The sequence below is a fragment of the Loxodonta africana genome, chromosome 10 (assembly GCF_030014295.1).
Source record: "Loxodonta africana isolate mLoxAfr1 chromosome 10, mLoxAfr1.hap2, whole genome shotgun sequence".
NCBI lineage: Eukaryota > Metazoa > Chordata > Mammalia > Proboscidea > Elephantidae > Loxodonta > Loxodonta africana.
Window position 1 is genome coordinate 113199126 of NC_087351.1, and position 106682 is coordinate 113305807.

Genomic DNA, 106682 nt, shown 5'->3' on the forward strand with positions numbered 1-106682 from the left:
TGGCTTTGAACCAGCCACCAGGCGCAGCCTCTGTGGTCAGTGTTCCACCGCCAAACCCAGGCCCATTTCCAAAGAGGTGTTGGGAAACCAGGGAGCGATCACCAGCCCCTGCCTGGGTGCCAGTGCCCCTGTCGCCTGTACCAGCTGCCTGTCCCCAGGCGAGTCAGGGGTCAGGCCTCAGCAGTCACATCTGTGAAATGGGGACGGCGGTGTCCATCCTTCCAGTGGCCAATGGATGCCTGAGATGACCCACGCATGGTCCCAGGTCAGGTGTGCATCCCCACCCTACCCCTGCCTTCATGAGCTGGGCTTGGTCCCCCATGTCCCCCATCTCGGGACCTGAGAACCCTCTGGCAGGTGGGGAAGGCACAGCCCAAGCTGCAACGCGGGCGGATCCGGCGCTGCGCCGGGGCGCCACCGTGTGGTCATTCTCAGAACTGCACCGCCCCGCCTACCCGGCGGCCTTTCCTGCTCTGGGACGTCTTCATCTCGCAGGTAACAAACGATAAAGGCAATGGTGTCACTAGGGTTGGTGTCACCCAGTGCGGTAGCTCATCCCCCCGCATAGACCTCCTCCTATCCCAGACCGTATAGAATCCTCAGGAATGTTTTTTGTACTGATGTTACTCGTAAATCCTCATTCCTGCATATCCTTCCTTCTTTTTCTCTAATTGCTACTTCATTCTCAAAAAAGTTATTGATATAAGTTCATAAATACTAATTACCACAATATTGTAGCTAAAACTCCAGAAAATTTTACAAAATCAGCGACTGTAACACTAAAAAAAAAAAAACCGCAGCGCCTGCTTGTAGCACTTGCAGACAAACCCAGGTGACTGGAAGCACCGTTGTCATTGGGTTGTGACCACAGCTCTGACCGGAGAGCTTTAGAGGCTCAGAGAGTAAATCAGCACAGAGCTTCAGCTTTGTGGGCATATTGATACACGTAAGTAAGCTGGGCTGATGACAAATGTTTTTGTTGTTATAACTAACTACAAAAAAACTACAGGGATAGGTTTATAAACAGTCATTTTGGTAACACCCCCTCTGACAGTGTCACCTGGTGTGGTCCACACTCCCCACCCCCCCGGTGACACCGCTGAATACAGGTGCTGCCGTCAGTAATAATAACTGCTGACCGGTGGAACGGCGATGCTGACTGGCTCTGTGCAGAGCAGGATCCATGTACGAGCTCTATTCATTCCCCCACCAACATTAGGAAGTGGGTCCTATTATTGATTCTTCCTTACAGATGGGGAAACTGAGGCCCAAGCCCCATAGCCAGCAGGCAGTCTTGGGTTTAACCCTATCCATCTTCCTGGCTGCTTGGGGCCAGGCCCCAGGGACCTGCTTCCCCTGACTGGTGGCCCAGCCCTGTGCACATTGGTGCCTCCTGGGGGGTCTTAAAAAAGTCCCAGTTATAGTGTCCTACCCCTGATTCACCCGCCCAGGTGGCCCTCTGTGCAGCCAGGACCACCTTCACATGAACCCCATTTGGAGGAGAAGGAGGGAGCTCGGGAGAGCCAGGACAGGCACTGGGGCTCCAGAGGCAGCAGTGATGGAGTCAGGGAGGAGTCCAGGCCTTACTCTTACCCCTCACTTCACCAACCCAGCCCTCTAGTTTCCCACACTCAGAGGGTGAGACCCAGGCCTGCAGTGACAGGGCATGTGGAGCCGTGGAAGGCCACCAGAACGAAAGACCATGGGTTCAAGTTCTGACTCCTGTAGCCTGGCTGTGCTGGGACCTTGCCTTCCCCATCTGTGAAATAGGCACGCTCAGTGCCTATCTCCAGTGGGAATTTGAAGAAACAATGAGAGGGAGGTTCAGGCTCAGTGACTGGCTATTTGCCTAGCCACGGGGCAGAAAATGCAACTGAAGTTGCCGGGGATGGGGGGGCAGCCCCTGCAGACCGCTCCAGGTGCCAGGTGGTACCCCTGAGTGCTGAGGCATAGTGTCCTTCGGGCCTTTTAGATGGGCAGTGAAAGAAGTGGGAGGAGGCTCTGTACTGTGCGGGGCGTGGACTGTGTGGGGTGGGGGGCTTGTGTGTGGGGTGGAAGGGGCGAGAGGGCTTGGACTGTGCAGGGGGACTGTAACAGGCCAAGTCAGGGGATAGGGCAGGGCTGAGGGCCTAAGAACCAGATGGGAGGAGACAGCAGCATTTGGGAGGCTGCAGAAAGGGGCTGCTTGTGGGAGGGCACTGTCAAGTGAGGGGCAGCTTTCGATGTGCAGAGTAGGGAACTGGAAACAGACGGTTGCAAGGAGTATTACCTGCTAAGCGTCCAGCCAGATGCCCAGGTGATTTAGCAAAGGTCTGGGCAACCAGGAGGACCCCTTCCCCAAGGAATTCAAAGCTGCTTGAGTTGCTCTGGAAGCAGGACCCTCAGCTCACCCCCCCACCACCTGTCCTGAGCATGTCACTTTCTCCTGAGTCTCGATTTCCCCATCTGCTGAATGGGGTGGTCCCTCAGAGCTATCATTAGGACTGCGGCATTGATCAAATCAGATGATATGATCAAGGCCTCCCACTCGTGTCAGGGAGGGGCCCTTCCGGGGGCACAGATCCCAGGCGGGGCGTGGGGGTGGTTTTTCTCTGCAGGGACCTTGGATGGCCCGGGGGCACAGCCCAGTATTCACTGACCTGTGAGCACCTCTAGGTCCTGAGCAGGAAGGGAGGGCTTCTTCCACCCCCCCCCAACATCCCCACCCCCAGGAGGGTGACTGTCTCACTGCCTGGGCCCCAACCAGAGGAGGGGCAGCAATTCTGTGGAGTGCCGTGGGCAGAGGCCAGGTCTGCCTGCTCAGTTCCAAGCTGCCCCAAGAGGGCCTCATGCTCCAGCCCCCGTGTGACCACCTGGGGAGTCAGTACCCTCGTCCAGATCTCAGCGTTCCAAACCAGCCACCCTCCTGTCATCCTGACCCCGTACCCTGCCCATCAGCAACAGGATTCATAAGGCAGGTGCCTCCTGGGAACCGGAGCAGTCTGTCTTCTTCCAATGTGGCGCTGTCTGCTGGGCATTTCCTGGGCATTTGTGGGCTGCAGCTTCCAGAGCTGGGCCAGCCCTCAGACAGATCTGCCTCAACACCCCCTCACACCCATTTCACAGATGAGCAAACTGAGGCCAGAGTGCCATGACCCAGTCCACCATTCATTCATGCAGTCATCACACATTTATTGAGCACTGACTCTGTGCCAGGCCCTAGGTAGGCCTGGGGACTCAGAGACGAATCATGGGCAGCCCCCACCCTCGAGGCCCTCACAACCTGCCAAGGCGGTCGGCCATGTCCACGGACACTCACGATACAGTGTGGTCAGTGTGTGTTAGAGGTAGCACAGGTAACCAAGGGAGCACAGAAGAGGGGCCCCAGCCCGGCCGGGGTGGCAGCGAGGGCTTCCAGAAGGAGGTGACACCTGAAGAAAGCTTCAGGGAGTGAGCAAGAGTTAGGGTGCCTCAGCAGAGGGGAGGCCTGTGCAAAGGTTCAGAGCGGGGAGTTAGGAGGACAGTTCAGGAGGGCAGTGGTCAGCAGGCGGCAGGGAGCACTGAGGGGATGAAGCAGACGGTGGTTAGCAGAGGCCCCGCTCGGAGCCAGAGTGGAAGGGGCCCCAAAGGACAGGGGCAGGGTGGCGGGGTGGGCATGGTGGGGTGGCAGAGGAGGGCGGCAGCCCCCACCCAGGAGTCCGATCCTGCCGGAAGCCCCAGGGCAGGCGCCCTCAGCAAGGTGGTGGTGGGGGTGCAGGCTGCCAGCCGCGTGGCCGCAGGGTGCATAGCACGGGGTCCAGAGGCTTGAGTGTGGCCTGCTCCTGCAGCCCGAAGCGCTGGCCGGGCACCAGGTGGAACTCGAGCCTCTGCAGCAGCTTGGCCATGACCACCTTCACCTCCATCTGTGCACATGGGAGGGGGCACGGGGTCAGTAAGCGCCAGCCAGAGAAAGGGGGAAGGAAGGAAGGGGTGACTGCCACGCTCCACATCCACCCCCTCCACAGAGCTCCTCGGGCTCTCCTCCGTGGAAGCCTCTGCACAGAACATGGCCATTCCGGGGCTCAGCTGGGCCCCCAGCCTAGAGGGCCTCAGGACAAGCCACCCCGCTGCAGCCACTTTTGGGCAAATGGCCCTGAAGCCCAGAGGAAACCCCAGCCTGGCCCCTCTTACCTGACAGAAACCCCAGCCCCACCCCTCCCACCTGACATAGACCCCAGCCCCACCCCTCCTACCTGACAGAAACCCCACCTGCCCCTCCTACCTGACAGAGACCCCAGCCCCTCCCCTCCTACCTGAGCAAACTGCTGCCCGATGCAGGAGCGGGGGCCAAGGGAGAAGGGGAAGTAGGTGAACCGAGGCCTGCAGGGAAAGAGGGGTCAGGAGGCAGGCTGCCAGGGCACCCCAGCAGCGCACAGGCTGTGGGGTTGGTGGCAGTACTGACAAGCCCTTCCTTGCTGATGGCCAGCTTTTGTGCCAGGAGCTAGGGGCCTTGCACTAAAAACAACACAGGTCCCTGGGTGGTGCAAATAGTTTGTACTTGACTGCTAACCTAAGGTTGGCAGTTCAAACCCACCCAGCAGTACCTCAGAAGAAAAGGCCTGGTGATCTGCTTTCATTTAAGATTACAACCAAGAAAACCCTATGAAGCAGTTCTACTCTGCACACATGGGGTCGCCAGGAGTCAGAATGGACTGGACAACAACTATCAATAACATCGCCAGCTGACTCTGCTAAGCTCTGGCTCCGCACTTCTCACTGTAGCCTATTCTGGACCCTCCCAAAGGAGCTGTTGTTATCCCTGTGTCACTGATGATAAGGGAAACTGAGGCTCAGAGAGGCAGAGTGTCTCGGCCCTTACTCATTGGGTTGGTTGCATGTCCAGCTCTGAGGAGAGCCTGGGCATAGACTCAGGCAGCCAGCCCCCCAAGCCCCACTCTCCCCACTATGTGATCACACTAACTCCCACAACAATCTCAAGACAGAGCCATTAGTATTCCTATTTCTCAGATGGGAACATCAAAGCTGGGAGAGGGAAAGCTGCTTGCCCAAGTCACACAGTTCCCAGTATAAGGTGCTGGTTGTGAGTGTGGGCTTTAGAGCCAGATGGAGCTCAGTTCAATTCTACCTACTGGCTGGGGTCCTTGGGCAACTGACCTAGCCTCTCTGAGCTGTGAATCCCCCTGGTAAAGCAAAGTAAAATCACAGCCCCTTTACAGGGATCTGGGGGGCCACGTGTGGTCAGTGGGCATGGGCGGCTTAGACCAGAGGTGGGTGTGGCCATCCTTCTCCCAGGCCTCCTATCAGGGACAGCTCGAGGAGGGTCTTACTTGGGTGCTTCAGGGCTGAAACGATCAGGGTTGAAAGTCAATGGATCCTCAAAGTACGTGTCCATCCGCCCCATGACGTAGGTGCTGAACTATCAGACAAAGGGTTTGCTTGTCTCTGGTTCCAGCCCAGACTGGTCCCCTCACACCTCCCCCACCCACTGTGTCCACTGAGTCCCAATGGGGTGACTCAGAGCAAAGCGGCCACTCCCATTCCACCCACCATCTCTCCACCCACCCGCCCCTCCACCCACCAGCCTGTCACAGCAGGAGTGGGATTCCACTGGGCCCTAAAAAATCTGTAAGAGGAAGAAAGGGGTACCCAAAGTACAGAGGCACCCACTGATGGCCACCACACTACAATTATCCCTATTTTACAGATGAGGAAACTGAGGTCCAGAGAGAGGCTCAGTGATTGCCTGAAGTCACCAGCAAGTAAGATGCAAATTCAGGTCTGACTCCGTGAGACCACCTTTCTCTAGATCCCTGAAATCATGTTGTTATTCAAAGGTTTCACTTCAACTCCAGGCTTGCTTCAGCAGGGGTGGGGGAGTAGCAGACCCCCACCAGCCTTTCACCAGCGTGGCATGGTGGCTTCTGGCTGGGGTTGATGCTTTTTACCCCTGGCCTCCATGTATCTGGTGTTCGAGAAGCAGTAGCACCCACCCCCATCATTAGGACCCTGGGTGCTGCCCTCTGCCCCTTCCACCCTTGGACAAATCATCACCTGAGCCCACTCAGCCTCTGGTTCTCTGTGCTGAGAGTCCAGAGCAGCGAGGGACATGGAGAGAAAGGATGAAAGGGGCTGAGCTCTGAGAAATGAGTGGGCTTATAGGAGGGGTGTTGAGGTCAGCAAAGAGCACATGCTATATGACAGGGGTTTTTGCCAGACATACGTTATTGTATTCATTCTTCTCAATAAACTGCGACTTAAACCCATTGCAATCGAGTCAATTCCGACTCATAGCCACCGTATAGGCCAGAGTAGAACTGCCCCATAGAGTTTCCAAGGAGTGACTGGTGGATTCAAACTGCCGACCTCTTGGTCAACAGCTGTAGCACTTAATCACTGTACCACCAGGGTTTCCAAACTGCGGCTTAGGCACTATCATATCGCATCTTACAAGGATGAAACCGGATCCAGAGAGTCAAAGCCTTGCCTGAGATGACCCAGAGAGCTGGGAGAAAGGCTGGCATTGGAGCTTGGGTCTTCCTGCTCAAAGCCCACGTGGCTCTTCAATTCCAGGTTGAAAGTCGGCCACAGAGATTTGCCCTGCCCTAACAAAAAATTTCTGTTCATTAAAGCCAGCCATTTGTGGTGTTTTTGTTATAGTAGCACTAGGGAACTAAGACAAAGCGAATGAGGAACATGGCTAGCAGGTGTCGGAACTGACAAAGCCACTCTGGAAAATAATTTGGCATCAGTCTGTAAAGTTAAACATTCATATGTCTTGCAGTCCAGCCATCTACTCCTGGGCACATGTCTAAGAGACATCTCTAAAGAGATGCTTGATCATTAAGGCAGAGTGATACTGATACAGGGGTAGAAAAAAGAAAAAGACCATCAGAGCAGAAGAGTGAGCCACACAGATGAAATAGTGATAGATATAGAGAAGGCCTAGGGCTGACAACGTAGTTATCCATATGTAAAAATAAAAATGGATCCCTACCTCACACCATACCCAAAATCAATTCCAGACCAATTACAACAAGACAAAACTAAAGAATCAAGCATGAAAAAGTCAAGAATGTCTAATCATCAAAAACATCTTAAAGAAAATATGCCCCAGGTTTGGAGAAGACAGTTGGAACAGATACAACGGACAAATGACGAATAAATGAATTTTTTATAATGCACCTACACAGCAATAAGAAAAAACAAACTTGAGAGGGAGAAATAAATAACACCCCACAAAAGAGGAAAAGCCTGTGCGGAGATACTCAACTTCATTTGTAATCAAAAACCCACTGCTGTCAAGCCAATTCTGACTCATGGTGACCGTATTGGACAGAGCAGAACTGTCCCATAGAGTTTCCAAGGAGCGGCTGGTGGATTCAAACTGCTGGCCTTTTGGTTAGCAGCCAAACTTTTAACCACTGCACCACCAGGGCTCCATTTGCAATCAGCAGAGTGCAAATCAAGACCAGGGAGATGAAAATGTTCTAAAATTCACCGTGGGGAAGGTTGTACACATCTGTAAACATGCTAGGAAAAAAAAAAATTGGATTGTGATACTTCAACGGCACTAGGTTTTTATACTTTAAATGAGAGAATTGTTTGGTACATGAGTTATAGCTCAAAAAAGTTGTTAAAAAAAAAACAAACCACCACAGTGAGATACTTTTTTCTGCAGCTATTTGATTGGCAAAAGCTAAGAAATTGGACCATACTGAGCGTTGGAGAAGGTGCCCCGGTGGTAGAGTGGTTAAGCTCTTGGCTGCTAACCAAAAGGTCGGCAGTTCAAACCTACCAGTCGCTCTACGGGAGAAAGATGTGGCAGTCTGCTTCCGTAAAGATTACAGCCTTGGAAACCCTATGGGGCAGTTCTACTTTGTCTTACAGGGTCGCTATGAGTCAGAATCGACTTGACGGCAACAGGTTAAGTGTTGGAGAGTGTTATGGATTGAATTGTGTCCCCCCAAAATATGTGTTGTAGATCCTAATCTTGGTGCCTGTGGTTATAATTCCATTTGGGAATGGGGCCTCTTTGTTATGTTAATGAGACAGGATTAGTGTAGGGTGTCTCTTGAGTCAATCTCTTTTGAGATATAAAAAGAGATTAAACAGGCAAGCAAGAGAAACAGAGATGGGGGAAGACAGACACCAAGCCACATGAAGATCACCCAGGAGCAGAAGCTACAAAGAGACAAGGACCTTCACCTAGAGCCAACAGAGAGAGAAAGCCTTCCCCCAGAGCTGGCACACCAGTCTTCTAACTGTGAGAAAATAAATTTCTGTTTGTTAAAGTAGCCCACCTGTGGTATTTCTGTTATAGCAGCACTAGATACTAAGGCAGAGAGGATGACGGACATGGCTAGTGGATGTCTGAATCGACCGAGCCACCGTGGAAAACAATTTGGCATCAGTTGGTAAAGTCAAACATTCATATGTCCTATGGCCCAGCCATCCACTCCCAGGCTCGTGTCCCAGAGACACGCCTGTGCGTGGGCACCAGGACAAACAGACAGGAACACACAGCAGCAGCAGTGAATAGACTGGAAGTTTCTCAGATGCCACAGAATGGATAAGCAAAAGGTGGTCTACTCACGCACCGGAATATCACACAGCAGTGAAAATGGAAGGACTACAGTCGTACGTAGAAACCTACACAAATCTTAGAAGTCATTATCCAGAGAAAAAACAAGTTCTAGAACATATTATTGCATCAGTACTCATACCCACTAAAACTAAAAAGAAAAGGCGAGGGAATGGCCAACACAAAATTCAGGACAGCATTTAATTCTGGGGGAAGTAGGGAGTGGAAATATGTAATTCATTATATTCTAGCTTTAGAGGCGGGGTGGTGGGCCTGGGGGAGGTCGTTATGAATGAATGCATAAATGAGTGTGTAAGTAAGCAGAGAAAGAGACAGGCTCAGAGTGGGGGAGCAGGGAGTCGGCCACAGGGGACCAGAGGCTGTGGAAAGGGTAGAGGAGAAGAAACTAGGACACATTTAGGTCGGACGTGAATTGGGGCACATCCTGTATCTGCCCTTGCCTGCTGTGTGACCTCAGGGAAGTGACCTAACCTCTCTGAGCCTCAGCCTCAACTGTAAATGTAGCACCACCCGCCAGAATTACCCTCTGTACTCTTAAACGGGGCGGTATGGATTGCGGTAGGGATCGATTGGGAGGAAAAGAACTCCCAGGGTAATGCTGAGGCTCAAATGAGAAAGCACAGGGAGACCAGCAAGTCCTGTGAGGAGACCTGAGCCACACGCTCCCCTGACCTCAGGCAGGGGGACCCCAAGCAGCCACAAACCAGGAGCGGGGTGTTGCCGGGAACTCTGACCCCGTCAATCAAGGTCTCCTCCTCCAGCCGGCGGAAGGTGCCCCAGGCTGGTGGGTACAGCCGCAGAGACTCTTTGAGGACCTGCAGAAGCCACACAGAGAAATAATTGGAGAAGTCAGGGGATCCTTTTGCGGCAGTGGAGTGCCCAGACCCACCTCTGCTCCCACTCATAGTTGCAACTCCTCGAGTGACAGATGGGGAAACTGAGGCCCAGAAGAGAAGGGCATTGTGCAGAGCCACAGTGGCTGAGCTGGGGCAGGACCAAGGCCTCCCTCTGAACCAGGGTTCATCATCCCCCGGAACCGCTGAAGGTTAACCAGTGTTTCTAGCTGGATTGAGCAAGGCTCCCTGCTGGGCCTGGTCCCCTGGCGGAAGGTTTAAGGCTTGTGAAGCCCAGGCCCAGGTGGGAAATGCAAACACTAATGGGCTGGTCTCCAAACCTGGATACTCGAGTGGCCTTGAAACAAACAAAAAAACCCAAACTCGTTGCTGTCAAGTCAATGCTGACTCATGGCGACCCTGTAGGACAGAGTAGAACTGCCCCATAGGGTTTCCAAGGAGCACCTGGTGGATTTGAACTGCCTACCTTTTGGTTAGCAGCCATAGCTCTTAACCACTACACCACCTGGGGAGTCTCACAAATACTGCAGCCCAGGTCCCAACTCCAGCAACTCTGATGCCATGGGTCTGGGGTGCAGCCTGGGTGTTGGGAATTTTTAAATCTCCCAAGCAATTGTGCTGTGCAGCAGGGTTCGAGGGGCACATCCCTAAAGGATACAGGCAGACAGCGGGCCCAGAAGCTTCTCTCCCACATCCCATACCTGGGAGAGGTACTGCAGTCTCCCCAGGTCCTCACAGTCAAGGTGCCGCTTAGAACCCACGACCTCATCCACCTCAGCCTGCAGCCTGTGGGGGAAGACAGAGAAGAGTTAGGCTGTGACCAGACTTTTCCCACAGAGTTTTAAGAGTGGGGGATGGAGGAAGCAGGGAGAGTAGGCACGGGGTTCCCACTAACAGACACTGCCCCGCCCTATTGCTCAAGATGTCCATCTCCTGTCACTCTCAAAGCTAAGTGCTCAAGCCATGTGCAAATACGTTCCAGGGGCTTAAAGCATTCACCCTTCGTGTTTGCTACTTGGACTCTGCTGTAGGAAATAAATACCGCACACGACAGAAGAAGGCCTGATTGACAGTGGCCAGCAGCTGGAAAACAGCAGCACGGGCGCACGGGGACACAAGGTAAGGAAACTTGAGGACGTGCCCTGGTTAGAATGATACACAGCGTTAAAAGCGGATTTGGCGGATACTTGTTGAAGCTGAGTGACGGGTGTGTGGGATTTATCATACTATTCTTTCTACCCTGGTGTAGGTTTGAAATTTTCCGTAATAAAAAAAAAAAAAGTGGATTTGGTTCTCCAAAGATGATACACAGATGGCCAGTACGTGTCTGAAAAGACGTCTTGACATCACTGGTCGTTAGCAAATGGAAAGCACAATAAGCTACACTTCACACCCACTTTGGTGGCTATTGAAAAAACACAGAAAATAATAAGTGTTGGAGGGGAGATAGAGAAACGGCCAGTACAACCGTAAAATGGTGCAGCCGCTCTGGAGAACAGTTTGCTGGGTCCTCAGAAAGAAACAGAGTTGCCAGGTGACCCAGTAATTCCACTCCTGGTTGTACACCCAAAAGAACCGAATACAGGGGTTTAAACAAAAACTTGTCCGTGAATGTTCGTGACAGCATTATTCACAACACCAAAAGGTGGAAACAACCCACGTGGCGGTCAGATGAGTGGACAAACAGACGCAGTCTATACATATCAAGCAATATTATTCAGCCATAAAAGGAAGTGAAATTTTAACACATGCCATAACACGGATGAACCTTGAAAACATGCTAAATGAAATGCCAGATACAAAAGGACAAGTATTGTCTGATCCCACTTATTTGAAATGTCTAGAATAGGCAAATTAATGGAGACAGAAAATAGGCGAAATGTCACCCGGGCTGGGGCAGGGAGGGGAGTTATGGCTTATAGGTTTCTGTTTGGGGTGGTGATGGCCGCACATGACAACTGTGTTAATGCCACGGAATTATACACGTAAACATGGTTAAAGGGGCACATCTTATGTCACACGTGTTTAATCACAAACTTGAAAAGAGTGTATTTGGAATGTGGTAACTTGGGCGACATTGCCATAAAGCCATCATAAATAGAAGTGGCTGGGCAATCAAATGGTGAGAAACCCACCAAAGCCCTGTGTGCTGAGACAAAAGGGTGGAAGGGAAATTCAGCCGTCAATAGCGAATGACCACTGGTGGCCAGGGGCACCGTGGATGGTTTTTAAAAATTACTCTTATTTTAACTTTTCTGCCTTTTCCAAAATTTTTTTATAAAGAGCATATTAACTTTTGTATTAAAAAAAAAAAAAAAAAAAACCATGAACTATGTTGCATTCTCCAGCATGTTTCCATGGGTGCCCTTTTCGGCTCAGATGACTAACAGTTGCCATTAGGGACCTCCCCACCAAGTGCTGCTGCCCCCCAGTCTGGTCCATTTCAGAGTGCGGGGTGGATCTCTGCAGCAGCCCCTGAGAGAATGGCTCGCCACAGTGTGTTGGATTTAAGGAAACCAAGGGCCCCCTTCAATGCCATCTCCTCAATGTGCTCCTGTCTTTGCAGCTGAAGGCTCAAGCTCCCTCAGCTCTGTATGCGGAATTCTGCTCTCAGTTCTCAGGGCCCACTCCTGGCTGGAGCCACGGCTCTGCCCTCCTGGAGCTTCTGTTTTCAGAGCCGAAATGGACTTAAAGCAAACGGTCCCAGGAGAAAATACGAATGCACTGGGATGAGTTTAGGAGGGAAAACACAGCGAGATTACTTTAGGGGTCAGAGAAGGCTCCTGTGGAGGAAGAGGAAGATGAGGAGAGGGCGGTGTTCTCCAGGAGCAGAGCAGGAAGGAGAATATCTCAGAAGTGCCAATGGCATGTGCAAAGGCCCTGGGGTGAAGGGAAGCAGGAATATTTGAAGGGGCTTAGCCACAGAATAGAGGTAGGTGGCCCTCTGGGACCATGACATCAGACAAACCCCTCTGTCAACTTCAAGGTCACCCCGGGTAGGCTCTGTACCTTGCCACAATCTCTGGCTGGCGAGACAGCTCCATCACTGTGAATGCCAGGTGGTTGGCGGAAGTCTCGTGACCTGTGGGAGAGGAGGAGACAGACAGCTCCACACAGGGGACAGGTGCTGGCTCCTTCAGAGTCAGGGCCTAAAGTGACCAGAGCTCCCATCATCCATCATTTCTGCAAAGGTCCGAGCCCCTGCGCACCACCGAAGCTACCAACCAGCAATGAAGAAGGTGACGAAGTTGTCCAGCAGAATCTCGTCGTCTTGGGCATCCTCTTCAGCTGAAAGACAAAGGAGAGGCTCAGTCCCCCAGCAGCAGATGTCTGCGACACTCATATCCCTGGCTTCCTTTCCCCACAGCTTAAAAAAAGAACCAGTCTTTTCCCTTTTAAACCAGACAAGAGACAACCGGAGTCAGCTGTGGTCGGGACCCTGACAGGAAGCCTCTCATGCCCGCCTCAGAGGGAGCCAGCGCACCTTTGAGGATCTGTGTGAGAATGTCCGCGGGGACGTCCTCGCCCCTCTTCAGGGCCTCCCGGCGGCGCTGGACCCAGTCCTTGCCAACCTGGCGCAGAAAGCGGATGCTCTCCCGAATCTCGCGCAGCTGCTTCCGCCTCCCTGGTAAAAACTAAACAGTGGTTCCGGCACAGGTGGCTGACTGAACGCACATGTCTTCTCTCCCATCCCACCCCCCACCCCAAAATGACTTTAGAAAGCCACAGCAGTACTGGCAAGCTGGGAGGTTGGAAGCACGTGAGAAAGTTCTAGAAGAGATGAAGTAGCCAGGGAGACTAAATCAAGATGGTGGCCTGAGTCCAAGCATCGACTTCCCCTTCCTATACCAAATCCCTACATATGATGGGAAGATGCCTTAAACATCTCCATGCAGCAATGGAAAAGAAGGGATCAATGACGGGTGAGGGCAGTTAGAATTTCATTGAAGGAAGAAATCAAAGGCAGAATGAAATGGAATCAACTACCAATGTGAATGAGATGGCACAAGGGGACTGCAAAGCTCAGGGGCTGAAGTCCCAGGAAACAGGAGGGGGAACCTGGGCACCATCACCCGGGGTACCACCTTCCCCCTTTAGTCCTTCTTTATGCCTAGAACAGGGAGGTGGTAGCTGGAGCTACAGCAGCCGTTGTACAACAGGCAAGTGATACGCTAAGAACAATGGAACAGAAAGACAGAAAAATCCAGAAACACTGGACACTGTGGTGCCATCCCAGATTGCCTGCTTTGAGGCTCATTTTACAGGACAGAAAGTTTAGCTCCTAATTTACTTATTAAGCACTTTCATTTTGAGCCTCAGTTTTAGGAGATGAATGCAAATCCTAAGTGATTCAGAGGGTGAAGTAAGTCACTTCACATGCCAGAGCTCAAAACCCATTCTGAGGAAAATACTGAAGGATGTGCTCCAGAAAATGAAAGCACAGGCTGCAGTGGCTGGCCACTAGAGGCAGGGCTGAGGCAGTACCTTTGCCAGGGTGTTGCGTGATGCGGTGATGCCCTCCAACATCACTCTCACTGCCCGGGGCAGGGGCTTCTGGGCATCCAGCAGCATACTGGTCTCCATCCCGAAAGCTGCCTGGGGGAGAGAGATGAGCCAGCTCATACCTGGGGGATGCGAGGCCAGCAGGTCCAGAGCAGAGCCTGGCACAAGGCAGCTGGAGACCCAGGCCCTGGGCTAAGGATTTAGGAGCATCATCTTATCAACTACTATTACTACAATGATCCATGATGATTCCAACCCCGAGGGATAAAGTGAGAATTAAGAGCACATAGTGGCTACTCAGTAAACCTTGGTTTCCTTCCCCTGAGATGCAGCCTTCCTTGGGTGTCCATTCTACACCCAGCTGCACCATGAATTGTTTGAATAACAACAACAATAATAAGGGTGCTTCACTCACTGTTCTCATACTTCAGCTGCCTGACCTGCCTTTATGTGGGGTTAGGGAATATCTGGGTTACTCCTAAGTCGGCCAGGGTAGACAACCAAGCCATACCCAATGGAAGGGGTAGGCTTTGGGGTCACAATCAGGCCAACCTGAAATCGAGTCCTGCTTCTGCCACCAACTACCTACAGGCCAGCCCCTGCGTCTCTCAGTGTCCATATCCAGGATATGAGTTCATAGCCCTGATCTCAAGGAGATAAAGTATGTGAAACCCGGAGAAAGGCATGCTGGTATGTGGAGGAACAGGAGGAAGGGAGGACAGCCAGGAAGAGAAAGAGAAGACCCCTGGGTCCCATGGGGCGTCCCGCCCCTGCCCAGCCATCCACCGTCACCTTGGCCAGGATGTCCATGGCAGTGCAGGTCAGCATGTCCTGCATGGACACTGGGGTCTGCCCATCTGCCTTGGCTTCCAGAATCTCCACCAGCTGCTCAGCCTTCTCGTTGAATGTTTCCATCAAGCTAACCAAGGAGCTGGGGAACAGCAGAGGTGTCAGCAGGCACTGGGACTAGCCCTGTCCTGTGGGTTGCCTGCCACCCTCCTCCTCTGCAGAGACGATGTTGTACCCCTTGTACAGAATAAAGATGGGTGCCCAGCCCACCTGGCCTCCCCTCAAGGCCCAGCCCACAGGTTACGGTTGTGGGAACCCAGCTAAGCCCAGGTTTGCACATTTCTTCTCTACCCAGGACAGACAGACATCCCCTTTGCCCTTGTCTTCACGGTTCCACGGGGCCTCTATCTGCAACTACAGCCCCCAACCCCGACCTCCAGGGGACATGGCAGTGTAGACATTCCAGATGACAGTGGGAAGGAAGATAGGAAAGGCCTGTGGGGCCTCCTAGGACAGGGAGGGCACCCCAGTGCCCCTCTGACCTCTCTGCTTGTGCTACCCACTCTCCTTACCTGCCCTGCCCCAGGCCTCCATGTGTTTCTGCATTTCACTCCCTCTCCTTGAGCAACCATAGTGCCCAACCCTCCATGGGAATGAGGCTTCAGACGCCCTCTGCAGCCCAGAATTCCCAACCCACGGTGCCGCCTGCCTCCAGGCGGCGACCCCAGGATGTCTCCTAGGCATAGAGTTTATGTAGAAAGATGTATGGAAGAATCCACTCCAAACTTGTGAAAATGGTAGCCCCAGGACAGTAGGGATGGGGAGAGACTGTTACTCCATACCTGGCATATTTCTGGGTTGTCTGAGGTTTTACTGAGAGTATGCTGCCTTTGTAACTAAACGTAATTGTTAATGTTAATCATCTGGGTAAAGGGGACATGGAGTTCTTCGTCTTTTGTTATTCTTGCAACTCCTCTGTAAATTTAAAATTATTTCCAAAAAAAAAAAATTTTTTTTTTATTTAATTAAAAAGTAGGAGGGGAGGAGGGATAAAGGGTAATTCTTTTAATTAGGAAAGAAAGCCAGCCCTGTTCTGGCTCCCGGGCTCTGGCACAGGCCCAGCATCCTTGGCCGCTGCCCAGTCCGTGCCCAACCCTGCTGCACAGCTCATCCTGTGGCCCAGGGCTGTGCAGAAAGCACCTGTGATCTGGGGACCCCTCTCCACCCTAACATGCTCTGAAGCGACCTGCCACTCTTAGGACAGAGGTGAGACCCTCACCTTGGTGGCAGTGAGTTCGTCCCTTGCAGTCTTCTGTCTGCAACATTGTCTTCCTGTCACCACTGCCTTTTAGCTCCTCCAAAGCATCCTGCTCCTTCCCACTTCGGGGCCACTGCACACCTGCCCCGTCTGTAGGACCACCCTTCCCTCCCACCCTCCATCTTCCTGTGCCCCTGTTAACCATTGTGACTTCTGCCCACTCTGCAGATGGACACTCAAATACCACTTCCTTGGGGACATGTCCCCTGAACCCCAGGGAGGTCCAATTATATGCTCTCCATAGCACCCTTGACTTTTTTTCCTAACACTTACATGGTTTGCAGTTATATATTTACTTGCACCCCCATGCGTCTGTCAGTTTGTTGTACTGTGGGGGCTTGTGTGTTGCTGTGATGCTGGGAGTTATGCCACCAGTATTCAAATACCAGCAGGTATGGTAGACAAGTTTCAGCTAAGCTTCCAGACTAAGACAGACTAGGAAGAAGGACCCAGCAGTCCACCTCTGAAAAGCACTAGCCAGTGAAAACCTTATGAATAGCAGTGGAACACTGTCTGATACAGTGTCGTAAGACGAGCCCCCAGGTTGGAAGGCACTCAAAACACGACTGGGGAAGAGCTGCCTCCTCAGAGTAGAGCTGACCTTAATGACGTAGATGGAGTCAAGCTTTCGGGACCTTCATTTGCTGATGTGGCACGACTCAAAATGAGAAGAAACAGCTGCAAACATCCATTAATAATCAGAACCTGGAATGTATGAAGTATGAATCTAAGAAAATTTGAAATCGTCAAAAATGAAATGGAATGCATAAAGATCAATACCCTAGCCATTGGTGAGCTGAAATGGACTGGTATTGGTCATTTTGAATCAGACAATCATATGGTCTACTATGTTGGGAATTACAACTTGAAGAGCAATGGCATTGCAATCATCGTCAAAAAGAACATTTCAAGATCTATCTGAAGTACAACGCTGTCAGTGATGGGATAATATCCATATGCCTACAAGGAAAACCAGTCAACATGACTATTATTCAAATTGATGCATCAACCACTAAGGCCAAAGATGAAGAAACTGAAAATTTTTGTCAACTTCAGCAGTCTGAATTTGATCGAACATGCAATCAGGATGCATTGATAATTACTGGTGATTGGAATGTGAAAGCTGGAAACAAAGAAAGATCAGTATCTGCAAAATATGGCCTTGGTGACAGAAACGATGCCGGAGATTGCATGATTGAATTTTGCAAGACCAATGACTTCTTCATTGCAAATATCTTTTTTCACCAACATAAATGGTGACTTTTTTTTTTTATACATGTGGACCTCGCCACTCGGAACACACAGAAATCAAATCAACTCCATCTGTGGGAAGAGAAGACAGAGAAGCTCCATATCATCAGTCCAGGGGCCGACTGTGGAACAGGCCATCAACTGCTCATAGGCAAGTTCAAGGTGAAACTGAAGAAAATTCGAACAAGTCTACGAGAGTCAAAGTATGACCTTGAGTATATCCCACCTGAATCTAGAGACCGTCTCAAGAAAAGATTTGACGTGTTGAACACTAACGACCAAAGACCAGACAAGTTGTGGAATGACCTTAAGTACATTATATAGGAAGAAAGCAAGAGGTCATTAAAAAGACAGGAGAGAAAGAAAAGATCTAAATGAATGTCAGAAGAGACTCTGAAAGTTGCTCTTGAATGTTGAGTAGCTAAAGCAGAAGGAAAAAATGATGAAGTAAAAGAGCTGAACAGAAGATTTTAAAAGGTGGCTCAAGAAGACAAAGTAAAGTATTATGATGACATGTGCAAAGACCTGGAGATAGAAAACCAAAAGGGAAGAACATGTTCAGGATTTCTCAAGCTAAAAGAACTGAAGAAAAAATTCAAGTCTCAAGTTGCAATACTGAAAGATTCTACAGGGAAAATATTAAACAACACATCAAGCATCAAAAGAAGATGGAAGGAATACACAGAGTCATTATACCAAAAAGAATTGGTTGATGTTCAACCATTTCAGACAGTAACACATGATCTGAAACCAATGGTACTGAAGGAAGAATTCCAAGCTGCAGAGAAGGCATCGGTGAAAAACAAGGCTTCAGGAATTGACGGAACACCAATTGAGATGTTTCAACAAACAGATGTAGGCACTGGAAATGCTCACTCATCTATGCCAAGAAATTTGGAAGACAGCCACCTGGCCAAGCGACTGGAAAAGATCCATATTTATGCCTATTCCCAAGAAAGGTGATCCAACTGAATGTGGAAATTATGAAACAATGTCATTAATACCACACGTAAGCAAAATTTTGCTGAAGATCATTCAAAAGTGGCTTCAGCAGTATACCGACAGAGAACTGCCAGAAATTCAAGCCAGATTCAGAAGAGGCTATGGAACCAGGGATATCACTGATGATGTCAGACGGATCCTGGCTGAAAGCACAGAATACCAGAAGGATGTTTACCTGTGTTTTATTGACTATGCTAAGACATTTGACTGCGTGGATCATAACAAATTATGGATGACATTGTGGAGAATGGGAATTCCAGAACACTTAATTGTGCTCATGAGGAAACTTTACATGGATCAAGAGGCAGTCATTTGAACAGAACAAGGGGATACTGCACGGTTTAAAGTCAGGAAAGGTGTGCATCAGGTTTGTATCCTTTCACCATACCTATTCAATCTGTATGCTGAGCAAATAATCTGAGAAGTTAGATTATATGAAGAACAGGGCATCAGTATTAGAGGAAGACCCACTAACAACCTGCATTATACAGATCATACTACCTTGCTTGCTGAAAGTGAAGCACACTCGAAGCACTCACTGATGAAGATCAAAGACTATATAGCCTTTAGTATGGATTACACCTCAAAAAAAAAAAAATCCTCACAAATGGACCAATAAGCAACATCATGATGAACAAAGAAATGACTGAGGTTGTCGAGAATTTCATTTTACTTGGATCCACAATCAACACCCATGGAAGCAGCAGTCAAGAAATCAAAAGACACATTGCATTAGGCAAATTTGGCTGCAAAAGACCTCTTTAAAGTATTGAAAAGCAAAGATGTCACCTTGAGGACTAAGGTGCGCCTGACCCAAGCCATGGTGTTTTCAAATGCCTCATATGCAGCAAAAGCTGGACAATGAATGAGGAAGACTGAAGAAGAATTGGTGCCTTTGAATTGTGGTGTTGGCAAAGAATATTGAGTAAACCATGGACTGCCAAAAGAACAAACAATCTGTTGGAAGAAGTAGAACCAGAATGCTCCTTAGAAGAAAGGATGGTCTATGACTATGTCTCACATAGTTTGGACATGTTATCAAGAGGGATCAGTCCTTGGAGAAGGAAATCATGCTTGGTAAAGTGGAGAGTCAGTGAAAAAGAGGAAGACCCTCAACAAGATGGATTGACCCAGTGGCTGCAACAATGGGCTCAAGCACAGCAACAATTGTAAGGATGGCACAGGATCAGGTATTGTTTCGTTCTGTTGTGCACAGGGTCACTATGAGTCAGAATTGACTCGACGGCACCTAACAACAACATTTATTTCCAAGATTATGTGGAGCTCTTCTTTTTTTTAATAACATTCCAGTTGACTGTCTGGATTGCATGTAGCTAGCTATACAAAAAGGACACTGGGCGTGCAATGGCTCTACATGGTAACATTTGTTAACATCTAAGACTGAATCTCTTACAGTTTTGTTGAGCTAGAGTGTCAGCTGTATGGTAAAATCCTGACTCTCTTGCCTTTTATGGAAAGAAGCAGAACCACAGTCTTTAGGTATAAGTAATGTCTAGGAAAGTAAACCCAGTCCATTGTCCTCGAGTAGATTCCAACTCATAGCACCCCTATAGGACAGAGTATAACTGCTCCATAGGGTTTCCAAGGAGCAGCTAGTGGATTCGAACTGCCAACCTTTTGGTTAGCAGACGATCTCTTAACCACTATGCCACCAGGGCTCCATCTAGAAAAATAGAAACCGGCAATTTACTTTCACAATTTTATTACAAATATATAGTGATAATCTGTGTGGGTAATGGCAGAGCTGCAACATAGTGGTGGTCTCTACCTTTTCTTTGTTAGTGAATTAGGACCCACCCAGGTTCAATAACACTTTCATATATACTTACAAGCATCTTTCAAAGCTTCTTCTCTATCATTTCGTAAATTTTACTCTACAACAAAATAGCCATCTCTAAGATTAAGATGACTACTGGATCAAGAAGCAACAGTGCAATGAACAGAGAAAAGATCGCAGTTGTCAAGGATCTCATTTTACTCGGATTCACAGTCAACATCCATGGAAGCAGCAGCCAAGAAATCAAAGGACGCATTGCCCTGGGCAAATGTGCTGCAAAAGAGCTCTTTAAAGTATTAAAAAGCAAAAATGTCACTTTAATGTCTCAGGTCAGCCTGACCCAAGCCATGGTATTTTCAAATGCCTCATATGCATGTGAAAGCTGGACAATGAATAAGGAAGACTGAAGAAAAATTGATGCCTTTGAATTGTGGTAATGGTGAAGAATATTGAACATACCATGGACTGCCAAAAGAATGAACAAATCTGTCTTGGAAGAAGTACAACCAGAATGCTCCTTAGAGGCAATGATGGTGGGACTTCATCTTACATACTTTGGACATGTTGTCAGGAGGGACCAGCTCCTGGAGAAGAACATCATGCTTGGTAAGGTAGAGAGTCAGTGAAAAAGAGTAAGACCCTCAACAAGATGGACTGACACAGTGGCTGCAAGAATGTGCTCAAGCATAACAACGATCCTCAGGATGGCACAAGACCAGGCAGTGTTTTGTCCTATTGTATGAGTTGGAGCTGACTCGACGGCACCTAACAGCAACAACAAAGATGACTACCTTGTTGTGAGACTTGAAAAATAAAAAATGTATGTGAAGGACTTAACGAGCTCTGAAGTGTTGTGCAGACTTGAGGTCCTGTGTACGTGAGAGGGCTCACCAAGACGGTGCCCCTGGTGTTCATGTCACAACCACTGTGGGTACTTACCCAGTTATAATCTATGCCCTCTGGTAACCTCAAAACTTCCTGAGAGCAGGGACTACAGCAGCTTGGATGGCCTTCACACAAGAGCCCTGGCTCTTCGTACGATAAATATTAAATAAATGACTCTCTTTAGTCTATTCCTTTGCATTCTCACTTCTAGCAACTTTCCAGTAAAACAAGGGTTATTCCAATTCATTAACTCACTCATGCATTCATTGACTGTACAGGCAATCCTGGAGGGCATATGGTGTGCCCAGCACTGTGCTGGGTGCAGGGGTCCAAGGACAGGGCACGTCTTCTGCCTTTAGGGACCTGTGGCCTAATGGGGGAGGCTGATGTGAACGGCAATTACTGCGGTGGATATAAAAGGAGAGTGTTGGAGGCACAGGTTCAGCATCAGGGATCAGGGGACACTCCCGAAGCAGGGATATCTGCGCTGAGTATGAAAGGAGGGCCAGGAATTCCCCAGAGGGGGCACACTGAGGCAGAGGGAATGGTGTAAGCAAAGGTAGAGATTCCAGAAAGTGCGCGGTGGTTCAAGAAAGTTGGGAGACAGGAGGCAGAGGCTGGGTAGTTACGGGGCAGATTTGGGGTGGGTGGGGTCTGACCTTCATCTTCAGATAACAGAGAGCCATTGAAGGCTTCAGAGCAGAGAAGTGATGCGGTCAGATGTGCATTTTAGCAAGATTTCTCCAGGGCAGCGAGGAGGATGCACTGGAGGAGGAAGACAGGAGACAGGGGACCTGTGAGGAGGCAGCAGCGAAAGTTCAGTCTGCCCACAGGTGACGTATGAAACGGTAACTTCACAATGGAGAAACCTGGCAGGTAGCACCTCATTCAGGTGATCAAAGTGAGCGTCTCCAAAAAGAGAACAGATAAGCATCACGTGCCTCCTGATACGATGCACCGAGAAGAACGCAACTTCGCTTCTGTGACATTCCCACCAAAAACTCAAAGACAAGCTCAAATGGAAGGACTGTCTACAAAACTAGCCTGAAATCTTTGGAACGGTTGCACTCATGAACGTCAAGGAAAGACAGAACTGTTCTAGAATGGAGACAAGAGAGACATGGCAATTAAATGCCACACATGATCCTGGATTGAATCCTGGACAAGGAAAATAATAAACCTCATTGCCATCAAGTCAATTCCTACTCATCGTGATCCCATAGGACAGAGTAGGACGACCCCATAGAGTTTCCAAGGCTGTAATCTTCACGGAAGCAGACTGCCACATTTTCCCCTAGCAGAGAGACTGGTGGGTTCGGACCGTCAACCTTTTTGGTTAGCAGCTAAGTGCTTTAACCACTGTGCCACCAGAGCTCCAAGGAAAATAGTAGCCATAAAAAAAATAATAATAATAAATAACTTGACACAAATGTCAAGATCTGAATATGCACCGTGGATTAGGTAACAATATTGGATCACTGTTATATTTCCTGATTCTGATAACTGCACGGTGGCTATGTGAGAATGCCCTTGGCCTCAGGAAATGCCCACAGAAATATTTCAGGGTGAGAGAAAGCAGTGTCTTCAACTTACTCTCAAGTGATTAAAAAATATGCACTATATAAAAAAGTATAAATATATGTACAAACACATGCAGAGAGGTGAAATATATTCATACATACATGTAGAGAGAGAATAAACAACATGGTGGTGTGGGGCAAATGGGGAAAATGTAAAGCGTAGTCAAATCTGCTTAAAAGATGCAGGGAATCCCTTAATAGTATTAAGATTCTTTTCTAGAAATTTGAAATATATCAAAATAAAATATTACCCTCCTCAAAAGTTTAAACATAGAGTTATCATATGACCGGGCAATCCTACTCCTAAGTACATACCTAAGAAAAATGAAAACATACGTTCACACGAAAACTCACACGTGAATGTTCACAGCAGCGTTATCCGTAACAGCTGATGAGCAGATAAACAAAATGTGGCCTATCCATAGGAGAGAATGTTATTCAGCCACAAAAGGGAACGAAGTGCTGACGCACGCTGCAACGTGGATAAACCTTGAAAAAACGATGCCAAGGAAAAGGATCTAGTAACAAAAGGCCACGTGTTGTATGATTCCATTTACATGAAATGTCCAGAATAGACAAATCCAGACAAAGCAAATCAGCCGCTGCCAAGGGACAAGGGTGGGGCTGGGGAGGGGGGTGGGGAGTGACCATTAGTAGGTATAGGGTTTCTTTCTAGGGTGATGAAAATGTCCCAAATTGATTTTGGTGATGAATATACTACAAACTATTGAATCGTACAAATTGTAAGGTATGTGAATCGTATCTCAAGAGGGTTGTTAAAAATATGATAACCAAAAAATAAAATGTTATAAAAAACTAAATGAGAAGCCCAGAGGAGGAGAGAGGCCTGAGTGGGAGGAACCCTTGGAGGACAGGGATCCCTCGCCTCTGGGCTTCATGAACACTCAGCCCTGGATATTTGCAAGCCTCGTGGTGGTCTCTGTAAGCCTCACGGCCTATGGGACGACTGTCCACCCTCTCGTCCCTCTCTCCTTTTGGTCTGATGAAGCCCCCTCAGGCGAAGACTACACCCCAGCTTCCCCCCAGGCCCTCCTACAGAGCAGCCCAGCTCCGCCTCTGGCCAGCCCAGCTCCGCCTCTGGCCAGCCCAGCTCCGCCTCTACCCAGCCCAGCTCCGCCCCGGCCAGCCAAGCTCCGCCTCTCCCCAGCCCAGCTCCGCCTCTACCCAGCCCAGCTCCGCCTCTGGCCAGCCCAGCTCCGCCTCTACCCAGCCCAGCTCCGCCTCTGGCCAGCCCAGCTCCGCCCCTGGCCAGCCCAGCTCCTCCTCTCGCCAGCCCAGCTCCGCCTCTATCCAGCCCAGCTCCGCCTCTGGCCAGCCCAGCTCCGCCCCTGGCCAGCCCAGCTCCGCCTCTCACCAGCCCAGCTCCGCCTCTATCCAGCCCAGCTCCGCCTCTGGCCAGCCCAGCTCCGCCCCTGGCCAGCCCAGCTCCTCCTCTCGCCAGCCCAGCTCCGCCTCTATCCAGCCCAGCTCCACCCCGGCCAGCCCAGCTCCGCCCCGGCCAGCCCAGCTCCGCCTCTGGCCAGCCCAGCTCCGCCTCTCGCCAGCCCAGCTCCGCCTCTATCCAGCCCAGCTCCACCCCGGCCAGCCCAGCTCCGCCCCGGCCAGCCCAGCTCCGCCCCTGGCCAGCCCAGCTCCGCCTCTCGCCAGCCCAGCTCCGCCTCTATCCAGCCCAGCTCCACCCCGGCCAGCCCAGCTCCGCCCCGGCCAGCCCAGCTCCGCCCCTGGCCAGCCCAGCTCCGCCTCTCACCAGCCCAGCCGCCCTCACTCACCTCCGGCTGAAGGCCAGATCCATGACCCTGCGCTGCTTGTGCCAGCGCTCGTAGTCGCACTCTGACACCAGGCCCTGGCCGAAGAGTCTGCGGGAACAGGACACTTGATGCAGGAAACCGGGCGGGGGTGCGGGATAACTGCTGTAGGGCACGGGGTTCCCTTTTGGGGTGATGAAAACGTTCTGGAACTAGACAGTGGTAAAGGCTGTGTAACATTGTGAGTGTACTGAATGCCACAGAATCGTCCACTTGAAAATGGTTAGAACGGTGAATTTTATAGGATGTAAATTTTACCACAATTATGGGGAAAAAAAGACACAGGGTGACCACATGCCCTACCTCAGCATCCTCTCACCCCACCTCCATCTAGAGGGGGAGGTGGAGGAAGGTGACCATGAGAAGAAAGGTGACCATCATTTCTTAGGCACCTGCGATGGCCTCGGGCACCATGCCACACCCCACATTCATGGCCACATAAACCCTCTGCGCTCACCATCCACCCCCCCAGGTCCCCCCCAGCGCCTCACCTCTCACCAAACACAGTCTGGATTGCGCGGTACATCTTGAAGTCCTTGCTGTACTTGGTGGACATCAGGAATTTCTAAACACCCCCCACCCAAAGAAAACCAACATGAGCTGGTGCACTGGGGAGACTCAGCAGTTTCCATGCCCCAGATAATCACCATCTGCTATGGTGTGAACACTTCACACAGGATCCCACTTTGTCTTCAGCCACCAGCAAGGAAGTCCTGCCTTCCAGTAACACCACTGCAGGTTTCAGATGGGAAAGCAAGGCACAGAGGGCTGAAGGGGGTTTCCCATTCCAAAGCCCACGCCCTGGACCCCACACCACACTGCCTTACAGAGCAGTGAGAATGGGAAATCAGAGTAGGGGGTGGGAGAAGCCCAGAGGAAGGACTTCTGGAACATAGGAGAGACACTCAGCTCAGGTTCAGTGTCCCAAGTGCCAACCCAGCCTCAGAGATCAAGGAAATCTTCCTGGAGGAAGGGTCAATTTGCCATCCTGAGAGCTGAATGCTAGCAATACTACCAATGGCTAACAGCTTCTGAGGGAGGATAGACCAATGGCTAGCAGCTTGGGCTCTGCAGCCAGCTCAAATTGGAACCCAAGCTCAGAATCCTTGCTCGATCACTTGGCAAGTACACAGTCTTAGGTGAGTTATTCACCTCCTCTGCCCCTCAGTTTCTTCATCTTACAAGATGAGGATAGGAAGAATAAGTTAGTCCTCCCTGAAAGGTACTGAAGACAGTGCCGTGCACACAGCAGATACTCAATAACCAGCATTCTCATTGTATCTCACTTAATGCCCCGTCAACCCAAACATGTGGGTGCTATTTTAAAATGGCCCAAGATTACACACAGGCTAAACAGTGCATGTGGGAATTGAATCCAGGCAATCTGATGTGATGGAGTTGGGAGAGGAGGCTGTGATCCAGGCAGCGGGAGGCAGGGCAGAGGAGTGGACATAAGCAATCACATGGTACACTCAGGCAGAGGTGTGAGGAGTCAGGAGTCGACAGGGCGGGCAGGAGAGGCCATGAGCCCAGACCCCAGGGGCCTGTGCTGTGGAATGCCAAGCTTTATCCTGTGGGCACTGGGAAACTGTAAGGCGATGCCTCTGCTGTAAACTAACCCAGGGGCTGCTGACTTCTGCGAGTGTAGCTCCTGCGGGTCTAATATCAATTTTTCAGCTGAAAGGAAACCCTAGAAGTGGCTGACTTGGGTCAGGAGCCACATCCCAGGGACCCTCCCCAAACACTGTTATTTGTAAGCTAAGTTGTGTCACTACCCCACACCTTCATGTCTTTGTTTTCTCTTGTGCAAAAAAGAACAACGACAGTCAGTACCTGCCTCCCAGGCCCCTCTCATGAGTCCCCGAGCAGTGCTCTGCAGCAGCCCTCTGTACGCTGAATGGAAGAGCCTCACCACACTGCACAGCAGCCTCAGCAAGGCTCTACCAGGTGTCCCCATGGTCAGGGCCCCACGACTGGGTGTCCCCATGGTCAGGTGTCCCTCATGGTCAGGTGTCACCATGGTCAGGTGTTCCCATGGTCAGGTGTCCCCATGGTCAGGTGACCCACAGTTGGGTGGTGTCCCCCATGGTTGGGTGTCTCCCATGGTCAAGTGTCCCCCATAGTCAAGTGTCCCCACAGTTGGGTGTCCCTACAGCTGAGTGTCTCTATAGTCAAGTGTTCCCACAGAGGAGTGTGTTCACTATGGTCAGGTGCCCCCCATGGTCAGGTGTCCCCCATGGATGGGTGTCCCCATGGCCAGGTATCCCCATGGTTGGGTGTCCCCCACAGCTGGGTGTCCCCGGGTTGGGGGAGTGAAGGCTGCACAGAGAACACCCATCACCTTGCTGCTTTCTCTGACTTCCCACACTGACAGCACACTCTGCCCATGGCGGAATAACAGCTAGGGACTTGCCAACTTGCCATAAACAACCAGAAATCTGGACAGGATACACAGAATGTCTGTTTTTTTGACATTGGACAACAGGCAGTGCAGGACTGCCAATCCTGAGATTGGGGGAAAAACGTTAGCCTACAATTACCCCAGCTTTCTGCCTGAAGGTAATTTTAGGACCATGGCACTATAGGAGAACCCCAAGTACAGCTCAGTAGCCATGCTGAGCTGATGAGATACAGATCAGAGTCCGGGGAGGCCAAAGGAGCTAGAATACGTGCAGCAGAGCACCGGAGAGAAGGGAGCTATGCAGAGACAGAGCTCCAGAAGTCTGCATAGGGGTTCTCTTAAGTCTTTATATTAATACGGATCCATGTCCCTGTAGGGTGAAACTCCATAAGTCTGGGCAAAAACAACTTTCTGGAAAAGAAGAATTACTTGGTAACTACAGCTGAACAATTCTCAAAGCTTATACATGGCCAAGAATTGTTCAAGTTCCCAACAGCCAGAGTAGATAGACCTCATACACAGGGCTTTCAGTAGAGGCCCTAGAAAGGTGACTCCTTAGTACAAACAAAACAAACCAGTTGCCATCATGTCAATTCTGACTCACGGCAACCCCTTGTGTTACAGAGTAGAACCACTCTTCATAGTGTTTTCATGGCTGTGACCTTTTGGAAGCAGATTGCCAGGCCCTTCTTCTGAGGTGCCTCTGGGTATGTTCAAATCACCGTTTCGGTTAGTAGTTAGGTGCTTAACCATTTGCACCACCCAGAGACTTACTCCTTAGTAAGCCAAAAAAAACCAAACAAATGAACCTGTTGCCACTGAGTCAATTCTGACTCATAGTGACCCTATTACCACTCCTTAGCAATGGGGCTAAATTAGCTCTAGAGTAAAGCCTACTCTAGATTTGCCCTGAAAAAGCCTTAAAACAAGACTTGAAAGTATCAGTCTGATATGCAAGTAATTTTACAGCCACCACAATAAAGTCCAATATTCCTTAAAGAAATAAAACAAAAATCATCTATCACTCAACAATGTAAAATTCACAATGTCCAGTATCCAATAAAAAAACCGCTAGATATGCCAAAAAGCAGGAAAATTTGAGCCATAACCAGACCGAGAAATAACAGAGATGATGGAATTAACAGACAAGAACTCTAAAATACCTATTATAAATATTATAAATATGCTCAAGAATTAAAGAAAAATATGAACATAAACCTGCATGTCCAATAAATTCAAAGAGTCCCAAACGGATTCAACATAAACAAAATAATGCTAAGGCAGATCTAAATCAAATGGCTGAAAAATAGTGATAGAGAAAATCTTAAAAGTAAATAGAGAGAAACAACTCAATGTATATAGAAGAGCAAAGATAACAATAAATGTAGACTTCTCACCAGAAGCATGCAAGGCAGAAGCTGAAGAAGTAGTATCTTTAAAGTGTTGAAAGAAAAATCTAAAAATTAACCTGAACTTATATACCAAATAAAAATACTTTTAAAAAAATCAATGTGCAGTAAAGACTTTTCCAGACAAACAAAAGCTGAGAGAATTCAGTGTCAGGGGACCTGCACTATAAGAAATATTAAAGGAAGTTCTTCACAGAGAATGAAAATGATACCAGATGGAATCTAAGAATCACACACACACATACAATGAAAAATGCCAGAAATGGCAAACATATGGGTAAATATAAAAGCCATTTTTAATCTATTTTAATTCATGTAAAAGGTAATTGACTATTTAAAGCAAAAATAATAACAATGTATTGTGGGAGTTGGTAGCAGAAGTAAAAGTAAGATGTATGGGAAAAATAGCACAAGGAACAGGAAGGCAGAAAGGGAAGTATAGTGTTGTAAAGATCTTACATTATACATAAAGTGAAATAATATTGCAGATAGACTGGTACAGTTGAGAGAGACCACTAATAAACCATTAAAGGAGATAAAATGGAAAACAACAAACAAAAAACACTCAATCCAAAGAAGGCAAGAAAGAAAGAAAAGGGAACAAGGAACAGGTGGAACAATAAGAAAACAAATAGCAGCATGATAAATTTAAACCAAACCATATCAATAATTACATTAAATGTAAATGATCTAAGCACTCAGTTAAAAGGCAGAGATTGTCAGACTGGGTAAAACAGCAATACCCAACCACACGCTATCTATAAGAAGCTCACTTTAAATATAAAAACACAGACAGGTTAAAAGTAAAAGGATATACCATCCTAAATACTGAGAATAAGAATGCTGGAGTGGCTATGTTAATACTAGGTAAAATATACTTCAGAGCAAGGAATATTACCAGGGATATAAAGGAGTATTTGATAAAGATAAAGACAACAATTCATTATGAAGACATAACAATCCTAAACGTGTATACACAGAGCTTCAAAACGCTGGAAGCAAAAATTGACAAAACTGAGAGGCCAAATAGACAAATTCACAATTACGGTTGGAGAGTTCAATATTCCTCTCTCAGCAGCTGACGGAACAAGTAGACAGGAAATCAGTAAGGATTTAGAAGGCTTGAATAACATTATCAACCAACTTGACCTAAGTTACGTTTCTAAGACACTCTATTCAGCAACTGCAGAACACATGTTCTTTTTTTAAGTCCTTATAAATATTCACCAAGATAGGCCACATGCTGGGCCATAAAACAAGTCTCTATTAATTTAAAATGTTTGAAATCACAAAGAATGTATTCTCTGACCTTAACAGAATTAAATTAGAAATCATTTACAGATAGATACATGGAAAATCCCACAATATTTAGAAACTGAAAAATATACCTTTTAAATAATTCATGATTCAAAGAGGAGATCACAAGAGAAATTGGAATATATTTTGAATTGAATGAAAATTAAAGCACAACATATCAAAATTTGTGTGGAACGCAGCTGAAAAAGTGACTGGAGGGAATCTATGTAGCTCTAAATGTTTATATCAGAAAATAAAAAAGGGTAAAATCAATACCCTAAATTCTCACCTTAGGAAATTAAAAGAAGAACAAACTAAGCCCAAAGTGAATAGAAGGAAAGAATTAATAAAGAATAGAAATCAATAAAATTTAAAACAATAGCAAAAATTGAAAAAAAAAGAAAACCTAGTCCTTTAAAATTATGAATAAAATCAATAAACTTGCCAGCCCGATCAAGAAAACTCAAATTACTATTCTCAGGAATGAAAGAGGGGATATCATTATAGATTCTACAGACATTAAAAAGATAATAAAGAAACATCATGAACAACTTTATGCTAATAATTTCAACAATTTAGATGAAATGGACAAATTCCCTGAAAGACACAAATTACCAAAACTAAAAAAAAAAAAATCTGATTGGCCTTCGATCAATCAAATAAATTGAATGCCTAATTAAAAAACAAAAAAATTCCTTCAGAGAAAACTGCTAGTCCAGATGGCTTCACTGGTGAATTTTATCAAACATTTAAGGAAGAAATAATACAGATCCCAAACAGACGCTTCCAGAAAATAGAGGAGGAGGGAGCACTTCCCAACGCATCTTATGAGGCCAGTATTAGCCTGATAACAAAACCAGACAAAGAAAAACAAAGACAAGAAAAGAATAAATATAGGAACAAAAAACCTTAACAAAATATTAGCAAAATGAATCCAGCAGCTCATAAAAAAGAGAATACATCATGATGAGAATGCAAGGTTGATGTAACCTTTGAATACCAGTCAGTGTAACTCACCATATTCACACGTATCTTTATGCTTCCTGTTTTCACTAAGCAGCATGGAAGTCCTTCTGCCCACCTTGGTGGCATGCTTTAAAAAATCTTTGTCTTTATGTGTAAAATTAGTCTTGGTTTCAAAACGATTTTTTTGCCCTCTGTTAGAGACACCACGGATGTTCAACTTCTCCCCTAATCTAGACTCTAAATTGTATTTTATCCCTCTTGGTGCCATCAAAACCACCCTCCGTGCAGAGAACGCTGAGTACCCCCAGGGAAATTAACAGCGCCATCATTTACTGGGCTATTGCTGTGTGCCCGCCACTGGGCTAGATGGCTCACATACCTTATTTTGATTTCATTCTTAGAACCGCCCGTAAAGAGAAGCATCACCCCTATTTTACAGATGAAGAAACTGAGGCTCAGAGTGGTGAAGTAAGGTATCCAAGTCCCACAGTCAGCTGGTGGCAAATTTCAGCCCCAAACCAGACAGTTCTGCCAATTCCAAATGATCTGACAGCCACGCTCAGTACCTGTGTGGTAGATGCCATCCTGCATACTTTATACCAATTAATGCCACCTAACTCCTGAGAGGCAGTGTAGTGTAGTGGGTAAGAGCATAGCCCCTGGAGACAAGCTGCCTGGGTTCAAATCCCATTTGCCTCTTTGTGCCTTAGCTTTCTCATCCTTAAAATGGGAACTAATAAGAGTCTCTACCCCTAGGAAAAGTCAATACGCTGATAACTGTAAAGTACAGAGAACAATGCATAGTCCATAGTAAGCACTATTTAAGTGTCTTTGGACACTTTGTTAAATAAGTCTACCAATTTTGAGTCTCATCATAGTCTTGGGAGGTAGGGATTGTAATTCCCATCTCACAGGGGAGGGAACTGAGGCTCAGAGAGGTAAACTAAATGTGAACACCATTAGTAGTGGGACAAGAATCCCCACCGGTGGGGTCTGACACCGAAGCCCCCACGCACCCCCCACATCACACAGCTCTACTTGCAGATGCCCCCAGTGGCAAGTGGCTGAAGACAAAGATCCCATTCCCTCTCGGATTCTTGGGAAGCTGGATGGAGAGCATTCCCCCAAAAGCCCCTGGAGCCGTCCCCTCACTCCCCTCACCCAGGGGAGGGGTGGGACCCCCCATAGAAACCACTGTGCTTCTTACCTTGACAGACTCGGGACTCGTGACGATGACTGAGGTTTTATGGAAGACGTTGACCCGCACGACAGGTCCATACTTCTTAGTCCTGGAAACCAAAGTAACCCATGGAGATTGTCAACACCCCATGATGTGAACATCACCAGCCCAGGCCCAGCCAGAGAACAGGCGGCATCCCATCTCAGGAGGGGGCTTAACTCGGGCCACCAAGAGCCTGTGCGGGGCTCAGAGGCACAAGGACCAGGCTCTACCCTGTTGCTGAATCACATCCCCCACTGGGCCTCAGTCTCCACATCTGCAAGATGGGGTGGCTACATCCCTCCTCTGGCTGCCCCAGGTCAAACAGCGTCGTATTTACCAAAGTGCCTTGAAAGGAGTGACACACTACCCTAACTAACAGTGATTGTTACCTCACCACACACACCCTGCCCAGTTTACAGATGAGGAAACTGAGGCCCCGAGAGCTTCTGATGACTGGCGTAAGCTCACTTGGCTGGTGAAAGGCAGAGCTTGCCTTCAGAACCAGCTCTCAGGGCAGGAACTGCTGGTGCTGGGAACCGCCTGGGTGGTCAGGGGTAGGGTACTGCATGAAGGGGACCTGGCATACCGGCAACAAACGACAAGTTAGAACCCACCAATCCAAAAACACATCTTGGAGCGTGCGGCCACAAACCTCGTCCTTTTTCCAAAAGTATGGGAGGTGTCCTAGAAGGAAACTAGAAAACATGGGAAACATTAGGACCACCAGAAGGCACTGTAACCGAATGTCTCCTTCCCCACAGCCCTGCGAGGTCGGCACTATTAGGTCCACTTCACAGGTGGGCAAGTTGAGGCATGGGGAGGAAGTGGCATTGGCTCCGGGTCACAAGCTGTAAGAAAAGGAGTCAGGGCTCAAACCCAAGTATGATGGGCTCCAAAGGCTTCCCTGGGGAGGAGACCCTTTTGTTCCTTTCATCTCCCCCGTGCAGATGCCAGGGGCTGGCTCAGGAAACCAAAAAAAAACAAGCGCATCAGTTCTGACTAATGGTGCCTCCATGCCCCATGTGTTTCAGAGTAGAACTGTGGTCCACAGGGTTTTCAATGGCTGTGAACCTCACAGAAGCAGATCACCAGGCCTTTCTCCCACAGCGCTGCTCAGTGAGTTCAAATCATCAACCTTTAGGTTAGTAGCTGAGCGCAAACCATCCGTACAACCCAGGGTCCTTTGGCAAGTGGAAAGGGCTCCATAAACATTGGGTGGTAATGACCTTGAAGAGTTCAGTGAATACCTACTATGTGACAGCCACCACGGTCAGCCTCCCCTCACCTAACCCTCCCCACATCACCTGGAGGTACATCTGTGATTAACCACCTGTTATAGGTAGGGCTGCCAAAGCTGAGCGGTGAAGTCACTTGCTCACAGGTACACAGGTGGCACCAGGTGGGCACCTAGTCCCTCTCACCAGGGCATGGTGTGGTGCTGTGAGGTCTGCAGTGTGAGTACTGGGTGGTTGTGAACAAGTGTCCGGGGCCACCTGAAGCATATTTCAGAGTGCACTGGCTTCCCGTCTCCTGCATGACTTCATTCCCGCCCAGCTCCCTGCTCACCAGAATGGACAACAACAAGACCACAATTCAAGCTGTCTGGGTCATGGAACACACATTCTCCTGTGGGGAGACGGAGAACTACAAACAAATAAGTAAGCAAATGCAGTGTCAGGTAGTGAGAGAGAAAAACAGAAGAGAGGACAGGGATAGAGAGGGGTGGGATGAGTGTGGGATGGCCATTCTACACAGGCAGGTCGGGGAATGCCCCTCTGAGAAAACAACATGAGAACTGACGCCCGCGAGGAGTGAGCGATTGGATCATGCAGGTATTTGGGGGAAGAGCTTTCTGGGCCCAGGGAACAGCAGGTGCCAAGGTCCTGAGGTAGGAGTGTGCTCAGTACATTCCAGGAACAGCAAGAGGGCCAGGGTGGCTGCAGGGTGCTTGAGGGGAAAGTGGCAACAGATGGGGTCATCAAAGGTGGGGCAGATCCCATAGTGCCTGTAGCTGCTGTAAAGACTTTGGCTTGGAGCTCGCTGAGGTGGGGACTGCTGAAGGGTTCTGAGCAGACCAGGGGTAGGATCCGACTTGGGTTTTAAATGGATAGTTCTGACTGAGAGTAAAGTGGGGGGCTGGGTAGATGCAGGGCCAACAGGACTTACTGATGGTTTGGATGGGGGCTGAGAGACGTCACAGCAACCCCGAGGCTTCTGGCCTGGGCAGCTGGAAAGATGAATGGAGCTGCCCTTCCTTAAGATGAGGAGAAGTGAGGAGGACCTAGCCAGGAGCAGCAGACACTGCTGGGCCCACCCCTTCACCTGGCCATGCAGGTGGGCCAGCACCTGCAACTCTGCCCCAGGTTCTCTCTGGCTCTGCCCATGGAGAGGCAGACCAAAAGTTCCAGGAGACATATACCTCCCAGAGCAGCCCTCAGTGACCTCATCTCCCTCGCCCTTGGTGGGGACAGCTCTGGGGTGCGTTCTACACTGTCTCTGGGAGTTGCCCAGGGCATTGCACTTCAGTTGCCAGAGATAACTTGCTTAACTGTCTTTCTTACCTTCCCTCTCTATCTCATCCCTCTGCACCTGGGATCACGCCCAATAAACAACTTCCACTTCCACTCTGGTCTCAGGTCAGCTTCTGGGGAACCCGCCTTAGACAGGGGATTAAATGAGGAGCTGCTAAATTTGCATGGCTTTTCAGCATCTGAGGGAACTGTCCAGCAGGCCTTAGATACTGAAGTCTTGAGTTCAGGGAAGGCTTCCAGGCTAAAGATGCAAATTTGAGGACCTGAGAACACAATGGGGTGACTGTAAACAGAGAAGAGGAGAAGCAGAGAAGCCTGGCGCCCCTGTATTCAGGGTCAGGCAGCCCAGGAGGCTGAGGAGAGGTAGCCAGGGGACGGTGCAGTCCAGGTAGCCAGTGAAGAAAGCAGGGCCAGGAGGAGGGGCTGGCTGTGTCAGGCTGTGGAGGGCCAGGAATAAGAGGTGGTCACAGGTGACCTTGACTAAAGTAGGTTCAGTAGGAAGTTCGGGGTCAAAGCCCCATGGTGGTAGGCTCAAGAAAATGGAAGGGGAGGAACTGGGCGCACAGATCCGGAAGTCTGTCAGGGCGCTGGGCCGTCAGAGGGTAGGAGACGTGGGGCGACAGCTGGAGAGAAGGGGGTGAAGAGAAGGGTTTTCTAAAGCTGTGAATCCTTACAGCATATTATATAAAATGGGAATGATCCAGAAGAGAAGCGAGGCTGCTGACGCAGGAGGGAGGAGGAATTGCCAGGCGTGTGGCTGAGCAGAGGGTGGAAGGCCTTGGGGCCTTCCTGCGTCCACAGGGCCGGCAGAAGTGTGCATGGGCCCGGGAGAGGGTAGGTGGGCAGTGCAGCAGCAGCCGAGCTAGTGGAGGGAGGCTCTGGCTGCTCCACGTGCTCGGGGAAGCAGGAGGAAGAATAAAAGCGGAGCCTGAGGATGGAGGGGGAGGGGTGGGATGGGAGCAAAGGGAAGAAAGATGCCACCCCGGAGCGTCAAAGCGCTCCCGGTGAATGACCTTGAATGCACACAGTGCCAACTGCAGCAAGCAGGCCATGGACATCACACACCACTGGCTGAGTTTCCAGAACATTCCTAGTGTCCTTACCATCATGCCCCCAAGCCACACATTTTGGGGGCAGGTTCTCAGTGTTGAGTCACCCGAGTGGGGGCAGAGTCTGGACACCACCATCCCCCCCACCCCCGCACCTGTTGGACCCCAGAGCTTCCACCCTAACTGCTGGGGTCCACCGCCACATGGGAAGAGAAGTCCCGCTACCAGACAAGAAAGGAAACTAAACTTGGCTCCTTCTGGCCCCTGCAGGGGCGCTGGCGGGGGGGGGGGGGAGGGGAGCGGAGAAGACAGGTGATAGAAATAAGCAGGTAAGGCCAGGGGGTAGTAGAGCACTGGGGCTTGGGTCTGGCATCCTGGGCAGGCAGAAGCCCACCTGGCATGCCCCATGGGAGACTGGATATGGCAGAGCAGCCCAGGGAGAGAGGGGAGGGCCAACATCCCACCTCCTCCAGAACCTTCAGTTTCTTGGGACACTGGATTTAGCACAGTGGGAATCCAGGGTCTCCTGTGGGCAGTAACGGGGGCAGAGGTCATCTGGAGAGCCCACCATGAGGCTACCCGGAAGGATGGAGGGAGCCTAGGCTGAGGGGTGGGCTGCCCACTAGGGGTGAGGATGAGGGGCCCTGCTTGTGCCTTATGCTGGGGTGTGGTGAGTGCTCACCTGGGCACCTAAACCCCAATGAATGCTCCACTGGACAGAGCCAGCAGTGGGGCTGCCCCATGGCCAGGACCCCCAGGCTCCTGTTGAGCAGCCCTAACCTCTGGGCATCGTCAAGCTGGAGTGGGAGGAGAGAACCAGCACCACACAGGAGCCAAACCTGAGCAGTTTTTTCCCAAATAAGTAAAAACTCGGAGAGAGATACCTTTCATGGTCAAGTTTACATGCACCCCAGGCCACCAGGAGTGCAGGGGCTGATGAGGATGTTCAGAGCAGTCTTAGAGATGTCAAGAAGCTAGCAGTGTTTGTGTGGGGCCTGAGTGCGGGGGTCTTGGTTTTCAGCTGTTACACAGATCAGTGCAGTAGTATGTCATACTGGACATACTGGACTGCTGCCCAGGTTCTGTGGAAGCATAGAGGAGGGGAACTCAGGGAGGGCTTCCTGGAGGACAGGGCCTCCTAAGGACTCCTGTAGACTAAGGAGAATGAAGAGTGGGGGGCAGGGAACAGCAGCTGCATCAGAGGGAGCCAAACACTGACAAAGCCCCTGAAGAACCAAGGGACAAAATGCCACTACAGGAGACTCGACACACTGATCTCTTGTTAACCGTGGTGTTGCCAATCACGGTTTGGGGATTCAGGCTTTTAATGCCAAAGCATTTTGTGCTGGAAATGGTTCCAGAACTTCCATTTAGTGCAACTGGATATTTGACCACAAGCCGATTGTTCAATCCAAAATCTGTTTACATTTAGATGGTTCAGTTCACCTCCTTAAAGAATCCAGGCGATTATATTTGGCCATCTCTCCCCCCACCCCCACCACCACACCTGTAGGTCACATGTTGACTCCGTGGTGTAAGATTCGGGAAGAATTCAGCCATAACAGGGAAGGACTGACACATGCTACAACATGGATGGACCTTGAAAACAGTACGTTAAATGAAAGAAACCAGACACGAACAACCACATATTATACAAGCCCATTTATATGAAATGTCCAGAACGGGCAGGCTCACGGAGGCAGAAAGCAGGTTAGTGGTTGCCAGGGGCTGGGGGTAGGGGCAATGGGAGTGACTGCTAACGGGCACAGGGCTTCTTTCTGGGGTGAGGAAAATTTTCTGGCATTAGATAGGGGTGATGTGAATACACTAAAAACCACACGATGATTCACTTTTTTAAAAGGGTGAATTTTATGGTTTGTGAGTTATACCTCGGTTAAAAAAAAAGATGTGAGGGAGGGATTTGATTTAAGCTCTGACCCTCAAGACACAGACTCGAGCGGGTCTAGAGTGCTTGGAGCACCTGGGTTTTCTGAGGAGCCCAAGAAACGACGAGCCTTATTAGAACAACGGCAAAACTCATTCAATTCCAAGTTGTTGAGGGCTGTTTTGAAAAGTTGAAGCGGCACCATGTACCTAACAGAATTTGGAGACGAATTCCACCATTCAACTTTGAATCCGGATTCACGGAATATTGAGTCGGAACCAACTGCTGTCAACTGGTGCTGGTGATACGTGTGTGCTAGCCACTGGGCCAGATGCCGGGACATAGCCGTGAATGAGACAGACAGGGGCCCGGTGGGAGAGGCAGACACTTAACAAGAGGTTGCAAGAATAATTACCCAAGCGCCACTAAGCTGTGAAGCAGACTTACATTGTGTCTCAACCCCTCGCTGTGGAGCCGATTCCAACTCACGGCGACCCTATAGGACAGAGTAGAGCCGCCCCACAGGGCTTCCAAGGCTGTAAATCTTTACGGAAGCAGGCTGCCACATCTTTCTCCAGTGGAGCGGTCAGTGGGTTTGAACCACTGACCATTCAGTTAGCAGCTGAGTGCTTAACCATTGCACTACCAGGGCTCCTTCCCAGTAACTTAAGGGCTTATAAAACGAGCATAGTATACTTAGGGGTGGGCACAGAAAGGGCCTCCCTGAAAGTTAACTAGCATTACCTAGGCTGGGGGAAGAATATCTAGGCAGATGGGAAGGCAGAGCTGTTAGGCAAGGAGAAAGAGCCCAGAAGACCCCTAGGGGGAGAGGCAGCAGGAGGCCAGGAAGCAGTGGGGAGAACAGCTGGCTCCCCTGTCACCAGCCACAAAGCTCTTTCCTGAATTCACCAAAAGGAGATTCAGGCTTCTGAGGTCAGTGCATCTGGCTTGTACTGGAGGTGGGAGCCTTCCAGAACTTTCATGTCCTGAAGTCTTAAAAAGTGTATCTAATGCCATCGTTTATTTATCCATTCAGCAAATATTTATTGAACATCTACAATGTGCCACGCACCAGGGAATACACAGGAGAACATGCAGCGTCCCTGCCCTCCCGGGGCTCACATTCTAAGGGGGAGACAGACAGTCAACAGGTGAACAGTCAACAGGTGACCAACAGCATGGTGCCACAAGGGGTTTGGGGCTGGGTGGGTTTTGCACAGTGGACAGGGGAAGGCCTGCTTCAGATGGGCAGAAGAACAAGCCCTTCATGCCCAGGCTTGAGACCGGGGGGTTCCCGGCAGAGGCAAAGGCAAGGCCCTGGGGAGGAGATCAGTGGGGGGCTGGGGTGGGACAGGAAGACTGGGGGTAGCAGTGGGTAAGTGAGAGGGAAGAGACGGCGCAGAGGGGGGTCCCAAGGCTTGGCAGGAGCCTTGCTGGCCATGGAGTGGATTCAGTTTAGAAGTGGATTTAGTTCTAAAGTGATGGAGGGGGGATTAGCTTCAGAAAGGTAATCCTGGCTGGGGCAGGTAGGTCGTGGGGAGGGGCAAGAATGGGATGTAAGTGCCAAAGAGAAGACAAATTGGATATGCAAGGACAGAGACGCATTCAACTCAGAATGTGGCCAACGCACAGCGTGCCCCAGTCCTGGCTGAGGGACTCTGGGCAAATCCAAGGTCCAGAACGCCCGCTCCGGAGCCAGGCCGACCTGGATTTAAATCGAGGCTTACCAACTGTATGACCCTGGGCAGCTACTTCGCCTCTGCGCGCCTCAGTCTCCTCGTCTGCGCAATGGGGTAACAATAGCGCCTACCTGAAGGGCTGTCGCTGCCATCTCGCCCGTCGGGCCCTGCCGAGCGCCCTGGCTCCGAGCAGCTGCCGCTGTAATGTGTTACTAAGAATAGTGGGCGCCCCTCTCCCGGCGCCGTCTCCAGCCAGCGGCCCCGCGCACGCGAGGGGGTCCCGACCCCGCCGGCTGGCACCGTCCTCGGCCGATTCCAGGTCCCTCCGCGCCCCGCCCCGCCCCCGCTCACCTGGGCCGCGGCGGCCCGGGGATGTGCTCGTAGCGGCTGCGAGCGCGGTGCACGAAGGTGCAGCAGAGGCCGAAGGCGAGCAGGACGGCGCTGGCGAGCAGCAGCAGCCCGGGGCTCATGGCTGCGGGCCGGGCCGGGCCGGGTCGAGGCCGGGCACCGGGGGCGCGGGAGGCCGCGAGCCGCCTCAGCTGTCAGCGCCGCCTCGGCCCCGGGCCCCGCGCGACCCAGCACCGCCCCCGCCGCTCGCTCCGCCCCCGCCGGCCCGGCCCCGCCCAGGAGCGCCGGCCCCGCCAACCACGTCTCCGCCTCCGGCTCCGGCGCGGAGGTCCCGCCCACTCCCCGCCTCATCCCTCACAACTCCGCCCCCTCAACACAGCCTGGCCCCGCCCAGGACTTGTGAGCCCGCCCAGAACTGTGGTCTCCGCCAATCACAACTCCCAGTCTGGCTCAGGCCCCAGGCTCTGCCCCGCCCCCTCCCTTAGGCCCCGCCCCGTCCTGAGGCTCCGCCCCTATAGCGGCTCCGCCCAGAACACGTTGCCCCGGCAACCCGGCCTCAGCCCGGATTCCGCGGCGCTCGCTGCCCCGTCGGCTGCGCAAAGTCCAACTGGCTGGCTCCGCCCCCGCTGGAGCCTCGGAATAAAGGCGCTGCTCCGCGCGGGGTCCTAGGCCCCTTCCTCTCTCCCTGTGGTCTCCTGGGGAACCCCATCCCAGGCCCCAAATTCCCGCACCACGCCGACTGTTCCCCGACCTTTCCACGGAACCCCGGGTCCCTAATGCCAGCCTCCCCAGATGTCGCACCTCTGGCGCCTCCCTGGCCTGGCCTGTCCCTACTGACAGCCCAGGGCCCACGGTACCCGGCGGGGCCCCGGGGTGGGTGACGAGGCCCCGTGCTGGGTCTGTGTCAGCGACGAAGAGCGCACGGCCGGACCCGAGGCGGTGACCCCCATCCTAAGGAGCTGGAGGTGCAGTGGGTGAAAGGCCGGTAAGGAGGGCTGCCCTCAAGGGAAAGCCAGAGAGATGCCTGGGGCGGCCCAAGGGTATTTTTGAAATAAAAACCAGAACTTCGCTCTGTGTTATAACCTTCTACTACCCACCCAGTGATGGCTAATAAAAGACCACTTCTGGGCTTTTTATTTCCCAAATCCTAGCCCCAGGGGCCACCCAGGTGAAAGCGGTGGAGTGGGAGGGGCAGGTCAGACTCCAGGTGTGCCCACACCCAGTCCAGGTAAAGAGCCTCGGGGCGGGGCGTCCAGAGTTTCCATGTTGCTGAGTTTCTGAGACCCTGGTGCATAGTGGTTAAGTGCTACAGCTGCTAACCAAAAGGTTGGCAGTTCGAATCCACCAGGCACTCCTTAGAAACTCCATGGGGCAGTTCTACTCTGTCCTATAGGGTCGCTATGAGTCGGAATTTACTCGACGGCAATGGGTTTGGTTTGGTTTTGGGTTTCTGAGAAGGGGCCAAGCTTCTAACCCACGCTTGGGTCAATCTGCGATAAGTTTGGGGTTCGGAAACCTGTGTATCCCCCCCTCCCCTCCAAGTACAACCAGGAAAAATAGCCCAGTTCCTACCAGGGAAATGGCTGTTAGGGGTGGGTGTGTGGGCTGTGGGATGCTGGAGAAGGCCAAACTTTAAGAGCTGGGCCCAGCACAAAGCGGGTAGTTCCTGCCCTCGGGGACCAACGCAGCCAGGGCAGGTGGGACCCGGCACGGGGACCTAGACCAACCTCTACATCATCAGGCTGGCAGGTGACAGATGGCCACAGCGCCCCCGTGTGGTGGTAAGAAGGAGACGCCGGCGCCCACAGAGGACCTTGGGTGGGCCCGGTTGGGGGCGAGGTCAAACGGCTTCCCCCCGTGGGCTGTGAAAACTCCGGAGTTGGGGGTAATTTGTACGGAGGATGGGCCCTAATGGGGAGAGTGTGGACTTCCTGCATGCTGGCAGGTGAGCTGCTGTGGTTATCTGGAAAAATTAAGTGACGTGACACCACCAAGCATCTGCAGTTTATGGAAGGGCTCCCTGGTTTACAGACTGTATCACACAGCGTACCAGGACTTCCTGTTGTCTTGTTTCTGAACAGTGGTTCCTCCAACAGCTCTGGGCCCAGTCTGGGGCCCTTGTGTGCCTGAGCCCATCCAATTAGAGCTCAGGCGAGGAGCAGGTTCTTGTCCTCTGGTCTACGGGTCAACCGAGTAACCTCCAGCTCAGTAGGACCAGGCCTCACCCTAGTATTCCTGTCCCTTGAGCAGCTCCTGTTCCCCACTTGGGTGAGTCGACGACACCTCACAACCACTTCTCGTCATCCCCTCCTCTGAGCCTCCCAGCTCCCCTGGGATCAGCCTGAGAGGTGATGGGGGTGGGAGTGAGGTGGGCGACACACTGCCCAGAGGAGTGAGGGCCTGGGTCCTAATCCAGAGCCCTCTCTGTCCACCTGACCCCTGCCCCTTGAAGGCTCCTCACTGTGGCTGCCCACCAGCTGTCCCCTAACACAGTCACACCTAGGGCCCAGCTGCGGGTTGTCTACTCCTTCACTTGGGGGTGGGTGTACCGAGGTGCAGTGCGAGGTGTCCCCACCTACTTCTGCCCCCCAGCCCCTCCCCTCATGGATCATGGTCTCCAGTCCCTGAAATGGGGAGATCATGGAGGAGCCCCTGGAAGAGGAGGCAGAGGCTATTGCAGCCCATCTTCCCGACTTTGGGCCCAAAGGGACTGAGCCACACCTCTGGTCATGCAGGTGGACAACACAGCTGCTGAGGGTGGGGCAGGCAGGGCCATGGGGCTGCCGGGGCTTGAGGGCATCTGGGCCACCCGCACCTTCCTTGGGTTCCAATCTCAGCTCAGCCCTGTCTGGGACAGGCCCAGATACTCAGCTGCCCTGGGCTGGTTTCCTCATCTGCACAGCTAGGAGCTTGAGAGATGATCACCAAGGGCCTTCCCAGCTGCCGACACTGCCCAGAATTTCCTTGTGTCCTGGGAAGCTGGTGGGCAGGACCTCCAGATTCCACCTCAACCACCCCTGTGCAGCAGAGGGCCAGAGAGGAGCAGGTGGTGGGCAGTGCAGCCGCCCGCAGGTCAGGAGAGGCCTACAGGGGTCTCCATCAGCTGCACCCCAGCCAGAAGGGTAGCCCACACCAGACAGGGCCCTGGCGCCCCCCCCGGGCCAAGGTGCATCCTTCTGCCAGCCCCGTAGTACTTAAGCTGGGGAGGGCAGTAGTTAGCACACAGGCTGCTTGCTTATGTTCAAATTTGGCTTCTCCCCTCCTTGGCTGGGTGCCCCCTACTAAGACATTTAACCTCAGTGCACATCATTTTCACCCCCTGTAAAAGGGGAGGATTCCTCTAGGTGACACATGCTGTGAAGTGCTTACAGCAGTGCCCGGCAGACAGGCCTCCATCAGCCAGACCATCAGCAGGGCTCAATAAGGCCAGACACGCTGAGGGCCCAGGCCCTCGCCTGCCCCACGAAGCACGGAGGTATGAGGAGCCCGAGAGGGTGACCAGGCCTAAAGCTCTCTTCTGCAGCCCTACACTCAGCTCCAATGGACAGCTGGGGGGCAGAGGCTTTTGCATGCACTGTTCCCTCTGCCTGCACACTGCCCCAGTGCCAGCTTCGCTCTCAGAACTTGGCACAAGCACCGCCTCCTCCAGGAAGCCCCTCAGGCTGGGTCAGGGCGCCTTTCCTGTCAGTCTCCTCCCACAACTCCCTGACACTGCCTGTCATATCTGTCCTCACTGTCCAGTGACTCATCTACCCCCACTCCCACCCCAGAGGCTGAACCCAGCTGGACTCGACTCCCCTGGATGGCCTGGCTCTGAGCCAGGGCTGGGGGTGCAGTGAGGGAGGGAACGAAGAGGCTCAGGTGGGGGGTACCTGGGGGGACTGCTGACACGCTAGGCCTTGGTCTCTGGGAAGCCTGAGGGAGGTGGCCGGCCCTGGATCATCCCCTGCCCTCACCCACCCCTGGCAGGCACAGCTCAGAGAAAAGAGGCAGGAAGGTGGTTTGTAAACAGCCATGTTATGGCGAAGCCCTGGGTGACAAAGCCTCAGTAGTTGTGTGGGCCCCCAGCCAGGATTCGGCCTTGGGTAGAGGTGGAGGAATCAGAGGATCCCCTGGGATTTCACGGAGCAGGTGGGATGGGACAGGTTGAATGGCCCGGTAGCCACAACACAGCCTTGAAAGCAGAGAACTCCCCAGGGGAAGCTCTGCCCACCTGGTGCCAATAGTTTCTAGGCCTCTGGGGTGGGAGGAGGCCAGCACCCACCCTAGAGCACCCGCATGGGCCCAGCACGATGCTGAGCTCCAAGATGAGCAGGAGCCTTCTCCAGCAGTCTCAGCTCACCCAGTGCCCCCAGACCTTTAGGAATGCTGCCGGCCCCTCCCAGGCAGCTGGACCCTTGCTTGGTGGCCATGGCCTGCATGTCACCTGCACCGCTGGCCCGATGGCCTGACCACTGGGTGCCTTCCTGTCATACCCCGAGTCTCTATGCCCCTGGCCTCCCAGCCCACAGGTCCACACTCTTCAGGCCATGTTCCTTGGGCCACATTCAGCTGGTCTGGTGCCTTCTGTGCCAGCCGTGGGCAGGGCAGACCTGGTCCCCTCCCTCAGGCTTCTAGATATGCCTTTATTGACACAATCAGAAACCCCGTTTGCCTTTGAAGGGTGGATACCCTCAGTCCACTGAGTCTGACAGCCAGATGGAGTTCCTGCTGCTGCTTGGAGGACCTGGAGGTAAGAAAAAAATGCCTCTCCACACCTACCCAGAGACCAGGCTGGCCCAGCACACACTCACACTTTAGGTCTGCAGAAGACACCTGGGCAGAGACTCAAGCACAGAGCACAGGCCATTACAGGCCCCTCAAATATGCGTAGGGACTCGGGGCCACAGGACAACCACACCGATGGGCCCACACCCGTGGGCACACGCCAAGCGCACAGAGCAGGCGGGGCCCTGGCCCGCTCTGGCTGGCCGACGATGCCCCAGCTGCCGGTCGCTCAGCCTAGATGTTTGGATCCTGGTGACTGCATTCGACACCTGCGTCCTCCTGGTGCTCGCAGTTGTGCATGCCCACGCCGGCGTGGGCGCACTCCAGCAGGCTGTGCTCGCCTCCCGAGCAGCGCACGTCATCCAGCAGGATGGGCAGCGAGCGGCCCTCGCCAAACTCCGCGCGCTTAGCAGCGCGCACGACGTGCGCAAAGCCCAGCTGGCGGCACACGATGGCGGCGGCCGTGGTGTCCCAGCCGTCGTCGCACACTGTGCCCCAGCGCCCGCCAGCAAACACCTCCACACGCCCGCGGCCCCGGCCTGGGCCCAGGCTCACGGGCCGCACCAGGCGCACGGCGCCGTTTGTGGGTGTGGAACCGGATGTGCTCTGCTGCCCCCGCCGCCGCCCGCCCCTCCGGCCCCCCGGCCGCCGCGTGGGCCGGGCCGGCCGTGGGGTGGGCGCGGGCGCAATGGTCGTGGGGCGACTCTGACGAGGCGCCTTGGTGGGCCTGCGCACTGTGGGTCGCGGGGTGCTCTCGGTCGTCCGGATGAACTCTGCGTAGAGGAAGAGCACAGGATCAGCGGGGCCCGGACCTCCCCAGCATCCCTGTCCCGCTAAGCGCAGCCCTCCAGCCTGTGCTGACCCAAGGGAAAGATGTACTTGTCCTGCCCTTGGGGCCCCACAGGACGTGGCCTGGAGCTGGATGTGGGGTGCTTCTTCAGAGAACACTTGATGACAGCTGTCTGTGCCAGTCTGTTGCTGGGGTGGGAGACCCAGTGCTGCCTCCAGAGGAGTCCCCAGACTGGTGGGGGAGTCAGACTTAAGAGCATATGGAATGGAAGGAGGGCGCTGGGGGACTTCTAAGAGAAAGCCCTTTCTGGCTCTGACCCATGGTTAAGGGTGAGGAAACTTAGGCCCCAGATGGGGAAAACTTGCTGAGGCTCTAGGGCTACAGGGTGGGAACCAGGCCCACTCAGGCCCCCTTTGCTCAGGGTGAAGCTCTTCCCTCCAGACCCCCAAAGCCACTGGGCCCGTGTCCCTCATAGCAACTCATGGAAGCTGTTGGGGTGATTGGTTGTAGTCTATGTTGCCTGGTGCCCCATGAGGATGGGGCTGGGCAGGGCTGAGATGGGCATTTCCCCTATGTCCCTGCAGGACGTGGCCCTCAAGCTTGGCCAGGTCAGCCACCAGGACAAACCTCACTGCACCTTAGATACTCAGTTCTGCCCAGCCCCACCCCAAGCAGGCACTGGGCACTACCCTACAGGACACTGGGCACTGCCCTACAGGACAGCCCTCGGGAGGGCTGAGGGGTGCCTGAATGCCCAGAGGTGCTTGGTAACTATGGGTAAGGGTCCCGGGGCCCACCAGCTCAAACCCCCTTAGTGCCCCCCACCTCAGCCAGCCTTTGAAAGCCACAGAGATGGCAGCTGTAAACAGGCCTAGATACCAGGCAGAGTGCAGGCTGGGGGCAGGAGCACCATGACATGGGCAGGGGGTGCCCCTCCCCAGGCTCCCACTCCCACTCCACTATCAGGGAAGGACTTCCAGCACCCAGGCGGCTCCCTCCCTCCTGCTTTAGCTCTTGCTGTTCCCACTGCCCTGACTGTCCTTCCTGCCTCTGTGCTTGCCCCCACCCCACAGTGAATCCTTCCTCTTCTAAGGCTCGGCATTCTGCTGCTGGCTCCAGGGAGCCACCATCCCGTCCTGCCAGGGGTCCTGCACTGCTCTGGGTGCCTGCAGCACCAGCATACACTTCTGTTATGGAGCTTGGCACACTAAATGGCTTCTGTCTGTGCCAGCCAGGACAGGGCCTGGTACGACTTCTCCCATGGCCCGAGCATCAGCACAGAGCTAGTAACTAAAAACAGTGCCAGAAACTGCTGAATGAGTGAATGGAAAACTCGCCAAGCCCCAAAGCTGACTGAAGCCAGAATTCACTTCCAGAAACACTGAGCTCATTCCTATGCCTGCCTTCCTTTCCCAGGGTGCCCCTTCCTCAGGGCCATGCAGCCCCACCTGCCCAAGTACCCAGCCTCTCATGTGGTCCCGCCCTCATTCGAAGTCTGCCAACTGCAAACGTGCCAGGCACACCTGGCCTGCTAAGAGATTTCCTTTGGCCCGCAGGGTGGTTTTTGAAATGTTGAACTAGTTGACAGCATTTTCAAATTTGGAGATTGTACATAACAGCCAGAGACAGCAGGACCCATCTGCCTGGCTCAGTGTCATGCCCCCGGTATGCAGCACATATTTAGGTGGTGGGTGGATGGACAGATGGAAGGATGGATGAATGGAAAATTCCTGCTTAACAACTGGGAGATCTGGCATACTGGGGTTTGTTCCCACTTAGTGACAACCAGCTTGGGTCCAGTGGAGTGGCCCCTCTCCTTGGGCACACTCTTTCTGGTCACCCCAGGCCCGCTGGGCAGGCATCTGCAGCCTACCATGAGGTTTGCACCCCTCCTCAAGCTTGTCAAAAGAGAAACATCTCATGGAAGGCCCAGCTCCAACACCCCTTCTTCTAGAGGCCCTCATACCTAGGACTCTTTCCAGTCTCCCTTGCTCCCCTGCCACACACAGATATATACCTACTCCTCTGTCCCTCCCAAGGCCTCTGACCATACCTGCCTGGTACCAGCTCTTTTCCCCCCTTGTGACCCGTCTGAGCCTCCCACCTTGCTGAGACCTGCATACACCACAGGAGTGGACAGGGGCGGAAGGAGTGGCTAGTTGCTGTTCCTCTCACTCTGAGTGTATAATGTGTATCAGGCACAGGGCCAGGCATCAGGAAAAAAGGCCAGCTAGGAGGGCCCCACTGGGCTGGAGGAGCTGGGCATGGTGGCAGGAACTTCCCTCCCTCACAGCATCCCAGGCAGTGGGTACTTACTTTCTTTGGGCACAAACCGGATGAGGCGGCTCCTCACTTTGACCTGAGCAGGCTGGATCTGACACTTTCCCGGTGGTGCCCGTCTGCAGACACACAGAAGCTGTGAATCCCCACCCTGGGCGCCCACCCTGAGCATGTCCCCAGACATATGCCCGCTCCCTGCAGCCAGGCAGGGAGGGGAAGAAGAGTCCAGTGTGTGGTCGGGCAACACAGTGACAAGGGTGGATGTTTATGGAGCACCTGCCAACGCACTTGCAGGGCCCCTGCCAGCTCCATGACCCCAGGGTTCTAAGATGGCAACCCCAGGACAGGAACCCCCTAGAATACTCTGCTGAGTGCCTGCTCAGCTTCAGGCTGAATGCCCCTACAGTCAGTGGCTCACACCTTCCTGAGCCAGTCTTTCAGAGGGGGAACACTGTTCTCTGGATATGATGAAATGTTGGTCTCCCCACTCCCCCCGCCCCACCCCAGCGTGCCACACAGAATCCTTTAACTACTCAGATTTCTCCCCCGACCCGGTCCCCAACCCCCATGGCCTTGGGGAGGGGTATTTCTCTACCCCTCTGGTTCCTGGATTTCTTTCCTGTGATGCAATCTGAGCAGCTGCCTGCCTGGAGGAACCAGGAAGATTTAAGTCAAGCTAAAGAATAAAGCTGGGTTGGGGGTGGGAGGTGGGAGGTGGAGGGGAGCCCACAGGGCTGGAGTGGAAGGAGGGACTGGAAAGTGGGGTTTGAGAGAGCTGGAGAGAAAAGAGTGTGAGAAGGTTGCCAGGGCTACGGACTGAGCCTGCGTTGGCATCTTGGAGCGGCATAAGTAATGAATGGAATTCCATTTTAATTAGTTTTTGCCTGTTAATCTGCGATTCTTTGAATGTGACCCTATTGTAGGCCTGATTCCACGTGGGCTGAGGGTTCAACAGGGTTCCTTCACCACCAAGCAAACCAAAAAACCAAACCCACTTCTGTCAAGTCGATTCCAACTCATGGCGACCCCATGTGTGCAGTTTTCAAGGTTGGGACCTTTGGGAGACAGATTGCCAGGTCTTTCTTCCAAGGTGCTTCTGGGGCATTCAAACTGCCAGCCTTTTGGGACTCCTCTTCAGCACCATGAGCGGGAAAGCTCGGGGGTAAAGCAGCCATGTGGCAAGGAGTGGACTCCAGAGAGGAGGTTTGCAAAAGAGGGAAACCAATGAGGGCCACAGGCCTTCTCCTCCAGAGGCTAAAGGAGTACAACCAGGTGCAGGCTTCTCAAACACTGAGAAAGACAGGGCTTTCTGATTGCTTGTTGTTGTTGTTGTTAGGTGCCGTCCAGTTGGTTCCAACTTATAGCAACCCTGTGTACAACAGAACGAAACACTGCCCGATCCTGTGCCATCCTCACATTCATTGCTATGCTTGAGCCCATTATTGTTGCCACTATTTCAATCCATCTCATTGAGGGTCGGCCTCTTTTTTGCTGACCTTCTACTTTACCAAGCATGATGTCCTTCTCCAGGGACTGATCCCTCCTGATAACATGTCCAAAGTACGTGAGACGTAGTCTCGCCATCCTCCCTTCCAAGGAGCAGTCTGGCTGTACTTCTTCCAAGACAGACTTGTTCGTTTTTTCTGGCAGAAGGCTGAAAGAGTACAACCAGGCACACGTTTCTCAAACACTGAGAAAGAGAGGGCTTTCTGATTGCGTGGCACTCCGGATAATGGTTCCATCCTTCAGATAGACCCCACAGAGGTGTTGTTCCTTAAGAAAATGATGCAAAATATCCTTGCTGTGCATAAGGATAGGAGATACAGCAAAAAATGCCCAGTGGTCATGTTTGGGCAGTCTTGGCCGTCCCTTCTACCCCACTGCCCCCCACTCCCGCTTCCCTTGTTTTCCAAATGGTTATGATTGAATAGTGTGTCCCCTAAATATGTGCTGAAATCCTAACCCCAGACCTGTAAATGGAGCCCTGATGGCACAGTAATTATGTGCTATGGCTGCTAACCAAAAGGTCTGCAGTTCAAATGCACCCGCTGCGCCTTGGAAACCCTATACGGGGCAGTTCTACTCTGTCTTATAGGGTCTATAGGGTCACTATGGTTTGGAATCGACTCAAAGGCAATGGGTTTGGTACCTGTAAATATGACTCTGTTTGGAAATGGGGTTTTCTTTTATTATGGTAATGAGGCCATACCCAAGGCCATCAGGTGGATCACTTCTGAGTTGTAAAACAGCAGAATAGACACGGAGACAGACATAGGGGAAGGCAGACACCAAGGAACACTAAGGATCATGGGAAGACACCAGAAATGAGGAGAGAGGAATGGATAAGGCTGATACCCTAATTCAGACTTCTAGCCTCCAGACCTGGGAGGAAATAAATTTCTGCTCTTTAAAGTGACCTACTTGTGGTATTTCTGTTAAGGCAGCATGAGGTAACTAAGACCGGACCTCTATGCAATATGTGCAAAGAAACACATTTATTCCAAAAGGGAAGAATGAAAAGGGGTAAGAAGAGTCCAGGGAGGGGGGACAGGAAGTTTAGTCTGTTTCTGGCTACTCCTAGCTACAAGAGCTTAATCAGAACTCTCTGTCTCGGGTCCTTTATAACCGGGGAGAAGAAGCCCACGGGGAAAGGGGCTGGACCAATGACACGAGGTGAGGGCCGGAAGGCAGGGTCTGGAATGAATCCGGGGCTCAGTCTCCATGTTATTTCCTTAGAGAAGGATGCTTTTTAAAAAACTGAGAATAACCTAAATGTCCAAGGAACGGGTAAGGCAGTTATGGTACAGTGACTCAGCGGAAAATTATGCAGCTATTAAAAATGATCCTTTTGAGGCTGATGTTGCAGTGTGGAAAGGTTTATACAAAATCGGGAGGGATGAATGAGGGCAAACACTATAATTACAGCCCACAGAAGTCCTGGTACTATGCAGGCCGAGAGGGGCGGGCCTCCAGGAAACGCGCACTGCGGGGTGAAAGGGGGAAGTGCTGGTGTTTTTCTTGGAAAAATTACGTCAATAATTAATATATTTGTGCTTTTAAAAAAAAAGTGTGGTAAGCAAGAAAAGTCTGAGGAACTGTCAGACCAGAGGAGGCTAAGGAGACATGATGACTAAATGTAATATGGTGTTCTAGATGGGATCCTGAAGCAGAAAAGGGACACTGGGGAAAAAGTAATGAAATCAGTAAAAAAACAAGTGTGGGGTTTAATTAAAAGAAGAAAAAAAAGGAAGAAGAAAAAGTTGCTGTCAAGTCAATGCCGACTCATGGTGACCCCGTGTGTGTCAGAGAACTGTACTCCATAGGGTTTTCAACAGTTGATTCTTTGTAAGTGAATTGCCAGGCCTTTCTTCTGAGGTGCCTCTGGGTGGACCCAAACCACCAACCTTTGGTTAGTAGTTGGCTGCTCAAGTGTTTGTGCCATCCATAATGTACCAAAATCGGCCCATTCATTGTGACAAATGGACTGTTATCAGGAAAGACCAATCAATAGAAAAAGGAAACCATGTTTGGTAGAGGGTCAGTGAAAATGGGGGAAACCTTGAATGAATGGATTGACACAATCACCGCCACAGTGGGCTCAAACATACCAGCGACCATGAACACGGCGCAGGGCCGGGGACGCGTCACTCTGTCAAGCTGGAGTAGACACGAGCCGGAGCCGGCTGACAGCAGCCACCAACGATAAAACGTCAGACAGTGACATCAGGGGAGACTGCGTGAGGTCTATACAGGCGCTCTGTGTCCTGTCTCTGCAACTTGTACGTAAATTAAAAACGATTCTAAAATTAAAAAATTATTTTTTAAAAAAGGGGCTGATAGGTGTTTCAGGATTTTTTTCAAATGTACCGTATCTCAGTGTTTAGGTCTGCTTACGTCAGGGGTTCTCCAGGAGTCTGCCAAATAGGAAGAGTCTTTGAGTGCAACCTCAGCCTTTGAGCTGTGAGTGCGAGTGAGCGCAGTCGGGCAACCAGCCTGTGGTGTTGGTGGAGATACAGGGGAGCTGGGAAGCCAGCTGAGAAGCAAAAATCTAAAGGTTTACAAAAAAAAACAAGCCAAACCCATCGCCGCCGAGTCTATTCCATCTCATAGCAACCCTATCAGACAGAGTAGAACTGCCACAGAGCTTTTCCAAGGAACTGCTGGTGGATTAGAACTGCTGACCTTTTGGTTAGTAGCCGAGCTCTTAACCACTGTGCCACCAGGGCTCCAAGGGCTTGTTGTTAGATGCCATCAAGTCGGTTCTGACTCATAGCAACCCTATGTAGAAACAGAACAAAACACTGCCAGTCGTGCGCGATCTTCATAATCGTTGTTACGCTCGAGCCCATTGTTGCAGCCACTGTATTGATTCATCTGGTTGAGGGTTTTCCTCCGCTTTGCTGACCCTCTACTTTACCAAGCATGATGTCCTTCTCCAGGGACTGATCCCTCCTGATAACATGTCCAAAGTATGTGAGACATAGTCTCACCGTCCTTGCTTCTAAGGAGCATTCTGGTTGTACTTCTTCCAAGACAGATGTATTTGTTCTTTTGGCAGTTCATGGTATATTCTTCGCCAACACCACAGTTTAAAGGAGTCAATTCTTCCTCTATCTTCCTTATTCATCATTCAGCTTTCGCATGCATATGAGACGATTGAAAACATCATGGCTTGGGTCTGGCACACCTTAGTGTTCAAAGTGATATTTTTGCTTTTTAACACTTTAAAGAGGTCTTTTGCAGCAGATTAGCCTCAGGCATTGGGGTTTTTTTTTTTTTTGGAAAATTATCTATATGCAACCAGCTCGAGAAGCAGGAACTCAGGGTCTGACTAGAGGCTGTGTTTTAGGATGTATGGCATGTCCTTGGTGGTTTTGTTTCTGTAACCAATGGACCCTGAAACCCTGCCCTGTGCTTTGTTATCTCCTGATAAATTAACATAACAATGACCTACATAACCCGCTTTCACTGTCCCCTCTTCCGAGAGCCTTCCAGATATGTTCGATAACACTGTCCGATTTGAATCCTATTTACTCACAATAAATATGGTATTTTCAATCGCCTCATATGTACGCGAAAGGTGGGCAATGAATAAAGAAGACTGAAGAGAGTTGATGCCTTTGAATTACAGTGTTGGCAAAGAATATTGAATATATCATGGACTTGCAGAAGAATGAACAAATCTGTCTTGGAAGTACAGCCAGAATGCTCATTAGAAGTGAGGGTACCAAGGCTTCATTTCACGTACTTCGGACATGTCATCAGGACTGACCAGTCCCTGGAGAAGGACATCATGCTTGGTAGAGTAGAGGGTCAGTGAAAAAGAGGAAGACCCTTGACTAGATGGACTGACACAGCGGTTGCAACAATGGGCTCAAACATAACAATGATTGTGAGGATGGTGCAGGACTGGACAGTATTTTGTTCTGCTGTACACAGGGTCGCTATGAACCAACTCTACAGCACCTAACAACAACAACAATAAACATGTTTTGGTGTCTCCCTAAGCATTTAGGTTTTTAACATTCCTAAGTCACTGCTCCGTGCTACTCCAGGCGCTGGTCTGGCTCTGCAGAAATGAACAGACACAGCCTGGGCCTGCCAGATTCACAGGCCAGCTGGGAGACAGTTGTGCAACTCCGAGGTTGCAAGTTTGCTGATGAGTGCTGTGGGACTGGAGGGCCTGGGGGCACTGACCCAGCTCTGGAGGAGAAGGGGAAAGGGAATCAGGGAAGGCTGCTCGGAGGCAGTGCAGCTACAGAGGAGGAGGGTGGAGGCGTAACAGCCAAGTGGCTTGGGGACAGCTCTGGAGCCAGCTGCCTAGGCCCAACTGACTCTGGACCTACTGGACCTGGGCAGGTGACTTCACCGCTGTGCGTTTCCACCCCTGCAAAATGGGCAGCTGAGAAGAGTCAATGAGTTCTACCTGTAAGGAGTCAGAACAGCACCTGTAGCCGAATTAGTGGTCTCACACCTGGAAGTGAGGCAGGTGGAGGTGGGAGTGGGGAGGGCCAGGTAGGGCTTGGGAGGACAGAGCACGTTGTAGCTGGGAGGGCAGGGCTGCAGAGAAAGCACAGCTCAGGGTTGGTAGGCATCTGGGAGACAGGTGGGGGCTGAGGAGGGATCAGGGAAGGGGTCTGCCCAGGAAACGAGGAGTGGGGCAGGACATGGGGGGGGCAGGTAAGACAGCTGAGTTAAGCCTGGACTTGGACCGTCACAGGGGTCAGCTAGCTCATCAATTGCCCCATCTTATCTGACTCAGAGGCAGACAGACCTGGTTTTAACCCTGGATCTGCCCCTGACCAGCCCAATGGGTTTGGTTAGTCACTTCCCTCTCTGGGCCTCGGTTTTCTCATCTGAAAAATGGGGACGTGAATAATACCAAGCTTAGGGATGGAAATGAGGCCGTGCAGGTGAGTGCTCCTGGCAGACAGCACGGGCCAACCGGTGAGGGTGGGGGCTCACCTGGAGGGGTCGATGACTTTATAGATGACCCCGCGTGCAGCCATGGCACTCGGCACCCCCGTCGACAAGAAGAATAGCTCTCCTTTGAACAAGAAACGAGGCACCACGTTGCAGTGAGAATGCTGCCCGAAACACCGCCCTACCCCAACCTCGATGAGCCTGAGGGAAGGCCTTCTGGGTCAGCACGGCCCTCCAGCCCCCAGCACTGAAAACAGGCTGAGGAATGTGTCCTGACATTCCTGTCCCGGGCTGCCCACCCTCCTGGGCTGCCCACCCCACGCTCCGACCTCACCTTTTGCCTCCTTCCTGGTAGCCTGGACCTACCCCCGCTGCCTGCCTTGGGGTCATGCCCCACCCTTCACACCTCTGAGCACAGGTGAGGGTCCTCAGCCCAGCTCCCTCACTGACTGCTGCTAAGTGTCCACAGCCAGAGTGCCTCTCTGAGCCCTGCTTCCTCATCTGTAAGACGGGGTGCCTCACGGGACTGCCATGGGGACTAAGAGAGCAAGGAGCAAGTGCACAGTCAGCGTCAGACACTGCTGGCAGCGGTGTCGTCATGGTCACCTGATAGAGCGCTTACAAGGGTATCCTACACATGTGTGGGGGCAGGGCAGTTGACTTCCCTGAGTTCCCGGCCTGGCTTAGCCATGCACCAGCTGTGTGATTTGGGGCAAGTCACCTGACCTCTCAGAGCCTCTCTTTTCTCATCTGTAAGATAGGCATGATGGAGCTGATTTCCCAGGCATAGATGCCTTTGGTGGCAGGGGCTGGGGATGGTGGAGGTAGGGGGAGAGCCAACATTTCCCAAGCGCCTCCTAGCACTAGGTGCTCACAGCTCAGCTCAGTGCATTGTCACCACAGCCTTGGGAGGTGGAGGAAACTGAGGCTGGAGTGGCACCACCACAGAGCTGCTGGAGCTCACCTGGGCTGTGGCAGGAGGGCGGGAGGCAGGATTCGGACTAGAGGTGTCTGCGTGTGTCCTTTTCTCCTCCGCCGCCCACCTGGCAGGTGCTGCTAGGGTCCGTGGAGAGATGTTCTGGACTCAGGGCTTGCTAAAACCTCTGACCTTGTAAGTGCTCTCTCAGGGCTGGGGCAGGGGGTGCTCCCCAAGGAGAGGCCGGGACAGGCAGCCAAGCAAGGTAGACACTTGGAAGAAGGCATGTCCCTGTGGACAGGTGCAATCCAGGAGGGCTGCGTTGGGGTGGAGTCTGAGAAGCAAAGCCCAAGAAAGCCTGGGGAACCCCACCCGTGATAGCTGACAATGTAACTGGGGCAGGAAGACGGGCCTTGGGGTGGGGGGAAGGGGGAGAAGTATAGGTCCACATGGTGACCATGCAGCCTTCGGGGGTGGGGGCTGCAGGGTACTCTAGGAAGACAGTCTCCTAGAACATTCAAAGGCAGGACCACACATTTGCTGTGTGGCCCTCCCCTCTCTGGGCCTCTTTCGGGAGTAGCCTCTGGCCCCTCTCTGGCTAGGCAGCTTTACCCTGAAGCTCCAGCACCTCAGAGGACCAGAACACCCGGCAAAGGCTGCTCCTCCTGTCCGGAGTGCCGTTCTCCACCCACTTCTGCCTGCCTGACCCACGCTCTTCCTGCTCTGCTCCAGAGGCCTCCAGGGGCTGCGTGGGGTACAGTGCTGCCTCCCAATAACTGGGAGTATTTGAATAGGGGAGGCTTGGGCCAGGCTGCCTCCCAGGCCCCTTCCAGACCTGCTGTACTGGAGCTGAGCCCCGCCCCTGCCCAGCAGGGGCCATGCTGCACTGCCCAGCCCCCAGGGCCACACTGCCCTCCTGGTCTTTGCGGTGAGGATTGTCCCTGGAGGATACTGGGCCCAGAGGTCCTTGTTTGCAATTTGCAAGTGTCAGAAGAACAGCTCAGAGAGGCAGACTCTGAGACAGGAGCTGGGAGCGGTCTGTGTGTGTTGGACTCCAGTGTTGGGCCCTCCAGGGGCCTATGTGCTGTCCTGGGCTCGTGGGCTGACAGGGCCTACACCTGGTGTTCCAGTATCACGCGGTATCCAGTATCTGGCTCTCAGTATCACTCAGAGGGCTGAAGAAGGGCCCTAGGGAATTGTACCTTTGGCCCTGACTGGGGTAGGGGGGTACCACCCTTTCCCAGACACATTAACCTCCTACTGACCAGAAGAAAGCTTTCAGGAGCCAGTGGCCTTGGGGGTGGCAGTGATGGGTTGGGGCTTCCCTTTGGAATTCAAATTCTGATGGGTGTCAGCTCCACAAAGCTTTCCCAGACTCAGGCTGGGGGCTCTGGCACTGGGCCCTGCAGGAGACACCCTCGAAAGACCCCCACGGGTGGCCGTTCCCTAGCAACCCTGCCAAGCACTCGCCAGAACCCACTGGGGGCCCCTCAGCTTTTGTCCAGGGACAATCCCCAGGCCAAGGACAAAGGCAGGAGGCTAGAGGGGGATCCAGCCGCCTGGCCCCTCTTCTTCTCCCCTCCCCCCTTCCTTGTATTGAAAATACAAGTAGCCTGAATGAAGAACTGACTAACAGGCGAGAAGACCTGTTTTTAAATGATAATGTGACTTCATTTTATGGGGCCCAATACATTTGCCATGAGGAACCTGGGGCAGTGGAGGTGTCCAGGGAGGAGCCCTGAGGCTTTCTTCACCCACCTGCTTGCCAGCCTGCCAGCATCCCCACCACTGCAGACCCTTGCCTGTTCTGGCTAACTGCCCTGAGCTCTTACCCATGTTAGCATTCCAATGCTCCCAGCAACCCTGCCCAAGACATGTGGGGTGGGGAAGAGGAAAGAAGGGGGATGTGGGGGACCACTAGTCCCATTTTCCAGATGAAGAAAGGGAAGCTCAGAGAGGTGAGGTCTTGCCCAAGGATGCATAGCAAGGAAGGTGAACAAGCAAGAATGTCTCACTCCCCAGAGAAAGGTCAGGCCTTAGACCCCATCCCTCAAGTTACAGGATGGAAGGACCCACGGCAGGGCGCCAGTCTCAGGCGTGGGGCAGCTCTGGCAGAGAGGGCGCCCTGGCTGAATCTCAGGAGCACTCACCAGCCTCGTCCTCTGCAAAGGAGATGATGTGTGGGTAGTAGTTGTTGATGAGGCCTGGGAAAGCACAGGTCTGGCCACGACCCATGCAGATCTCATTGTAATACCACTGGCCTGTGCCTGGCTTCTCCCGGAGGGACATGAGACGCCTGCAAAGGAGGATGAGCTGTGGGGTCATGACCGGCATGGTGTCCAGGGGAACCCCACCCATCCATCCACCCATTCATCCATCCATCCATCCACTCATTCACCCACCTGTACCCATCCATCCATCCTCCTACCTACTCATCCACCTATCCACCCTCCCTCCCATCCATCATCCATTCATCCATCTATCCATACAATCATGTATTTTCTAGTCAGCTATCTAGCTATCCATCATCCATACATACAACCACCATTTATTCACCTAAGCATCCATCCTTCCTTCTATCCATCCATTTACCTGCCCATCCCTCCATCATCTATCCACCTAAACATCCATCCTTCCATCCATCCATCCACCCATCCACCCACCCACCCACCCACCCACCCGTCCATCCATCCATCCATCCATCCACCCCTCCATCCACCCACCCATCCTCCCATCCCTCCATCCCTTCATCCCTCCACCCACCCATCCCTCCATCCACCCACCCACCCAGCCACCCACCCATCCACCATCTATTCCATCCATGCAATCAGGACCATATGTAATTTGCAGGATACAGTGCAAAATAAACATGCAGAGCCCCTCGTTCAAAACTGATTAAGAATTTCATGGCGGTGACAGTGGAGCATTAAACCAAATGCAGAGCCTTCTGAGCGAGGGGCCCTGTGTGACAGCACAGATTGCACGGCCATGAAACCGGCCCTGCATGCAATCTTTACTGAGCACCTACTATGTGCCAGAGAGACACAGGGGCAAACAAAACCAGCTTGGCTCCTGCCCCTTCAGCTTGGCCCCAGCCCACCGACCAGCTGGAAGTGCAGTGTTTCTGGTAGATTTGGAGGAGCCATGGCCCTGCTGATACCTTGATTTTTGGATGCTGGCCTCCACAACTGTGTGAGAATAAATATCTGCTGTTTTAAGCCACCAAGTTTGTGATAATTTGTTATGGCGGCTTCAGATAAATACGTGGGTAAAAATAGAGGTTTCATCTAGACCCATTTTATAGATGGGCAAGCTGAGTCTCCTTGGAAGAAGTGGAGCTGGAAGAAGGATCCAGCATACAGTGGCCTAGGTCAGGGTTCGCTCTCAGCTCCAGGCTGCAGATAGACTGGCTACAAACCAGCCCGGGGTCAGCAACCTGTAGAAGGTGAGTCTCCTCCCACCAGTCTCTGACTTCTTTATTTCCTTTCCTCAGGAATCCTACTAAGCAGCCCTCTTGGGGAAAGGTGATGGTGGGAATAAGAGCCACCGTATATTAAGCACACACTAGATTCTAAGTGCCATAAGTGTGCTAGCTAATTCAACCCCAAAACAACTCCGTAAGGCAGCTACTATTAGCATCTCCATTTTGCAGATGAGGAAAGTGAGGCACAGAGAGGTGAAGTAACTGGCCCACGGTCACCCAGCTAATAAATGTGCCAGGATTTGGACCCAAGCTATCAGAGCCTGCACTTATAAGCACTGTGCCAGGTTTATGTCCTCCCTGGCATCAAGCTGGTTCCACCCCTCTGTCCTCACTTTTCTCCTCTGCACAATGGGAGAATGGGGTGGTTCTCAGGCTCCAACAAACTGCCCATACTCTTCCTCACTGAACTCCTCTGGGGTCTCGGTGGGTGGCCAGTGTTGCCAGAGAGCATGGGAATCGGGCAGGAAGGCCCTGTGGGTCCCAAAGACCAGAGCTCACCGGAATCCCAGCTCGGCCAGCAGGGTGACCTCCCTGGCAGAGTGCCCTCGGGCAGCCTCTTCCCTCCTGGCCTCAGTTTCCTGGCCTGTGTGAGGGACACTTGGCCCAATGCTCATTGTGGTCCTGATGGCAATAGCTGGGGTGGGGCGGGCAAGGCTGTAGGCCTGATCAGCTGGCTCAGGGACAGGTCCTGGCTGCCCAAGAGCGAGGTGGCCCTGGGCCTGTTGAGGAAATTGCTCTTATTCCTCACGCCCTCCCTGCCCTCCCTTCCCCACCACCGCTCAGTCAGGCCCAAGCCCACTGCTCTCAGGAGGGAAGGGAGGACCTGTGGGGTCTGCTTTGAAACAAGCATCCAGTCTTTCAAGCAGCAAATTATGCCTTCCCGGTGTATCTGGGCAGCCAGCAAAGGCTTGAGAAGCTCAGGGGGGAGGGAGGGAGTTTCCTAATAGATTCCCGAGTCCTCCCTGAGGAAGACACCTGCAGGGCCCACATCTGGGGCACAACCATGCACACACATACATGTATTACAACACTCCCAGCGAGCCGGGGCACAGCCAGGCACCAAGAGGGTGGGACCAACATGGGAGCCCAAGCCTCACTCACCCACTCATGAAATCCCCAAAAATGTAGAGGCCGTTCAGGTTGGGGTACTCGCAGCCCCGGTACACATAGCCCCCTGTGACCGACTTGCCCAACTTGTGGGGGTAGGCAAAGATGGGCAGGACGTCGTCTGCAGGGGCAGAAGTTAGGGTGAGCCTGCGAGTAACCGGAAAGGAGCCCTGTCGGCACCTATGCAGTCCCACCGGCAAGGGCAGGGCCGAGGGTGTGAGGTGGTGGGGAAGGCAGGAGACTCGACCGACCGCAGGGCTTACAGCCTGGGGTAGTGGGAGCAGGGGGAGAAGTTAGGGTGAGCCTGTGAGCTACGAGAAAGGTGCCCTGCCCTGCCGCTGCAGTCACAAGGGCAAGGTCAGAGCAGGAGGGTGTGAGGTGGGGGGGGGGGAAGCCCAAGGCGAGGCCAGAGGGGCTTATAGCCCGGAAGGCGCGTGCCTGGGGTGGACAGCATGGGTTGGTGGGAGCAGGGGCGGACAGGGCCAAGAGGAGCCCAGGAGCATCCCTGGAGGATCCTGGGTCCAGGGAGGTCCCAGTGGGGGTGCGTGGTCACCGAGGGAGGAGGGGTGGGCCTACAGCTTGTGAAGCGGTGGCCCGGGCAGATCTCAGATTGGGGGTGCACGGGAAGGGACGTGGGGTGCTGCAATCACAGAGGGGAGGCGCTGGCCCACATCCCATGGCGTTGTGGGGAGCGGATTTCAGATTGAGGGTGCCCTGGGAGGGATGCAAAGTGCGGCGGTCACTGAGGGAGCCGTTTGCCCACAGCCCATGGGGAAGGGGGAGGATCTCAAATTGGGGGGTTCCTGGGGAGGGACGCGGAGCCCTAGTGGCTGCAGTGGTTTAAGCGTTTGGCTGCTAACCTAAAGGTTGGCAGTTCAAATCCACCAATTGTTCCTTGGAAACCCTATGGGGGCAGTTCTACTCTGTCCTACAGGGTTGCTATGAGTAGGAATCGGGTCACTGTGAGTCGGAATTGACTCCACGGCAACGGGTTTGGGGAGGGACTCAGGGTGCAGCGGTCACCAAGGGAGGGGCTGGCGCACAGCCCATGGGGTGGGGATAGAACCCGGGAAGGGGGTGTCCGGTGAGGGGCCCAGGGCGTGTGGTCACCGAGGGAGGCGTTGGCGCACAGCTTGTGGTCGTAGCACTCGAAGCCCTCGCGCGCGCGCCACCCGTAGTTGCGGCCGCGCTCCACCAGGTCCACCTCCTCGAACTTGTTCTGGCCCACGTCGCCGCAGAAGAGGCGCCCGCGGCCTGCGCCCGTCTCCAGGTCGCCGCGGTCAAAGGAGCAGCGCCACATATTGCGCACGCCTAGGGCGTAGACCTCTGGCCGCGCGGCTGGGTCGCTGAAGAACGGGTTGTCCCGCGGGATGCGGTAGGGCGGGCCATGCTCCGGGCGGTCCACGTCGATGCGCAGCACCTTGCCTAGCAGTGCCGACCTGCGGACGAGGGGCAACGTGCTGGCTCGGGTCGCCAGGGGCCAGGCCTGCCAGGCAGGGGTGGGGAGGAACACGGGGCGCAGGGGGAGCCTCGGATGCCAGGCCAGAGACACAGAGGGAGCGTCTCCCCAGATACTTACCAGCTAGATAACTCCATCAGTCTGTCCATCCACCCACCCACCCACCTATCCTTCCAGCATTTATCAGGCACCTTACCCGTCCCAAGCCCTGTCTGAAGCATTATACGTATGATCTATTGACTTATTTCAATCTCACAACAAACCTCTTAGACAGGTGTATACGGTCACTATAAGGTGGAATCCTTCCATGGCAGTGGGTTTGGTTTTGGATAGGTTCTATTAAGGAGCCCTGGTGGCACAATGATTAAGTGCAGGGCTGCTAACTCAAAGGTCCACAGTTCGAACCCACCAGCTGCTCCACGGGGGAAAGACACATGTGGGAGTCTGCCTTCTAAAAATTACAGCCTCAGAAACCCTATGCAGCAGTTCTACTGTGTCCTATAGGGTCATTATGAGTCAGAATTGACTCCACCGCACACAGCAACAACATAGGTTCTATTATAGTCCCATTTTACAGATGAGGCAACTGAGCTCAGGTCAAATAAACTGCCCAGTTGCCACACAGCTAGTAGATGGGACCCAGCCCAGACAGGCAGGCCTCAGAGTCCTGAGCTCTTCACCACTCTATCTGAACTCCCCCGCCTCGGTGTCCTAAATTGTATGATTAGGGTGGTCCCCCTCAGCCCCACCTGCTTACAGGGTCATGCTAGAGGGTGAAAATCCCACCAGAAAATGACTCCCATTTACAGTTTCCCCCCAGCAACCATCAGAGTGATTGGTACATAGTTGTTGTTGTGAGGGGCTGTCGAGTCAGTTCCGACTCAAAATGACCCCATGTACGACAGAACGAAACACTGCCCATTCCTGTGCCATTCTCATGACCGCTGTTATGCTTGAGCCCACTGTTGGAACCACTGTGTCAATCCATCTCATCGGTGCACAGTAAGCGTTTACCGAGTGAATGAATCAATGGCCGAAATCAAAGCGAAATGCACGGTACAGTGTGTACAGGCCGGGAGAGGGAGGGAGAGAACCGTGCAAATCTTAGCAGGAGGACGACTTGCCAGATCCCCTGGCAGGTTGGGGCAGCTCCGGAGTGGAATCCGGGCCACTCCCACTGCACAAGGCAACATCAGCTCCTGGAACCTCTGGAGTGTGAGGAGACCTGAGACAGGCCCTCCAGAGCCACAGGGAGCAGAGGAGCGGCCCTAACTTCCACTCAGCTGAGGGTTGACACATGACAGGAAAAATCTTCAATGCGCTTGGTTTTTGATGCACCTACCTAGGGCGCGATTTTTTTTCCCCTCGCTGTTAGCATTTTGGTATATACCCTCTCGGTTATTTTTCAAGGCAGGGCTGGTGTGTTTCGCCCATTTGGTGCAGCTGTACACCTCGTCGTTCTCACCTAGCACCAGCACGCCAGCATTCCCCATCGTTGGAGACACCTCACAGGTGTCCTTTTTCATGGTGACAAAGCGTCCCCCCCCCTCAAAAGATGCACGGTAGCTGATTCCCTATTGCTGGACAAGAAGCTTTTTCCCCCAGTATGTTACCCATACATTCCTGCCTGGTCAGCGCCAAGCTACGGCTCACACCCAGGCGCCCGCACCACGCACCCCGTGTGGGAGGGGATACAACTCCTAGCCGCAAAATGGTATTTTTAAGTTCTGGCTAATTATCCATAAATCCTTAATTTCTGTTTTCTCAACTTCATCTTTAAACACAACCCGAACATGAGAGAGCTGGGATGATTCTCACACTGCCACGTGTAGAAGCAAAAGTCACAATCGTGAGCCCTTTAATTACTGTGATCAACATCACATTTGCTATTTTTATTTTCTGGGCCGAGGAAGATTTTGTTGTTTCGGCTAAGGAAATGGAGGTGGCTGCCTTGAGACCCCTGCTGTCCCTGTCTATATCTAACTCACAAGAGTCTAAGTGTGCGTGTGTATGTGTGTGTGTGCATGTGTGCACATTGTGTGCAAAAGTGTGTGCGTGTGTGTGTGTCATGAGGCAGGCCATCTACTCAAGTCAGGAAGTGGGTCCCTGAAAGCAAGAATATTCTTCAGTACGCTTCAATAGTCCTCGTGGGTGACCCCTGCAGCAGAAAACACGGCTGCCCATACAAGCTTGCCCTAACTGACTCAAGTCCCCGTTTGGTCTTGGAGCACCACTTCTCCTCCCTCGGCTGTAGCAGGCTGGGCTGATTTCAGAGAAGAGCCCTTTCGAATGCTCCACATGGCTTTACTTGGCAAGTAACACTTCCCTCCAGAACAGTGTAAGAGGCTCAGGGGTGTATAAACCAACACATCAACCAACGAAAAGCAGAACATACTTGTTTTGGGCATTTCCAAACTTTCCAAAGGGGTCTCCAGCCATCCCGCCATCTCCGGTAAAGATGTAGAGGTACCCATCGTCCCCAAAGAGCAGCTGGCCCCCATTGTGGTTTGAGGCTGGTTCTTCGATCTCCAGGATTATCCTAAAGGAAGATGCTGTTGTTAGCTGCCATTGAGTTGGCCCTGATTCATGGGGACCTCATGCACAACGGAAAGAAACACTGCCCAGTGCCATCCCCATGATTGGCTGTGGACTGGACCGCTGTGATCCATAGGGTTTTAAGGGGCTGGTTGTCAGAAGTAGATTGCCAGGCCATTCTTCCTAGTCCCCATCTGAGTCTGGAAGCTCTGCTGAAACCTGTTCAGCATCCTAGCAACAGGCTGACAGGCAGGCGGTGCCTGTACATTAGGTACACTGGCCAGGAACTGAACCTGGGTCTCCCACATGAAGGTGAGAATTTTACCACTGCACCACCAAAATTCAGCCTTCCACACAGGAGCCAAAAACACAAAACAAGGTCACAGCACTCAAACGCCCTCTGTCTGGGAAGCCATCCGACAGCTGACAAGACCTCTCATGTCCTTTACAGCAGGGGATTTTCACAAGGACCTGGTAGTTAGGATAGGCCAGGGATAATTCACTCCCAATTGTACCAACAAGAACCTGGAGTCTCAGAGAAGTTGGGCAACTTGCCCAAAGTCACACAGCCCACAGGTAGCAGAGCTGGGACTAGAACTCAAGTCTTCAGCTTCTGGTCTTAAGCACCCTCCCCGTTATGATTGTGCAAAATCCTCACCTTGTCACTGGCACAATTGGTCTCTTCTCCGTCATTACACTCCCAACATTCCAAACATGAGAAAACTGGGATGATTTTTACACTGCTACTTTTTTTTTTTTTTTTTACACACCACGTGTGGAAGCTGCCTGCTAAGCACTCTTTATGCACCGTCTCATTTGCTATCTGCAGTAACGTCAAGGGACGGTGGTGGTTGGATGGTGTGGATTGTGCTCCACCCTCTTCCCTTGGGGCCCTCCTCTACTGCCAGGGCAGGACACCTCCAACTACACGTGCCGGCCCACTGGCTTCCTGTTAGGACCCTAGGTGAACCCCCACTCCGAAACATGCTCAGTCTGTCTGTTTCGTGTTCCACCTTGATCCCTTACATGAAGTCAGTTTTTAAAAGACACACCCATTCTGTCCCTCCATCACTGACCTTTTGATTCACAACTGAATGCTTAACCACTGCACCACTGGGCTCCTTGCAGCCTAAGGGCTGTTCTGCTCTGTTACAGGGACTTGCTATGAGTTAGAATCGACTCCTCAACACCCAACAACACTGAATTACCTGGTGCAGCCTTTATTTTCCTATTGGATCCAGATTTTTATGCCAGGCCAGGTCAACCTTTTCTTACAAAGACTTAGAGCATAAATAAGGCACAGGCAGCAGGCTGCATAGGTGTTGAGAGTTGCAAAGGCCTGGGGGCAGGCATGGCAAAGCCTGTTGGAGCCAGGAGGAGAGCAGTTTGTGTGGGGCAGGGGATTCAGGTGGGGGGAAGTGGAAGGCAGGGCCGAGAGTGGTGCCTTTTCGCCATAGTGGTGGGGGGGGCACATGGGACATGGGATGAACGTTGAAGACAGACAGACGTGGGTTCCAGCTCAGACTCCTCCCAGCGGTGTGACTTGGAGGTCTCTTCACCTCTCTAAACTTCCATCTGCAAAATGGGGAAAGCAATACCAACCTCACAGGGTGTTAGATAGATCAAAGACCACAGCCTTCAGTATGGATTACATCTCAACATAAAGAAAACAAAAATCCTCACAACTGGACCAATAAGCAACATCACGGTAAATGGAGAAAAGACTGAAGTCGTCAAGGATTTCATTTTACTTAGAATCACCATCAACACCTGTGGAAACATCAGTCAAGGAATCAAACAATGCATTGCATCGGGCGAATCTGCTGCAAAAGACCTCTTTAAAGTCTTGAAAAGCAAAGGTGTCACCTTGAAGACTAAGGTGTGCCTGACCCAAGCCATAATGTTTTCAATTGCCTCATATATGTGTGAAAGCTGGACAGTGGATAAGGAAGACCGAAGAATAATTGATGCCTTTGAATCGTGGTGTTGGCAAAGAATATTGAATATACATACAACGGACTGCCAGAAAAACTAACAAATCTGTCTTGGAAGAAGTACAACCAGAATGCTCCTTAGAAGCAAGGATGGTGAGACTATTTCTCACATACTTTGGACATGTTATCAGGAGGAATCAGTCCCTGGAGAAGGACATCATGATTGGCAAGGTAGAGGGTCAGTGAAAAAGAGGAAGACCCTCAACAAGATGGATCGACACAGTGGCTGCAACAATGGGCTTAAACATAGCAATGATTCTGAGAATGGCACAGGACCGGGCAGTGTTTCATTCTGTTGTACATAGGTTACTATGAGTTGGAACCAACTCAGCGGCACCTAACAACAGGGTTCTTCGAGAATGAAATGGAATGAGCCTGGAATAAAGCATAGTTAATTCTAGTTATATGCCGCAGTTATGTTCTATAGATCAAAGACCACAACCTTCAGTATTGATCACACCTCCACATAACCCAATACCCGCTGCTGTTGAGTCCATTCCAACTCATAGCGACCCTATAGGACAGAGTGGAAATGCCCCATAGGGTTTCCAAGGCTATAAATTTTATGCAAGCAAACCACCATATCTTTCTCCCACGGAACGGCTAGTGGGTTCAAACCATTGACCTTTTGGTTAGCAGCCGAGCACTTTAACCATTGTGCCACCAGGGCTTCTTTCCCCTCAACATAAAACAAAAATCCTCACAGCTGGACCGATAAGCAACATCATGATAAATGGAGAAAAGATTGAAGGTGTCAAGGATTTCATTTTACTTGGATCCATAATGCCCACGGAAGCAGCAGTCAAGAAATCAAATGACGTATTGCATTGGGCAAATCTGCTGCAAAAAGACCTCTTTAAAATGTTAAAAAGCAAAGATGTCACTTTGAGGACTAAAGCGCACCTGACCCAAGCCATGGTATTTTCAGTCACCTCATATGCATGTAAAAGCTGGACAATGAAAAGGAAGATTGAAGAAGAATTGATGGCATTTGAATTACGGCGTCAGGGAAGAATTCTGAATACACCACCGACTGCCAAAAGAATGAACGAGTCTGTCTTAGAAGAAGTACAGCCAGAAGGCTCCTTAGAAGCAAGGATGGCTAAGTTTTGTCTCACTTACTTTGGAAACGTTATCAAGAGGGACCAGTCCCTGAGAAGGGCATCATGCTTGGCAAAGTAGAGTTGGCGAAAAAGAAGAAGACCCTTGACAAGAGGAAGGGACACAACGGCTGTGACGATGGATTCAAACGTAGCAAGGATTGTGAGGATGGTACGGGACCGGGCGATGTTTCGTTCTGTTATACACGGAGTTGCTATGAGTCGGACCTGACGACAGTGCGTTCCCTAAAGTCACCACGGACACTGAGTGAGCGAATACTGACAGCGTCATTGCTGCGGGGGAAATACAGTTTCCTTCAAGTCTTTGGTCACAACACGTCTGTCAACTGATCAATAAATACACAGTGTGCTTGTTTTACGTGTGCTTCTGTTTAAAGACATGTTATTAATACACACTGCTGATTCATGAACACTGAACCCACGGTCAGCCCCCTATAACTGGTGCCTGAGCGAAGCTTATCGAACACACCTGTTTTCTCTGTAAGGCACATCACAGCCTTCTCACGCACAGGAAGGCTAGACAGCACTTCGGCACTACACTTGGGGACCATTTTAAACAACGAAATTACCAACAAAAAGCACAAAAATGGGGAAAAATAGACCACAACCAGGTCATTTGTTTACGAGAGCTGAAACAAGAAGGCCGAGCTGAGAATGTGCACACTGGGCAACTCAGGGTTTTCGCAGCTCCGTGCCTGGCTGCCAATGACTGTGGGAGTGCCGTAAGTATTGATTTTAATATAAATAACAAATTTTAGCGAGTAAGCGAATGCTCAGCCACAGAACTGGACTATAACTGGTGGAGAAACACTGGGCCTTGAAGGCCAGATCCAGGCATTGGGACCTGATCCTGTGGGTGACATCTGTTTTGCAACTGTCCTTCCTCGAACCCCAGAACCTGGGCTTCAGTCCCCCAATGGGGTGACAGCGTCACAACCTACGGGGCACCCAGCCCCTGTCTTGTACTGCCACACCAGTGCACGGTGCTCAATCTCAGCCCTGCCCCACACTGGCCGGGCTCCCAGGGCCACCACCTCTCGGAGCTGTGGTCCACGGTGTTCACGTCGTCCTCAGAGACCCTGAACTCGCTGATCCGGATCCACTCCTCGAAGCCGACCCCCACGGAGTAGTAGACGTAGAGCCTGCCGTTGTGCCGGAAGCGGGGGTGGAAGGCGAGGCACAGGAAGCCCCGCTCGTCGCCCTCCCAGGGCGAGGTGAGCACCGCCCGGCTGATGTTGAGGAAGGGCCTCTCCAGCCGTGAGCGGTCCGGCAGGTAGGTCCACACCAGCCCCACCTGCTCGGCCACGAAGAAGCGGTGGGTGCCGTCCCGCGCATGGACCATGGCCACGGGGTTGCGCAGCCCATTGGCCACCTCCTCCAGGCAGAGCTGCAGGCAGCCCTTGGCGTCGGCCACCACCCGGCCCAGGTTCGAGTTCAGGTTCTCGTTGACCAGCAGGCGCGGGAAGCAGTAGTCGGCGTCGTCCAGGGACAGGTAGCGGCAGAACTTGGCACGGTTGCCCTCCAGCGCCCAGAGCTCACGGTCAGGCGAGAGGTGGCGGATCAGGCCCCGGCACGTCTGCCACATGTCCAGACAGTAGTCCTCGCACAGTCCCGGCACCGTCCTCAGCGGTGTGGACGGGTCCTCGGCGTCGTAGAGGTGGGCCGCGTAGGGCGAGCATTCCTGTGGAGACAGGGGCGGCTCAGAGGTGCTTTGTGAGGGCCCTCGGCAGCCGTGTGACCTCCGGCGGGTCACCGCATCTCCCAGGGCCTCAGGCTGCTGATCTGTAAAATAGGGACAACATTTCATCTCTAGCCTGTCTATTACCCCAGTTAGTCTCAACTACGGCAGCAACACTGCCCATGAGTTTCTGATCCAAGTATCTCCTTGCCCTTCATTCTTTTTCATTTGCCTTGATGCTTCTGTTAGAACAAAAACACAACTACTATTACTACAGATTCCCTGGGTGGTGCAACCAAAGCGTTGGAGGTTCAAGTCCACCCAGAGGGGCCTTGGAAGAAAGGTCTGGAGATCAACTTCCCAAAATATCAGCCATTTAGAACCCTGTGGAGCACAGTTCTACTCTGACACACATGGGGTTGCCATGAGTTGCAGTCAGCTTGATGGCAGCTGGTTTGGTTTTCGTTTTACCACCAACCACCACCACCAACCACCACCACCAGCCACCACAACCACCACTCTGAAGCACCTACTGTGTGCCCAGAAGGGTGTGGGGCACTTTATATACATTTTCTTCTTTGACAGGATGCCCCACCCCCATCTCTGCAGGATTTGTTCCTTTACTTCATTTAGCTGTCAAGGATCACTTCCTCATCAGCTTAAAAAAAAAAAAAATACTATTACCTGACATTATCCAAACCAAAAAACCCGCTGCCGTTGAGTCAATTCTGACTCATAGCAACCCTGTAGGACAGAGTAGAACTGCCCCATAGGGTTTCCAAGGAGTGACTGGTGAACAGGAACTGCTGACCTTGTGGTTAGCAGCCTGAGCTCTTAACCCTTGCATTAACCTGACATTACAGTAAATATGAATTTGTTTATTTTCTATCTTCTCAGAGTATAAAGTCTAAAAAAAAAAAAAGTCTAAGAGGGCAGGAATTCTTCCCTGTCTTGTTCACTGCTGCTACCCCAGGGCCTAAGACATTTTCAGGAGCCCTGGTGGCACAGTGGTTAAGTGCTCGGCTGCTAACCTAAAGGTCAGCAGTTCAAGCCTACCAGCTGTTCCATGGGAGAAAGATGTGGCATTCTGCTTCCGTAAAGGTTACAGCCTTGGAAACCCTATGGGGCAGTTCTACTCTGCCCTATGGGGTCGCTAGGAGTTGAAACTGACTCAACAGCAGTGGGTTTGGTTTGGTTTATGACAATTTCCAGCATACAATAGGCCAAAAGCAGACATTTAAAGAGCCTTTACACGAACAGATATATGCACACCCATGTTTATTGCAGCACTGTTTACAATAGCAAAAAGCTGGAAGCAACCAAGGTGCCCAGCAACGGATGAATGGTTAAATAAATTATGGTATATTCACTCAAAATAAAAACCAAGAAAAACGTAACAACTCAGCAAACATAAAGTCAAATACTATGAAAATGAGGAACACACAAGTTACAAAGAAAAACGTCTCAGCACAAAAAAGTAAGTGGAAAAATGAAATTGTCAACAACACACATAAAAAGGCATCAAAATGACAGCACTGAACACATACTTATCTATAATTATGCTGAATGTAAATGGACTAAACGCACCAATAAAGAGACAGAGAGTCTCAGACTGGATAAAGAAACACGACCCGTCTATATGCTGCCTACAAGAGACACAGCTTAGACTTAGACACGAACAAACTAAAACTCAAAGGATGGAAAAAAATATATCGAGCAAACAATAAGCAAAAAAGAGCAGGAGTAGCAATACTAATTTCTGACAAAATAGACTTCAAAGTTAAATCCATCACAAAGGATAAAGAAGGACACTACATAATGATTAAAGGGACAATTGACCAGGAAGATATAACCATATTAAATATTTATGTACCCAATGACAGGGCTGCAAGATACATAAAACAAATTTTAACAGAACTGAAAAGTGAGATAGACACCTCCACAATTATAGTAGGAGACTTCAACACACCACTTTCGGAGAAGGACAGGACATCCAGTAAGAAGCTCAATAGAGACACGGAAGACCTAATTACTACAATCAACCAACTTGACCTCATTGACTTATACAGAACTCTCCCCCAACTGCTGCAAAGTATACTTTTTTTTCTAGCGCACATGGAACATTCTCTAGAATAGACCACATATTAGGTCATAAAACAAACCTTTGCAGAATCCAAAACATCGAAATATTACAAAGCATCTTCTCAGACCACAAGGACATAAAAGTGGAAAGCAATAACAGAAAAATTAAGGAAAAGAAATCAAACACTTGGAAACTGAACAATACCCTGCTGAAAAAAGACTGGGTTATAGAAGACATTAAGGAGGGAATAAAGAAATTCATAGAATGCAAGGACAATGAAAATACTTCCTATCAAAACCTCTGGGACACAGCAAAAGCAGTGCTCAGAGGTCAATTTATATCGATAAATGCACACATACAAAAAGAAGAAAGCCAGAATCAGAGAACTGTCCCTACAACTTGAACAAATAGAAAGTGAGCAACAAAAGAACCCATCAGGCACCAGAAGAAAACAAATAATAAAAATTAGAGCTGAACTAAATGAATTAGAGAACAGAAAAACAATTGAAAGAATTAACAAAGCCAAAAGCTGGTTCTTTGAAAAAATTAACAAAATTATAAACCATTGGCCAGACTGACTAAAGAAATACAGGAAAGGAAACAAATAACCCGAATAAGAAACGAGATGGGCCACATCACAACAGACCCAACTGAAATTAAAGGAATCGTATCAGATTATTACAAAAAATTGTACTCTAACAAATTTGCAAACCTAGAAGAAATGGATGAATTCCTGGAAAAACACTACCTACCTAAACTAACACAATCAGAAGTAGAACAACTAAATAGACCCATAACAAAAAAAAGAGATTGAAACGGTAATCAAAAAACTCCCAACAAAAAAAAGCCCTGGCCCGGATGGCTTTACTGCAGAGTTCTACCAAACTTTCAGAGAAGAGTTAACACCACTACTACTAAAGGTATTTCAAAGCATAGAAAATGACGAAATACTGCCTAACTCATTCTATGAAGCCACCATATCCCTGATACCAAAATCAGGTAAAGACATCACAAAAAAAGAAAATTACACACCTATATCCCTCATGAACATAGATGCAAAAATTCTAAACAAAATTCTAGCCAATAGAATTCAGCAACATATCAAAAAAATAATCCACCACGACCAAGAGGGATTTATACCAGGTATGCAAGGCTGGCTTAATATTAGAAAAACCATTAATGTAATCCACCATATAAATAAAACAAAAGACAAAAACCACATGATCTTATCAATTGATGCAGAAAAGGCATTTGACAAAGTCCAACACCCATTTATGATAAACTCTCAGCAAAATAGGAAGTGAAGGAAAATTCCTCAACACAATAAAGGGCTAATTAAAAAAAAATTTTTTTTTTTTATATAAAGCCAACAGCCAACATCACTCTAAATGGAGAGAGCCTGAAAGCATTTCCCTTGAGAACGGGAACCAGACAAGCATGCCCTTTATCACCACTCTTATTCAACATTATGCTAGAGGTCCTAGCCAGAGCAATTAGGCTAGATAAAGAAATAAAGGGCATCCAGATTGGCAAGGAGGTAGTAAAATTATCTCTATTTGCAGATAACATGATCTTATACACAGAAAACCCTAAGGAATCCTCCAGAAAACTACTGAAACTAATAGAAGAGTTTGGCAGAGTCTCAGGTTATAAGATAAACATACAAAAATCACTTGGATTCCTCTACCTCAACAAAAAGAACATCGAAGAGGAAATAACCAAATCAATACCATTCACAGTAGCCCCCAAGAAGATAAAATACTTAGGAATAAATCTTACCAAGGATGTAAAAGACCTATACAAAGAAAACTACAAAGTACTACTACAAGAAACTAAAAAGGACCTACTTAAGTGGAAAATCATACCTTGCTCATGGATAGGAAGACTTAACATAGTAAAAATGTCTATTCTACCAAAAGCCATCTACACATACAATGCACTTCCGATCCAAATTCCAATGACATTTTTTAATGTGATGGAGAAACAAATCACCAACTTCATATGGAAGGGAAAGAAGCCTCGGATAAATAAAGCATTACTGAAAAAGAAGAACAAAGTGGGAGGCCTCACTCTACCTGATTTTAGAACATATTATACAGCCACAGTAGTCAAAACAGCCTGGTACTGGTACAACAACAGGCACATAGACCAATGGAACAGAATTGAGAACCCAGATATAAATCCATCCATATATGAGCAGCTGATATTTAACAAAGGCCCAGTGTCAGTTAATTGGGGAAAAGATAGTCTTTTTAACAAATGGTGCTGGCATAACTGGATATCCATTTGCAAAAAAATGAAACATGACCCATACCTCACACCATGCACAAAAACTAACTCCAAGTGGATCAAAGACCTAAACATAAAGACTAAAACGATAAAGATCATGGAAGAAAAAATAGGGACAACGTTAGTAGCCCTAATACAAGGCATAAACAGAATACAAAACATTACCAGAAATGACGCAGAGAAACCAGATAACTGGGAGCTCCTAAAAATCAAACACCTATGCTCATCTAAACACTTCACCAAAAGAGTAAAAAGACCATCTACAGACTGGGAAAGATTGACATCTCCGACCAGTGCCTGATTTCTAAAATCTATATGATTCTGTTAAAACTCAACCACAAAAAGACAAACAACCCAATCAAGAAGTGGGCAAAGGATATGAACATACTCTTCACTAAAGAAGATATTCAGGCAGCTAACAGATACATGAGAAAATGCTCTCGATCATTATTCATTAGAGAAATGCAAATTAAAACTACGATGAGATTCCATCTCACTCCAACAAGGCTGGCATTAATCCAAAAAACACAAAATAATAAATGTTGGAGAGGCTGCGGAGAGATTGGAACTCTTATACACTGCTGGTGGGAATGTAAAATGGTACAACCACTTTGGAAATCTATCTGGCGTTTTCTTAAAAAGTTAGAAATAGAACTACCATACAACCCGGAAATCCCACTCCTAGGAATATACCCTAGAGAAATAAGAGCCTTTACATGAACAGATATATGCACACCTATGTTTACTGCAGCTCTGTTTACAATAGCAAAAAGCTGGAAGCAACCAAGGTGTCCATCAACAGATGAATGGTTAAATAAATTGTGGTATATTCACACAATGGAATACAACGCATCGATAAAGAACAGTGAGGAATCTGTGAAACATTTCATAACATGGAGGAACCTGGAAGGCATTATGCTGAGTGAAATTAGTCAGAGGCAAAAGGACAAATATTGTATAAGACCACTATTATAAGATCTTGAGAAATAGTATAAACTGAGAAGAGCACATCCTTTTGTGGTTACGAGAGAGGGGAGGGAGGGAAGGTGGGAGAGGGTTATTTACTGATTAGTTAGTAGATAAGAACTACTTTAGGTGAAGGGAAGGACAATACTCAATACACGGAAGGTCAGCTCAACTGGACTAGACCAAAAGCAAAGAAGTTTCCGGGATAAACTGAATGCTTCGAAGGTCAGCGGAGCAAGGGCGGGGCTTTGGGGACTATGGCTTAAGGGGACTTCTAAGTCAATTGGCAAAATAAATTCTATTATGAAAACATTCTGCATCCCACTTTGAAATGTGGCGTCTGGGGTCTTAAATGCAAACAAGCGGCCATCCAAGATGCATCAATTGGTCTCAACCCACCTGGATCAAAGGAGAATGAAGAACACCAAGGTCACACGATAACTATGAGCCCAAGAGACAGAAAGGGCCACAGGAACCAGAGACTTACATCATCCTGAGACCAGAAGAACTAGATGGTGCCTGGCCACAACCGATGACTGCCCTGACAGGGAGCACAACAGAGAACCCCTGAGGGAGCAGGAGAATAGTGGGAGGCAGACCCCAAATTCTCATAAAAAGACCAGACTTAATGGTCTGACTGAGACTAGAAGAATCCTGGCGGTCATGGCCTCCAAACCTTCTGTTGGCCCAGGACAGGAACCATTCCCGAAGACAACTCATCAGACATGGAAGTGACTGGACAATGGGTTGGAGAGAGATGGTGATGAAGAGTGAGCTACTTGTATCAGGTGGACACTTGAGACTGTGTTGGCATCTCCTGTCTGGAGGGGAGATGGGAGGGTAGAGAGGGTTAGAAACCGGCAAACCGGTCACGAAAGGAGAGACTGGAAGGAGGGAGTGGGCTGACTCATTAGGGGGAGAGTAAATGGGAGTATGTAGTAAGGTGTATATAAGCTTATATGTGACAGACTGACTTGTAAACTTTCACTTAAAGCACAATAAAACTTATTTTAAAAAAAATTACAGCCTGGAGGGGGGAATGTGTATCAACTTGGTTAAGCCATGATGCCCAGTATTGTGTGGTTGTCCTCCATTTTGTGACTGTAATTTTATGTTGAGAGGATTAGGGTGGGATTGTAATACCACCCTTACTCAGATCACCACCCTGATCCAAGGTAAAGGGGGTTTCCCTGGGGCGTGGCCTGTAAAACATTAAAGAAACACTTCCAGATACACTCAAACATCTTTAACACAATAATACAGTAATATAATGTTTTGATGCATGTTGCAAGGTAGCAGCCGTTTGTTACTACGAACCGTTGTTTTTAATATAGTAGGCTTTCCGGGGCTTGGTTCATAACTACGGGTTGTAAGTCAGACGTTCATAACCCAGGGACTGCCTGTAATATATAATGTTCTCCTGACTAGTCCTTAGTGGTGGACAGCCCAAGCAGGGGCACCCAGGCACGCCCCCACCTGGCTGTGGCCCCGCTGTACTGTCTGCTCCACCTCCTGCCCCACAGTTCATTTCCTGACACTCCACCCAGCTCATACCTCTGAGCCTTAGCACATGCTGTTCCCTTTGCGGGGCCGCCCTTCCCTCTTCTCTTCTCTGGCTGGCAGAATTCTGTCCAGGGCCATTGTTAGCAATAGTAATAACGATAACAACGGTTTCTGGGTATATGGGCAACCTGTGGGCCAGGCACACTGCTAGGTACTCCATGGGAATCCATGCTTCCTCCTCAAGGCAGCTGCACCAGGGAGGTATGCTATCATTCCCATTGTACAGATGAGGAAGCTGAGGCTCTGAAAAGGCAGCCATCCCAGCAAGCTCACACAGCCACAGAGTAGACAGGCTGCCTGACTCCAATGGCTGCCTCCTAACCACCTGCCCCCAAGGCCCAGCTAAGCCCCCTTGTGGAGGCACCTTCCCTGTACTCCAAGCCAAAAACAACCCAAACCAGTTTCCCTCCAGTCAGTTCTGACTCATGTCAGCCCCATGAGTACAGAGTAGAACTATTCTTCACAGGGTTTTCATGGCTGTGACCTTTCAAAAACAGATCTCCGAGACCGTCTTCTGAGGCGTCTCCAGCTGAGTTCCACACATTTAACAATTTATACCACCCGGGGACTCCTCCCTGCACCTGACCCCAGCACAGAGCTCCCCAGGCTCTGTAAGGACCTCCTCCCTTAGTAGCACTGTCGTTATTTCCGTCTGTGTCTGACGCCCCGCCTCCACCGCGAGCTCACCAGGGAAAGGCCAGGCTGATTCAACTCTAGGCCCCAGGAGGCCTGGGGGGACGCTCCTGCCGCAGTAGGGGGTGCTGATAGCTGACGCCCCCCTCACAGGCAGGCCAGGCCAGGCCAGCTCCCATGGGGGGCCCGTGGGCAGCAAGCCCTCCCAGTCTGTGTTTTCAGGTTCCGGGCCAGTGGCCGCTCGCTCCCATTACACAATGGCAGCTTCAGGTCACACCACGGCCTGGGTTCCTGGCCCCTCTGTTGTTGCTGTGGGACCAAGTCCCACGGGACCAGCCGAGGGCCACTACGTGTGTGTGGGTGCTGGAGGTCTCTGGCCAGTCACTGCCCTAGACCAAATGGGAAACCATGCTTCGCCTCCTCCACTCAGCTTGATGGGCCTGACAGCCAGGCCTGGGACCTCTGTGTGGAGCCTTCTGCTGCCACAGTCCCCAGAGCGGCCTGGGTGGCCCGGGGAGGAACTGAGTGCACACACGCCTCATCTGATCTTTGCAAGGTCGGGCCATTGCAAGCAAAGGCTTAAAGAAGGCATAATGCCAAAAACGGGGGGCTCAACCCCAGGCCTCCTGATGCCCAGGCCGGTGCTGTCCTGAGGAGTCGGTGACATTTCAGTCAACATGTGTCAACAGGTGCCAGACACCAACCTTGGTGCTGAGACATGGGAAGCAGAGCAGACGCCTGGAAGCCAATCCAGAGCCTCCACTTGCCAAAGCCCAGCCTGAAATGCAGAGGGAGCGAGGAGAGCCCCAGAGCCAGGCTGGAGGTCTCAGCGTCACGCACCATGCCCCAGTGTCCCTCGGTCCCTAACCCCTGGCCTGTGTACTCTCACACACAGTTTCAAACCTGGTGTCCAGCCAGGGCTGTCCAGAAGCAGGAAATGACCAGAGGGTGCATGACTGCTGTTGGCAGGAAGGACACTTAGCAACTGGGCCTCGCAGCGGTCAGAGAGGCAGTGGCCGAAAACCATGGGGACCCAGCATTGCACTGCCCAGCTTCAGGGCCAGTCAAGGCAGAGGCCAGAAGCCTTGCCCACCTGTCTGCCACAGGGTGCCCCTATGCAGTCACAGACACCCATGACTCATGGTCCCAAGTTCTGAAGGCTTCTGTCTCCACCACCCATTCTTCAGGAAGCCATGTCCTTCCAGCCAGATGCTCTACCACCTCACCCACTTCTGCATCTGCCAAACTCCTATTTATGACTCAAAGCCCAACTCAAAAGCCTACTCTTGCTTCTTCATCCTCCCGGGGTGCTGACTCCTCCCAGGGCCCTCGCAGGTGCTCCCACAGGCTCTGTCCGTGTATCGGATACAACATCCACCAAATCGTAGTGAATCGCATAGCTTTCGGGGTGAGCGATCTATTTCTGCTCACCTTACCCATTGCCAGAGGTGGCTGGGCTGGCCTGCTTGGCTAGGACTGAATTATAGGTTTGCTTGTCTGTCTACCCCACACTGTGAGACTCTCCAGGGCACACAGTGGGGCTTCAAGAAGGGAAACAGTATGGCAAACCGATTGAGGGAAGGGCTTTGGAATCAGAGAGTCCACCATTGCTCTGTGACCTGGGGCAAGTTTCTTAACCTGTCTGTGTCTGCGTCCCCATCTGTACACAGAAAAAAGAATTCCACCCTCATCGTGTGGTTGGGAGGAGTACATAGAGATCATACATGAGTTTGTGTGGTGAATGTTCAAATATGGCCCACCTCAATGTTCCCCTCCCCCAGGGATCCTCCCCTGACTTCTGCGATGTGACAGTGCCCACACAGTGGTCTGTGGCCCTCGGGCAGCTTTCGCACATCCCATGAGCATCTGCATGAGCCTGTCTCCTGAGCTAAACACCGGAACTTTTGAGGCTGGGCCAGCACCCAGCATGGGACAGCCCCCTAACAGGGTCCTAGGAAATGTCTGAGAATACTGGAAGCTGCAGAGTGCACGGGGCACAGGTTTCCATCTGAAATCACGTTTTGGTGACTTCAGGTACTTAGCCGGGAACCTCCGATACACGAGAATTAGTTATGTGGGATGGCTCTCACCCACCCCACTGCCGGCCTGGGCGCCCAGTGTCACCAGGCAGCACAGGCATCAGCCGGATGTGGGCAAAGGCCCAGGAAAGAATCTGAAGGGGCCAGGAGGGACAGCTGCCCTGTGGGCTAAGGAGCCAGCCTGGGCATCTGGAGGAGGGCTGTGGGTGTCAGATATGGGGGGGGAGGGGGAGTCCTAGAGGAAGGCTGTGGGTGTTAGATGTGTGGGGGGGGTGAACCCTAGGAGGGCTGTGGGTGTCAGATGTGGGGGCAGAGTGCTAGGAAGGCTGTGGGTGTCAGATGTGGGGGGGTCCCAGGAGGGCTGTGGGTGTGGACATCTGTTTATGTCTCTCCTGTCCCAAGGCAGATGTGAATGCCATCATTGACTGAAACCTGTAAATAAGACTACCAGCCACCACCCCAGTGGAAATAGGGGATGCTGGAACCAGACACAGCCTTGGCTCTGGCAGCAAGCAGAGTCCTCCTCCAGCCCTCTCCTGGCCCTCCCGCAAGGCCCCGCCAGGGACACCACGATCCAGCCTCTGCTGCCCTCCCCAAGCTCACTCCAGACATGAGGTCACCCCAAGTGCCTCTGCTGGTCACCTAAGCCAGGGGTCCTGGGAAGGTTCCCGAGAAAGGGGAGGAACCTCCACAAGGGGCCATCTCAGGACTGACCCTTCCCTCCCTCCTCTGACCTGTCCCCTTACAGGAGCTGGAGCTGCCGAGCCTGACACATAGGAAGCGTGAAATTAACAAATGGGGAGTGGATGCAGGATCCTGCCGTGTGACCGGGGAGGCCAGAGGACCTGGTCTCGGGAGCCCCCTGGACAGAGAGGGAGGTGGTTGCTGGGTCAGACTACTCTGGCCCCTCAGATGCACAGCACGGGGGCTCAGTACAGTCCACCAACCTCCTGTGCTGCCCTTTGCATTCTGGAGCTCTCCATGACCCCTGTCCTAGCCACCCCCAGGCCCCCTTTTAAAATTGTAGTAAAAATATATATAACGAAAACATTTGCCATTTCAACCTTTTTTATGTGTACAATTCAGTGGCGTTAACCACGTTCATCGTGTTGTGCAACCATGACCACTATCTGTTTCCAGAATTTTCTGTCACCCTTCACAGAGGCTTCAGGGACTCTGAAGCAATGACTCCCCCTTTCTCCCTCCCACCCACCCCCGGTGACCACTAATAAGCTTTGATCTCTTTACATTCACCTATTCTAGATATTTCAAGTTAGTGGGAGCATGGAATATTTGCCCTTCTGTGTCTGACTCCTTTCACTCAGGGCCTATCCACGTGGCATTCATGAGAACTTCATTTCTCTTTATGGCTGGACCACACTTTGTCACTCCCAGACCCTGTTATTTCCCACCCAGACACCCTGCTCCCACCAGTAATGAGTGTGGCCCAAGTCCTCACCTCGGCCACCCTTGGGCTGTGTGACCCTGGGCAAGTCCCTGGTTCTCTCTGGACCTTCTCTGGGGGAAGCGAGTGCAGCCAAGGAGGTGTTGGAGAAACTCAACCCAAACGCCACCTGAGCTGCTACTATGTGTCACTTAATATGCATAGCAGCCCTGGGGGGCGGTTAAGGTTGTCCCCATTTTATAGGTGATGTCACTGGCGTGCAGGGGAGCCAGGTGACATGTCCAGGATCATGCGGCCAGGAAGTGGCAAAGCCAGGATCAAACCCCAGTACAAGTGACTCCAAGTCAGCCCCTTGCCTCTCCCCCACACCCCCTTCCCTGGGCGATCGGAAGGCTGGGACCCTGTGCTGGCCCCTCAGGACACCTCTCACAGCCCAGATGCTGGGTGAAGGGCCAGTCTCAGGGGTTCCCCGCCTCTGAGGTCCCCATCTCTACATTCAGCCAAGCAGCATTAACCCACCCCAGGATCTAGTCATTTACTGGCAAATCAGACCACAAGTTGGCATGGGCAGAAGGGGACCCACCCTCAGCTGGAGATGAGGCCTGGAGGTTTCTCCAAAGAGGTGTCACTGGAGCTGGCCTTGAGGCGGGAGAGATCCTCTGCCAGGTGGGGGCACCATCCAGGACGCCGACACAGTATCAACAGAGGTGGCCACGAGCGCCAAGGCATGGGCTCACCCAGGGTCTGAGGAACTGCGTCAAGGTCTGGCTGGAGGATGGGACCCCCATGGGGCAGTGTTCCCCCGCCCTAGTCCCACGCCCGTCCCCCACTAACTCAAGTCCGGACCTCTGACCACGCCCTCGGCAGAGCCCACTGCTCATCTTGGTCCCCGCCCCGCGGGGCCCGACCGAGGCTGGAGTGCCAGCCGGGCGCCCGGCCACACCCGCACGCAGCGTCCCCGCGCGCCCTCTCACCTGGCACAGCAGGTCGAGTGCGTAGCCGGCGCACGCAGCCCACACGGCGGCATCCAAGCTGGCCGCGAGGGCCCCGAAGCGGCGGGCCAGCACTTCGTCGCGCTCCGCGGCGCAGCAGCCGAAGCCCGAATACTGAGTGCAGAAACGCAGCGGCTGCGGCGGCCGGAAGGGCGGCCTGAAGTCCAGGCACTGCGGGTGCGCGGCGGTCCGGAGCGCGCGCCAGGCCAGCAGCGCCCGCAAAGCCAGCAGCACTCCACCCCCGGCCCGCCGGCCCGCCATGCCGCTGCTCGGCCCGCCCGAGGAGGAGGCGAGGCCTTTGCGCCCGAGCGCCCGCCTCCGTGGAGCTGGAGAGTCCCCTGCTAGGAGGTCCCCTTTGGTCGGGGACACCGGCAGTAGTGAAAAGAGAGGAACGCGGCACCGCCTCTGTTCCAGTTGTTGGGACAGACCCTGCCTCCTGGCGAGGAGCTTTTCCAAAAAAAAAAAAAGCGGCGGTGGCCTATTCCCCAGGAGCCCCAGCTCGCGTAGGGTGTTTCCCGTTTTCTCCTGGGGCCCTGCCTCCTCCCCAGCGCTGTCTAGCCCGGGAGGCCACGAGCCCCAGGCCGAGGCTTGCACTGCAGGGTTCCAGTCCCATCTCCGACCGTGGGCCAGGCCAGGGAGAGGACCATGGAGCCAGGGACAGGGAATTCTCACAGGACCACTTAAAAAAGGGGGTGAGGGGAAAGGGCAGGCAGTGTGGCCCCAGGGCTCAAAAAGTGAAACCCAGGCCTGGGATGGGAAGAGAAGAGGAGGCACCTCCATAGCCCATCCCTGGCTCTCACCCAGGCACCTTCCCTTTCTCACTTCCTGGGCCAGCAGAGTTCCCTACAGCTGGGACCCACCTGGCCTCCTCTCTCCCACTCCAGAGTAGGGAGCCCTGGTGTGTCTACCTTCTGAGGGTGGGTGGGCATCAGGCTGTCCATGCTTGAGTCCTCACCCCAGCCCCCACCCTTTATCACCCACCAGAGGTATGGGACCATCTTCCACAGCAGCCCCAAACTTCCCCTGCCGCCCACAGGCCACTCTCAACATTGAGCCAGTGTGGTTTTCCTGAAAGGCAAATGCCATCAGGTCCTTTCCCTGCTGAACAGTCCTGGGGTCTCCCAGAGCCTAGAGCAGTGGTTTGCAAACTCTCCTGAGCAGACAACCCACTCTCCCCTCCCCCTCCCCGAAAAAAATCGTTGCCACCCAGTCAATTCCAACTCATAGAGTCCTTATAGGACAGAGCAGAACTGCCCTGTAGGGTTTCAAAGGAGCAGTTGGAGGGTATGAACAGCCATCCTTTTGGTTAGCAGCCAAATGCTTAACCACTGTACCACCTGGGCCCCACTGGTGAGCAGACAAGCCCCCTTGAAATGGGGATTTTGGGGCCCAGAGACTCTGATGGCCTCCCAGGAAAAGCTGATGCAAGAAATTCCAGGACTACTCTTAGAGTGCGCTGGCATGTAACATTCAGAGCAGGCTGGTGTTCAGCTCAGCTCCCACTGTACAATCCCCTCATGTATCCACACACACTGCCTCACCCTCCCTGGAATCTCACAGCACTGAAAACACGCAGGCACTTTCCCAGGTGGGCCTCAGTGCATGCTCCTCCCCAAAATACCCGTCCCCACCTTCTCTGTCTGGCAAACTCTTACTCAACCCTCATGGCCCCAACTCACTCACCCCTCCTCTGCAGGTCTCTTTGGGCTGCCCTGGGGAACCAGGTGTTTGTCTTTACACCCATTCTCATGGCAGGACAGGGGGTGGATTGAATTCTGCAGGGCCATGAGCTCCCAGAAGTGTGTGACCTGAGCAGGTGTGGTGTATCACTTAGGGTTGTATCGGTTAGGGTGTCCATCCAGGAAGACCAAAATGTGTTTGAAACACAAGGGATTTAATGCAGAGAATCAATGGCAAAAAGGCTGAGAAGCCAAACAAGGGCCAGTGAGGCAGCCTTGAGACCTGCAACAGCAGGGGGGTCTACTGCACATAGACCAGGACAAGGGCAGAGCCAGGATCTGAGGACTGCGGGCCCAGGAAGGGCATCTGCAATGGCCGTGTCTTCTCGGCCAGGAACTGGAACAGAGTGATAATAACACTTTAATGCAGGGCCCTGGATGGGTGTACAGGGAGTGACACAGAACCTGGGACACAGGCAGGAGGTTTGGGGACAGCCTTGTCAGTGCCCAGTGTCATTCTTAAAGGAGTTTCTGGAGGAGATAGGCAGGCAAACCTCTTACCCTTCCCCTCTACACCCACCATACCACCTCCCCCAGTCCAGCCAGGCACCCAGGCACAATCAGAGACCAGCTTCTTGATGTCATGCTGAACCCCCTCCCCCACCCCAGTAAAAAGCCTCCCAGAGCTTTGTGCATTTTTTCATTCAACAAATGTTTATTAAACAGCTACTGGGCAGTAGGCTCAATGCATATCATCTCCACCTGATGTTTCCACAGGTTTGTGGAAGTTGTGCTGGCTGATCTGATCTGAGAAAAGGCCTGCTTCCTGAAGTCAAGGGGAGAGAGACTTGGGGAGACCCAGAGCCCATCTTCTTGGTGGCTCCACCATCCCAGGGTCTCCCGCCTCTCCCATCTTTCTGGTTCTTGGCAGCATGGGGATCACCATCTTTCTGCTGGGTCCTTTCCAGCCACATTTCTGTGGTCAGAGCTGGGAGGGGGCACTCTGCGCATTCCCATACATTCTGTGTCTGGTCTTTGCCAGCCCATCCCTCCCTGGACCATACTTACATCTCCCCTTCTCTGCCGGGTTGGCCTTTGTCCAGTGGCTTTACAGCCTCATTAGTCCTAGCTCACAGCATGACCTGCAGGGGCTTAAGTTCTGTATCCATCAATACACCTGTTCTCAGTTTTTACATCCTAAGAAGGCCACTGTAGCCAAAATTCCAGAGTTTTAAAAACAGGTCTGCAAGTCTAAGCTCCCCCCTTCTGCCATCTCACTCCATTACACAGGTGAGAAAACAGGTCCAGAGTGGGTCAGGAATCTGCCCAGTGTGACACAGCCTTCGATAGGCTCATCAGTAGACTGAACTTCAACAAGGAAAGAATCAGTGAGTTTAAACATACGTCGATAGCAACTTCCCAAACTAAAATGCAATGAAAGAAACAGAACAAAACACCAAAAACTACAGGACGATTTCAAAATATATAACATATGCATAACTGGAATACCAGAAGAAGAGAGAGAGGAACAGAAGAAATATTTGAAGTGATAATGGCTGAGAATTTTTCAAAATTAATGACAAACACCAAACCACAGATCTAGGAATCTTAGAACATCAAGCAGGATAAATAAAAAAAAAAATCTTCACCAAGGCATACCATACTCAAACTGCAGAATGCCAAAGACAAAGAGAAAATCTTCAAGGAGAGGAGGGAAAAACAAAAAAAAAGTTACATATAGAGGAAGAAGGATAAGAATTAGAGAGAACTTCTCATTAGAAACCATGCAAGCAAGAAGAAAGTTGGAGTGAAATAGAGAGTGCTGTGGGGGGACAGTTTGTGTCAGAGTTGGTGAAGATGGTGGAGAAAGGAGGCGTATCTGACCTCTGCCTCATAGGAATCAGCCTTGGGCTGTTGATCTTGATTCTTCTTCCCCATTGAGAAGTTAGAGGAGGTCAGGCACTCTGCCCCCATGACATTTTAACAAAAAGTGAAATTCCTGTCTTTTTAACAACCTTTTGCTTTCTTCATGTATGATATCCTTCATGTCATCCAATAACTCTTCTGATATTTGGTCATTAGTGTTCAATGCATCAAATCTATTCTTGAGATGGTCTCTAAATTCAGGTGGGATGTACTCGAGGTTACACTTTGGCTCTCGTGGAATTGTTTTAATTTTCTTCAGCTTCAACTTGAACTTAAATAGTAGCAATTGATGGTTTGTTCTGCAGTCAGCCCCTGGCTCTGTTCTGACTGATGATGTCGAGCTTCTCCAACATCTCTTTCCACAGATGTAGTCCATTTGATTCCTGTGTATTCCATTTGGTGAGGTCCACATGTATAGTTGTTGCTTATGTTGTTGAAAAAAAAGTATGTCTGTATGTCCAATAAATATGTCATTGGCCTTGCAAAATCCTATCTTGAAATCTCCAGTGTCATTCCTATCACTGCAGTGTGATGAATTTGCTTTTATATGGCCTTTCTCCCCATGGTCTTGCGACTCCTACAAAATGATTGGGTGGGGCTATGCAAATAAGGTGTTTGTGGCCCACGAAGGGATTGGACAGCTTGCTAATAATGCAAATAAGATGCATGGAACCCCTGTGGGGGTGGGACTATGCAAATAAAGTGTATGGAACCCTGATGAGGGAATAGGTAAGTTTTGCCATCTCACTAGGCTTAGAAGAGAGCAAATCCCAGAGTAGAGGGGCAACCTCACTACCATCAAGAAAGAAGAGATGAGAGTGAAGCACATCTTTTGGACCCAGCGCCCCTGAGCTGAGAACCTCCTAGACCCAGGAGGCAGAGAGAGAGAAAGAGCTGTAACACCAGAGATGGTAGAAGACGGTGAGAAATAGTAGCAGAGAAATGGTGGCAGCAGAATCAGGAGACCAGCATGAGATGGTGCAGTGGGCTTCCTGGTCCACGGAGCAAGGTGGCTACAGTGGGTGTGCCAACCTCCAGGGTGAGAAAGCTGAGCGCATTTGGACAAGAGGCTTGCTGGTGGAGTGGGGTGCCTCTGGGAACTTATCGGTGAAGCTAAACACTTTTGTGACACGTGCCCAAGCAGGGCAGAGGCCAGGCCTGGGTGGGGCTGAGGGCCAATAAGGAGGTCTGTCCTGAGGGGTCTAAGAGGAGCCTGTCTTTAGGAGACTGAGAGAAGGCCTGAACAGCTGAGAGTTGCTGAGACAGCTGCCCTGCACTGAAGGAGGGAGACTTTACCTACATGCTTCCTGATCCTGATCCTGGGTTGTAACTTGTTACTTCCTTAATAAACCCCATAATTGTGAATATTGTCTATGAGTATGTCTGTGCGGCCATTGCAACAAATTTTTGAACCCAGAGAGAAAGAGTGTCATGGGAGGGGTGGCTGGTGTCAGAATTTGTAAGAAGGTTGGAGAGAGCAAGTATGCCTGACCTCCACCTCATGGGAATCAGCCCTAGGCTGATGCTGATGACTCTCTCCCCTTGTGATGTTGGACGAGGTCAGATGATGCCCTCATGGCATTTTTACAGTCACCAAGGCCACATTTTCCAGATACTGACCCTTCTTTGTTTCCAACTTTTGCATTCCAATCACCTGTAATTATCAATGTATCTTCACTGCATGTTTGATCAATTTCAGACTACAGAAGTTGGTAAAAATCTTCAATTTCTTCAAGCAGAACCTTATATAGACCAAGAGGCAGTTGTCTGAACAGAACAAGGGAATACTGCATGGTTTAAAATCAGGAAAGGCATGCATCAGGGTTGAATCCTTTCCCCATACTTATTTAATCTGTGTGCTGAGCAAATAATCCAAGAAGCTGGGCTATATGAAGAAGAATTCGGCATCAGGATTGCAGGAAGACTCGTTAACAACCTGCAATATGTAAATGACACAACCTTGCTTGCTGAAAATGAAGAGGATTTGAAGCACTTATTGATGAAGATTAAAGGCTAAATTAAAGCCTTCAGTACAGATTACTGAAGAAAACAAAAATCTTCACAACTGGACCAATAAACAGCATCATGATAAACAGAGAAAAGATTAAAGTGTCAAGGATTTTTTTTTTACTGGGATCCACAATCAATCCCAATGGAAGCAGCAGTCAAGAAATCAAATGACATATTGCATTGGGCAAATCTGCTGCAAAAGACCTCTTTAAAGTGTTAAAAAACAAAGATATCACTTTGAGGACTAAAGCCCGCCTGACCCAAGCCATGGTATTTTCAGTCACCTCATATGTATGTGAAAGCTGGACAATGAATGAGGAAGGCTGAAGAAGAATTGACACCTTTGAATTGTGGTGTTGGTGAAGTGCATTGACTATACCGCGGACTGCCAAAAGAACGAACAAATCTGTCTTGGAAGAAGTACAGCCAGAATGGTCCCTAGAAGCAAGGATGGTAAGACTTCATCCCCCTTACCTTGAGCATATTATCAGGAGGAACCAGTCCCTAGAGAAGGACATCATGCTTGATAAAGTAGAGGGTCAGTGAAAAAGAGGAAGACTCAATGAGTTGGACTGACACAGTGGCTGCAACAATGAGCTCAAACATTCAGTGATATAGGCCATATTATAAGCCACAAAATATGCTTTAACTCATTTAAAAGAATAGAAATCACACAAAATATGCTGCCAGACCACAATGGGAATAAACTAGAAGTAAATAAAGATAGCTGGAAAGTCCCCAAATATTTGGAGATTAAACAACACACTTACAAAAAACAAATGAATCAAACAAGAAATCAGGAGAAATTAAAAAATATTTTGAGTGAAATGAAAATGAAAAGTTATTAAATCTGTGGGATGTAGTGCAACCAGTGCTTAAAAGAGAAGTCGATAGCATTAAATGCACATATTAGAAGAAAAGAAAGACCTAAACTCAATAATCTAAGTTTTCATCTTAGGAGACTAGAGAAAGAAGAGCAATTTAAGCCTAGAACAAGGATGAGAAAAGAAATAATAGCAATTTCTGATCAAAAGGGGGAAATGCACAACAGAATTTCAATGTCACTGAATTATACATGTAGAAACTGTTGAACTGGTCTATGTTTTGCTGTGTATATTCTCAACAACAACAACATAAATAAATAAAGCTTAAAAAAGAAAAAATAGCAATTACATAAATCAATGAAATTGTAAACAGGAAAACAATAGAGAAAATCAATAAAACAAAAAATTAGTTCTTTTAAAAGATCAATAAAATTGACAAACTTCCAGCCAGGCTAACCAAGAAAAAAGTAGAGAAGATACAAATTACCAATATCAGAAATGAAAGAGGAGTAAATACTACTGATGCCATGGACTTCAAAAAGGTAATCAAAAAATTGAAAACCTAGAGGAAATGGACAAATTTCTGGAAACACACTACCTACCCAAACTAATGCAACCTGAAGTTGAAAATCTGAACAGATCCATAACAAGAGAAGAGATTGAAAAAGTAATACTACTAATAAAAAAAACTCCAACAACAAAAAAAGCCCTAGCCCAAATGGCTTCACTGAAGAATTCTACCAAACATTCAGAGAAGAGCTGGTGCAGTACTCCTCAAACTATTTCAGAACACAAAAGTGGAAGGGGTACTTCCAAATTCATCCTATGAAGCCAGCGTGACCCTGATACTAAAACCAGGCAGGGACCACAGAAAAGAATTTACAGACCAATATCTCTTATGAATATAGATGCAAAAATTCTCAACAAAATTCTAGCCAGTAGAATTCAGCATCTCAACAAAAAAATAATACACCATGACCAAGTGGAATTCATACCAGGTATGCAAGGATGGTTCAACATTAGAAAACTGACCAACATAATCTACCACATAAGTAAAATAATCACACGATCATCTCAATCAATGCAGAAAAAGCATTTGACAAAGTCCAACACCCATTCCTGATAAACAAAACTCTCAACAAAATAGGTATAGAAGGGAAATTCCTCAATATAATAAAGGGCATCTCTATAAAACCAAGAGCCCTGGTGGTACAGTGGTTAAGTGATATGGCTGCTAACCAAAAGGTCGGCAGTTCATCTCCACCAGCCACTCTTTGGAAATCCTACAGAGCAGTTCTCTGTCCTTTAGTGTCACTATGGGTTGGAATTGATGGCAATGTGTTTGGCTTTGGTGGGTATACAAAACCAACAACCAACATCATTCTTAATGGAGAGAGGCTGAGAACATTCTGCTTGAGAACAGGGACAAGACAAATATGCCCTTTATCACCACTCCTACTTAACATTGTGCTAGGAGTCCAAGCTAGAGCAATAAAGCAAGACAAAGAAATAAAGGGTATTCAAATTGGTAAAGAAGAAGTAAAACTGTCCCTATTTGCAGATCATGCTTGGTAAAGTAAAGGACCAACGAAAAAGAGGAAAACCCTCAACAAGTTGGATTGACACAGTGGTTGCAACAATGAGCTCAACCATAACAACGATTGTGAGTATGGTGCAGGAGTGGGCAGTGTTTCTTTCTGTTGCACATAGGGTCACTGTGAGTCCTAACCAACTCGACAGCACCTAACGACAACAGCAATTTACGTATTGTATTTGTTATCTAGTACTGTTGTAACAGAAATACCATAAGTGGATGGCTTTAACAGAGACAAATTTATTTCTTCACAGTCAGGTAGGCCAAAAATCCAAATTCAGGGTGTAAGCTCCAGGGAAACGCTTTCTCTCTCTGTCGGCCTTCGCATCAATCTTCCCCTGGAGTAGGAGCTTCTTTGAGCAGTGACCCTGGGTCCAAGGGATGCACTGTGTTCCTAGCAATGCTTTCTCGGTAGTATGAGGTCCCTCTTCTCTGCTTGCTTCCCTTTACTTTTATCTTTAGTAAGATAAAAGTTGGTGCAGGTCACACCCAAGGGAAACCATCTTTACATTGAATCACGGATGTGACCTGAGCAAGGGATTTACATTCCACCCTAACCCTCTTTAACCACAGGCGGAGGTTATGATTTATAACACATAAGAAAATCACAAAATTGAGGACAATCACACATTACTGGGAATCATGGCCTAACCAAACTGACACAAATTTTGAGGGGACACAATTCAATCCATAACATGGATGATGTAATATGTATAGAAAACCCAAAAAGACTCTATGAGAAAACTACTGAAAGTAATAGAAAGATTCAGCAGAGTACCAGGATATAAGATAAACATACAAAAATCTGTTGGATTCCTATATACCAATAAAGAGAACTATGAAAAGGAAGTCAAGAAAATAATACCATTTATAATAGACCCTGAAAAATAAAATACTTAGGAATAAAACTAACCTGGGGTGTAAAAGACCTATACAAAGAAAACTATAAAACACTACTGCAAGAAAACAAAAGAGACCAACATAAATGGAAAAACATGCCATGCTTATTGATAGGTAGACTTAACATTGTGAAATTTCAGTTCTACCCAAAGCAATCTACAAATACAATGCAATCCCAATTGAATACCAAAAGCATTTTTTTAATTAATTTTTATTAAGCTTCAGGTGAACATTTACCATTCCAATCAGTCTGTCACATGTAAGTTTACATACATCTTACTCCCTTCTCCCACTTGCTCTCCCCCTATTGAGTCAGCCCTTTCAGTCTCTCGTTTCGTGCCGATTTTGCCATCTTCCCTCTCTCTCTATCCTCCCATCCCCCCTCCAGTCAAGAGTTGCCAACACACTCTCCAGTGTCCACCTGATTTAATTAGCTCACTCTTCATCAGCATCTCTCTCCCCCCCACTGACCAGTCCTTTTCATGCCTGATGAGTTGTCTTCGGGGCTGGTTCCTGTCCTGTGCCATCAGAAGGTCTGGGGAGCATTGCCTCTGGGATTCCTCTAGTCGCAGTCATACCATTAAGTATGGTCTTTTTATGAGAATTTGGGGTCTGTATCCCATTGGTCTCCTGCTCCCTCAGGAGTTGTCTCTTGTGCTCCCTGACAGGGCAGACATCGATTGTGGCCGGGCACCAACTAGTTCTTCTGGTCTCAGGATGATGTAGGTCTCTGGTTCATGTGGCCCTTTCTGTCTCTTGGGTTCTTAGTTGTCGTGTGACCTTGGTGTTCTTCCTTTGCCTTTGCTCCGGGTGGGTTGAGACCAATTGATGTATCTTAGATGGCCGCTTGTTGGCATTTAGGACCCCAGATGCCACATTTCAAAGTGGGATGCAGAATGTTTTCATAATAGAATTATTTTGCCCATTGACTTAGAAGTCCCCTCAAACCATGTTCCCCAGACCCCAGCCCCTGCTCCGCTGACCTTTGAAGCTTTCATTTTATCCCAGAAACCTCTTTGCTTTTAGTCCAGTCCAATTAGGCTGACCTTCCTTGTATTGAGTGTTGTCTTTCCCTTCACCCAAAGCAGTTCTTATCTACTGATTGATCAAAGCATTTTTTAAAGAGATGGAAAAACTAATCACTAACTTTATATGGAAAGGGAAGAGGCCCCGGATAAGTAAAGCCCTATTGAAGAAGAATAAAGTAGGAGGACTCACACTACCTGACTTCAGAACCTACTCTACAGCTACAGTAGTCAAACCAGCCTGGTGCTGGTACCAGGATAGACACACTGGCCAATGGAACAGAATTGAGAACCCAGAAGTAAATCCATCCATCTACCATAACTTGATCTTTGACAAAGGCCCAAAGTCCATCATATGTGGAAAAGATAGTCTTTTTAACAAATTGCGCAGGCAAAACCTGATGTCCGTCTGCAAAAAGAATGAAATGAGATCCATACCTCACACCATACATAAAAACTAATTCAAAATAGATCAAAGACCTAACGATAAAACCAAAACCAATAAAGGTCATAGAAGAAAAGATAGGGTCAACTCCAGAGGCCCTAATACAAGGCATCAACAGGATACAAATCATAACTAACAAGACACAAACACCAGAAGATAAGCTAGATAACTAAGGATCTTTTAAAAATTAAACTCTTATGCTCATCAAAAAATTTCATCAAAAGAGTAAAAAGAGAACCTACAGACTGGGAGAAAAATTTGGGCTGTGACAAAGGTCTAATTTCTAAAATCTACAGGAAAATCCAACACCTCTACAACAAAAAGACAAATAATCCAATTAAAAAATGGGTAAAAGATATGAACAGATACTTCACCAAAGAAGACATTCAAGCAGCTAACAGATACATGAGGAAATGTCCGTGATTACTAGCCATTAAAAAAAAAAAAAACCAAACCCATTGCTGTCAAGTCGATTCCAATTCATAGTGACCCTATTAGGGAAATGCAAATTAAGGAAATGCAAATCAAAACCACAATGAGATACCATCTTACCCTGGCATTACTGGCACGAATCTAAAATGTGAAAAGAACAAATGTTGGAGAGGCGGTGAGGAGACTGGAACTCCTATGCACTGCTGGTGGGAATGCAAAATGGTACAACCATTTTGGAAAACCATATGATGCTTCCTTAAAAAGCCAGAAATAGAAACACCATGTGATCCAGCAAACCCACTCCTAAGAATAAATCCTAAAGAAATAAGAGCCATCACACGAATAGACATATGCACACCCATGTTCATTGCAGCATTGTTCATAACAGCAAAAAGATGGAAACAACCTAGACATCCATCAACAGATAAATGGATAAACAAACTATGGTACATGCATGCCACGGAACACTATGCAACAGTAAAGAACAATGATGAATCTGGAAAGCATCTCACAACATGGGTGAACCTGGAGGGAATTATACTGAGTAAAATAAGAACCACAAAAGGACACATATTGTATGAGACCACCACTATAAAAACTCATGAAATGGTTTATACACAAAAAGAAACAATCTTTGATGGCATCGAGGGAGGGAAGGAGTAAGAGGGAAAAACACTAAACAGTCAACAGATAAGTGGTAATTTTGGTGAAGGATAAGACAGTACGTAATACTGGGGAAGCCAGCACAACTTGACCAAGGCAAGGTCATGGAAGCTCCATAGACACATCCAAGCTCCCTGAGGGACCAAATTACTGGGCTGAGGGCTGTGGGGATCATGGTCTCAGGAAACATGTAGCTCAATTGGCATAACGTAGTTATAAAGAAAATGTTCTGCACCCTACTTTGGTGAGTAGCGTCTGTAGTCTTAAAAGCTTGTGAGTAGCCATCTAAGATACTCCACTGGTCTCGTTCCATCTGGAGCAAGGGAGGATGAAGAAAACTAAAGACACAAAGGAAAGACTAGGCCGAAGGACTAAAGGACCACAACTACCCATAGGCTCCACCAGACTGAGTTCAGCACAACTACATGGTGCCCAGCTACCACCACGGACTGCTCTGACAAGGATCACAATAGAGGGTCCCGGACAGAGCTGGAGAAAAATGTAGAACAAAATTCTAACACACACACACACACACACAAAATGACCAGACTTACTGGTCTGACGGAGACTGGAGAAACCCAAAAGTATGGACCCCCAAACACCCGTTTAGCTCAGTAATGAAGTCACTCCTGAGTTCACCCTTCAGCCAGAGATTAGACAGGCCCATAAAACAAAAAGAGACAAAATGGGCACACCAGCCCAGGGGCAAGGACAAGGAGGCAGGAGAGGACAGGAAAGCTGGTAATGGGGAACCCAAGGTCAGGAAGGGGAGAGTGTTGACATGTCATGGGGATGGCAACCAATGTCACAAAACAATATGTGTATTAATTATTTAATGAGAAACTAGTTTGCTCTGTAAACTTTCATCTAAATCACAATAAAAAATTAAAAAAAAAAGATAATCAAAGAATACTATGAACAACTCTATGTTTGTGAATTTGAGCACTTATATGAAACAGACCAATTCCTTGAAAGATATAAAGTACCAAATCTCACACAAGGAGAAATAGATTAAAATGAATAGGCCTATGTCTATTAATGAAACTGAATCAATAATTAATAGCCTTCTAAAAACAGAAAGCACCAGACCCAAATGGCGTCATTGGCGAATTCTACCAAACATTTAAGGAAAAAATGACATCAATTCACAATGTCTTCCAGAAAATAGAAGCAAAAGAAATACTTCCTAACACATTCTATTAAGCCAGTGTCTTAGTTATCTAGTGCTGCCGTAACAAAAATACCACAAGTGGGTGGCTTTAACAAACAGAAAATTCAGGGCGTGGGCTCAGACAGAAGGCTTGCTCTCTCTGTTGGCTCTGGGGGAAGGTCTTTTTCTCTTTTCTGCTTCTGCTCATCGGCAATCTTCACGTGGCTTGACATCACTCTTCCCCATCTCTGCATCTTGGTTGCCTGTTTAATCTTTTATATCTCAAAAGATTGATTTAAGACATATTCTACACTAATACTTTCTTGTTAGTATAACAAAGGAAACCCATTCCCAGATGGCATTATGACCACAGGCATAGGGATTAGGATTTACAACACATATTTTATGGGAACACAATTCAATCCATAACTGTCAGCATTACTCTGATATCCAGATCAATTAAAGACATTACAGGAAAGAAAAACTACACATCAGTATCTCTCAGGAACATAGCTGCAAAAGTCCTCAACAAAATAGTAACTCAAATTAAACAATCTCTAAAAATAATTACACACCATGACCAAGTCAGAGTTATTCCAGGTATAGGAGGCTGGCTCAACATTAAAACATCAGTTAATGTAATCCTCCACGTCAAAAGGCTAAGGAAGAAAAATCATAGAGTCATATCGATTGATGCCTAAAAAGCGTTTTACAAAATCCAACACCTATTCACAGTAAGAACTCTCGGCCAACTAGGAATAGAGGGGAACTTCTTCAACTTGGTAAAGAACATCCACAAAGAGTCTACAGCTGACATCATACTGAATGGTGACCCCAAGTCTCTTGACCCAGGACCATGCTCCCTCCCTCACACTGCTTGTGCCTTAAAGAGCTTGTTCCTGAGGTGTGAAGTGAGTACCCAAACTCCCACCTCCACAGGCAAATCACTGAAGTTTCCAAATCCACCAGGAACAAATGAAGTACACCTTTCTGTCTGTTGGTTTTCGTTTGGGGTTTTTTTTGTTGCTAAATTAAAAAAAAAAAAATTGTGGTAAAATATATGTAACAAAAATTTGCCATTTTAACTGTTCTTGAATATATAATTCAGTGACATTAGTTACATTCACTACATTGTGCAACAATCTCCACTATCCCTTTCCAAAAGTTTTTCATCGCCCCAAACAGAAGCTCAGCATCCCTTAAGCACTAACTCCCCATTCTCTCCTCACTCCAGCTCCTGGTAACCACTAGCAGACTTCTCTCTCAGTCTTAGTGCTGCTATAACAGAAATACCGCAAGTGGATGGTTCTCCAGGGACGGATGACCCGATAAGCAAGGTACTCGTGGGCTTAATTGTGTTACAGATTATACCTTGCTTACCGTAAGCCCATGCATACCTTGCTTATTGGTTAATCAGTCCCTTGCAGAAATTTATTCTCTCACAGTTTAGGAGGCTAGAAGTCCAAATTGAGGGCGCCAGCTCTAGGGGAAGGCTTTCTCTTTCTGTTGGCCCAGGGGAAACGTCCTTGTACACTTTCAGCAGCTGTGGGCCCATTGTTCCCTGGAGATCTCCATGTGTTTTGGTATCAAACTTCCCCTAGGTCCAGGAGGTTCTCAGCATAGGGACCCTGGGATCTTCTTTATTGGTGGAAGTGAGGTCTGTCCTCCCTTCTCTGCTAGCTTCTCTCTCCTTTCATCTCTTGTAAGATAGAAGGTGTGACTCAAGCAAGATTGTGATTTGAGTCACACTCTCTTACAAGGCTGTGACTCTAGATACAGCCCACATTGATCCTGTTTCATTAACATGTGAAGGTTAAGATTTACAACACAGCACAAAATGGAGGATAATTACATCAAATAACAAAGTGGAGGACAACCACACAATGCTGGGAATCATGGCCTAGCCAAGCTGACACATATTTTGGGGGGAACACAATTTACTCTATGACAGTTTTCGTGTACTTACCTACTCTAGGTATTTCATATAAGTGGAATCAAATATTTGTCCTTTCGTGTCTGGCTTCTTTAACTCAGCATAATGTTTTCAAGGTTCATCCGTGTTGTAGCATATATCAGAACTTCATTTTTCTTTATGGCTGGATAGTATTCCATTGCATGTAGGTACCACATTTTGTTGATCTGTTCACCTATTGATAGACACTTGGGTTGTTTCTACCTTTTTGCTGTTGTGAATAGTGCTGCAATGCATTTGTGTCATTCCTTCCCCTTGAGTGTGAGTGGGACCTGTGACTTCCTTCTAATCAATAAGATTCATCAAAGGTAGTGAAACATCACTTCCATGATTAGATTACGTAAGACTGCAACTTCTATCCTGCTGGCAGGCTGTCTCCACTGCCTTCTTGGACATTGTGGTGGAATTGTAGAGTGGTGCAGCCTCTGTGGAAAATTGCTTGTGGTTCCTCAAAAAGTTAAACACAGAACCACTGTTAAAAAACCAGGGGCTGTTGAGTTGACTCCTATTCATGGTACCCCATGTGTGTCAGACGAGAACCGTGCTCCGCAGGATTTTCAGTGGCTGATTCTTCAGAAGTAGATTGCCAGGCCTTTCTTTCAAGGAGCCTTTGTGTGGAATCAAATCTCCAACCTTTCAGTTAGCAGTTGAATGTGCTGTTTTCACCACTTAGGGACTTCAGAGTTAGGTTTACTATTCATACTAACCAAAAGATGGAAATAACCCAGATGTTCATCAGTGGACAAATGGATGAACAAAATGCTATACATAAGAAAATATAGGAATATTATTTGGCCGTAAAAAGGAATGAAATTCTGATACATGCTATAACATGGATGAACCTGGAAAACATTATGCTGAGTGAAATAAGCCAGATAGAAAAGGCAAGCATTGTATGGTCGCATTTATGTGAAATGTCCAGAATAGACACATCCATAGAGACAGAAAGAAGATTAGTGGTTGCCAGGGACTGGCAGGAGGGGAGAAGGCGGAGCAATGTTTTAATGGGCGTGGGCTGTGTCTCTGGGATGATGAAAAAGGTTTGAAACTAGAGAGAGGTGATGGTTGCATAACATTAGGATTACACTAAATGTCACTGAACTGTACACCTTAAAATGGCTGTTGTTAGGTGCCATTGAGGTGGTCCCAACTCATAACTCTACATACAACAGAAGAAAACAGTACCCGGTCCTGTACCATCCTCACAATCGTTGCTATGTTTGAGCCCATTGTTGCAGCCACTGTATCAATCCACCTTGTTGAGGGTCTTCCACTTTTTTGCTGACTCTCTATTTTACCTAGCATGATGTCCTTCTCAGGGACTGGTCCCTCCTGATAACATATCCAAAGTACATGAGTCGAAATCTCGCCATCCTCCTTTCTAAGGAGCATCTCGTTGTACTTCTTCCAAGACAGATTTCAGATGGTATATTCAATATTCTTCACCAACACTGTTTGTTACTCAAAGATATCAATTCTTCTTCAGTCTTCCTTGTTCATTGTCCAGCTTTTGCCGTACGAGGCAACTTAAAATTCCATGGCTTGGGTCAGGTGCACCTTAGTCCTCAAAGTGCCATCTTTGCTTTTTAATGCTTCAAAGAGGTCTTTCGCAGCAGATTTGCCCAATGCAATACATCGTTTGATTTCTCGATTGCTGATCCCATGGGTGTTGATTGTGGACGCAAGTAAAATGAAATCCTTGACAACTTCAGTGTTTTCTCCATTTATTGTGATATTGCTTATTGGTCCAGCTGTGAGGATTTTTCTTTTTTTACATTAAGGTGTAATTCATACTGAAGGCTGTATAGTCTTTGATCTTCATCAGTAAGTGCTTCAAGTTCTCTCTGCTTCAAGCAAGCAAGATTGTGTCATTTGCATATCACAGGTTGTTAATGACTCTTCCTCCAATCCTGATGCCTCATTCTTCTTCATGTAATCCAGTTTATAGGATTATTTGCTCAGCATACAGATTGAATAAATATGGGAAAAGGATACAACCCTGACGCACACCTTTCCTGACTTTAAACCGTGCAGTATCCCCTTGTTGCGTTGGAATGACTGCCTGGACAGGTTCCACGCGAGCACAATTAAATGTTCTGGAATTCCCATTCTTCACAATTTTGTCTGTAATTTGTTGTTTTTATTTTCAATTTAGGTGAAATTCACATAACATAAAATTAACCAATAAAGTGCCTGGCACATAGGTACAAAGAACAGGTCCTGGGTCCAAGCCGAGAACAGGTCCTGGGTCCAAGCCGAGCACAGAGGCCAAGGACCAGCAAGCTCAGAGAAGGGTTCCTCATGGAACCTGGGGGCTTGGATCCATAATCAACGCCCAAGCTCACTCACATGGCTGTTGGCTGGAGGCCTCAGTTCTTCACCACGTGGGCCTCTCTGTAGGACTGCTAGAGTGTCCTCACAGCGTGGTGGCTGGCTTCCCCCAGGAAGAGCGATCTGAGAAAGGGCAGCTCCACCGTGCCTTCTATGACCTAGCCTCCAAGTCCCACTTCCACCTTGTTATTCCTTAGAAGTTAGTCACCAAGTCTAGCCCTCACTCAGGAAGAGAGGATTACATAAGGGTGTGAGTACCAGGAGGTGGGGGTATGGTTGGTGGTGCCTACCATAGCTCGTGAGCAAATCCAGGACATGGGCAGAGCCTTATTTATTTGGCACACAAAAGAATCAGTAATTGAAGGAGTAGAGTTAATCCAAATTTCCCAGGTAAGGAAGTCAGGGCACAGAGAGGTTGGAGAACTCTCGTGAGCTACAACAGGGATGTAGAAGTCAGAGCTGGGTCCTCTAGTCCCTGATAGACATTCAGCTCCCATGGGCGGAGGTTGTGACTGGGAACTCCCAGAGGACAGCACCTGGCACAAGCTGGGCTCTCTGATGCTTGTATGAACAAAGGATGAGTGAAAACATGAATGAACAAATGAAAAAACACTCAGACTTATCTATTTCCACAAGACCTGCCTGAGCTCCTTCTTAGCCAGTCTCATGGACTGGGCGGCCTGGTGCATTTCCCCAAAAGCTGTCTGGAGCCAGGGATATTGGGAAGGAATAGGGTAAACTGCCTGGACAGCAGAACAAAGCTGGTCCTTTGAGCCGAATGTGCCTTGAGCCCTGTCTGATGGAAACAAAGCCACGGGAGCCAGCCCTGTGGTGAGCAAACCTCAAGATTTTCTTCCTCTCACGTTGGCTTTATGCCTCAGCTGATGGTCCAGGGCCCACAGAGGCTGCCTTCTCTGCACCCCCCGGCCCAGCCTGACTCCCTTGTGGCCTCAGGCAGGATACTCCCTGAGCCTGAGCCTCAGTTTCCCCATTTCTTGGGTGGGAGTAGAGGTAGGAGCATCCACTGCTGGCATCTCTGGGCTCCTGGCATCTCTGGGCTCCTGGCCCTTGGCCATGAAGGTCCAGGGGGATTGCCCACATTCCCAGGAAGCAGGGGGCACCATCCGCTGCCAGACCAGGACGCTCAGCTGATGGATAACCAGCAGCTTTTCTGGCCAGACCCGGGTCAGTGTGGGCAGCACTTGTCGGCTCCTGCAGACCAGACGGTCACTAATTACATGGTCATTATTCTTTCTCCAGAAGGCAGGAAAGGGCTAAAGAGCTGCCCGCTTGCCCACCGCTAGGCCACCTGCTGCCTGTCTCAAGGGGAGCAGCCCTGGGCCAGTCAATCCTTTCTCGCCAGCACCCAGGCCTCTCTGGCCACTCTTAGCTGTGGCAGGAGAACGTCCTTGGAGTCCTCTCGTGATCACTCTGCTGCTCAGGCAGCCAGACCACCTATGTGTTGTGGATCCTGACCAGGCAGGGGGCCTGGGGCTGCAGAAGCCTTGGAGCCGAGGCTTTTGCAAACATTTCACACTCAGAGAAAGTCACCAAGAACTAAAGAAGCAACACGTAAGAACACCCCACCAGATTTCCCCCGTGTTAACATTTGCCTCCATTTGCTTCAGAGGTGTTGCATCTTTTTTCCAACACGAGGACTGTGAGCCAAGTGGGAGAGGTGGCACAGCATCCAAAGACAAACGCCCTGCGTTTGAGTTCTGGCTCTGCAACCTACAAGGTCAAGTGACCTCTCTGTGCCTCAGTTTACTCATCTATTAAATGGAGATAAAAAGTGAGGCTATTAGAAATGGAGCTTTTACTGGACACAGTAGAACTCTCCCCAGCTACGACCCCTTTCATCAGCCCCAGGGCCCTTTCCGGAGCATTCTCTTGGAGGTAGATGAGTGCAGGTACCACCAAGAACGTACCACCTTGTCGGTCCCTGGGTGGTACAAGCAGTTTGCCCTCGAATACTAACCTAAAGATTGCCAGTTTGAACCTACCCAGTGACACCCAGGGAGAAAGTCCTGGCAATCTGCTTCCATAAAGATTATAGCCATGAAAACCCTGTGGGGCAGTTCTACTCTGTCACACGTGGGGTCGCCACGAGTCGGAATTGACTCCAGTGCAGCAGGTTTGGTTTTGGGTTTGGCATTGTTGTGGACTGAATTGTGTCCCTGAAAAATATGTGTTGTAAAGCCTAACCCTATACTTTCGGAGGCAATCCCATTTGGGAATAGGTTTGTTATGTTAATGAGGCCGTATAATGTAGGTTGTGTCTTAAATCAACCACTTTTGAGATATAAAAAGAGCAGATTAGGTACAGAACCGAGGAAAGACTGATGTCACGTGGAGTCACCAAGGACCAAGGAAGAGAAGCTGAAAGAGACAAGGGTTTCCCCCCAACAACAGACAGACAGAGCCTTCCCCTAGAGCTGGTGCCCTGAATTCAGACTTCTAGCCTCCTGAACTGTGAGAAAATAAGCCCCTGTTCACTAAAGCCCCCTGCTTGTGGTACTTCTGTTATAGCAGCACTAGGTAACCAAGACAGGCATGTTTTTAAACTTGGTACACACAGGTCTGTTGCCCTCCCTGCTGTGAGAGTCATGGATGCCGACAAGGCCCATTCACCAGCCGTGACCTCTGCCTGGAGCCACACTGCCCCCGGGTGCCATCTCTGCAGATCTCAAAAGTCACCAAAAAGCAGCTCAGATCGGCCCTGGAGACCTGCCCGCTTGCCAAGCTGCTGGCTTCTTTCCAAAATATCTGCTTTTTATTTTAAAACTGGAAAAAGGAAAAGATAGAATTGGACATTGATTGAAGATCCGCTGCCATCGGGGGCTTTGCCTGTGTTCTTTCATGCAGGCCCCATACATGTGGGGCCCGTCAGGTCCCAGAGGGCCGTGGAGACCAGAAGACCACCTGTTATGGGTTGAATTCTATCCCCTAAAACATGTGTTGGAATCCTAACTCCTACATATGTGGAGAAAACCCTGGTGGCATAGCGGTTAAGCGCCATGGCTGCTAACCAACAAGCCGGCAGTTAGGATCACCAGGCGCTCTATGGGGCAGTTCTATTTTGTCCTATAGGGTTGCCATGAGTCGGAATTGATTAGACAGCAATGGGTTTGGTTTTTTGGTTTATCCCTGTGGATGCAATCCTGTTTGGAAACAGGGTTTTCTTTGTCACGTTAGTTAGACCCGAGTGGGTGTAAGCCCCGTGCATAATCATTCTGGACTTTTTTTTAAGTACAGGTTATTTTTGTATCTCTGTCCTGCCCCTCCTTAGCATCACTGTGCCATGGATTTCGCCTGCAGTGTTTTCTGGGGCTGCTAGGCAGCCTGACAATGCGGGAGAGTCCTCTCCAGGCCTCTGTGTCTATAAATGGGGCTAGCATCTGCCCCATGGGGCTGTCGGCATCCTGCGGCGTCCTGCCCAGCGCCTGGCATGCCATCTGGTTCCCTGGGAAAGGTCTGATGTCAGGGGGTTGAGTAAGCCCCGGCCCGCGAACCTGCAGCAACTCCTCGGACCGCCAGGGGGCCCCTTGGTTCTGTCCAGTCCTGCTGGCGGCCACACTGTAGTCTGGAGGTGACCAGGACAACACCAGAGGGAGGGAGGAAACCGGGACTGGAGTCGCCATCAACTCGCCTTTCCGGAAGCACGGCCTTGTCCTCCTTCCTCCCACCATCCTCCACGGCAAGCAGAGCAGGTGTGGCCAGCTGTCTAATGTAACAAAGAAACCTATTTCCAAATGGGATTGTAGCCACAGGTATAGGGGTTAGGTTTTACAATGCATATTTTGGGGGGACACAATTCAATTCATAACAATGACAAACCACAAGCCACGCCTGAGGACCAGAGAGGGGAAGTCAGCTGACCCAGGCCACATGGGAAGTCAGTGGTCCAGGGGCCAATTGGACAGTGTGGCCTCCGCGAGTGACAAGCAAAAGGTGGGAAAGGGCTCCAGGATTTAGGGGACAAGAAGCAGAGGACACCACTTGCCTCTCCTGAAAAGAAGAGAAAAAGGTTTGTTTTTTTGAAAAATCTTTTTGTTGTCGCTGTTTTCAGTCAGAGAAATGAATAGAAAGATGCCCTACAAATGTGGCCAGGGCCTGCCTGCCCCAGCCCATCCCCTCAGCACCTGGGGCCCTCCCTGGCCTCCGCCCCCTCCCATTAGTCCTCCTCTAGGGCTGCAAGTATGAACCTTCTCAGGCACAAATCTGGCCCTCCTAGTCTAAGCACCTGCATGGCTCCCCACTGCCTACAGAGTCAGGTGCAGACCTGAGGCTGGGCATTCAGGCCCTTCATGAGCTGGCCCTGACCTCCCTCCATGGGGCCTCTCCCACCTTTTCCTCCTGGTCTGTCCTGACCTCATTGCCCTTGCTCTGGCCACAGAGTCCCCTGACCTGTCCCCAAATGCACCTTGAAGTCCACATCTCCAGGCATTTCCTCATGCTGTGCCTGTCTGGTGGTCTCCTTTCATGCTTTCTTCCCTGGTCGTGCTCACCCCAAATTCAGCCACACCTTCCTGCCTCTTGCAGCTGCCCAGCTTCCTGGGCCGCCTTTTTGAGCACTGACCGCCCCTCCCCACCACTGAAATGATGCCCCAGACCTACCCCTCCAGCCCAATGAGCTCCAGGACCCCCTCTCATTCAGCCCAGTCACCCTAGTGCCTGATACAAGACCTGGCATCCACTAGTGGCTCAGGAGATGTGAGTTAAAGGAGAGAATGTAAAAGCAGTTGGTGTGTGAAGCCCTCACTCTGTGCAGACACTGGGCTGGCACTCCCCATGCGGTGTCTCATTTAACCCACAGCACAGCCCTGAATTGTGGGTATTTGAGCTTCATTTTACATCTGAGGAATGGCTGCAGAGAGAGGAAGTGGCTGGCCTCAAGTCACATAGCTAGCAATAAATGGTAGAGCCTCTATTGGGATCCTGCCTTAGTGATTATCCATACTATGGATGGATGGATGGGTGGGTGGGTGGATGGGTAGGTGGAGGGAGGGAGGGAGGGAGGGAGGGAGGAATGGGTGGAAGGTTGGAGAGGTGGGTAGTTAATAAATGGGAGGCTGGATAGGTGGGTGGGTGGATTAATGGATGGATGGATGGTTGGATGGATGGATGGATGGTTGGATGGATGGGTGGGTGGGTGGGTGGATGGATGGATGGATGGATGGATGGATGGATGGATGGATGGATGGATGGATGGATGGATGGATGGGTGGATGGATGGATGGATGGATGGATGGGTGCGTGGGTGGGTGCGTGGGTGAGTGGGTGGGTGGGTGGGTGGATGGATAGACCGATGGATGGATGAATGAATGACAGAAATGAGGTGCTATGGCATCATGAGCAAGAGCCCCGGTGAGTGCCAACCCTGTGCTGCCAGGGGCAGTCCTCTGCTCCCCGCATCCTGACTCATTTGGGGACTGGCAGGTAAAGTGCCACTCATTCCCCCTATGCCCCAGTGTTTCCCTCAGGGGCCAGCTCCACTCCACTCGGTGCCAGGCTCTTCAGGGTGGCCAGGAGGCTGACGGGGGGAGGAGCAGGTCTTCCTGTCCTCAGGGAGCTAAGAGCAGGGAGGGCAGAGGTGCCTGTCAGGCAGGTTTCCAGAAGGCAGGCCTGAGCCGGGCACTGCTAGCCTCTGAGCCTGGGTCAGCAGTTCTCCTCTGCTACCCTGTGCCCTGGGGCCGGGATGAGGGGGCATTTCCATGCAAGAGGCTCCTGTGCAGTGTCCCCAGGCCCTGGGACATTGCAGGCAGAGATCAAGGAGAGAAAAGGAATCCTTGCAGTATCCCAGGCACCCAGTGCAGGAATTCTGCCTTAGAGAGCAGGGAGCTCACTCCACCCTTCCAAATCCTGCCATCTCTTCCTTGAGAGGACACAGCCAGCCTGCAGCAGATACACTTCCTGCCAGGAGCCAGCTGTGGTGACAGAGGCGGCAGGACTCGGGGTCTGGAGGCTGCAGGCTTGGCCTCCAAACCCAGAGCTGGGGCACCTGGACGGGTACGTGTGGGAGGCCAGGCATGGCCCTGAGTACTTTCCACCCCTTTCTGCCAGTCCCAGCTGGCAGGACAGACCAGAACGAGATCATCCTGGAATCCTGACTGGAGCAGGGAAGCATGGAACCTGTTTGGCAGGCTCTGCAGGGCCTCTCAGCCCCAAGAGAATCAGGAGGCCCCAGGGTCTCCAACACATGGGCCTGTGCCGATCTTGGTCTGCGAGCCCTCAGCTTCACCAGCCTGGAGCGAATGCCCACTGAGGCCACCTGGCTCCTCCCAGGCACGTCAGCCACAGCCTACGGGGATGACTGCCAAGGCCGGCCTTTTCCAGAGGGTCAAAATCATCCGAGAAGTCAGTTGACATGCCTTCTCGCTCGGGGTCCAGCTACCCTTCTGCACGAGGTGCTTTGCGGCCGCTCCAGCTGCCCACACCTGGGAGACTGGCAATGGCAGACAGCACCAAGCCCCACAGGGCCAGGCACAGTCGGGGTCACTTACACCTCCCCACAGCCTTGGGTCCTGTACAGGTGGGGAAACGGAGTTGCAGCTGATGTCACTTGCCTAAGGTCACACAGGGTGGGGGCAGAGGCACCAGGTCTCGAGCTTAGGCTGTCTGGCCCTGGTGGGTGCTCTGAACCAGCGGGACCCACCACCGCAGCAGGGGTGCTTGGCTTGCAGAAACAGACAGAGATAGCTACGACTCACGATGACCTCACGTACGACAGAATAAAACACTGCCTGGTCCTGTGTCATCCTCACAATCACCAGCATGCTGGAGCCCATCGCTGCAGCTATTATGCCAGACCATCCCACTGAGGGCCCCTCTTGCCCTCGCCAACCCTCTGCTTCACCAAACATGATGCCTTCTTCCGGTGATAGATCTCTTCTAATAATATGTCAAAGTACATGAATCAGACAATGCTCTATCGTTGGCTAATTTTCAGAAGTAGATCACCAGGCCTTTCTTTCCTAGTCTGTCTTAGTCCGGAAGTTCCACTGAATCCTGTCCAGTATGGGTGGCCCTGCTGGTATTTCAAATATCAGCGACATAGCTTCCAGTATCACAGCAATATGTAAGGCATCGAAATAGGACAGACTGGCAGCCGGGTGGTGGGGTTGCATGGAGGGACCCTGTTTTATAAAAACAATGAGTGTCTCAAGGTGATTACGAGCCCTAGAGACAGAAAGGGCCACATAAACCAGAGACTACTTCAGACTGAGACCAGAAGAACTAGATGGCGCCCGGCTACAACCCATGACTGCCCTGACAGGGAACACAACAGAGAACCCCTGAGGGAGCAGGAGAGCAGTGGGATGCAGACCCCAAATTCTCATAAGACCAGACTTAATGGTCTGACTGAGACTGGAAGGACCCCGGTGGTTATGGCCCCGAAACCTTCTGTTGGCCCAGGACAGGAACCATTCCCGAAGCCAACTCTTCAGACATGAATTGGACTGGACAATGGGTTGGAGAGGGATGCTGGTGAGGAGTGAGCTTCTTGGATCAGGTGGACACTTGAGACTGTGTTGGCATCTCCTGCCTGGAGGGGAGATGAGAGGGGGGAGGGGGTTAGAAGCTGGTGAAAAGGACACAAAAAGAGAGGGTGGAGGGAGAGAGCGGGCTGTCTCATTAGGGAGAGAGTAATTGGGAGTGTGTAGCAAGGTGTATATGGGTTTTTGTGTGAGAGACTGACTTGATTTGTAAACTTTCACTTAACGCCCAATAAAAATCATTAAAAACAAAAAACAAAAAAAACGAGTGTCTCTCATTGAATTTCCAAGACTGACACCCAGGAATCTCCACTATGTCCATCACCAGACGCATCCAGGGGCTCATGGGGCAGGGAGCTGCTGCCTGAGCCTGGGATCTGTTGGGGGGGGGTAAGGTCGCTTGCCCCCACCCAGCCCTTTGCTTGCCTGGGTCCGTCTCAGCCAGGACATGACCCTGTCTAGTTCTGGGCACTGGCCAGGCACCTGCCCCCCAACACAGTCACCAGGCCTGCCTGCCTTGGGCATTGCCCTTGATAATAATAACGCCCATCGCCAGCCTTCTTCTGTGAGGGTAGTAGAGACTGTGGGAGGCAGGTGAGCTTGGTGGTCAGGGCCTTTGCTCTGTGTCAGGCAGAACTGTGTCACTGCCCCACCCCTGGCTGTGGGGCCTTAGGCCTGTGGCTTAACCTCTCTGAGCCTGGTTCCTCCTCTGCAGAGTGGGATGAGGTAGCGGACAAGAGTCAGTGCCATCAGGCCCAAGCTGACCTTCCTGCTGCCCAGCTGCCTGTGGCAGGGTTGTCCAGAGGAGGGGCCTGGCAGCCCAGCCTGGGACTGAGCCTGTGTGGCAGGCAGCCACACTGCATGCTTTTAGAATGAGTTCATGCCACCTCCAATGAGGGCTTCCGGCCACCCCACCGTGAAACGCACATTTTTGTTACCTGGAATGACGGCATCCAGCTGGGACTCATGCGTGTGTCATCAGCAAGGCACCATGCAATTTTCACAAGACCAGGTGGCAATTATTTCTCCCGATGACTCCGTCAAGGAGATGTGGATCTGACAGGCTGCCCATTTTTGAGACGGGGTGACTGAGGCACAGGGGAGACTCCTGCTGGCCTTAGAGAGGAGCAAAGAGGCCATGGGTCAGGCAGGAATTCTGAATTTGGCTGCCTCCAGGCTTCGGGGAAAACAGAAAGAGTAGGGGGTCGTGGCCACTGCTGGGGAGTGAGACCACAGTAAACTCATGTTTACGGGTCGCCTCCCCTGCCACCACCTGTCTTCTCTTCTGGGATCCCAGGGTGAGGGCACGGGGGCCGGTGGTTAGGCCTGCTGCTGCCAGAGTCAGAGAAGGAGCCAGGGTGTACCTGGGTCAGGAGGTGGGATTTTACATGTCTAAACATGGGTGAGTCTGTCTGAAGAATCTGCAGACTTTGCCTTGATCGAGCCTGGGGCCCAGCCTTGTATCAGGCACTTTGCCCGTCTCCTCTGTCCCACACCACCCCGGGCTTGGTGCTGTTGCTGCCTTGAATTTGTCTCCTAGGGCTGATGGAACAAGCTACCATACACTTGGGGGCTTAACAAGCAATAGAAATTTACCCTCTCACAGGGTGAGAGGCCAGACTCCCAAATCAAAGTGTGGGCAGGGTTGGTCCTGGTGGCTCTGAGGGAGAACCTGTTAGTGCTTCTTTCCCAGCTTCTCGCAGCTGCTGGCAACCCTTGGCATTCCTTGGCTTAGGGCTTCCCAACTCCAGTATCTACCTTCGTCTTCCATGGCCTTCTTCTCTGTGTCTCTCCATGTTTCAAACCTCCCTCTCTTTTCTCTTATGTGGACTCTGCTCATTGGATTGAGGGCCCACCCCAAATCCAGGATGATCTATCTCATCCCAAGATTCTTAGCTTGATCACATCTGCAAAGACCCTATTTCTGAGTAAGCTCACATTGAGGTCCCGGGCGTTAGGACAAAGGATTATCTTTTGGGGGCACACAATTCAATCCATTATATACCCCGTCTGCAGATGAGGAGGAATGGAAGCCCAGAGAGGTGAAACGATTCTTCGGCTCACAAGGCACTTGGAGGCAGGGCTACCCTCACACCCGGATCTGAGCCCTGCTTCATCCCATCCCCTGCTCCTGGGAGCCTCAAGCCTATTAGGGTTGCCTGCTGGTCACTGGCTCGAGGAGGAGAAATAGCCTGCTGCCGTGGGCAGAGAGAGGGTGGATGAGTCAGCTCTGGGTTCGAACCATGGCTCTGTCAAGCACTTGGCAACCACCTGGCCCTTCTGAGTTTTCATTCTCTCCTCAGCAGGTGTGGGTAACTCCCCCGCTTGTCCAGACCACCTTTTGGATTCAAAGACTATGTGAGGGGGCCCATCCCACTCTTGGTACACGGCAGGTACTCAATACAAGTATGTTTCCATCTTCCTTTCCCTCAGTAATAAAGCAACGTGTTCTCTCTTCCAGACAAAATATTTACATTTTTCATAGAGGCCCTTGTCTTCATGAAAGGGTGTGAGCAATGGTGGAATGCCAGGCAGCTC

General features: G+C 50.4%; 2 protein-coding genes across 2 annotated transcripts; both read right to left on the reverse strand.

Moving 5' to 3' along the window:
• Positions 1–3557: 3557 nt before the first annotated feature.
• On the reverse strand, positions 3558–39295 carry LOC100677635 (cholesterol 24-hydroxylase). Its single transcript, XM_003408864.4, has 15 exons — positions 39177–39295; positions 32296–32376; positions 31667–31748; positions 24879–24952; positions 24352–24438; positions 14731–14869; positions 13921–14031; positions 12920–13070; positions 12661–12723; positions 12445–12517; positions 10137–10221; positions 9286–9396; positions 5307–5395; positions 4272–4338; positions 3558–3881 (listed from the first exon to the last, which is right to left on the reverse strand). Exons 1-15 carry the CDS (start codon positions 39293–39295, stop codon positions 3711–3713), a joined length of 1503 nt encoding a protein of 500 aa, XP_003408912.1. The 3' UTR covers positions 3558–3710.
• A 3881-nt stretch (positions 39296–43176) lies between these two features.
• On the reverse strand, positions 43177–80032 carry HHIPL1 (HHIP like 1). Its single transcript, XM_064292988.1, has 9 exons — positions 79680–80032; positions 67084–67730; positions 62795–62938; positions 60051–60379; positions 58935–59061; positions 56500–56645; positions 53476–53557; positions 47047–47129; positions 43177–44713 (listed from the first exon to the last, which is right to left on the reverse strand). Exons 1-9 carry the CDS (start codon positions 79956–79958, stop codon positions 44175–44177), a joined length of 2376 nt encoding a protein of 791 aa, XP_064149058.1. The 5' UTR covers positions 79959–80032; the 3' UTR covers positions 43177–44174.
• Between the last annotated feature and the right edge of the window lie 26650 nt (positions 80033–106682).

Coding starts and splice junctions, on each gene's coding strand:
- LOC100677635 (XM_003408864.4), bottom strand. CDS start 39,295: ATGAGCCCCGGGCTGCTGCTGCTCGCCAGCGCCGTCCTGCTCGCCTTC. Junction 24,439..24,878: donor CAGACTGTGTTTGGTGAGAG/GTGAGGCGCTGG, acceptor CTGTTCCCGCAG/ACTCTTCGGCCAGGGCCTGG. Junction 14,032..14,730: donor CCATGGACATCCTGGCCAAG/GTGACGGTGGAT, acceptor TCTCTCCCCCAG/GCAGCTTTCGGGATGGAGAC.
- HHIPL1 (XM_064292988.1), bottom strand. CDS start 79,958: ATGGCGGGCCGGCGGGCCGGGGGTGGAGTGCTGCTGGCTTTGCGGGCG. Junction 59,062..60,050: donor GTGCGCCAACGCCTCCCTCG/GTGACCACACGC, acceptor CTGCCCCTGCAG/ACGACGTCCTGCCCATCTTT. Junction 56,646..58,934: donor TTTGGGGATTTCATGAGTGG/GTGAGTGAGGCT, acceptor CCTCCTTTGCAG/GCGTCTCATGTCCCTCCGGG.